We start from the raw sequence: 144,179 nt of genomic DNA on the forward strand, positions 1-144,179 counted from the left end.
TTAATCAATAATATTTATTAAAAAGGAAAAAAAATTAAATACCCAATTCATCCCCTCTTGAGTGGCCATACCTTAAGGAACTAACAAAAGTAAATATATGCATATTGATGTTGCTATAGATCAATTAAAATGTCTTCTTTCTTTTTTTTAAACTTATAGGGAAAGTGGATTTGAATTTGCTATGGTTTCCACCAAAAAACTTACAAATGAAATAGAAATAAAACCCATATTTCGTGAAAAACGTGTGATTTATAGGAAAAATAATTTGATGAAAATGTTAATGATAAAATACAATCTACTGAAGAATTCTTTAGAGTTGATTATTTTAATTACATGATTGATCAAGTCATTTCTTCACATCGAAATAGGTTTGAGCAGTTTGGAATATATGAAAAAAAAAATGGATTTCTATGCAATTTCAAGAAATCAAAATCAATGGATGAAGATATTTTAAAAGAGTATTGTTTGAATCTTGAAAACGTTCTTAAATTTGATGAAATTTCTGATATAGATGGTTTAGATTTATTTTTATAATTAAGAGTGTTAAGAAGAACTTTTTAAGAGGGAAAAAATAGTTCAATAGAAATTCTTTATTACATCAAAAGAGTCGATTCTTTTCCGAATGCATATATTATTTATAGAATATTGTTTACAGTTCTAGTTTCAGTAGCTTCTGCAAAAAGAAGTTTTCCAAAATTGAAGTTGATAAAATCATATTTGAGGTCAACTATGTCGCGGAAAAGATTGAATGGATTAGCTATATTATCTATTGAACGTGATTTATTAGATAAACTTGATTATGGAGATTTAATAGACAATTTTGCATTTCAAAAGACTAGAAAATTAATTTTACATAAAGCTGAACATAGTTCAACACATGTTTGTGGAATGAAAAGTTACTCATTATTGGTGAATTTTATCTTTTTAATGTTGTCAGTTTAATATTTTGTTTTATTTCCTTCTATAAAAGAATTAGAAATGTATAGTTTTTTGCTTGCACTGACTTTTTTAAAGTTTCAAGAAAAATTAGTTTTTTTTTTTTATCTCTGAGACATTTATTTTAATTAAAAATTTATTATCGTTAAGAGATTATTATATTTTGTAGTTAATTGAATTTTAAAAAAAAATTATTTAATAAAATGATGAAATGTTTGTGTAAAAATGGGTATTATTTATTTTTTTTATGAAAAAAATTAATACTCTTGAAAAGGTCTTAACAAATTTTTTCACCTAAGGCCCCCAAATTCGTTGGGTCGGATCTGATTTGATTTATCTTTATATATATTAATAGAGACAAAAATTTTATCATTCATTACTCACCAGTTTGTTGTATGAATGAATCCATAAACTTCTTGTTTTAAATTCTTATTCGTATTAAGAATTTGTGATAAAATTATCTAGTAATAAAATTTCTTAAATATTCCTAATCCTTAGATTATTCAAATGAGCACTCTAATTAATCAATTATGGAATAAAATATAGTTTACAACCTTAATTAGTATGAGATACTAATGGTTAGATGTGGTGAGTCACATACCATATAGCATGAGATGCTTATAGTAAATTTGTGGGTGATTTTTGGAGAATAACACACTGAATGTGACACCAATGATTGATCATATGTCATAGTGGAAAATGATCTTATCATCAAATTGTGATTATGTAATTGATCCTTTGACTTGAAGCGACACAGTTGTCTTTTGTATTAATGTGCGAGATTTACTGATGCACCAAACCATCCAATTGCAAGATGGGGATGTTTAACAGTTTCTTAACGTGTCATCTAGTCACATTGATGCGATCAGACACATAATTACTAAGTTTGTAAGTTTATCATTCTATGACTGTTACTCAGTTGAGATGTTAGGTGATGAAAAGATTGTATTACACGATAATCATCAATTGTAATAGGCTTACTTGAGGTTAGGCTTCATTGCCTCTTATATTGTTTTGGGTCATTACTAGACCCTACCTAGGACCTTTAGAACATCTCAATGAGATGGAGAGATTCTTGAGATAGGTTGAAGTGTTCAACTGTTAGAACAGGAGGTGCTATGGCACACACCAAGAGGGGGGTGAATTGGTAATTTAAAAACTTAATTGATAGAACTTTGAAATCCTTTTGATGAAAAATTCGATGCAAGTGAGGATTATTGAATTGCTTGAAATAATAAATAGAATAAAACCACAAGCACAAGAGAAGAACACAAAGGATTTATAGTGGTTCGACTTAACCCAAGCCTAATCTACTACCTTAGCTCCTCACTAAGGATTTTTCAAACCATCCACTAAAACCCCCTACTTAAACCAAGTAGGTCATCTAGTCCAAGACTAGGAAAATACAAAACCTCCCACTCAAATAAGCCCTCTAGCTACACAAGCTAGAAAAAAATAGAAATATAGAATATGAGAGAATCTAAGAGATGAATCTCTTAGTTACAATGTCCTTATTTTGTTTAATTTATATTTTACCTTCTATTTACTTTAATACATAAATGTAAATAAGAAAGTACCTCCCATTTGGATTCAATAAAAATATCAAAAAAATCAAAATCCATAAGAATAAAAAAGTAGAATTTGGATTTTAGTAGAAACTTAGGATTTTGCAATTTTACCACCTCTAAGATATACACTTTCTATTTCTTGAAAAATTCGTTAAAAATTATTTTATCACTAATGAATGTTAACTATTAAATTACCGGGAGTTAGTTTTCTAAAACTAAAACATTTTCATATATGTCTCCTTATAAGGTACTCTAACCTTCTAGACTTAGAAAAATATAACTTTAAATTCTCGATACTTGAAATTCATTTGGTTTTCATTCTCACAAAATAATACTTGATATTGAAATTAATTTATGTTGAAAACCACAACCTTGATTCATAACTTAGGGATTAAATAAAATATTATTTTTCATCATCAAAACTAAGTATATAAAAGTAAAACAACATCAACAAGTGTCAAAAGGGTTTTGAAGTTATCTAATTGCTATTAGTTAGTGAATCTAGAAAGTTACACACCGTATAATGCATCGTCTGAAAATCAAAATTGTGCACTTATTGTATTCTTGACATCATTAGTGGTTAATGATGGGTCAAAATATGTCAATAAGGGTTGGGTTAATGATGTGGTTCATTAGGTGTTAATGAGCTGGTTGTAGTTAAATGTGGGACCATGCAGTATGCAAATTGAAACTGTCGACTACTTCTGTACACAGTTAACTAGTTTTCCCTATTTCTAGGAGAAACAATCAATAGTTTAAGGAAATGGTTGACCATTTTTTCAAAGAGTTGGAAAAATGTCAATAATTGAAGGGAAACGGTCAACCGCTTTTGCCGCCCTTGCTCGGGTTAGTGGCTGACACATGTCATTCTTTTCAGTTGGTTTGAGGGGACACATGGAGGCTTCTTTTGGACCCCAAAAATGAAGCAGAAACGAGAGAGAATTGAAGTATGACTTTGGCTTATCCCTCTTGACAACTCTATTCTTCTTGTTTGCTTTTGCTCCATGTCTGTTTCCTATTGCAAGTAGCTTAAACATTGAGTTGGAAAATTTTGAATAGGCCAGGAGAATTTGATGAGTGCAAGTGACTCAACGTCCTTCGGGTAGCACAAGACGAGGACTATGAGTTGGTACTAGAAGGCTTGATAGGTGTGGACGGACTAGACCCTTTACAGCTTAAAAATGATACAGTCTTAGTGTAGAAACAATTTTTACACTCACATGACATCAAGCTTTTAGGTATGCATTTATTATATTACATGTGATGTAATATCACGTTACTTAAATATTCAAACTGTATATGATTTGTGTGAAATTATACTTCCATTATGCATCTCTGATACATAATTTTTTTTTTTTAAATTCATACACTCTGCCATATGACTATTCCAACATATTTATCATTCATTTCAATAATAGATAGTTCAATAAATTTGATTTACAAGACATCAAATCAATCACTTTTCAAATTTCAACTAAAAGTGTGAAAGCATAGTCCACATGTGACATGCCCTTAAATAAAAACTTTGATGCACAAAAATGACTCGGAGACACTGTTTCAAAAATGTTAAAGATAACCCAAAACATTTTTCAAGTCGTTTCTATAATTTGTGAAATGTTTTGATGGTGTTTCGCAATTACAAAAAACTTTCGAAGACTCATTTTCAACGACTGAATATGGTTAGACTAACAAATATATATATATATATATAATATTCTTCTTTCTAATCTTCTTTTCATTTTCTTTAGTTTTCAAGCTACCATTAGCCTTAATTTCCAAATCTGAAGATCATTTCGTTGCCTCAAACCTCTCATCATTGTTCTCACTCTCACGCTTATCAGTTGCCATTGTTAGTTTCCAACAATTGCTCCTTGCTCGATGCTTATGTGGTTGTCAATTCAAGTCTCGATAATCAAGGGAATTGAGAGAATATTCGGTGCTCTCACCATCATTCCCTCTCGCCGTCATTGACGATTGTTTCTTGCTAGGTGTTCATGTCGCTATTGATTTCTCCCTATTTATATTTGTTTGTATTATGTTTGAATTATTTTTTTATTTTTTATATTAAAATTTATATTTATAAAATAAATCTTTATATTTTTTTTAATTTACACTTTATCCTACATTTCCGTTTCCTACTTTTTTAGAAAAATGTCATTTTTTTGTTTTCGTTTCCGTACAACTTAGAATAAAAATATATTTTTAAACTCTATATGTCAAGGTATACAAAATTTTAGCATGTTAGTTGTAATTTTTTAATTATATTTTATAAATTACACGTTTCTATGTAATTTATAATTTTTTATTGTTCAAGATTTGGGATAATAAAAGTAATTTGAGTACAAAAAGAGTTTTGCATAGTCTTATGTATGATTTTTTAATAAAATAATCAAAAAATATTAAATATGACATTTTTATTATACTATTAAACTTCAAGTAGGGTGATTTATTCACAAATCCACCTAGGCTTTCTTAATCACTCTCATTGTCCAACGTTGGGCCCAATGGAAGCCTTCATAGTATTTCTATATGGGCCATCTTTAAGCCCATTTAATAATTGTAATTCAGCCCATGCCTAAGCCCACATTTTTAAGCAATTAAGCCCACTCTTTTACACCGAACTGGTACATTAGCTAGCTTTATGGATGTCTCAACCCAAGAAGGTTAATAAAAAAATATATTTTTCTCTTTCACTCAATTACCATAAAAAATATATAAAATTGCTTTTATAAATAAAAAAAAGAGACTCTTTTGGGGGGCATGAGACAACACAACCATATAGAGACTTAGAGTCTGTTTGGTGGTGCAGTCATGAGGGAAAAAAAAATAATGTTATGAAATTTTGTTAATAAATTAAATTATCAAAATATTATTTATTTATTTTATTTAGAAAAAAGTTAAGATTGCCTTTTCAAACCTAGCAACGGTCAAACTCTGTGTACTTGCCAAACTTTTTTTTAATAAAGAATAGAATTGATGACTAGATTGTGGTAGCGTAGTTTCGACAATAATTTTCATAATCGTAATAATGAGTTTTCTTTTTAAGTGTTGATTGATATATATAATTTTCATAACGTAATAATGAATAAAATTTATAATTCATAATATGACTTTTATTCATTTATCTTTCATAACGAAAAATAATAGTGAATTTTTTCACGTTAATTATTGAAACAAGAGAAAGAAAAATATTAATAATAATTGGAGGTGAAAAGAGAAAGAAAAATATTTTTTTTATTTTCTTAATGGTAAGAGAGATTTTTATAATTTTTCAAAAGAAAAGGGGTATCTTTACAATTAGGCCTAAATAAGAGAGGGTATTAATGTAATTTAAACACACAGATAGAGATAGAGATAGAGAGAGAGAGAGAGACTTTGATTCTTATCTACTAGGAAAAGGATCTGTCTCTGGAATATTCAATCTCCTACAATTATTTTATTCATTACTCTCTCTCTCTCTCTAAAGTAGAGACAGACAACTTTCTCTGTTTCTCTTTCTGAAACCCCATCAAAGATTCGTTTTTTGTACGCGACGCCCCGACCTCGACCCCTCTCTTCTTTTCTTCTTCACTTCTTCCCTCCCTCCCTGCGCTCTCTCTCTCTCTCTCAAATTATATGTATTAATACACACCTAAATTATTTAATTTGGATTCCTAGGTTTATTCCCTTTTCTGATTCTACTTGAATCCCTTTATTCTTCTCCCTCGGTGTCTCCGGATCTATCTGTTCTCCAACAGAGCCTCTCCGCTCTCTCTCTCTCTCTCTCTCTCTCGCTTCCTTTCTTCATCGGGAAGAAGAGATAAAATCCGATGATCTGTGAGGGTCAAAATCAGGATCATCAAATGCGGAAAGGTCAAGAATATATCGACGCTCTTGAAGAGGAGCGTCGCAAGATTCAGGTGTTCCAGCGCGAACTTCCTCTTTGTCTCGAGCTCGTTACTCAAGGTACGCCAAATTCACGAAAACCCATTTGAGATTTCTCCCGATTTCCCTCTCTGTAATGTGGTTTTTCCAGTCTGCTTTTCTTTCTAAATTCTTGGTGGAGAGCGAAACCCGTTTGGGCTTCCTTCTGATTCTCGTCTCTGTAATGTGTTTTTCAAGTCTATTTTTTCCGTTTCAATTCTTGGTGGAGAGGAAGACCCATTTGGGCTTTCTTCTGGTTCTCGTCTCTGTTATGTGTTTTCCGAGGCCTTTTCTCTCCAAATTCATGGCGGATTTGTTCTTGGTTTCCTGGGTATTTTGCAGCGTGTTAATATTAGAACCAGATTAAAATTGAACTATTTAAATTAGGTTTCTCTCTGCAACATACTTTTGAGTTCAACTCTTGATTATATTTTAGGTTTAAGGCTTTTGCTATGTAAATAGGTTTGGGATATAACTCTTTCAAAGCAATACAACTTTCATTGTCCTGAGTGTCGTGTCTCTTCTGACACAGCGATTGAGGCCAGCAAGCAGCAGTTGTCCGGGACGACGACAGAGTACTTTCATGGCGACCAATCTGAATCTTCTGAGCAGATATCAAGTGAAGGGCCTGTTTTGGAGGAATTCATGCCTATTAAGAAGGCCGCATCTTCTGATAATGATGATGAGCAGCAGTCTCACGAATCGGAGAACAATAATAACAAAGATTACAAGACCAATGAACAATCCATGAAACCAGATTGGCTTAGATCTGCTCAGCTATGGAATCAAACCCTAGATCCGCCCACTAACCAGGTAATTGACAACATGATCTTTTAATACTAAGAGTAAAATCATTTGGATTTCTATTGAAGTTATGATGCATGAGAAAAAGACTACTGTGAGTGTTGACTCTGTATAGTAGGATAAAGGCTTGGTATGTTGCTGATGTTGTTGTTGTAAAATAGTATGGGTTTCGATAGTTTGGTTTCAAGTTTGGAAATTTGATGTTGCAGAATTCACCAAGAAAGGTTCCAGTCATGGAAGTGAAGAGAAATGGCGGCGGAGCTTTCCACCCTTTTAGGAAAGACAAGCCACCGCCTTGTACTCTGCCCACCACGGTGAGCTCAACCGAAGAATCGGGTGATTGCAGCGGCAGCGCCGGTGGTGGTGGCAAGAAAGAAGAGAAAGGACAGCCGCAGAGGAAGCCCAGAAGGTGCTGGTCACCGGAACTGCACCGACGGTTTTTGAACGCCCTTGGACAGATTGGTGGTTCTCGTGGTCTGTTCTAAAACCAATCTCTGGGCATCAATATAGTAATTTATAGTTGTCTATAGAGTTCATTTTGAATCTGAAATGCTTCAATTTTTCTGATCAAATTTGGGCAGTGGCAACTCCTAAGCAAATCAGGGAGCTGATGAAGGTTGATGGGCTTACCAATGATGAAGTCAAAAGCCATTTACAGGTTGGTTTTGTTCATTGTTCTCATTTGTTTCAATGTGCCATTGCATCTTAGATAGTCCATCTTTGGATTTAGCAAAAAATTCGTGTTTTGAGTAGCTCAATCTCGAGATGAATCTGTGCTTGGTTGTGATTGTTTGCTTAATGGGTATCCGATTTATAAATTTAACTGGAAGCATCAAAACGAACAAAACCAAAGCGAGTGAGAATTCAATCAGAGAAAAGACTTACGAAACCTCATCTACTGTTTACTATGCAGAACTATATAATTGTTCCCAGTAATTTTGCTGTTGAAACAGCCTTTCCCTAAAGTAAAAGGCAAGGCTGCATTGCATATAAAGACGAACCTCAGCCTTTCTTAGTTTGGACATTAACAGAAAATTGAAAAATGTAACAAAATCAAACCGAGCCTAAATCTTGACCTTTATTTGTTGCCAGAAATACCGGCTGCATGCAAGAAGGCCTTCCCTTTCAGTGCCCAACGGCAACCCACAAGCTCCCCAGTTTGTGGTGGTGGGAGGAATCTGGGTTCCACCGCCGGACTACACGGCAATGGCCGCCATTGCCACTGCAGCTGCCGGGGAGCCGTCCCAACTGGCCCCTCCAATCTATGCACCGGTAGCAGCACCGCCACCACCGGCCATCCCACGGACACCGACACTGACGCAAAAGCAAAATCATAAACGGTCCGAGGAACTGAATTCTGACGAAGGGTCGAACCACAGCGACGGCGTAGCTCATTGCCGGTCGCCGGCGACCTCATCGTCCTCTCCGGCATTGTAGGTTTGGTTGTATGAAGAGTGGTGTAGAATTTTTGTAACAAATCCTGGTATGAACATCTTACTGTAATCTTCAGAATTCAGATATATTAAACGTATGAATAGAGGAAGTAAAGTATAGATGCTTCACCCGACTTCTGTTGTTGAATCTCTCTTCAAATTAACACAGGAACAGGATCATATTCCGTGAGTAGAAGATGAAGCCAAGGTGTTTGGTTAAAATGGTAACTTACAAATTGAAATTAAACATCATTATTCTTGAAATTAGAAGGCATCCAAAGAGGGGAACCTGTTCATGTTGATGTTGGGGGGAAGAAGAACTGAAGGAAGAAGACAAAACCTTATATTGTAATCTTTTGTATAATAATATAATCAAACTCAATGGTCCCCATTGGAATATTCCATGCATTTCAAGCACGAGATATCTTATTTATATGATAATTGTATAATTGTAGAGAGAGAGAGAGGAGGTGGAGAGAGAGAAGGTCAAAGTAAATGGAGCATTGGGTGTGATCTTCTTATATTTTGTAGACAGGTAAGAGGAACAAGAAATAGAGATATTCTCTTATCCTTGGAATCTTTCATTTGGAACAACCTCCTACTCCATCCATATGGCTTTATGTATAGCCTTAGACCGGGGGCAGAGAAGGTCAAAGTAAATGGAGCATTGGGTGTGATCTTATATTTTGTATACAGGTAAGAGGAACAAGAAATAGAGATATTCTCTTATCCTTGGAATCTTTCATTTGGACAACCTCCCACTCCATCCATATCGCTTTATGTATAGCCTTAGACCAATGATTAACTATTACATAGCCTTAGACCAATGATTAACTATTAGCGTGTGTTTGATTGGGGGTGGGAAGTGGAATAAAATTTTAATTTTTATTTAATTTTTTGATTTTAAGAAAAAAATTTATTTTTTAAATTAAAATGAAATTCGAATTCTATAAAAAAAAATTATTTGATAGAATTTCTTAAAATTTAGATGATAAATAAATTTCACTTCTATCAAACACATCATATGTTTTATTTGGTAGAGAAATATTTCTTTTTTCCTTGAGACAAGGAAGAAACCTTGAAAAGACAGGTTGATTTGGTAACGTGTTTTAATTAATTAATTATAGAAGTGTTTTAGTATATTCATTTACATATAAATTTAATTTATGTATTTGACAATTCATTGTTTTTGAGTAAAACTTTCGTGGGCTTTCTTAATAATATCGTAAGTCTCTATCGCATTAAATTTATAGGTCATATGGCTAAGTGGGCTTTTTTAATACCGTCATAAGTCTCTATTCTCATTAAATTTATAGATTATATGGCTAAGATATTATCACAGCACAAAAAATATTGAAAGTTAGAGACCTTAAAAATTTTATTGCTATTCTAATTGTGAAAAAGAGATAGTAAGAATTTTATATAGATTAAAATTTAATTTAAACTATTAAGATTGTGTTTTCTTTACTGTTTTCAAGTCATTTTTAGTTTTCAATTTTCTAAAATAATGAAAACACGTTCTCTTTACTATTTTTAAAAATGTATTTTTAAAAATAAAAAAAATTATAAAAAAAACTCAAAACAAAAAAGTTATTTTGAATATTTTCATTCAAAACAAACTCTAAACTCAAAACACATTTATTTATTTATTTATATTTTATTATTATAATAAAAAAAATATTACAAAATTTATTATTTTAAAATATATATTTTTTAATAATATATTAATATTAAATATTTCTAATTTACTGAATAATCAAATTTATTGAATAAAATATCATTAAAAATTATTTATAAAATTTCAAAAAATAGTTTTTCAAAATAACAAAGAGAACGCGTTTTTAATTTTTTTAAAATAGACTATCAAAATAAAAAATTAAAAATAAATTCAAAACTCAAAATTAAAAATTGAAAAGTAAAGAAACCATCCTAAATTTTTGAGACTTCAAAATAACTTATATAATAATACCAATGTTTCATTTTCTTTTTTATTTTATTTTTTGCACTAAGCTCCATAGTTTATTAATATGTTTTTGCACTTTTTATTATGCTTGTGTTTTCTTGTAGAATTAATCTTAAAATAGGTCTAAAAATAATTTAGTTTGGCATAGTTTTTGGTTATGATGTACAAAAATATTTGGAGGGTACCGTTTTGTAGTTTTTGAAATATTTTTATTTCTCAAAAAGTCAAAAAAAGTTAAAAAATATTTCTAAACTATTTACACAATTTCAAAAATGTTTTGACACGATTTTATAATATTAAAAAAATATCAAAACTAATTTTCGTCCATAAAGAATATAAAAAAATAGATAAATAAATTTTTTTCTCACTTGACTTTAAAGTTATTGACTCAAATGGATTTAATAGCAAAAAAATAAAAATAAAAACTTTTTTTTTATTAACGTATTATTACTAGCGTCTGCTATTCGGTCTCACGATTTCAGCAAGAAAAGTAAATTAAGAAATTCAATAAATAAGTTTTGATTTTTAAGATAATCATAAATGTGACAGCGAGAAAAATAAAAATTCTTTAATTGGATAAGGATGGGTGCAAATTAAATTGGATAATATCACTTACGGATTCAGACCCTTGAGTTAATGTAGGGCCATATGTCCCTTCGTCTGTCCCAAAAGCAAACTATTGTTAGACAAGTAATATTTAAAATTAGATCAACTGCGCTAAGCCAACTTGGCCCATTAATTCAAACTTTGACCCTTATGTGGAAGTACAATACCCATTTTTACACTTTACTGTTTTAGAAATAATTTTTTAAATAAATTAATTAAATTAATCACTGAAATTTAAAATAAATCATATGAATCACTAAACTTTATAAATAAGGTCATATTAATCAACCAGCAATTACTGACGACGCTATAGACTTATGTTGTTATGATATAAGCCTATTTATATAAATTCAATAATTTATTTGACTTATTTTAAAATTTATCGACCAATTTAATCTTTAAAATAAATTACTTAACTTCATTCTTAACCATTAAATTAAATAAATTTTTAAGTCTCATTATTTTTATAATGTGCACTACTAATCAATTACCAATAGGATTTATCTTGAACTCAATTTTAATTATTTTTTTGATTTCAAACATTTCACATTTTTGTAAAATTTTATGGTGTTACACTGTCTTTCTTAAAATTTATTTTTTTTAATTGTCGAGATAACCATTTAGTAAGTTTTTTTAAAAATTACCACTCCAAAAACCTTATGAAATTTTGAGTGTTACAAGAATAGAGGATGAGTGCCTAAGTTGCAAGCATAACAAATCAATTTTGTAGATGGCCAACCAATAAAATTAAGGCTTGATATTTTATTATTACTGTGTATAACAATAATTTTTTATATAGTAGAGTTAAAATTTAATATATTATAATATTAATTATTTTTTATAAAAAAATATACAAAAAAGTAGTACATCATCTTTTAGGGTAAATTACATTAATTACTTTTAAAGTTTAGCATAATCACATCGATCACTTATCGATTTTAAAAAATTACAGAGTTGTCGTTAAAAATTAAAATAAAATGATACTTTTATAATTTTATCTTTCTCCTCACTACCTTTTTCTCTTGTTTTCAATTTCTCTCATATTTTTAATCAAGTTGGATAAAATTAAAAAAATAAAACAAAAAATACCACATGTGCCCAACTGCCACCTATGACCATCGGATGTGGGTCAAACCATTGAATCCCAACAATTAGGGTTCCAACAATTAGTAAGAGTGAGGAGACGAGGGAGATCAAATTGAGAGCTTGGATTGCTAGTAAAAAATAGCAAACTTGTTCTCTAAAAGATCTTGGACTAATTTTCTACAAAACTTCGATTATATCATAATCTTCAGGAAATTTATCAACTAAACCATCAATCTCTCAACCTTGAGTCTATGTCTACAACCAACTAAAAAGGGAAAAATCATAAGTAATAAAAAAAATATAGAAGGCTCAAACTCTAGAATGTTTGAGAAATAGAGATGAGTGGAGGAGGGCAATGTTATAGTTGTACTACCACTAAAGAAGAAGGAAAGAAAATGAAAGAGAGAAAAAGAAATGAAAATTTTCAAATTTAAGGTTCATCACCAATTGAACTTTAAATTAATAATACGACATTCATAATTTAAATTGATAATTCAAATTCAAATAAAAGAACAATAAGAGGAAATTTTTTCAACACTATTTTTGTATAGAAAAGTTTGCCGAGATCACAAAATTGATGAAATCAATAATCCAACAAGAAACGTGATGATCTTCACCACACCACATGAATTACACTACACTGTACAGTTATTCTGTGACCAACTCCACTTGAGGGGGATTTAGGGCTAGAGTTGTTGTACAATCAAGTACTAAAAAGAAGTGATCTCTCCCACTTCTGGGGATGATAATCTATGCAACTCACTATTTTCTTAGCTTCTGGCTGTGGTAATTCATCATCGACAGGAATCTTCTCATGCCAGACGAAGTCATTCTCGTGTTCATACTTTCTCAGCAGCTCGGCGAGCTCGTTAATCTCCTGCTTAAAAACCAATCGCCACGACTCCTCCCCTGGCATTTGCTTCTGCCCATTAGTTAATGCACGGCGAACAACTCCAACAGCAAGCCCAACCTGACCAGCAACCTTTAAACTTTCCGCAAGGTATTTATGGCTTCTTAACTGATGAAGGGCTTTGCATGAAGAAATGAAATTCTACAGAGTCAAGTAATATGGAAGCATTTATCAACTCCACTGTGAAATGAAGAAACCCCACACCAAAAACAAAAACAATGATGATGTTGATTATGCTCAATAAATAATAAGGGGAAAGAAACATAAAGAAGGATAGGAGGAGAATCAACATGACCGCGCATTAACCTAAGTGAAAATACCAAAAACATAAAAAGCAAATTCTCATAAGGAAAGCACCAGAAAGATGCAATAAGGCATCAGCCGGAAGGTTTATAGGAGTCTAAAATTACAAGGCAGAGCTTGATTTCATTCTGATCACTTTAGGGACAATATACCCTCTTGTAACAATTGTCAAACATCTCTAATCTGTATGGTATAAGAAGCAAGCCCGTTATTCATCAAAATCCCATAATTTCCTAAGGTCTTAGTATCACCATTAAATGCTGATCAACAAATCTGATATCCTTGCCTGTAGCCCATAAATGCCAGGTTTAAGAGTACCTCCATGAAAATATCTTATTGTAGGTGTAGAATATTGTAAACTGCACCTTGTCTGGATCTTAACTTGGGGGGAAGTCTTCGTCTTGATTGGTTGTGTCTTTCCGTTAGAAGACTCACAAGACCTAAAATAACTGAAAGAATTTCTATGGATGTCGACAAAGATACCTATAGAGAAATTTATACAAGATAAAGATAAGCTAAATCAGCCTAATCAACCTAATCAAGAGTTCAACTAACAAGAATATCTAAGAGAAAAAACCCAATATAAATCCAATTCAATTCTGAGTTGATTGGTCATAGAATTTTATTCTTAACATTGTCAAACTATAGGAGCCCAAAATTTTAGCTCAAATGGCTCGGTCAGGTTCTCATAAGAAGAGTGTTTTTACGGAGATAAAAGAGCAGTACCTCTGGTGCTTGCATAAATTGAGATTATAGTATTCATGATCTTCAAGGCTTAAAAAATAAAAACCACCAGGCTGCTTGAAGATCAGATTGAATGAAGCCAAACAGGCTCTTCGAAGAAGAATATATCACAGTTCAAGGTTCAATCAACACATTATCCTGTTAGATACTTCCATTTCGTCTATTGTATTTACTAGAAATTGATATCAACATTGACATTTAAACTTCAGTACTTAATTGGTACAAATTATGTTACCCGGAAAGGAGATCATTTTAGTAATTGGATAGGTTACAGGAATGCAAATGCAGTATACCATGTTCAGGAACAATGTTTCAAATCATAAATTGGTAATTAGTGTTCCCTTTCTTTCTTTTAGTACATTCAAATGACAAAGCCCTAGATGAGGGAGGAAAAGTGTCCATGGACTAGGCAGTGGCACCACTTATCAATGTACCCCTAGCTGGGAAATTGTGCATCAGTTCAAAAAAATTGAGCAAAACAAATTAAACTGCTCGGTTTCAGAGTATTTAAAGAGATTCAAAGGTTTGCAATCATTGATATTTGTAGCAAGTATTTTTTTTTTCGATCAGATATTTGTAGCAAGTATTTAGTACTAAAAAGTCATAAGAGAAAAAAGAGAATTCAACTTAGCAAAGAAAAGAATGGAGAGAAGTTAGTAAAGGAACCTGGAATTGAACAACCAAAGTGCATTGATGCACTTTGTTCAATTCCAGAAAAAAGGATATTGTTGTTAGAAAATAATAATTTTTTATTGGGAAAAGCCTAGAACCCCCTTCACTACCGGAAAAAAAAAAGGGTGCATCCTTTGAAATTTTCATACTACGTTCAAGGTTGACAGGGACCAACTCTTCACCAGTTCGTAATTCTGAGAAGAAAATATTAATGTTCCTAATTCGAATCTCAAATGTAGTGATTTAGAATGGCTGAAGAATATACTCTACAGTTCAACATAGATGTTTGATGGCACCCACATACCAACATGACTGCATACCTTTTCTAGGTAACGACTTGATGGGAATGGGTTTTGGGTAATTGCTCTAGGCACACCCATAAACTCCACTTATAGTGTTGAACGTGTTCCTCCTATTTACAATTGGCACCAAGCCTAGATAAAGGAAGGTCGCATTAGGTAGCCAACAAGCAACATAAAACTCATCGAATCAAACAATATAAATTCCAGACAAATGAAGAAACTGTTCGAATGTAATACTTTTAGTGGGCCATTGTATTGCTCAAATACAATGAAAGATGAGCTAGGGCCGCTACATTGGCACCCAGAATAGTGTTAAATCTGCACAGACTCACATTTTTATTGATGGATGTGAGCAAAGAACTTAATCCAAGATCAAATATTAAGGATTGGATCATGGAAAGAACTAAAAATAAGAGAGTTGAGCCAAGTAAAATGCATAAAAAGGAAAAAGAAAAGGGATATGAGCCAAGTAAAATGAATAAAAGATGAAAATTGAAGGTACTAGTAAATGAGAGGAAAATCGAAGAGAGATGGAATGAGTCATTCTTAGAGCTCTTCAATGAAGGTGGAGAAATAGGTTTTGTGTTTAAGCATCTTAATAATTCTGAAGAAAATAGAAATTACATATTTTATAGATGTATTTGTCCAAATGAAATAGAACAAGCATTAAAAAGATGAAAACTAGTGCACACCCTATAGAAGGATGGAAATGGATTGGAGAAGAGGGCATTTTTTGGTCCATGAAATTACTTAATGTAATGCTTAAATCAAAATGGATGTTGAATTAGTGGACAGAGCAATTTAGTGCCTATGTATAAGAATAACAAAGATGTTCAAAGTAGTGAAAATTATATTGGGATCAAATCAAGCTAATGAACCACACCATGAAATTTTGGGAGAGAAATATTTTAGTTTCGAAGGTTAAGAAGTGAAACCAAGGTTTTGAGAACCAAATTGGTATTGTGCTAAATAGGTCAACAATGGAAACTATCTACTTAGTGAGACAATTAATGTAAAAGTCCAAAGATAACAAAAAGTTTTGCATAAGATATTTATAACTTGGAACAAGCTTGTGACAGAGTCTGTAGCGAAGTCTTGTTTAAGGTGTTGGAGAAGAAAAGCAGTTCAAATTGTTTATATGAAGGTTATTTAGAACATGTTATATCAAGAAGAAAGGTGTGTTACAACTTGTGGAGAAGATACTGAGGCTTCCTCAATTACAGTTGGATTATATCAAGGATCTACATAGAGCCCTTCCCACTTTGCTCTTCTGAAGTGCCTTAGTGTATTTTATTTGCAGACAATATGGTCTTGATGGATGAGATAAAAGAAGGCATACAAAAATAAAGGTGAATTCTGGATAAACACCTTAAAATCCAAATGTTCCCGAACTAGAAAATATTAGATCAATATTATTTTAGCAACCATCGATGCTATTAGTTAATAATATTTAGACTTCTGACTAATGTTTTCTTTGGAGCAGGATGGGGTAGCGAATAGAAAGGTACACAATGGAGAGAACAGAGGGGCACAGAAACTAAGTCAAGGTCATTACTCTCCTCTTGTTGGAGAAGAATGGAACATAAAGGATAGTAATATAGCTTCACTTTGTTTGGATAGAAAACAGAACGGGATGGAACGATAAAGTAATAAAAACAAAATGACAATTACACCCTTCACTTTAAAAAATAATAAGAAAAAAATAGTAGATCAATAGCAATATCTATTGTTGATTTCCCTTAACCCTCCCTACATCCCAGATTGAGGTGTAGGGAAAAATGGGGTATGGATCCTTCCTTTTGGGTTTCCCTCCCCCACCTTCCCACCCCATCCAAGCAAGGGGAAATTGTTACAACTGAAGCATAGATTGCATGCCAACAGGAATTTTCATCAGATTTCACTTCACAAAGTAGCATTGAACACATAAAAGACCTAAAGTTATTATTGATGTGGATTATGCATAGCAGGCAACAGACATGATGTTGATGTCATAATTATACTAAGATAATAAAGCCTGTAAATTCTACAAGCTGCACCATTATGGAAGATTGAAGAACACAATGGAGAATGAAAAGAAAGGTCACAACAAAATAATATATTAAGTATGATTTATTATGTAATAACCAGCTCCAGTAAAAGCATTAGTATTACCATAAAATGTAAGTGCTCATGAATTGAAAATAATTATGTAAATACAACAAATAATAAAGGAGATAATGGTTGCCAACAACAAATATAGAATATATAAAACATGCATGCTAGACATTTTGATACTTCACATCTAATAGGAAAGAGTAGAACAAATTTAAAAATTTAGGGGAATAAAGAAACCTTATTTCCTTCCCCTTTTTCAAAGAAACCATTTCACAACATAATAGACTTATTTCTTTTTCTTTGTTCCCTGGTTTTCTGTTTTGTTGGACATCCAATGTAACGGTATGGATGTTCAGAAAAACAAGTTAATAGAACTTGATATACAACTGTTTCCAAAAGGAGACACTGATCAAGCCTGTGCATGGTTATTGCAAAAAGAGCATACATACCACAAATTGCACAGAAATGTCTTTGCACTCTTTTGTGGCAGAATACAAAATAACAGCAGCTTCATCAAGTAGTTGCACAACACCATTATGCAGCTTTGCCAGAAGACCTCCAGAGTTTCCTTTTTCTTCTGCCTTCCTTATAGTTACAGCCTACTTTTTTAAAATAGAAAAGATATTGATCCATAAATAAGATAAAAGGAAGCAAAGAACCATATAACATCCAGACAAAAAGAAACAAGCAGACATTGGAAAATCTAATTAGCAGCAAAAAAGTGGAGGCAGATCTCAACCTATAATATTATGCATATCTTACAAGGCCACAACTATAAATAAAAGCAAATTACCTGGGCCTCAGCCAAGCAAATGAGGCTCATAACCAATGAGACACTAGAAGTAGCTTCTGGTGGCCTTTCTGGGGCCAATGCCTGCAAACTTGGAAGGACCTCAAGGGCCAGATAGTGATAAACTCCTGCAGCTTTTCTGAAAAGTGTGGCAGATTGCACAGAATCTGTATAGCGCATTGGAAGTTAGTATAATCATTTTCAGTTAACACAATCAACTGTAAACAAGGAATGAAGACTACAACTTACTTATTGATAAAATTTCTGAAGCCCATTTCCAAAGCATTGCACCATAAAGGAAAAGAGTCATGCTCTGCTCAAATTGTAAATTATCAATTTGAAAGAATTTTGGACCCGCAAGGTTAAATAAAGAAGATGAACCGAGAGCACTGGACCATCTGATCTTAAGGTCTGAAGTCAGCCGCATAATGCAGCTATTGCTATCCAATCCAACATGGTAAACCAAGTTTTCCAATAAAGGCAAATACTGTTCCAGCTTTTGAAGGTCCTGAGGCATTTTAAAGAATATCATATACAATGGGAATAACATCAAGAAAATACCATTGAGGTCCTAATAGCACCAACTTAATTTATGACAATTGAAAACCAAGCATTTTTCAATGCACCAGTTCATCATAAAATGAAGTCATTACCACAACAACCAAACAATGATAAACATATATGGCACAGTTCTCTGGGTTCAAAGGACAATCCCAACAGGAAACTAGGATAATGAGAAGCCACGAGAAAGCTTAATGTTTCTTATTGACTTATTGTACATATACATGCTTTTTATTGATCGAATACCTGTTCAGTCTGAGAAGTCAAACCTCCAGACATTTCCCTTGCAATGGCATCTGTAATGGATTTGCTTCCATTGATGGACTCCTCAATTGCCCTACGTTTGGAGCTTAGCTCTTTCAGTTGTTCAAGCGTGCCTGAATCATGGGCTGGGTATACGTCCTCAAAAACAATCTGCCAAACATCAGAACATATCGCTAGCCATTAGCAATTAAATCATCCATGCAATACAGATAAAACAAAAGAATGTGCATGGTTATTAACATTTGATAAGGAGTCATGCTTAATTTAGCCAAAACAAACAAGTTGCATGCTCACACACAGCATAGCAAATACATTAGCCCGCTAATTTGAGTGCTCAACAGAAGCTACAATATCACATGGAATGAGAATTCAAATTTAGTTGAAATTAGTTATGCTATTAGGGCTGTGTCGTCTGCGCATCTGCGCACTAAGGCTTCTGCAGATATTTAGTCCTTGAGGTTTAGTTTCCACCCGGAAAATCATATAATCCATGAAGTAACCATGCAGTGAAAAGCTATGAGAGAATCAATGAACCCAACAAAATCAAGTGATATATCTTCTACACACGATGTGAAACAAAGTAGCAATGAGGTCTAAGTTTTGACACAGTGACTCCAATTTTCCAATTCATCTCTGAAAGTCGATGGCCTTAAGTCAAGGTCAGTCCACCACGCCATTTAATAGAAAATAACTAACACGGGACGTCCTTCAAACTTAAACGAAACATCTTGTCTCGCCAAATTATACACTAACCTGAAAACTAATAATTAAGGAGGCAAAGAACAAACTCTTCATTCAACCCATTCAGTTTCAGAAGTGAAAAACAAGTCCCGTATAAAAAGGAAACCGATCATAATTTAAACTCGCAATTCAATTCGACAAACCCCAATTATACAAACTTTCACAAGTACTAAGAGGAGAGAGAAAGACACCTTCTTTGTTTTGAGCTTCACAGGATCCGCAAATTGCAGCATCATCATCCGCCGTATTAGCAATGGCTCTTTTGGTTGAATTACTTGAAAGATTCAACCCCAATTTGGACAGACAGAACGAACGAGAAAATAAGAAACCTAAACCTGATCGATCATACAATCCGTAGAAGAAGTATATTGATGATCCAAACAACCAGTTCAAGAGAGGAGAAAGTGGGAATTTAAGAAGGAAGGTAGCATGAAAGGGTTTTGGTTCATAAATAATTTTACAGGGGAGAGTGATGGATGGGTTATCATTTCGTCGCTTTCAACTTCTCTGTCTTTCCGTTTCGCTTCCTTCTCTACCAAGGATTGCCAGAAGGTCGGCCCCGAAAACGAGTGGACCCGGTGACCCGACCCGGGACTCGGGATCGAGATCGTCACCGATAGGAGTGAGTATTTAGTAATCCCGATAGAAATAGTAAAATTAAAAATAATTAAATTTATGTTAAAAATTAAACTGAACCAATCAAACAAATATAAAAATTAAAACTGAAAAAATCAAACAAATACAACAAAAACGGAACTGATAGAAAAAATTGAAAAATAATGTATTTTTTATATTTCAATTAATTTAATTTTTTTAATATAAAAATCAAATTTAACCAGCAGAATCAAAGTAACTATTAGCTTAAATCGAATAAAATCAACAATTTTGATCAATTTGTTTTGATTATTTCAATTAAAACTAAAATTTTGCTTGATTGAGATTAGGATCGAGTGATCCCAAGACTAGCTCCGGACCTAACACTTTATAAAAATACTATAAAATTGTCACATTAATTTTTCTATTAGATATAGAATGTTAGCATGGAGTTTGATAAGCAAAATTAAATTGAGACATCAAGTGCTATATCATGTAACTTGAAGACATTGAAAAATATAAGTGGAAATAGCAAGATTTTTTAAAATTTGTTATTTTAAATAATAAGTTTTGCTCCTTTAACTCGAGTGTGACACTCTCTTTCTCTTTAATTTAGAAAATTGATGTGACAATTTTATAATATTTTATTAAAATATTTAGAGAAAGTACTATTTAATTAAATAATTTTAAAATAATAATATATTTAAAATTTCTCTTGGTTGTTGTCTGTCCGTGCATACACATGCAAGATTAAAGGGAGGTGATATATATGACTATTTTCTTATTATTTAATTTTTTTATTTAAATAATTTAGTTAATGTTATATGATACAAAACAATATCATTTTGGTTCATAACAATTAACGTTAATTCTTAAGATTGAGAGCACAAAAGTTTTGTTAAAAAGATATTTACCAAGTGAAGTTTAGAGCAGGGTGAATTGAAAACGATAAATCAAATATATCAAAGATAACACAAAAATTTATACTGATTCAACAATTTGTTTAGATCTACGACCTCAACTCATTGTCAAAGATTTTATAAATCTACTTTGAATAAGTGAGCACTATTCTCTGTACAATTAATTTCTTCATAATCTTATACTTTTTTATAGTCAAGCACTTAAACCTTATTACAAATATTTTTCTAGGACTAAAGCATTAGCCCTTCACATGTCACTATATCAGAGCTCTTTGCAATGCAAAGAAATTTTGTTGTAAGATATAGTCACAATACAATAAATATAAAAGATAACACTCAAGGTGTATTACAATAGGTACACAAACGAGAACTCTAAGATCTATAGTAGACTATGTTTTGTGTGTAATAGAGGTTATAGAAAATTTGTTAAAGAAAGAATAACGCGAGACTCTTTCTCTTTTAGATAATTGCACTTTCATCTTCTTTCTTTATCACATCATTGTATAGGCAAGATTATCAATAATCAACTGTGCCGGCGGCTACTACAATGGAACAACAATTGACTTGCCTATACTTGCTACCGACAAATTTATCATGATCTTTGTGTTGAGATAAACAAGTTTACTAATTAAAAAAATAAGTTTGCAATAATCAGATAAATGTTAGATAATCATTTTGTATGATATTAGAATGAAATGATTGCATTCCAAGGTCTTTCAATTTTTGATAGTTGAGTATTTCATTTTTTGTTGTTGCTCGTCTCAATATATATATATATATATTAATAAAATTCCTATATACTTGAGTATCATTTTCTTCAATACTCAGTATTTTTGGTCTACAGCTAAAGCCCTGTTTATTTCTCAAGAAAATACTCAACTATTATCTTTTATAGTACTAAGTATTTAAGTTTGCAACTAAAAAACTCAGTATTTCACTAGAAAATAATCGAATGTTTATTTTTAACACATTTCAATACTCGAGTATCTATCTCTAAAAATATTAAATTTGTTTTTTTTTATTTCACACTCAATTATCTTAATTTTAAACTGCAAGTCACTTAGAAAAACTCTTATAAGTTTAATTTTAAGAGGATATGCAAAGATATTATTATTTATATTTTCATGATTATTTTGTTAAGTATCAAAATCATCAAAATTCATGTAAAGGATTGAATAATTTTCCCCATTTCGATGCTAACAAAATAATATCACAATAAACTATAATTATCCCAAATACTCCCCCTAACACTTAAGAGTATTTTCTTCCACAACAATTTTAGCACTTTTCAAACTTCTCCTATTTTGTTAAGAATTCGAGAATTTTAAGCAAATAAATTGGTCTCTCAATTGTTTTAAGAGATACTTAATATTTTATTTCTTCTCCCAATTTTTTATCATAATCAAAAAGGAGTAGTAAATCATGCAAAAGAGGATTCAAGCAATAGAAAATGATACATAAAAGATCACAACTTTATAAAAAGCAATAGGATAAAATACATAAAAAGAGCACAAATAAGTATAAAGGGATAGCAATATAATTCGCTACAAATCCTTTTCACTTGAAGATTTAGAACAACTTGAGGAGTTTGTCATGGTAGAAGAAAGAACACGGGTTCTTTGGGCAGGCATCTTAAACTTAGGAGGAAGCTTATAAGTCCTAATGAGAAGAAGGGTGTGTTGGTATTCTTCACGATGTTAAACTCGATGAAGGTGGTCGCTTTGTTGAGCATAAATGTTATTCAAAGTATGTTGCATGTTTTGAAGTATAGTTAGAATATAGTCCAACAATTGTGCTTCTTTTGAAGATAAGCCAGGTTTATTTAAGGGCTAAGGAGCTTTTGGTGTAGCTTCAGTAGAAACGACTGTGTGGGTAAGAGCACCTTCTATATTTTCATCATAATTGTTGAGAAATTCGTGTTTTGATTTAATAAGAAAATATTTTTTAATAAATTTGAATGAGCAAATATTTTTTAATAATCTTGGTTCACTGAAGATACCCAAAACTTTTTAAGATATTCTTAAGATTGATAATATTTTAATTAAGTATAATATTCAAAATAATCGAGTATTTTATCAAGTATGTAAGAACCAATCAAGTAAACCTTTTGTGAAAATCAATTGAATAAGTTTTGAGAGTAATCGAGTAATACTCAGTTCATTTTCAAAATAATCAATTACATTTATAAGTATAATCGAGTAAGTGTTAAAAGCACTCGACTATCTAATTTCCTATACTCAGTGTATTATAAAACTTTTAGTTACCTTCAAATTAATCGAGTAAGGTAATTCAATAATTGAGTAATCAAAACATAAAAAGACTTAAATAGAGAATAATCTTTGGAATAATCTTAAGCAAAATATTATATTTGGACTACTATAAATAGAGAATGACCTTTTATTCGAGATGAATATTTTAAATCACGATCTTAAGCTTTATTGCTTCCTTGCCTTTGGAGTGGCTTTCTTGACAAATTTTAGGGCAATCTCATTGTCTTCTTTTGTAGCCCATCAAGCTTAGCAATCCAACATCAAAGTTCTTGTCATCTAATACATTTATTTCTTTATAAATATTTTGGCAATCATATTTGGGCATTATTACCTTGCTTTGTATGCCAAATGTTACAATCAAACTTATTTGGCATTGTATTAACAATGGAATAACTAACAGCAAGAGGCTTTAAGCCGGAATACAACTTTTGAGGTAACAACAAAATTTCATTTATATAAACTAAGGTTGATATTGAACTAGAAATTGTTGAAGAAACTAGGGCATAAATTGTAATAGATCTTGAAATTGATGGAAGACTCTTGAAAGGAAAAAGACGGGAGAATGAGGAGGTTGGTGGTAAAGAAAGGTGGCGACAACTATTTAAGTTGTAAAACTTTAGTGGCCTGATATTAAAGATGATAAGTTTTCTTACTCATGCATATATGTTGGAGCACACGTTTACCCAATTGAAAATAAAATTAAAATCAAAGTTAAAATTCAATTACCTAATTAAAGCAAATGTTGAAATTGGATAAGATTATAATATGACTCTATCTTCAGAATAAATTATTCGTTTAGACTTATATTAAATATGCCTATGCTTTATATTCTTAATTAATAAATAATAAATCAGTTTTCAATCAATTATATATATAAATTGTAAAAGAAGTATTCATAAATATAAAAAACATGAGTTCGGCTCATTAATTATTGGGGCCAAAGGCTTTCGTTCACTTAAAGTTTAATAAATAGGGTGCCTCTAAATAATTAAAAATTATAATCTTTGATTTTTAATGTGTAAAAAATTAATATTTAATATTTTGACTATTAAAAATTATTAGTTTAACTTCTTATCAGGATAGAATGTTAGTCCGTATATGAAACGCGCATGTTTCTGTTAGTAACATACCATATAAATGATCAATTTACAGTATTTGAATATATTGACTAGTTTATTGTGCTTATTTAATAATTAAAAAATATGATATTTTATTCATAATATACAAAAATTAAGATTTTATATCTTAATTATTAAAAACTATTATTTGAAGTGCTTACCCTAATTAATAGTAAACAAAATTGTGATTTAGGCCACGTAAAACATATATACGTAAAAAAGAAAAAACATCATGTCATAAAAAAATCATATCAACGAGATACATTAAATTAAAATTGATATTAATAGGAAAAGATTAAATTATTTATTGTTTTAAAAAAAATCTAAATTCTAAACATTTAAATTTATAAATCACTAACCAAAACAACATAGCATTATTCTATTCTCAATCACAAAATATGACTAAACTAATCTTTATTTTTTTTATTTATTGAATTTGGTTCCATCACTCTTTCATTTTCTTATTTATATTTTCTTTTATATGTCATGGGGAGTTAAAATAATAATATTTAATAAATAAAATATAAATTATAAATATTTTATTTATTAAGAATTAAATATTATATTTTTTAATTATTGAAACAGCACAATAAATCAGTTACCCTAATAAAATACTATCAACATCATCCATGCGATACTTGTGCAAACAAACGTATTTATATATACACTAAATTTTGTTACCATAAAATTTTAAAATAATAATTTTAATAATTAAATTATTAAAATTTATATATTAAAATTAAATATTATATTTTTTAATTATTGAATAGAAGTTATACATGTTGAGTACGTTTACCTAATAAATAAATGAGTTGAAATCTTAATCACTCATATATATTCTTGATTTATCTTCCTTTATAATGATTATAGAACGAGTGCGATTTTGTTCACCCTTTCAACGGGTGAACGTAACCCCGTCAGTGGGGGTTAAAAAAATAATCCCTTAATTGAAAAAAAATTACAAAATTGTTTAAAAAAATTAATTATGTTTCAAAAAAAATTTATTTTTAAAATTTAATTAAAAATGTGACAGGATCAAAATTAGATAGATTAGAACTTACAAAAAAAATGACAGATTTACAAAAAATAATTGACAGAGTTAAAATTAGAAAGTGACTGTTTTCAGTAATTAATTTATTTGAGTGGCTAAAAATAATTTTTTTTAAAAATAATTAAAATTAATTTTTTTTAAAAATATTATTATTTTTTTAACCTCACTGACGGGATTACGTTCACCTCGTTAAATGGGTGGACAAAATCGCACACATCATAGAACAGGTTGGATGGGAATACAAGTGATGACGCGTAATCTTAAAAAAAATAAATGAGTCCGTCAGATTCATCTCCCCTTACACTGTACAGCAAATCCCTTTGTTCTATAAAAATTATGTAAGAAACACTGAGACGCAACCCATAAAAGGCGGGGCAGTAGCCTCCGTGTCGATTCATGCCAGTGTCTCGTCAACGAGCACCTCTTTCAGAATTTCAGTTGTTTCGTCCACCGCCTGTTCCCACAGGAGATAGCTAGTTTCAACACTTCGAAATTCGAATGCCTTAGGGCTGCCTTTTTTACAGAAAGGCATCTTGAGTCTCGTTATTGAGGAGTCAATTTCGCTAGCAAATGACGGAGAAGAAGCTGATCTTCGCCATTGAAGGCACGGCCGCCATGGGTCCCTTCTGGCCAACAATTATGTCCGACTACATCGAGAAGATCATCAGGTAGTTTTACAAGTAAAGAGAAACAAAAGTTGCGCGCAAATGTAAATATATGTATATGTTCTGGTACATGCGTGTATACTTGTCTGTTAGAGCACTGACGTCTCGCTGCAAGTCGATTAAATCGCGATGAAGTGTTTTTGGCTAAAACGGCGATTAGGGTTCTGTATCGAACCCTCTTTGGTGGAAATTCACGTACAGGAGTACTTTGGAATAGGGATTTTATGTGCGACTGTTTAACAAATCCACAATGATGTGCCATCATAAGTTTTTTTTTTTTTTTTTTAATCTACTCACACACACACCGCACACATAACAGTTCAACAATTCCGTAAAGTCTGCACATACACGGAAGTATTAACCAATTGCCAAAAAGGTTTTGAGATGGATTATTATTTACTTTATCCACTTTGGAGATGACTCATGCTTAATTTCAGCATTTTAGAATTCAACTCACACTTGGTTATCCAAGCTACTTATATCCATAGACGGTGAAGACGAGGACACATAGAACCTTATTAAAGCTTCTGTACCCCTCCCTTAATTACTATTTACAAATAGAAATACAACATGGCTACAAAAAGCCCGTTGTCACTGAAGAGACTGCAGCCACGGGTCCCTACTGGTACACCATTTTGGCAGATTACTTGGAACATATCATCAGGTCTGCTATTTGCCATTATAGTTTTAGGTTTTATCTGCAAAATTTATTTTTAACTTCTGGTAATATTCTTTTTGGTGTAAGAAACCCCCATTTTCTATGGTGGTCTTTCGCATTTGTTGTTTCCATTTCATTATTTTCCCCTGGTTCCTTTTTTTTTGTTTTTCTATTTTCTTTCTCTATAATCACATGCTTGAAACGAACTGTAGATTTGGTTCAATTGTTATTTGCTTGAATAATGAGAACACTTTTACTGGTGAAGACTTTTTATGAAGTTCTCATTAGCTATCATCATCTGTGTAGCTGTGTACCCATCCTTTAAATTACATATGTTGTGGTTTGATTTTCTTATGTTTTCCTTTTTTTCTTGATTTTTTAAAATTAACATTGATTGTTCTTAGGCGTGGTTGACTATGATGGTGGATATAGGCTTTCTGTGTGGAAAAAAATGTTATGTGTTCATTTTGATAATGTAGTGGTTGAGTTTTTCTTTCTTAAAATTAGGATATGGTCGACTGTATTGCTTTATTTGGGTTAACTTTTGTAACTAGATTAGTAGATTGTGGACTCTAGTGCCGGTGGCTATTTAAAATTGTCTTTGTATTGAAATCAAAGCATTTTTTTGTTTTTTTTTCCTGACCATGAATTGATTGGAGTTTGTTTGCCTCAATGGTTATGAGTTTTGCACCAGAACAAAGAGCTATTGGATTTGAAGGAACTTTATTGCATTTGATAAGGTCTTTGACATTTTTTTTTTTTTTTAATTGTTCATTTGTGCAGGGCTTTTTGTGGTAATGAATTGGCAGGGCAGGTACTTGACATTTTTATCTGACTAAAGTTTTAGAAATTTAATACTTCTCTTGATATAAATATATATGTATATAGTCCAAAATTAGGCATATGCTTATGATTCATGATATTGCCTTCAGATTGCTTCACATACCTAGAAGTGCCAATTTGTTTGCACAATTCATTGGTAGAAAATGATTTCTTTGAGATTCTGGTTTCATTTGTTTTTTGGTTGCTTGACATATATCTTAGCTTCTTATTATTCTAACAATATCGATAGAAAGGAAATGAAAAGTTCTTAGAATTAAACTGACCGGTCATATTGTAAAGTAGGGTTGTATTTAACCTTGCTTTGGATATTAGGAACCCTAAGAGTTGGAGTTACTAACAATAACAACACCACCAACATATTTAGCTTTAACTCCACCAGTGTTATTAATGGCCCAAGGCGCACTAAGGCTCAAAGGGGTGTTGGAGCTCGAGGCGCAAGGTGACGTGCATGCTAACTAAAAAAAGAAGAAAAATATATATCCTAGTCGAAGGATAAGGTATAAAATAGGTACTAACTCCTAATAACATATTCACAAACATGTTATTAAGAAAATTAAAAAATTCAACATATACTAACTAAAAAAAAATGTTAAAATAATTTACTTACCTGTAAAATTCAGCAAAGCACATCTCATCATATTTTTAGCAACCCACATATAAGCATCACAAAAGTTAAAAACGTTGTAAGAAATTTTAAAATTTATTGTTGGCATATATATATAATGAAAAGAACATAAAAAATGCCAAAAGATGCAATTTAAGTCTTTAAGTCAACTTAAATTAAATGTTAAACAATTTATAGGTCTTAGATCTTAATTAAGATTAACTAATTATGAATTGTATATAATTTAAAAATCATCCTCATCATCGAGATCAAACATTTCCATATTTTCATCATTAGAAGCATCATCTTGAATATCCTCTCCTTCCACATCATCTCCCTCTCATCTTCATCAAGTTCAAATTCAGTTGGAACATTTGAAGCAGTAGCCCTTTTACTCATTGTCAAATTTGGAGTTGAAGCAATAAATATAAACCCTAAACAGTAAAAAATTAAATAAAGTAATAAATACAATATAGACTCTAAAAACAGTTAAAAAAAAGCCAGGTGCGCTTAAGCCCAAGGTTGCGCATGAGGGCCTAGCGCGCCTGGCTGGTCTGCGCTCGCCTGTGAGGATTCTAGGCCCCAAAGGCATGCCTTTAATAACACTGAACCTTGCTAGGTTGAGTTGGCTACATGAATTTTAGCTCACAAAAAAATAAAAAAAGAAAATAATTTCGAAATGGCATGGAGAGTTTGATTGTGAATAACATGCAAGTGAAGGACAGAGATATTCAACTTGAAATGGCATAGAGAGTTTGATTGAGGGGACGAACCTTTTCTGATGAATTTGATGACTGATATATGTTAACGAAAGCCATATGTGTTGAAGGAAATACTTTGAGATTCCATTGTTGTTGAAGGTCATGATGTGTTCCCTATGAAGTTGAGCTGCCTATATGGATTGAAATGAGGCTGCAGGCATCAATTCAACAGGAGTCAATTGTCAAAGTTCACTTAGGGGCCATGAAGTCCTATCCTCCTTGAAAAAGGAGGATCATCAATCATATGTGCAATTAATATTTGAGCAAATATAGATTTAGGTTCTTTCAACCACAAATGGCAAGGTAAATGGAAATGGGCCAGGTCCAATATTGAAATGGGGAATAGCTATCTACATTTTAGATGCAGCTGTGCCATGGTGCTTCAGACGTTGTGCTCTAAGAGGTTATACACTTATAAAAGGTGTTGTGTGGTTTCAGGTAACGTTGGGCATTGAGACTTGTGGGCACTCTTGAATATGTGCTAGACACTTGTCTGAATCTGTAGTTCTAGTTTTTTATGACTAGACAATTTTTTGATGCTTGTAGTAATTCTATGTCCATTGTAAGAACATGTCAATTAAACAGATTATGCCCATTTCACAAGTTTAAAAGAATACATTCAAAATAAAAAAAATTATGACATAAAGAAGTAAGGACTTGTATCTATTAGTCTTTCCTCTTGACTTTTTAATTTCAACAATTTTGAATCCTAAATAGATTTTTTTGGTAATAGATATTTGAAATATTTGTTTATACTTCTTTAATAATACATAGCACGATAAGATTAAGTTCTTACCATTATAATATAATAAATTATAAATGTATTTTAGTGTAAAAAAATGAAGAAGTTGTTAATCTCATGTATATAAAAAATATAATTATTAATTCATGTGTCTATGCTATGTAGTGTTTCAATTTTTTGAAAAGTGATGCTTTGGGTACTTTATAGTTGTATTTTGTCCCTATCATGTTAAGCTGTTTGTGCATCTTGGGTCAGCCTGCTTCTAACTCCATGTTTAGACCTTACTTTTAGCTGGTTGATTTGTGTATAAGACCTGTTTTTCTGCCTTTCTAATTGGGCCAAAGGAATAGGTTCAGACATTTTGATAGACTTAGTAACATTCATCAAAGGCTCAGGATACCACCTCAATAGATCTTGTGCTTGGCAAAGAGTTTTTGCAACAGAACTCTTGGCCTCCCACCTGGGACAACCATAAGGGGAACTGCCTCTATCTCTAGAGGCTACTGCATTGAAAATTTGGCTTGGTGAAGGATAGGTTGGAGATGGTTCTGACTCTTCTGACTACTTTAGTGACAAAGACCTACTTGTGATGGAAGTTGAAGGATGCTGGCTTATCAGAGTATGGGGAAGTTGTATTGTGCCCAGGGAGCTCAATTTGTTTGAGAGTTCAATGTTTGTGTCATTTGCTTAAGTCTGTTTTCTCATTGGGTAAGAATGAATCATTTTGGCCTTTTTTTGTTTGAAAAGGAGGGGGGGGGGGGGGGGGGGGGGGGCGCTCATTTTGGATTTGGTGGCAAGGATGCTGGCTTAAGTCTGTTTTCTCATTGGGTAAGGATGCTGGCTTATCTGACTACTTTTTTTGTTTGTTCTCTCTCTCTCTCTCTCTCTCTCACACACACACACACAAATTAAAGGCAATGGAAAATAACAAGACCTTTTTTCTTCTCTTTTCTTGGTAGTACTAGAACAAAATGGAGAAAGAATTCTGTTGGACCAGTTGCAATTGAATCTTCAAAATCAGTCAGATTTTGATAAAGAACTATACCTTTCTCGAGGCAAATTGAACTTTGAGGTGAACTTCAACTGGGTTTTTGCACTTGGCTGGGGGATGAGAATCTTGATTGGGTTAAATCTGATCCAGTCTAAGGGTTAACTGGGTGATAAAAGTTGGGTTAGGTTCTGAAAAATCTGGATCAGTTCAAATATGCCCCTTTGTGTCTAGAATTGCCACCTTCACACAATCAAGAGAAGGAGCCAAGACCCCTGCAGCACTACTTGGTTAATTGTTCCAATGCTGCAACTCTGATGATTGTGAAATTAACATACATATTTGAAATGATGATGAGTTTTGGCAAGAGTTGACAAATAGAATTACCTACTATGGCTTCAATCATGCAGTGGCAACAAAGGTGCTTGTGGTTAATTGTTTGGCAGCTTTGCTGATGTTATTGATGATCCTTGCAATTTCTAACAAGTTCACTGTGACGTACAAACAGAACTGTTAAGAAAAATAGGAAAAATGCTTCTCTTCAATCTTATTCATCTCTTACCCGAGGAACTCAATTTATACAGACTTCCTTACAAGATTAGGAAGTTGCTAAAAACTGGTTAAGGAAAGATTTCTAAACCTAGATTAGGAAACTATACAAATTTAGGATACAACAAATCAATCAAAGATATACTAATCTAGATCTAGAAGATACAGCTCTTATTTTAGAAAATATATACAGCCAATCAATTACCCATCAATTAAATCAATCAATCAATTGATTGAGTCTTGTCTGAAATTGGGAACAGGATCTGAAATTGGGAACAAGATCAGAACCCTTAATTGCTGACAAGAACAGGAGATGAGGGAAGAACAGAAGAGAAGAAAAAGACGAAGGAAAGAGAGAAACATTGAGAATAAGAGCAGAAATAGAGAGAGAAAAATAGAAGAGAAAGAAGAAGAAATCAGGATGAGACAAGGGATAGGGGAGAGTGATTTTAGGGGAGAAGTTCAAAACTCAATATTCATTATGATTTGTTGAACATCTCATTCAATTTTGGGATATATATCCTCATAACAATAGGAAATCAATACCAAAATAAGACGGCAACCAAACAAAATCTCATACTGTTGAAATCCTAGTTGGGGCTTAAATTGTCTTAATCTTATTTTTCAATGGGAAGCATTATTACCTCTTGCAGTAGTCATCTTACTTTTGGCATTCTTTAGTTAGAGGGAGAAAGATTTTTTTGAACTTCTCTAAATTAACAAGTTTCTTGCTCACTCTAATTCATTTCTACTTATTATGTTTCTCTCTATCTTTTTATTTTATTTTTATTTTTTATATTAATGCAGAAGCCATCTACTTCTAATGTGGATCTCGCTCTAGTGGCATTTAAAGCACATGGGTCATATAGTGGTATGTTTTCTTTTAACTTATTTTTAAACCTATTTTTTTTTGGGGAAATTTGGATAATGTCATATTGCTTGCTTGAGATTTTACTTATTTTTTAGGGTGGAACATGATGACTTCGCACATATGGGAACACGCAAGTGACCTATACTGATACTTCTTTTTCATACAACAGGGTTAAAGTTGCCAACCCTGTTAGATTGAATATTATGGATGTGATTAAAACATACTTTTGTTCTACGCATACCCATCTATTTAGTTCTCATTCAGGGAAATTGGACAAGTTGTTAGCAGTTTTGAGGAGAAATGAAATGTGGTCATTTTATTGTAAGAGATTGAGAAGGTTTTGTGATCATATCAGTTGGGGCTTGGACTAGTAGGGTTATGATCAAATAGGTCCTCAAAAAATGTGACTTTGGCTTTTGTGGAAATGGTGGAGATGAACTTAAAAATATTTCTTTCTTACTTTGATATAAGATGTGTCAATTGCTAGTCCCAGGAGATCTGAAAGGGGTCTACTTGGATAAGATTCCCTTGCCCTTTTGGGCCTCCATCTAGGATCCTGCTTTGAAATTACATTAATACTATATTTGTTTTTTCCTTTGCAACTAGAAAGTCATAGGGGAGGGCAGGCATTGGTTGAAGTTGTGAAAAACAACCTCCTTGAAGGGGAGATGCCCTTTTACTAGATTTGGCTGTGGAGAGTTTTAAGGGGAGGTGCCACCAAGGAAAAGAAGCAATATCTTTAGAAAGAGGAAGAGTTATGTATATTACAAGTACTCTATCTTTCTCCCTGATAAATTCTATGTCCATTTTTTATATTCTAGCTTCAATAGCCAAGAAGTGGATGATGCTATGGAGGGAGTTCATATAAGAGGTAGCTAAGAGGGGTTAAGTATGGTACTTAGTGTATGTGTTGGTTGTCTGCTCTTTGATGGAAGTCAAGTGGCTTTGGCATGAGGAAGCTGGTGCCTGGTGGCATGGAGGCAGTAGGTGAGATCTTTTCAGTTGTTTTAATGGAGCATTAGAACTTGGACTATTGGAGGGGAATTTGGTATCAAAGATCAACATGGAGAAAATTTTGACAAAATCCTATTATCAGTTGCTCTTGAAGGGGAAAAATGGAGTGATATTCTGTGGTGGAAGTGTATTTTGAAGACTGCAGCTATGAAGAGGTCTTTCTTCCTTGTTCTCCCCACCCCCGGTCATGACCCAAAGGATAAGACAGTAATTTAATTTTACTTGTATTTTTGCTGGTTGAACTTTGCTGCTGCATTTGATTGTATCTTTCAGTTGTATTGTAACAGAAAGGTTAGGAAGCCTATAAATAAGCTATCAGTTAGAGGATGGGGATTCATTGTGCAATAATACAAGAATCTTTTCCCTCTCAATTCTCTGTTCTCTCTCTCGATCTCCTTTGTTCTCCCTCAATTCTCTTTGTTCTCTCTCTCTCTGTTCTAATTCTCCCGCCAATTCTCTTTGTTCTTGGTTTTTACCTAAAAAACCTAGTGCAGATTTAAGGATCTAACATTTGGTATCAGAGTCGGCAGTCCTCGACTACTGCATTGGACTTAGGCGATTCAGGAAGGTGATTTCAGGAGTTGAATTCAGGCGATTTTGGAAGCAGACTCATAGGCGATTGCTGATCAAAGGTGAATGCTGATCATAGGCAATCCTTGGAAGTTGATCAGAGATGAATTTTTTGAAGCAAGCAAATTGAGGAAATGGCAGAAGGTACAACGATGAAGCAATTGGAAGTTAGACTCAATACAATGGACCTCGGATTGCGCCAGACTCAAGAGGAGGTGAGTCATGTCAGACTTGGAAGTGCTGCTACCAGGGAGGAGGTGCAAGCACTGGATAAAAGAGGAATTTTCCAGAATTAAGGAATTCTCCAGTTTCAGCCAGAGGTTAAACAGTGTTCCAGAAATGTTTTCGAGGATGCCTCAAGCTAGCTTGCCAGTGGATTTTCCTCCAAGATCCACTGCAGCTCCAGTCCTAACAGGAGATGGAATTCTATGTCATGCTTCTGATCTACAGTCAGCTAGGAACGGACTGAGATTGAGCCAGAAATTCAAGTTAGAGGCTCCTATCGAATTCACCACCATACTCCTATGCCGAGGTTAGAGATTCCAGTCCTTGAAGGAGATAAACCTAGGTGGTGGATCAGCCGGTGTGAAGTTTTTCCATTACTATGTGGCTGAAAATCAGAAGGTGAATTTGGCAGCAGCATAACTCAACGATATGGCCGATGCCTGGTTCCAAGGATGGAGCAGGATGAGGACTGAATTTAATTGGCAGGAGTTTGTAGATGACTTTTGTGACCAATTTGGTGAAAGATAAATGGCAGATGTGATTGAAGAGTTCAATAAACTGAAGCAAGAAGGTTTTGTCATGGACTACCAGGTCAGATTTGAAGAATTGAAATCACTGATTCTCAATTCTCATCCAACCTTGAATGAGTCCTACTTTGTATCTAGCTTCATTAGTGGCCTAAATGATGAGCACAACTGTGAAGATGATGCATCCTGCCATGGTAAAACAAGTGGCGGAGAAGGCTAAGCTGCAAGAATTGGCGTTGGAAGCTATTTTTAGAAAGCACAAGTTACATCCTAAAGGCCATCCTATAAGCAGTCAGCTGATTGGAGGTGATTCTAAGGCTGCCAATCAAATAATGCAGAGAGGAAATTCTACTCCTAGGGCTTTACCAAATCCAATTTCAGTTAAGCCTCTTTCCATTGAGCAGAAAAGGCAGCTCAGACTTTGTTTTAGAGGTGAGAAATATAGTCCTGGTCATCAATGCAAAAGGAAGCTATTTCAAATGGAAGGACTGGAAGAAAAGGTAGAAGAAGAAGAAGTAGATGTTGCTGGAGATCTGGAGAATATGAAGGAAGGAACAACAGGAGAGGAAGATGGAGAGATCTCCTTACATGCCTTACAAGGCTGTCCATCTGGTAAGATCATTAAGGTGAAAGGAGCTGTTGGTAAGAGGAGACTGATGATTCTAATAGACAGTGGCAGCACACACAACTTCTTGGTTGAAGCCACAGCCATGGAATTGCAATGTCCTACACTGGCCACTCTTCCTTTATCAGTTACGGGTGGCCAGTGGAAGTAAGATGTTTAGTAGATTTAAATGCCAGTGTTTCAAATGGAAGATGCAGGGACAGGAATTCGTAGCCAATTTAAGAATTTTGAAGTTGGGAGTCTAAACAAAGTTGAGAAAAATATATTTCTCAATTTCTTAAGATTACACTTTAATTCCCCTATTTTTTTTTTATAGAGGAAGAGAATAATACAAAAGGAAAATAACAAAAAAGAAAAGAAAATATACACAGAATATACATAGCTTCTAAGATATACAAAGAATATTCTATATTCAAAATACTTCTATTTCTACACTCCCCCTCAAGCTGGTTTGAAGATATCTTCCATGGCAAGCTTACTCACAAGTTTCTCAAACTGAGTTTTGCGTAATCCTTTTGTAAGAATATTAGTCACTTGGTCAACTGTTGGAATGTAGGGTATACAAATTACTCCATTATCAATTTTTTCCTTAATAAAGTGTTTATCCACCTCTACATGTTTCGTCATGTCATGGAGAACTGGATTATGAGCAATAGAGATTGCAGCTTTATTATTACAATAAACTTTAGTTGGTAGGGAAGTGGATACCCTCAAGTCTGATAGAAGCCTCTTTATCCACATGACCGCACAAATGCCATGGGCAACTGCACGAAATTCGGCTTTAGTACTGCTTCTGGCCACCACATTTTGTTTCTTACTCCTCCAAGTAACAAGATTACCTCTCGCAAATGTGCAGTACTCTGATGTAGATCTTATGTCAGTTATGCTGCCTGCCCAGTTTGCATCTGTATAACCCTCTATATGAAGATGACCACGTTTTCTAAAAATTAGACCTTTCCCAGGGGTTCCCTTTAGGTACCGCATAATTCTATAGGTAGCTTCAAAATGTTGTTAACCAGGTGAGTGTATAAATTGACTTACAACACTTATAGCAAAGGCTATGTCTGGTCGAGTATGGGATAGATAGATAAGTCTACCCACAAGCCTTTGATATTTCTCCCTTTCTACCACGTCTTTGGCCTCGACAAGTTGAAGTTTTAAGTTGGGTTCAATGGGAGTTTCAGCAACCTTACACCCAAGCATTCCTGTTTCATTGAGTAAATCTAGAATATACTTATGTTGGTTGACAAAGATCCGATATTTAGATCTTGCAAATTCCATCCCAAGAAAGTACTTTAGTGGACCCAAGTCCTTGATCTCGAACTCATGAGCACTTCTCTTAAGCTCTTCAATCTCTCCCTTGTCATCACTAGTCATTATTATATCATCAACATAGACAATTAAGATTGCTTTCTTATCGTCACTAGCATGCTTGAAGAACAGTGTGTGATCTGCTTGGCTCTGAATGTAACCATAGCTTTTCATCGCCTTTCCAAATCTTTCAAACCATGCTCTCGGAGACTGTTTTAGACCATACAAGGATTTTTTTAAACGACATACCTTGTTTGTACCGAGGCTCTTCTCAAATCCTGGTGGAAGATCCATAAACACTTGTTTTTCTAAATCACCATTTAGGAAGGCATTCTTTACATCAAATTGGTGGAGTGGCCAATCAAAATTCACTGCAAGGGAGAGAAGAACTCGAATGGAGTTTATTTTAGCTATTGGAGCAAATGTTTCTTGATAGTCGATGTCGTATGTTTGGGTGAATTCCTTATCAACCAGTCTTGCTTTGTATCTTTCTATGCTCCATCTGCCTTACATTTTATAATAAATACCCACTTACAACCTATCGTTGTTTTGTCTTCTGGTCTGTTCATAATCTCCCTAGTTCCATTCTTTCTAAGAGCACTCATTTTCTCCTGGAATGCTAACTTCCAATCTGGGTCACCAAGGGCATCTTGAATTGTTTTTGGGACATGCGGGTTAGAAATATTTGAAAGAAAGGCCTTATGATAATTAGACAATTTTTGGTATGATAGGTACTTAGCAATTGGGTGTTTGGTACAAGATCTCACTCCTTTCCTAGTAGCAATAAGAACATCAAGATTGGACAAGTCAAATGAAGAATAATCTGAAGGAGTGAGTTTAGAATTATCATGAGAAGAAGAAGTACTATCGGAAGGCCCATCATTCAAAGACGTCAATTGTTCAATAGTTAGAGGAATATTCGGATTGATAGTATTCTTCAGGGTTTGCCTTCTCGTATAAAACTGAAGCTCCGATTTTGGAGTATTCTGATCCGTTTGTGGTAATTCTCCCCTAGTTCCAATCCTATCACGCTAGGTATCTGTGAACTAGACACACCCTGTTCCACAATGTTTGGGACATTTATATCCTTGAGTTGTTTATCAGAGTGGAGAGGAGCACCAATCATGGTAGGACGAGGATCATAGAGTTTTAAGGAATTATCCTCCTCAACACTAGAATTCAAAAAATTATCTTCTTTCTTAATATACTCCCCCTAAAGATGATTTTTGGGAAAGTACGGGTTGAGTTTTGAGGAAAAACACATCTATACTAATATAAGTTCTTTTGGTGACAGGATTAAAGCATTTGTACCCTTTTTTATTTGGTGCATAACCCAAAAAGACACATTTTTCAGCTGTGGGATCCAATTTGGAATGAAATATTTGAGGAACATAAACAAAGCAAGTGCACCCAAAAACTTTTAAGGGTAACTCAGAATATATACGGTATAGAGGGAAGAGTTGTTTTAAAGAGTGTAAGTGAGTTTGAAACTGTAGAACACGAGTGGGCATATGATTGATGAGATAGGAAGCGGTTAAAATTGCATCACCCTAGAGGTATTTAGGGACATTCATAGAAAACATGATGGCCCTGGCAACCTCGAGTAGGTGCCGATTTTTCCGTTCAGCAATACCATTTTGTTGGGGAGTTTCATGGCAAGTGGATTGATGTAAAATTCCTTTTTCCTTTAACCCCCCCCCCCCCCCCCCAAAGATTCATTAAAATATTCTGTGCCACTATCAGATTGAAGAATACAGATTTTTGTGTTAAATTGAGCTTCAATTAGATGGAAAAAATCTTTAAAAGTTCTAGGCACATCTGATTTCTTTGCAAGTAAGTAAACCCAACAAACTCAAGTATGATCATCAATAAAAGTAACAAACTACTTTTTGCCAGACAAAGTGGAGACCTTAGAAGGGCCCTAAACATCACTATGTATCAAATAGAATGGTTTTTAAGGACAATAGGGTTTCGAAAGAAATTTAACACGATGATCTTTGGATAAATGACAACTCTCGCATTGAAACATAGAATGATCCACTCTTTTAAACAACGTAGGAAATAAATATTTCAAGTAAGGAAAACTAGGATGGCCTAGTCTAAGATGCCATTGTATTATTTGATTAGAAACAGAAGTAGAACTAATACCACTCTACCCGTGAGGTTTTTTATTATGCAAGACATCCCCATCCAAATAGTAGAGCCCGTTTATTTCTCTAGCACTGCCAATCGTCTTCCCCGAGTTTTGGGTCTGAAAAATGCAATAGGAATAAAAAAAGATAACACAACAGTTAGAGTCTTTGGAGAGTTTACTAACAAATAGAAGATTGTAGGCAAGTTTAGGAACATAGAGTACTGATTGAAGATTAATATTGTTAGAGAGTTTAATGAGACCTTTACTTGCAATAAGTGAAAGACTACCATCGGCTATTCTTATTTTTTCGCTACAAGAACAAGGAATATACGAGTTGAATAGATGCGATGAACCAATCATATGATCAGATGCTCCTGAATCAATGATCCATGGAACAGATTGAAAAAAGCTAGAGAGGGCAAATGAATTTCTACCTGAATAGGCCAATGAACAATTGGGTGTACCGGGGGACAGATTAGGCGTTAGCAGTTGCAGAAGTTGATCAAGTTGCTCTTTGTTGAATGGTCCTGCATCAGTTTCATGGGCATCGGCTTCATCAGCTTCATGGGAGTTGTGGGGAACTCGAAACTGATCTTGAGAAGGCTGGGATTGTTGGGTTGGAGTGACTGAAGATGCAGATTCAGTCATGGTGGTTGAAAAGAAGGATCAGGGTAGTAGAAGCAAGGCAGAGCAATAGCTGGATTTGCACACTAGTGACTGGATCTGGACTCGCTAGCAAGAACCCACGGATCTGGGCGCTTGGATCTGGGTACCCAGGTGCCCAATCTTAGGAATAGAAACCAGATCGTATCTGGGTGACATAAGCAATGAAGAATAGCGACCAAGGGCGGCTTTGACGAGCGAACCGGGGCGGCTCTGACGGGCAGATTTGATGCGCGAACTGCGGTAGCACGAACGCGACCAAGGATGATGGATATGAGCGGCTTTGGTGTGCGATGCAGAGCTTACCTTCGCGATCGCGGATAGGGGCGACCTTCGCGATAGCGGATAAGGGCGACTGATGTAGCGGCACGAACGACAAAGAGGCTAGAAGGCCGACCTTTGTGAGAGGCTAGAAGGTCGCGACCGTTCCAGAGGTGGGAACCCACTGGAGAACGACGACGACTGTAGAGGCAGCAGCAGTCGGGATGGCCGGATCTCAGAGGCGGCGACTGATGTAAGGGCGGCGGCAGCCTGAGAATGCAGCGGTGACAAGCGGCCGGTGAAAGGGCGGTAACAGATCTTGGGTATAGCAGAGGGATAGAAGAAATTAGGGTTTCATAGTGAATGGCTGTGATTTAATCCCTAATTCCTGCTCTGATACCATCTAAACAAAGCTTAGAAAAATATATTTCTCAATTTTTTAAGATTACACGTTAGTTCCCCTTTTCTCTTTATAGAGGAAGAGAATAATACAAAAGGAAAATAACAAAAAACGGAAAGAAGAATATACACTGAATATATATAGTTTCTAAGATATACAAAGAATATTCTATATTCAAAATATTTCTATTTCTACAGGGAGGCTATGACATTGTTCTAGGGGTGGATTTGATGAAAACTGTCAGTCCTCTAGTACTTGACTTTAACAAACTAGAGGTAACATTTGAAATGGAAGGGAAGAAACTGATACTGACAAGAAGTTTGGAATCTGGTGAATGCAAATTGATTACATGCAAGAGGTTGCAGAAGATGTTCCTGCAAAATGGAACTTCATTGGCTCAAATGTACTCCATATATGCTATGGTGTTGACAGCAATGATGCAGAAGAGGCTTACGATCATCATAGGCCTGCAACTAATTCTACTCTAGTCTCTTTCAAAGGTACAATCTCAGGATCCATTACAATTACTTTTGATTGAATTTGAGGATTTATTTGCTGAGCCCTCTCCCTTACCCCAAAACCGATTCTTTGACCATTCTATTCACCTAAAACCTAATTCAAAACCTGTAAACATTCAGTCTTACAGGTATCCTCTTATTCAAAAAGCTGAAATAGAAAAATTAGTCAAATAAATGTTGGCTAAATCTATTATTCAGCCAAGCCAAAGCCCCTTTGTTTCACCTGTCTTACTTGTTAAAAAGAAAGATGGGACTTGGTGATTTTTGTATTAATTATCGCCAATTAAATGCCCTGACCATTAAAAATAAATTTCCTATCCCTACTATTGAAGACCTACTTGATGAATTAACCTCAATCGCTATTTTTTCAAAACTGGACATTAGGGAAAGATATCATCAAATTAGGATGAATCTTGCTGATATACCCAAAATTGCCTTCAAAACTCACCAAGGACTCTATGAATTCACAGTTACGCCATTCGACTTAACCAATGCTCCTGCAACTATTTAGTTCTTAGTGAACCATATATTCAGCTTATATATGAGGAAATTCATCCTTGTTTTCTTTGATGATATCCTCATTTACAACCGTACATTTGATCAACACCTAGCCCATTTGAGGACAACATTTGAAATCCTCAGGCTAAATCAATTGTATGTGAAGTTATCCAAATGTGCTTTTGCTAAGAAGCAGGTAGAGTACTTGGGCCACATAATTTTAGGAGTAGTAGTAAAAACTAATTCCAAGAAGATTGTTGCTATGGTTGAGTGGCCAAGACTAGAGACTGTTAAGGAATTGAGGGGATTTCTAGGCCTGACTAGTTATTATAGGAGATTTATCCAAAGTTATGGGATAATAAGCAAGCCTTTAACAAAGCTGCTTAAGAAGGATAATTTTCACTGGAATTTAAGGCTCCTATATTGGCTCTGCCAGATTTTCTGAAGTCATTTGCCCTTGAGATTGATGCATGTGATACGAGGGTAGGAGCTATATTGATGCAGGATGGAAAATTCTTGGCTTACATTAGTCAAGCCATAGCTCCAAAGCACTTGGGACTAAGTATCTATGATAAAGAATTAATTGCAGTATTGTTTTGCAGTGGAGAAATAGAGGCATTACTTGGAGGAGAATCAGTTTATTATTAGAATTGATTGTAGAAAAGCTATGACATCGTCAAAGGAGGAGAAGATTTGTTTGGGGGAGAATGCAGGTTTGGAAAAAAAAAGATTAATTCCTCTCATTGAAATAGACTGTGCGATAGTCTATTTATATTACAACAACTCACTGATGTGGTTGCAATTAGTTAATGTTACGGACCTAGGGTATAAGGGATAATTGGGTTGTAACTACTGTAACTAACAAGAGGGTGAGTTGTGGTAGGTTGTTAGGGAGTTGCAAGGCAATTAGAAGATCGCCTTTAAGAAGGCGGGTGTAATAGGAGAAGGCAATTTTTGGAATAAGAGGACTCTCAATTTCCCTCTCAAATTCTTTCTCTCTCTCATTGCTATAACTCTCTGTCCTATATTTCTCCCATCTTCTTCTTTCTCAATCTGTCAATTCTCTTCTCAAATTTAGTTCTTTCTCGGTAATTCTCCAAGAATTACCCAATTGACCGACTCTCCATCAAAGGTCGTGTCAACTTGGTATCAGAGCTGGATGAACCATCTGTGGAGTACCCGATGGGAGCCATCACGACGAGGCAGGCATTGAAATTTACTAGTGGGCAAGTCTGGTGCGATTACAAGAGGCAGAACGGACGAATGAAAGCAAACGATCTGGGTTGATGGGTACGAGCAAGGCGTAACACCAGAATTTACTAGCGAGCAAGTCTGATGCGATTACAGGAGGCAAAATGGATGAACGAAAGCAAGCAATCTGGGTTCACGGGTGCGAGCAAGGCAAGGCCCAAGACAAGGCAGTGACGATCGAAAATGGGCTGGCGATCAACGGGGTTCGATTCTAAGGCAGTAGTGGACTGTGACGGATGGCGGAGGAATTTCGCAGGCAATGACGATCGGAAGTGGGTGGCAATCAACCTAACATCATGGCAGAAGGCACCCAATTGAAGTAACTAGAGAATCGAATGGAGGCTTGGGAAGTTGACATGTCGCACATGCAGGAGGACATGAAAGCCATGAATATTTAGACTAGGGAGGATTCATATGGCAGCCATTAAGGAAAGCATACGCGAGTTTGAGAAGGGCCAAGAAAGGGCGGATCACTATTGGCAAAAGATCGACAACATGTTTAACATGTTGTCTGCCCTGTCACGGTTCCGTCTACTAGCGGATTTCCCTCAAAGAAGTCCTGAACTGATCTTGGACCGAGATGGCGTTCTGCCCAGGTCAGATGGAAGGCAGGAAGTTGAAGATAGGTCTACGTGGGAGCGGGAAAACCAGGTGAGGGGTATTGCTTCTTCAGTTCTTAACCATACACCCATGCCTCGATTTGAAATTCCAATATTTGAGGGGGTTAAATCGAGGTGGTGGATTCGCCGTTCTTTGAATTTTATTGGATTGGTGAGGAGCAGAAGGTAGCCTTGGCAGCAGCTTATCTCAATGATACGACTGACGTGTGGTATCAAGTTTGGAGGCAAGCCGAAGGTGGGGCAATGAATTGGTCGGAATTCTCGGAGGAATTGTGTGGCCGATTTGGAGGAAAAAAATATGTTAGATGTGGTTGAATACTTCAATAAATTGAAGCAGGAGGGTTCGGTGATTGATTACTAGGTGAAGTTTGAAGAATTAAGGGTGCTATTGAGGTTGTCCCAACCAAGTTTAACTGAGCTATATTTTGTATCTAGCTTTATTAGTGGGTTAAAGGATGAATTACGATCTATGGTTAAGATGATGATGCCTACAACAGTGAAACAGGCATCCGAGAAGGCATGGCTACAGGAGTTTATATTGGAAGCGATTTGCAATAAGTACACAATGGAAACGGAAACTCAGCCTTTGCTTTTTCAACCATTGGAAGGAAATCAAGTGCATGTGAATTCTAAGGTTAATCCCAACCCGGATGCAGCCAAATCAACTACTATGGAGCAGAGACGGAAGTTGGGATTATGCTATAAGTGTGGTAATAAATTCATCCCTGGCCACTGATGCCACAAGCAGTTGCTTCACATGGAAGGGATAGAGGACGAAAATGAAGAAGAGAAACCAACGGGAATTTGGTGAGGAAGAAGGCATAGCTGTTCTAAATTCTTGGGGACAAGAATTTTCTAAGGGGAGGGGAATTGTTATGAACCTAGGGTATAAGGGATGATTGGGCTGTAACTATTGTAACTAATAGGAGGGTGAGTTGTGGTAGGTTGTTAGGGAGTTGCAAGGCAGTTAGAAGATAGCCTTTAAGAAGGCGGGTGTAATAGGAGACAACAGCTTTTGGAATAAGAGAACACTCAATTTCCCCCTCGAATTCTCTCTCACTCACTACTAGAAGTCTCTGTTCTATATTTCTCCCATCTTCTTCTTTCTCGATCTGTGAATTCTCTTCTCAAATTCAGTTCTTTCTCGGTAATTCTCCAAGAATTACCCAATTGACTGACTCTCATCAGAGGTCATGTCAGTTAAGCTAAACTAATTACTGTTATAACTCTAACTAATAAACAGAAAGAGCAATAGAAAAAATAATAGATTAGCTGTAAGAATCTCAACACTGATCAATGAGTGTCTTAAATTTTTGTTACAGCAGAGATTACACACACAGCTGCAGAAGAAAGGAGTTACTAAATTGCTGGGTTTGGATTATGTAATTCAATATCAGAAGGGCAAGGAGAATGTAGTGGCTGATGCCCTATCTAGAAGGGAAGAGAAAGGAAGCTGTCAAGCTATATCAGCAGTAATTCCATATTGGGTGAAGGAAATCTCTGCAATCTATGAAAATTCTGATTGGGCTAAGGCTATTATATCACAGTTGGCCATTCAATCCACAAGTAAACCGGGATCAGTATTTACAAGATGAAACAGCTAAAGGACCGAAAATCGGATGAAATAATTTGCTGACAGAAGGAGGAGTGAGAGAGCATTTGAGGTAGGAGATTTGGTATATCTACTGGTGAAACAATTCCAGCAGCATGTATTTTCTAATTCCCCTGCATCTAAGTTGAGTCCGCAGTATTATGGGCCCTTTCTTATTGAGGCTAAAGTGGGAAAAGTGGCCTATTGTTTGAAGCTGCTGGATGATGTGCAAATTCATCATGTTTTTCATGTCTCTTTGCTGAAAAGATTGGTTGGGCCTACTGATATCACAAGTACTGATCTTCCTTAACAGCTGACAGTGGACATTGAACCCCTAGCTGTCTTGGAGAAGAGGGTTATCCATCAGGGATTCACTGCCCCTAATTCAAGTTTTGGTGCAGTGGTCCCATTTACACCCAGATCACACTGCTTGGGAATATCTACCTGACTGACTTAAGCAATTCCCTAGGGTGGCTCAGCTGTTGTAATTTCTTGGGGACAATAAATTTTTCAAGAGGGGAGAATTGTCACGACCCAAGGAATAAGACAGTAATTGAATTTTACTTGTATTTTTGCTGGTTGTACTTTGCTGCTGCATTTGATTTTACCTTTCAGTTGTATTGTAGCTGAAAGGTTAGGAAGCCTATAAATAGGCTATCAGTTAGAGGATGGGGATTCATTATGCAATAATACAAGACTGTTTTCCCTCTCAATTCTCTGTTCTCTCTCAATCTCCTCTGTTCTCCCTCAATTCTCTCTATTTTCTCTCTCTGTTCTAATTCTCCCTCCAATTCTCTTTGTTTTCGGTGTTTACCTAAAAAACCCTAGCTTAAGGATCTGACACCCCCCCTTCTCACTCTTGCCCAGGGGCCAAAAAAAAAAAAAAAAAAAAACGTAAGCTTTTGGTACTATTCCCACATCGGGCAATTTGGGAAGAGGGAAAAGTGCTTCTCAAATGGTGTTTACATGCAAGAAAGAAGAGGCTGTATCACCATCATGTCTTTGCTTGTTATGTAGGGAAGTTACAATTATGGAGTTTTTAGCTATTTATGACAGCAGTTGAGATGGTGCTAGTGGGGTCAGTTTTCTAGAGAGAGCAGAGTAGGCTAAAATCCTTATTTCTGCTAGCTGTGGTGGACTCTTGTTATAACTAGTGAATGGTTTTTCAGGATGCTTTTATAAATCTTCCTACAGAGATGATGGAAACCTCTTGTGACACGTTTTTATTGGCAGCTTGTTCTATAAGATGTGCAGATTGAAAACTCCTTGCCATTGATGGCCATTCTACTTGTGTCTTACAATACAAGTGCTTTGGTTTGATAGATATAATGTCTTTTGGTAGGCTCTGTTATGCATTCAAATGTGAAGAATTAGTTATGGGAAATTAACTCTTTCACCCATAGGCTGTTGTCACGGACCATGCCAAGTTTTGCTGCGGATTTATTTTTTTTCCTGCTATGTCTTTAATTGCTTGCTATGTTTCTTTGTTATTCCCTAGGATTCTCTTTTATTCCAGCTGCTAGTTAGTTAGAGAGAATATTCAGCTGTAAAGGTATTTGGGATAGGACAAAATAGTTGGTTATGGGAGCTGCAATCTGCTGTGGCAGCCCCCCTAGGATAGCTATATAATCCCAAACGGCTCCTAAGAATGGGTATCGATAATCAATCAACAAATTCTGGATTTACTCCCTGCATTCTCTCTACCTCCCAAACTATTCTCTCCCTCAATCTTCTTCTTCTTCTCTCTAAACCTTTCTCTTCTACTACCATTCCCTAGCCCATTCCAATACACCTAAGACGAAGTTGATAGCAGTCCCAGCGATCGTGACATTTGGTATCAGAGCAACGACCCCGGTAGCAGAGGACCATGCGAAACAATGGTCGAAGGCACTCGCATGAAGAATATGGAGTCACAACTCCAGCAAGTCACATCAACTGTGGGAGAGTTCCAACATCGCGTGGACCGTTTGGAGTTGGGTTCCGAGAAGAATTACGAGGCTATTGGAGGACTCGAGCGTAGGCTTGAAAACGGTTTGAATCAAATGAGGGAGGATATCAACCAGATGAGAGAGGAGATGGGGAATTAGCTTCAGCGATTCATGCTGATGTTTACCCAGCAAAACCAGGTGAGAATAGCTCCTGATTTCCCCCCTTGAGCTAGAACAGAACCCATCTTGCACAATGATAGGGTGAACAGAGGCAATGGGACCTCAGAGGTTGAGTTTGAGCAAGGCGATGAGATTGAAATTGAAACAAGGAGAGGAAGGGAGGATAGAATTGCTCCGCCCTAACCAGGATTTCCAATGCCGAGAATGGAAATTCTGGTATTTGAAGGAACTAATCCTAGGTGGTGGATCAGGAAGTGTGAACGGATGTTCGAATGGTATAATATACCAGTAGAAAGAAGGGTGGCCCTGGCTGCAGCTTATTTTGACGATGCAGTGGATGCATGGTTCCATGGATGGACCCAAACGAGGGAGATTTACACCTGGCGGGAGTTTTCAGAGAAGCTTTGTGAAAGGTTCGGGGAGAGGACCATGTCGGACACTATAGAGGAATTTAATAAGTTGAGGCAAGCGGGGAATGTGGGGTCTTACTTGAAGCGTTTTGAGGAGCTGAGGTCATTGATGAGTGACAATGATCCACACCTGTCGGAAGCTTATTTTGTTTCTAGCTTCCTTAGCGGCCTCAATGAGGACTTGCGACCGATGGTTAAAATGATAAGGCCTCGGACGGTGGAACAAGCCGCTGAGAGTGCCAAGCTGCAGGAGTTGGTGGTTGAGGCCCTTATGAGAAAGCAGAGGCAGCAACAGAAGATGACCACCGGTGGAAATTGGCAACAAGGGGGGAGCAGTAAAGGAACTTATAGAGATCCAGCTAAAGGAGGAAGAAATGTTGGTGGTCCCTATCAGGGGATGGGTGGAGGAGACTAAGAAGCTTCCTGGCGCATGTTACAGGTGCGGGGATAGGTACTATCCGAGGCACCAATGCAAACGCCAACTATTACTGCTGGAAGGAGACAGGGATGGTGAACTGGATGCGGAAGAAGTATAAGAGATCAGGGAAACTAGAGGGGAGAACGATGGAGAAATATCCCTCCATGCCCTGAAGGGGATTACCAACAACAAGATAATTATGGTGGAAGAGGAGGTGAAGGAAGGCAGCCTGTCAATTCTGATTGACAGTATAGTTTCCTTGACAATAACACCGCTAGAAAGCTTAAGTGCCAACTCACTGGGACACCACCCTTGAGTGTGGTCGTTGCTAATGGAAACCGAGTGTTGAGCAATTCGGCTTGCCTGGGTTTCATATGGGAAATGCAGGAGAGGAGTTTGAGGCAGACCTTAGATTACTGCAATTAGGAGGTTGTGATGTGGTGTTAGGAGTGGATTGGATGAAGGGGGTGAGCCCCATAAGCTTTGATTTCAACCGAATGGAAGTCTCATTTGAAAAAGAAGGGAAGAGGATGACGCTTACCAGCGGGCAAGAGGTTGCGACCTGCAAGATGATCATGGGTAAGAGGCTGCAGAGAGTCCTCAAGAGCAAATGGAATCAGTTCACGCAACTGTTCTCCATTGTGGCAGTGGAAGAGCTTCCTGATGAAGGGGGGCAAGGGGAGCTGCGACTCACTGTTTGCCATCAGCGTAGGAGTGATGACCAGGTATGCTCATTACCCTTTATTGATGAATTGTTGTTGTTGGCAGACTTTAAGGACCTCTTTGTGGAACCTAAGACCCTTCCTCCTAACCGAACTTTGGACCATGCCATTAACCTAAAACCAAATGTAGAGCCCATCAATGTCAGATCCTATCGTTATCCCCCCATCCAAAAAACTGAAATCGAAAGAATGGTAAAAGAGATGTTGAGCCAATCCTTCATTAGACCAAGCCAAAGCCCATTTGCTTCCCCTGTCCTATTAGTAAAGAAAAAAGATGGCACTTGGCGTTTTTGTGTAGATTATCGCCAACTTAACTCCCTAACCATCAAAGACAAGTTCCCCATTCCCCTTGTTGAAGACCTTATGGATGAATTACACTAGGCCAAGTTCTTTTCCAAGTTAGATTTGCACTCGAGCTATCACCAAATAAGGATGAAGCCCGAGGATATCCACAAAACGGCCTTCCGCACACACCATGGTCATTTTGAGTTCTTGGTGATGCCCTTTGGGCTCACCAATGCCCCAGCTACTTTCCAATCTCTAATGAACCAAATATTTGAGCTCTATTTAAGGAAGTTCATCCTTGTATTCTTTGATGACATCCTTGTTTACAGCCCCACCTTGGACCAACACCTAATCCACCTAAGAACCACTCTTGAGGTCCTTAGAAGAAAACAACTATTTATCAAAAAATCTAAATGTGCATTTGGCCAAAACCAAGTGGAATACTTGGGACACTTAATTTCAGAAGAAGGAATCAGCACCGATCCCAGCAAGGTGGAGGCCATGCTCAACTGGCCAAAACCCACTACAATAAGGGCTCTTAGAGGATTTTTGGGGTTGACCGGCTATTACCGCAGATTCGTTAAGGGGTATGGAATCTTGAGCAAACCACTTACTAACCTGTTAAAGAAGGGAAACTTCCAGTGGGGGCCGAAGGTTGACTCTGCCTTCGAAGGGCTGAAGTTGACAGTAAGCAGGGTTCCCACACTCGGGCTGCCGGACTTCAACAAGCCCTTCATGTTAGAGACAGATGCTTGCGGAGTGGGGATAGGCGCGGTATTGATGTAGGATGGAAGACCATTGGCCTTTCTAAGCCAAGCCCTCAGTCCTAGACACTTGGGACTTAGTGTTTATGAGAATGAGTTCTTGGCTGTCTTAATGGCTGTTGAAAAGTGGCGCCATTATCTGGAGGCGGGAAGGTTTATCATCAAGACGGATCACGAGTCCCTGAAGTTCCTGCTCCAACAAAAGCTTCAATCCCAACTCCAAAGGAAAGGGATGACCAAGCTAATGGGTTTGGACTACTCAATTCAATACAAGAAAGGGAAGGAGAATCAAGCAGCGGATGCATTGTCCAGGTGCCAAGAAGAAGCCAGATCGGCTGCCATGACGGTGGTAATTCCTGAATGGTGTAAAGAGGTGGTGGACAGCTACGAAGGAGACGACCGTATTTAGGGCTTACTGGAAAAATTGGCTCTGGGAAGCGGGGAGACAGAAGGCCATACGATGAGAGATGGGCTGCTGAGGTATAAGGGTCGGATAGTAATAGGCCACAAGGAGGAGCTTAAGAGTAAAATTCTGCAGTCACTTCATGAGTCTCCTATAGGGGGACATTCGGGCATCCAAAACACCTACTTAAGGGTGCGGCAACTTTTCTACTGGCCCGGACTAAGGGAAACGGTCAAAAGGTTTGTCTTGGGGTGTGACACATGTAAGAGATGCAAACATGAGAACGTGGCATATCCCAGTCTTCTTCAACCATTGCCCATTCCAGAACAGTCATGGACAAGTGTGTCCATGGATTTCATCGAGGGATTGCCACGTTCGGAGGGCAAGGACTGTATAATGGTGATTGTCGATAGGTTCACTAAGTTTGCGCACTTTGTGGGACTAGCACACCCTTACACGGCTCAGGAGGTGGCTCGGGCGTTCACTGACCGGGTAGTTGCCATGCATGGGGTCCCTAAGACCATCATATCCGACCGGGATAAGATCTTTACCAGCCACTTTTGGAGGGAGTTGATGAAAAATATGGGCACGAAACTCAATCTATCGACTGCATACCACCCTCAGTCGGATGGGCAAACTGAAAGGGTGAACCAAAGTCTCAAAACCTACCTCCGTTGCGTGTGTTTGCTGCAGCCCAAGGACTGGCATAGGTGGCTAGCTCTAGCCTAGTGGTGGTACAATTCCAGCCACCACACATCAATTAAGATGTCACCTTTTGAAGCTGTATTTGGGTTTAAGCCTCAAATTCTACCGGCCATCGAAGATTGTACCTCAGCTGCTGCAGTTGAAGAGTATTTCCAGCAAAGGAGAGGGGTGATACAACAACTCAAACAAGAGTTGGCATCAGCCCAAAACCGGATGAAGCAGCAGGCTGATAGGAGGAGGACTGACAGAGAATTCGGAGTAAGAGATAATGTTTATCTACGGCTGAGGTACCCTCACCTTAAATCCATTTCCCAAGGCCCGGTCTCTAAGCTCAGCCCTAAATACTTTGGGCCTTTTCCCATAACGGCTAGGATTGGCAAGGTGGCTTATCGTTTACTACTTCTCGAAGGATCCCACATTCACCCAGTCTTCCATGTTTCCCTATTAAAGAAGTCAATAGGCAGGAATGAGTGAACCCGAGGTTGCCTGCCTTACCTAAGGAGAAGGAAGTCACAATGGAGCCAGAGGCCATATTGGACAGAAGAGTCATCTACCATCAAGGGGCTCCTCTTATGCAGGTGCTAGTTAGGTGGCAAGGGGAATCAGGAAAGGAAGACACCTGGGAGTACCTTCCCCTGTTACTACAACAATTTCCCCGGACCGCCAGCCTCCTAAATATTTCTTGAGGACAAGAAATCGCTGAAGGGAAGGGCATTGTCACGGACCATGCTAAGTTTTGCTGTGGATTTATTTTTTTTCCTGCTATGTCTTTAATTGCTTGCTATGTTTCTTTGTTATTCCCTAGGATTTTCTTTTATTCCAGCTGCTAGTTAGTTAGAGAGAATATCCAGCTATAAAGGTGTTTGGGATAGGACAAAATAGTTGGTTATGGGAGCTGCAATCTGCTGTGGCAGCCCCCCCTAGGATAGCTATATAAGCCCAAACGGCTCCTAAGAATGGGTATCAATAATCAATCAACAAATTCTGGATTTACTCCCTGCATTCTCTCTACCTCCCAAACTATTCTCTCCCTCAATCTTCTTCTTCTTCTTCTCCCTAAACCTTTCTCTTCTACTACCATTCCCTAGCCCATTCCAATACACCTCGGACGGAAGTTGACAGCAGTCCCAGCGACCGTGACAGCTGTTCCATTAACTTAGGAAAATTTATATACAAAAAACTCCTAAAAAATCTCCTACTTTACAGCTATAGATAGCAATAACTATCAACTTATCTAATTTACAATTCTGGATCGATATGACTTGGATATCCTTAGCTGATTCCAAGATTACTTTCATCCTTTTACCTTCTCCATCTAGAAGTTTAACTCCTCCATCTAGGAGTTTAACTTACTGTTATCCTTTCATACGTATGCATCTTCTTCCTTATCCTTTTTATCTTCCAACAAAATGTAATACCTACCCCTGGGTGCCAGGAATGTGAATTGCCTTGTATTTTATTAGATTTGCTGGCCAGGTTTTTGTAGCTAGTGCTCAAGCTGAAGCAACTCCATCCAACTTCCTTAAACTTTTTGGTTGATTGGGCATTTTTGGTTTGTTTGACTTTGTTTATTTTTAACTTTTGTACTCCAGAGAGTTGGAGTTGGTCTTAACTTTTGGTTGTGATTCAGTTTCCCTTGTTTATTTCATTTGTCTACCAATTGCATCATGCCATGCTGGTCTTCTAGTGACTGCATATCAAATATAAGTAAATTGTTCCCAATTGTTTGTGTCGTGGAAACTTCATGGACCTATTCTGTTCATGATTTAAAGTTTAATGGAGTTCCAGTTTGAATTTCGGGCTTCCTAAAGCTTCAACTAATATGAGCTCGTTAATTTTCCTCATCCAAAGGATTTTTTATTCAATTTTTGGTGATTGACATCAAATTCCTAAACTAGAATTTTTGCAGTTTCTTTGAACATTTACATAACAAATGGAGAAGCCTCTCATTGTCACGAAGCCTGAACCATTCCTGGTTGATATTTGAGGCTTAACTTGTGTGGAGTGCCCATGATCTGCATGAACTTTACCATAATCTTTTATTTTAATAATATACAATCACTGTGAGAAAATTTCAATTTTTTGTTTTTGCCAACACCTCCATTCTGTAATGTCTTATCATTTTCTGCAGCTTGCCTAGTACAGAGGAGTGGCTGGACCAGAGATGTTGATAATTTCTTGCAGTGGTTATCTTCTTTGCCATTTTCTGGTGGAGGTTTCAATGATGCTGCTATTGCAGAAGGACTTGGTGAAGCTTTAATGGTGCGCAATGCTGCTACGTCTTTATGTTTTTTGACATAGTAGTATTCTTGTTTCGCAGGGCTCATTCAATCTCAACAGTCAATTTCAGTTTTACTCCTAATTTTTATCCTCTCTGCAATTTGGGGATTTTCATCCTCCTTAAATAAAGGGAATAAATTTTGTTTGAAGGAAAATTTTCGGTCCATTTATTTTGAATTTAGTGACATGGGTACAAGGACCTTACAGAAGATATAGTCATAGGCAGAGATGGAATGAAAGCTATAATTCATGTAGCCCATGCTACTTGGGGGGTTAAGGTTTGAGTTTATTTTTGTAGTATTTATTCTGAATTTAGGGTTTCTATATGGACTTTCTATACTAAATGTTGCTCAAGGATTATGCATGTTGGAGAGGCTGACATTTATAGTGATTAAGCCATCCTAACATTTGATATTGAGAAAATCTTATCACAGGCATTTATCATTAGGGTACATGAATCCTTTTCTTAATACCTTAGAATTGTCAGATTATGTATCTCTTTATATTCATGTTTTTATTGTCATTGAAGCTTGTGAAAGCATGTTGTATTTGTATCAGCACTTGTTTCTGTTTGGTTTATTTCTCTGTTATTCTGCTGTGTTGTTTGTATTAAGTCATTAATATGTGTGTAAGTGTTATAAGTGTAAGAGGCGCTTGCTGCTATATATATATGCAGCAGTCAACTCACAGTGTATGAATTACAAAGCTAGTTCAATTTCCAGAATTCTCTCTTTGCTTCATTTGTGTTTTGCCCTAGGGTTTTCATTATATCTTACATGATATCAGAGCCGTAGACGAAAGTCATGTAAAGATATAATGAAAACCCTAGGGCAAAACACAAATGAAGCAGAGAGAGAATTCTGGAAATTGAACTAGCTTCGTAATTCATAAACTGAGAATCAACTCAAGAATAGAGTGCACTGCTACATATATATATAGCAGCGAGCACCTCTTACACTATAACACTTACACACATATTATTGACTTAATACAAACAACACAGCAGAATAACAGAGAAATAAACCAAACAGAAATAAGTGCTGATACAAATACAACATGGTTTCACATTCCCCTTCAATTAGAACTCTCTTGCTCTTCTGATTGCTGATCATTTATAGAGGCATAAGAAATCCTGTGAGCTGGAGAAAACCGTAGTCCAAGCTTGGTACACAAAAACTGAAATCGACTTTTTGGTAATCCTTTCGTGAGAATGTCAGCAACCTAATATTCTGTGGGCACATATCTTATTTCAATTTCTCCTTTTTCAACCTTTTCTCGAATGAAATGTACATCAAGCTCAATGTGCTTGGTCCGACCATGAAACACGGGATTTTCAGCCATACTATTAATAGCCAAATTATCACTCCATACAATAGGCTTTGAAGAAATACTACAAGGATACCCCAACTTTGTGAACAGAGATTTCTACCAAAGAAGCTCAATAACACCTTGAGCTATAGCCCTATATTCAGTCTCTCCAATTGATTGTGCTACAACATATTGTTTTCTGGAGCTCCAAACAATCAAATTAGAGCCAAGATAAACACAAAGTCCACTAGTTGATCTTCTTGTGATCTTGCAACTAGCATGATCAGCATCTACATATACTGAAAGTGTCAAATCTCTTGGAGATGGAGAAAAGAAGAGACCATAACCTACTGTTCCTTTCAAGTATCTGAGTAATCTTTTACAAGCAGTCCAATGTTGTAGCTTAGGAGTAGTTAAAAACTGACTTAAACGATTTACCACAAAAGCTATATCCGGACGCATGTAGGTTAGGTATTGTAGAGACCCAATGAGAGTTCGATATAATGAGGGATTAGGAAAAACCTCACCATCATTAGTGAGACAAAAACCAGATGAAGTAGGGGTTGCACAGGGTTTACAATTAGTCAGATCAGCTTTCTTTAGCAAATCAATAGTATATTTAGACTGAGTCAAATAAATCCCACTGGAATCTCTAAAAGCTTCAAACCCTAGGAAATAATTGACTGATCCTAGAGTTTTCAGTGCAAAAGCACTCTCCAAATCTTTAATACACTGTTGTACAACTGAAGAATTAGATCCAATTATGAGAATATCATCAACATAGACTAAAAGAAAGATTACACAATCAATAGTGCGTTTAACAAAAAGAGATGCCTTAGATGTTGCCCTGGCAAAACCCCATTGAAGAAGAGCAGATTTTAACTTCACATACCAAGCACGAGGTGCTTGTTTTAAACCATACAACGATTTGCGCAGTCTACACAAATGAGAAGGATATGTAGAATTCACAAATCCTTCTGGTTGAGTCATGTACATAGCCTCATCTAAGTCACCATTCAGAAATGCGTTATTAACATCCACTTGTTGGATGTCCCAACCAAAAGTAACAACTAGAGAAAATAGGACTCTGATTGTTGGAGCCTTCATCACAGGGCTAAAAGTATCACCATAATCAATTCCGGGTGTTTGTAAAAATCCTTTAGCCACCAAGCGAGCTTTGTATTTAAGAACTGAACCATCTGATTTGTATTTCACCTTAAAAACCCACTTGCTTCCAATAAGATTCATCTCACTAGAGAATGGAACAAGATCCCACGTATTATTATGTTGCAAAGTTGAGAATTCCTCCTGCATAGCTTGCATCCATCGGGAATCTACCAAAGCCTCACGAACTGAACAAGGCTCTAGGCTACTTACTAAGGCATGAGGAGAGGTGGTGACAAGATTTTGAGCTTTAGACCTTGTTATCACGGGATGAACAGAGGGTGCAAAACTAGGTTTAGAGTTAGAAACAGAAGTAGGATTGGGTGAAGGAGAAGAAGAAACAGGCTGAGGTTCCCTTAGAATAGATTCAATATCAGAAGCATGACGAACATTAGAATTTGAAACAACAGGTGATGAGGAAAGATGTAAGGACTGTGCTACTCTCGGAGAAGAAACATGTGAAGGAAATGATTGAAAATAAGAAGTAGAATATATCCAAATCTATTGAGTGAAGAAGAAGAAGAACTAGGGAGATTAAACAAAGATGGAAAAGGAAATTCATTTGGATTAAACTGAACATGCCTTGAAACATAAACTTTCCCATAAGGATGTAGACACTTATACTCGGCTTGAGAATGACTGTACCCAAGAAACACACACTTGGTGGAGTGAAAATCAAATTTATGCTTGTTATATGGTCTTAGGAAAGGAAAACAAGCACAACCAAAAGGTTGCAGCAAAAAATAGTTTGGTGTTTTACCATACAACAGTTTAAATGGAGTACATAACTGAATAGAAGAAGCTGACAGCAAGTTAATGGTATGAACTGTAGTTTGAAAGGCATCTACCCAAAATTTAAGAGGCATTTGAGAGTGTGCTAAAAGAGTTAAGCCCATTTCAACAATATGTCGATGCTTTCTTTTAGCCACTCCATTTTGCTGGTGGGTATATGGACATGAAAACCATGGTCGAATTCCATGGTTTCTAAGATATGGCAAAAAGGCTTTGAACTCCCCCCCATTATCAGTTTGTAAAGCTATGAGTTTTGAATGGTATTGAAGTTCAACAAACTTGTGGAAAGTAATAAAAGTAGATAGAGCATCAGAATTAAGTTTCAAGGGGTAAAGCCAAGTATATCGAGTATAAGCATCAACAAAGATGATATAATATCTATAGCCCTCTATAGACAAAATTGGAGAAGGTCCCCATATGTCTGAGTAAACAAGTTCCAATGGTTTTGTAGCTGTAATAGCACAATCATTAAATGAAAGTTGATGTAACTTTCCAACTTTATGAGTCACAAAACGGAATAGAAGATGAACAAGGAATTTGAAGTTTATTCATAATATGTCTCAATACATGAGAGGATGGATGTCCTAAACGTGCATGCCATCGTTTACAAACTGAAGAATCTGTAAGAACTAAATTGACAGAAGGATTAGACAACTCATGACAAAATGAGTGTCGTTTATTACAAGTATATCTCAACTGTTTATTACAAGCATTCAAAGAAGGAGTAAGCTGAACAGAAGCAATAGACGCAACAGGATGGACAGAATTGCTGGTTGCCACAGGAACAAATGCGGAATCCAGCTGGTATAGTCCATCCTTAAGGTGACTGTGAAGTAGCACCAGTCTGGAGTCCTTGTCCTTAATCCCACAAGAATTTGAGTCAAACTCAGTTATAACATTGTTATCATGAGTTAACTGAGACACACTAATTAAGTTCTTCTTTATTTGAGGAACATGAAGAACATTAGGTAATGAAACATGTGAAGAAAATTGAGTAGTACCAACACTGGTGATAGGTAAAGACTTACCGTTACCAATAGTCACTTTGTCACCACCATAATAAGGAGAATGAAGAGACAAATTGTTTAAATTTGAAGTAATGTGATTAGTGGCACTTGAATCCACAAACCAGGAAGAATCAGAAGAAACAGGTGAATGTAAATGGGAAGACTGATAGGTTCTGGTGGCTGAGAATTAGGTCCATAAGGAAAGCCATTATTAGAGCCTATTTCAGTCATGTAGGCTTCGTTAGAGTCACGATGAGAGGCTAAATAAGCATGAGGACCAGTTGAACCACTATAATCAGAAGACTGACCAGAATTCCTCTGAAAGTTTTTATCAAATCTATGATAACATTTATCAACAAAATGCCCTGGTTTTCCACAAAGTTGACAGTAGATACGTTTTCCACTAGATCTACCTCTACCTCGACCTCCTCTATTACCATGATTTCCTCCTCTAGCATTGTAACCTCCTCTAGAATTGTTGACAGATCTACTCTCGGATTGAGAAGAATATGAAGTCACATTTACAGACATGGAAGACATAGAGGAATCAAAACTAGCAGATGACAATGAGAAATTTTGCGAGGCTAATCTCTGCTCATGCATTAAGAGAAGATATTGAACCATCTCATCAAACAAACAAGTATCATCCATTTTGGCTTTCATGGTCTCTGTTTGTGGGGGCTTGTTTTGACATTAAACAAATGTTTTCATTAGTCAACCAAGTAGTTCATTAGGGTTTTGATTAGTCTCCTCACTTCCCAATAACCTCCTCAAACTAGGATGTTTGAATTAGCATTTTTGATAACATGACCATGTTAGATGCTATAGGTTTCTCTTGGATGTGAATGAAATTATGTGCAAATCGTACCAAGTATTATATTTAAAGGAAAAATTTTCTAGCAAAACAAAACTAAATAAAAGAATGAAGAATTATGAAAAATAGGAAGAAAACAGAGGAGCAATGTAGGTGGCTAATGAGGGTAAGCCTAAGGTATATCCCTTAAACTCATGACTTTACTTTAATGTGTTATGTGAATACCTCACACTAGAACTTTGTTTGACACTAAACACCTTTAGTCTAGTTGGCGTTTATAGACATCTAATGCCCAACTTGTAGATAACGGAAATGGAATGAAGTTTTTTTTCTTGTAAGCCCTTTAGTAAAGACATCAGCAAATAGATGTTTTGATCAAACAAATATTCACTTTTTCTTGTTTGCATGCTGATCAATCTCAACATGTTTAGTTATGTTGTGTTGTCCTAGGTTATGGGCAATATGCAACTTTACAAGAAAAACAATGCAAGCCCTTAATCCCATTAGGTGGGGTTGGCTAAATGAATTATAGACCTCTAGTTGTTGCTATCCATGGCCATATTGTTTGCAAGACCATTATATTTGAGGAATCCCTGCCAAATTTTCTTTGGTCTTTTTGTCCCTTTTTTGTTACAAACTTCCTCCTTTTCATCCACTCAACTCATAGATGTGTCTATCAGTCTTTTTGTCATGTCTAACTAACTTGAGGGGGAGTGTTAGAAATTCAGAAATCTTTCCTATGATTGTTGCTTTCCTATAATTGTTTCTTTCCTAATATCTCTGTTTCCTTACTTCTAAAGTTCCCTTTTTAGGATAAGATTATGTTTTCCTTACTGCCAGCGTGTAGTGTCAAGTGAGCTAGGCCCGCTGTATCAGCGCCCGGATGTAGTGACAAATGAGCAAGGGTCCCCGCATTTGCTTGGACGGATGTGGGTAAAGAAGGTAGTCCAAAATCAAAATCAAAACCAAAATCAAAATCAAAAACAAAAACAAAATCAAATTCAAAGTCAAGGCCAAAAACAAAATCATAGATTAAGGATTGGGTCATGGAATATAGGAACATTAACAGACAAAGCTATGGAAGTGGTAGATGTGATGATTAGGAGAAAGATTAATATTATGCGCCTTCAAGAGACGAGATGGGTAGGAAAAAAAGCAAAAACTTTATTAGAAACTGGATATAAAATATGGTATACAGGAAATGATCGAGCGAAAAATGGAGTGGGGATTATTATGGATAAAAGCTTAGTAGATGAGGTAGTGGATGTAAAGAGAATAGGGGATATGATTATTATGGTGAAGGTTAGTCTAGGAAGAATGACTATGAATATCTTTAGTACATATGCACCACAAGTGGGGTTAGGTGAGGAGATAAAAGCAAAATTCTAGGAGGACCTAGAGGGACTCGTACAAATGATACCAAGAGGAGAGAAAGTGATTATAGGAGGTGACCTAAATGGGCACGTGGGTAGAGACAGAAGTGGCTATAGAGAGGTACATGGAGGGTATGGATTCGGGGAAATTAATGATGAGGGTAAGTCTATTCTAGATTTTACTATGTCATATGGACTCATCATAACCAATACTAGGTTAAAAAAAGGGGACGGACACTTAATCACATATAAATATGTCACATCAAGCACCCAAATAGATTATTTCCTCATGAGACAAGAGGATCGGTTATGTTTTAGGGATTGTAAGGTGATACCGGGAGAGTGTTTGACTACTCAACATAGACTTCTAGTACTTGACGTCTAAGTAAGAAATTGGAAGAGAAAAAATCATATAAAACAAAATCCAAAGAACTAATCTTCAAACAAAATCAGGTGGTGGGATTTAAAAGGGGAGAAACAACTAATCTTCAAAGAAAAATTAAGGGGTAGAAGGGAATGGAATGGAGAAGGACAGACAAACCAAATGTGGAGAGAAATGGCTAATGTCCTGAGAAGCACGACAAAGGTAGTCCTTGGAGAGAGACATGGTAGAGCCGTTAACCTTAAGGAGTCTTGGTGGTGGAATGAAGTGGTACAATTGAAAATTAAAAATAAGAAAACTTGCTATAAGGCTATATATCAGTGCAATAATGAAGAAAATAAAAAAAATTATAAAAAAGCAAAAAAGCAGCAAAAAGAGCTATTAGTGAAGTAAGGTCAAAAGCATATGAGAATCTATATAAATGACTTGATACAATAGATGGAGAAAGGATATATATAAATTAGCTAAAGCAAGAGAAAGAAAAACAAGGGATTTAAATGAAGTGAAATGCATAAAAGATGAAAATCAAAATTTATTAGTGAATGAGGAAGCGATTAAGGAGAGATGGAAGGAGTATTTCACAAAATTATTCAATGATGGTGGCGACACAAGAGTTAGGTTGGGACATCTTAGTAACTCCGAAGGGAATGTGAGCTATACATTTTATCGACGCATAAGTTCAAATGAAATAAGACAAGCATTAAAAAAGATGAAAAATCATAAGGCGGTTGGACCGGATAATATACTAATAGAAGCATGGAAATGCATGGGAGAAGAGGGTATCTCCTGGCTAACGAAATTATTTAATGTGATCCTTAAATAAAAAAAGATGCCAGATGAGTGGAGGAAGAGTACTTTGGTTCCTATATACAAGAACAAAGGAGATGTTCAAAACTGTGAAAATTACAGAGGAATTAAGTTAATGAGCCATACTCTGATAGAGAGTAATAGAGCAGAGGTTCAGAAAAGAAACAGAGGTCTCGAAAAATCAGTTTGGTTTCATGCCTGGTAGGTCAACAATAGAAGCTATATACCTACTGAGGCGCCTAATGGAAAGGTATCGGGATCATCAGAAGGACCTACATATGGTGTTTATAGACCTAGAAAAGGCTTATGATAGGGTCCCTAGAGAAGTATTATGGAGGGTTTTAGAGAAGAAATGAGTCTGAATAGCCTATATACAAGCCCTTAAGGACATGTATCACGGTGTAGAGACAAGGGTCAGAACATGCGGAGGGGATACTGAACCGTTTAAAATTACAATAGGACTGCATCAAGGTTCTACACTAAGTCCATACTTATTTGCTCTAGTAATAGATGAACTCACTAAAGATATTCAGACAGAGGTGCCATGGTTTATGCTATTTGCAGACGACATAGTGTTAGTGGATGAAACAAAAGAAGGAGTGAATACTAAGCTTGAGTTGTGGAGAAACAATTTAGAATCTAAGAGATTTAAATTAAGGAGAAAGAAAACAGAATATATGGAATGTAAATTTAGTAAGAATGCAAAAGTGGAGGATGTTATAATAAAATTGGAAGACCAAATCTTACAAAGAAAAAATCATTTTCGATATTTGGGATTAGTGATTCAAAAAGATGGAGAAATTCACGAGAATGTCACACATAGAATTAAGGCAGGTTGGCTAAAATGAAGAAATGCATCGGGGGTGTTATGTGATGGTAAAATCCCATTAAAATTGAATGGAAAATTCTATAGGACAGCTATAAGACCAGTCTTGTTATATGGCTCAGAATGTTGGGCAGTCAAATACCAGCATGAGCAAAAGACCAGCGTGACGGAGATGAGGATGTTAAGATGGATGTGTGGCCATACAAGAAAAGATAAAATTAGAAATGAAGTTATTCGTAATAAGGTAAGAGTAGTGCCAATCGAGGAGAAAATGAGAGAGACTGACTAAGATGGTTTGGTTATGTGAGAAGGAGACCAAGAGACGCTCTTGTGAGGAGAGTTGATGAAATTGAACAATTAGTCAAAAAAAGAGGTAGAGACAGACCCAAGAAGACTTTGGGAGAGACATTAAAGTTTGATATGAAGTGTATAGAGCTAAATGAAAATATGACAAAAGATAGAAATATATGGAAGTCTAGAATTCATGTAGCCGACCCCACATAGTGGGATAAAGGCTAGATATGTAGTTGTATTTGTTCATCCTTGATTGAGTTGACTAATCCCTAATATTTTGGATTGCTTGCCTAAATCGGGATCCACTCTTGTAATAAATACCTAAGTGTACAGTGTGCAGTGTATATAATACAGAAAAGTATTATTTTCCACACTTATTCAAGTTTTTTTGTTATGATATATATATATATGTGTGTGTGTGTGTGTCTTGTAGCAAGCTTTCTTGGTTTTGATTTTTTCTTGTATTTCTTTATTCCACCACCAAGACCTTTTTGGTTTGAAGCTTTTCCTTTTGACCCTCTTAGAACCGTTTTTGCCATGGTTCAAATGGTAGTAGTCATCTCAATCCTCATTTGGTTAGTCTCTCCTTCTGTAGTCCAATCTCTTGTTCCATACACTGGTTCCTTGAAGATAACTGCTTGTTCACCTCTTAAATACCACGATTTGATTCTTGGGCATTGCTTGGTATCATTATTCCTCCTCCATTTTTGATATGGACATACAAGACCATAAAAGCCTATGCTAAGTGGTTAGGCATTCTTCCAATATAACTTTACAGTCCTTGCGACATGAGCATTCCTTTGTCTCATAAGAAAATAGTCTATTTGGATAATTGATATGCCGTTTTTACATGTGACCATGTGTTCATCACTCTTTTTGGGCATTGTATTAGCTATGATAAGCTCATCTATCGTGGCAAAATATAGAATAGCTTTACATGCATCATTTCTTTTACCAAATCTATGATCTCTACCAGTGTTCTAAAAAGCGCTAGGCACTAGTTGGGTGCCAGGTTGGGGCCTAGCGCCTAGGCGGGGCCTAGGCGAAGCCTAGAAAACTGCTATTTTTTTTATTTTTTAAATTTTGTAATGTAATTTGATGTTATTTTCAATTAAATCAAAGTTGAAAAGCATTAATAATGCAACATAAATCAATAATAAAAACATCAATATACTATAAGCAAGCAGCAGATTTTTTGCAAATATTATAGAATATATATAATTAATAATAAAACTTGAATATAAATCTAATAATTATATATAAATAGAAAAGAAAATGAAATAAAATAAAAAATAAAAAACATAAAAAAGTAACCAGAAATGCAGCAAACGCACAACCCAGAGAGAGAGAGAGAGGTTACAAGTTGACGGAGATGGAGCTTGCCGCGGCGGAGATGGAGCTCGACGGCTAGGACGGGGGCGACGACGCTGAGGCAACGAGGACGAGGAGGACGCGACAGATAAGAGGCGGTGACGATGAAGCTTGGCGGCGAGGATGGAGCTGGACGCAACAACGGCGGTGAGTTACTGGCGGGTCGATGAAGCTTGGTGGCGTTGAGGCAGCAGCGTTGAGGTGAGAAGAGAGTGAAGAGGGGGAGACGCTAACAGGTTCGATTTATGATTTAGCAAAAAAAGCCCTAAAAAGCCCTAGGTGCGTTGGCCGACTAGGCCCCGCCTGGGCCCCCAAGCTGGCCGTTTACTCGGGTCGGCGCCTAGGAGGCCTGACTAGGGCAATTTCAGGGGCGGCCAGTGGGCGCCTAGCACCTAGGCAGTGCCTAGGCGGGCGCCTAGCCCGATTTTTAGAACACTGATCTCTACTTACATCTCTATAACCATTCACTACCCTGCTCACATGCCTGTTTTAGTCATTTCATATAATGATCTCTCTCTAGGCATTCTTTGTGCCAACCCTTCTTAAGTGCCCTTAAAATTCTCTCGACTATTCTCTGACCGGTTGTACTTGTGGTGCATATGTACTAACAATGTTTATGGTCTTTTTTCTTAGAATAATTTTAACTGGAATAATTGTGTGTCCTACTCTCTTCACATTGACTGCCCCATCTTTCAAAATTTTATCCATAATAATTCTGACTCCATTCTTTGTATGATCATTCTATGAAGGAAAATGCTATTGGTACCCCTTGTGCTACTCCTTGGGTTACACAATGCATGCAAAATGACAAAAATACCTCTGATCTAAAGTGGTGAGGCGGCGTGAGGTGGTGAGGCGCATGACTAAAATACTCCTCATCCAAAGCGGCGAGGCTTGAAGGGTATTTTTGTCATTTTACATGCATTGTGTAGCCCAAGGAGTACCAATAGCATGATCCTTCTATGAATACTTGTGGTGCTTATGTACTAGGATTGAGTCATGTTATCTTTTGTCAAGATAGGGTTTTTGAGAAAATATGATTTACCAAGTTTTTATATTTGGAAAACAAAGAAAATTCCTGCTGCTTCTTTGCAGATATAGTTCCTGTGCACAAATGTTAAATTCTATTCATAATTTCCATGACACATTATTCAGATGTTTTCTCCTTTAAGTGGAAGTCAAACACAACAAACTGTGGATGTTCAAAGGCACTGCGTTCTGGTTGCTGCCAGTAATCCTTATCCCTTGCCCACACCCGTTTATCGACCCCCACTGCAGAAATTGGAACAGGGTGAAAACATTGAGGCTCAAACAGAAACTCGTTTATCAGATGCTGAGACAGTTGCAAAATCATTTAGTCAGGTACCTAGAGTTATTCTTCATTCGTTTATCAGGCTATGATTTTATTTTGTTGCAGATCATCAATCCGCTGACTAATGTTTTCCCCATTACCTTTCTATGCAGTGTTCTGTTTCTCTTTCAGTCATTTGTCCCAAGCAACTTCCAAAACTCAAAGCAGTCTATAATGCGGTAAACACGACTATTTCAATTGATCTCTATAGTCTTTTTGTATTATGTTTGTTGATAGTAAAAATGATAATATAAAAGATTTTGTTAGCCCTTTATCTAATAGTTTAAGCTTTTAGATCAGATGGTCGTTACCAATTTAATATGGTATCAAAGCAAAGAAGGGCCCTGAGGTCAAACCTCATCATTAACCCAATATTTAATTATTGCTCATGCTTGGACCAGTTATGCAGTGAAGCTTGACCCCACATGAGGGGGAGTGTTGAGAGTAAAAATAATAATATATATAATAAAGTTAACTCTCTATCTATTATCTTAAACTTTCAGATCAGATGATGGTTAACAATTTAATAATCTTGTTATTGGTTTGTAGACATTGTCAAGCATAATTTTCATGCTTTCGTCAATTGTCAACTGCATTCTCCTTGGTTAGTTGAAATGATCCTTTTATAATTATTCTTGATCTTCATGCTACACTTTTGGTGGTTGCAAACTCCATAATTAAGAACCATGCCTTAAGATGCTTTTATTTCTGTTAATATGGGATAGGAGATTTAAAAGATGATCTATAGTCTTTATATGGCATTTCTTTCAGTTTTAAGCATATACAATAGTTTCTCTTCACCCATTGTGGTGTTATGGTGGGAAGAGCTTCTTCACTTGCCATGGGGATAAGATTCCCCCTTTCATCATCTGACTAGGGATGGGCGCAATTTGTTCCAAACCAATAAACCAAACTGAACTGGTTAATTTGTTTTGGTTTGGTTTAGAAATTTTGAGAAAAAAACAATTTATGGTTTGGTTTCATTTTGTGTCCCGTAAAACTTGAAACCAAACCACAAGCCTTTTTATATATTGATAATATTTATTATAATTCTATATTATATATTAATATTTACCTAGAAAAATATATTTTTTATGAAAAAACTATTTTAATGGTAACACTTTTAGCTAATTTTTTAAAAATTTGTATAAAAAGTTTATACAAATAAATTATTCAAATAATTTTTAATTGGAACTTCTCTGAAAAAATTGAATTGTTGTTTAATTTTTTCACTGATTAATATAAATTCTAAGAATGAAAGATTTGCTTAAAATGTTGGATCATGTTCTGATTTGTGAGTAGATAGTCTCATGGGTGATCATCCATCCGTACCTTGTCAGAAGGGATATGCATAGGTTTGATCGCCTGAGGTGTGTAGTATTAACCATCCTCTCTTAACTTCCTGGTTTTTGTCTTCTTTTTTAACGACGTCATAGGGCAGAACATAACTTGATTGTAGTAATCATGTTAGTTATTGATAATTATGTTCCCCCTAGGGCACATCTTTTGGTTTAGTATGGTGCCTTTAACAACATGCATGTGGAAATTTCGAGCAATATCCAACTAATTATTCTGTTTCCTAGTTTATGAGTTCCTTTTTTTTTTTTTGTAAAGTCAACTTATTTCCTAGTTTGAGTAGAGAGAATAAATCACTCTCTCACAGCTAGCTGTAGGTTTCCTAAGTAGTGTAGATATAACCTCCTATTTAGTGTACATAATAGGAAACCAACAAGGTTGTATTCTGTATATATATCGTTCACTGTGATGAATAAAAGATAAGTTCTTCTTCCTAAAATCTTTGCATGGTATCAGAGCTACCCTAACCAAAAACCCTACACCCATAAGTCATGCCAGAAAAAGCAATCTGTCTTCGAAGATCATCCCTTGTTTGACCAACAACATGGGAGCTACAGACAACAATATGTTTACCATCACTGACCACAAGTTGAACGAGCAAAACTTCCTACAGTGGTCCCAATCCGTCATGATGTTCATATGTAAAAAGGGGAAGGATGACTACTTAACATGAGTTACAAGCAAACCGAAGGAGGAAGACCCAAAGTTCTGGATGTGGAAATCCAAGAACAACATGGTAATGTCTTGGCTTATTAACTCCATAACTAATGAGATTGGTGAGAATTTTTGTTGTATGACACTGCACATGATATCTGGGAAGTTGCTAAGGAAGGTTATTCACATGTTGAAAATGCATTGGAGTTGTTTTAAATTGAAAGCATATTTGATGATCTACGACAAGGAGAGTCCAGTGTTATCCAATACTTTAATTCACTAAATAAGTATTGGCTTCAGCTGGATAAGTATGGTCAATCTGATGGAATTGTCCATAAGATGCAAGCCATATACAAGCAGGTTATCGAAAAGGAGAGATTATACAAGTTCCTTATAGGTTTAAACAAAATCCTAGATGGAATGAGGAGGAGAATTCTAGGTACAAAACCTCTACCAAGTATTCGAAATGGCCTTTTCAGAAGTCCGTTGAGAGGAAAGTAGGATGAAAATAATGCTAAGGATTGCCTCTCCAAATTTGGAAACTTTTGCCCTAACCACTCGGGGGAATCAACAACCAACTAAAGAGAAAAATGGGCGTCCTTGGTGTGACCATTGTCATAAAACAGGTCACACAAGACACTTGTTGGGAGATACACGATAAACTAACAAATTGGAAACTTGCTCATGAGAGGAAGAGTTGGGGCAATATAGTTTCTATGGAGGAGACCACTACAGCTTTAGAACCAAACCCTTTCAGCAAGGAACAAATGGAATTGTTGAAAAAGATGTTTAGCTTCTTCTAAATTTTGCACAGTTTCTCCGTTGCTACATTCTCCTCTCTACGAAGACTCATCTCCTCCAAAGTCTGCTTAAAAATTTGCTCCAAAACATCCATCCTTGCCTCGAACTGCTTCATCCTTGTTCCTTCTGCCATTGCTAATTCAAAGAATTCATTTATGATCTACTTCCAAGCATCGACTATGAGCAGCAATCACCTGTGATCGCCTAGATCTTGTTCTGCTTTGACTCAAAATCGAAATTCAATAACCATAATCTGCCTCAATCACTGTTTCTATGAGTCACTTGTCACTTGTCACCAGTCAGCAACCTGCCTACAATATCTAATCGAAACGAATTGTCAGGCAATAGATATGCTTCGCCTTCAATTCGGGACCTCGAACAACTAGAGCAGGAGAAGTCGAAGGCCACATAACTACTCTGTTGTAGTCCCTTGAGGAATCGACTCGGATAACACCTCTTGAATCGCTTGTTGCAACCGCTTCCTGTACTTTGCTTCAAATTTCGAGCTTCAATTATCAGCCGAGAATCAACTGGACATTGCCTTTGTCACAGTCGGATTTGAGAAATTGGTAGCCTAAGAGTTGCCTTTAGCTCAACTCCTTGAATTGCCTCCTGTGACTCGATCAATTCCGAGAATTGCTTGCTCGGTTACGGATCTGTCTCTACTACCTTCAAGTCAAGTTGGAATTCACTATGTCAAAAGTTAACAACCAAAGAACGATTGGCTTTGATACAAAATGCCACGTACCTAGGGTTTGGACGGGAAATTGGAAGAATCCAAGGGAGAATTTGACAAAAATGGAGGGAGAAAACATAACAGTACGAGAGAGAGAATTCTAGAGAGAAATGACTAAATTTAATTATCAATTCCAACATGACAATTCTCTAACTACTATAGCCTATTTATAGGCTATCTAACTGAACAATTGAAAGGTACCATAGGTAAAGCAACAAGTATAATCATGACTAATACAACATGTGGCATACTATGACTAATCTACCCTTGGGGTCATGATAGAACTCTGGGAGGTCTCCTATGTGTTATGATCCTAACATGAATTCTCTTATTGATGATTAGGTTCAAAGTTTTAAGGAAACTTGGAGACATCACGTAACTAGAGGAGAGTTAAGGGAAATAACTGAAGAAGTTAAAAGTTTTACTATCGCAAACAAGGCTCTTGTTGCTTTGTTTGTTCATACTCTAATTGGTGAGCTGTAGCGCCAAATCAAGTCTTCGCTTGCAGAGAACTTTGAATTCCTTTCTATCATTGGAGATGATATTGTTAGAGATATCTTGGCAGCTGGCGATGTAGAGGATTTGTGTCAAGCCTCAGATTGTGAGCTGGACAATTAAAGGAATTCGACGGAATTCTAGAAAGAAGGATTGACTTTTAGGAAGAAAATAGATAGAATGAGGAAGGAAGAAGGAAGAACGAGAGAGAGAAAGGAAGTTAGAAAGAGAGAGAGAAAGGAGACATGTCGTATATTCATTTGATAATTTCTCCAATCTACAGTAGGTCTCTTTTAAAGAGCCTCTAGCCACAACACAACTAACTAACTACTCTAACAATTTTCCTAATTGTTTATACAAGATTTAGTTATTCTTGCCTAACCTCTAACCTTTTGCAGTTAGCCTTAATTGCTTATACACCGTGGTCCTTGATGGACAGGTGGATCATCTTAAGGCACACTTGGTTGCCAAAGGCATTACACATATCTATGGGTTGGATTACAGTGATACCTTCTCACTTGTTGCTAAAATGGCCTCTATTCGCCTATTTCTCTTTGTGACTGCTATGTGTTATTGGCCGCTCTATCAACTAGATATTAAAAATGCATTTCTCCATGGTGATTTATAGGAGGAGGTTTATACGAAGCAATCTCCACGAGCGTAGTTTGGCAGGTTCAGTACTGTGATTCAAGCCTTTGGTCTCACCCGGAGTGAGGCCAATCATTTGGTTTTCTATCGACATGCCTCTTCTTTATGCATCTACCTTGTTGTTTATGAGGATGATCTTGTTATCGCAAGGAGTGATCAAGTTGGCATATAGAAACTAAAAGAACATCTATATCAGCACTTTCAGACCAAAGACCTAGGCAGACTCCAATATTTCTTGGGTATTGAGGTTGCACAATCAAGAGATGGTATCTCAATTTCTCAGAGGAAGTATGCCCTTAACATCTTAGAAGAAACTGGTATGGTGAACTGCAAATCGGTAGACACTCCAATGGACTCGAATATCAAATTCTTGTCAGGACAAGGGGAGCCCTTTTCGATTCCTAGAAGGTATCAAAGACTAGTAGGCAAGTTGAACTATTTCACCGTCACTCGTCCTGACACTGCTTTTGTTGTGAGTGTAGTTAGTCAATTTCTCAGTTCTCCATGTGATTCTCACTGGGATGCTGCTATCCAGATTTTGAGTTACATCAAAAGAGCATCAAGTAAATGACTACTCTATGAGAATAAGGAATACACAGATATTTGTTGTTATGTAGATGTGGATTAGGCAGAATCTCCTTCTGATCGTAGGTTAATCTCTGGGTATTGTGTTCTTGTGGGAGGAAATCTAGTTTCTTGAAAAAATAATAAACAAAATATAGTAGTTAGATCTAGTGCAGATAGTGTTCTAAAATGTGCTAGGCGCTAGTCGGGGGCCTAGGCGGACTGCTGTTTTTTTTTTTTTTTTTTATTTTTTCAGGGAATTTCATGTCATTTTTGGATAAATCAAAGTAAAAAAGACATATAAAACTTATATATATAAATCAGAAACTTATATATATATATATATAAACTGGGTGATTGCTAGGGCGGAGGAAGAACAGCGAGAGAGATGGTTGGCAGCAGCAGCGACAGCGACGACCAAGGGGCCAAGGGAAATCGAGGCCAAGAGAGACGACTGGCGGCGTCGATGGCGACAAGAGAGAGCTTTCAAAGAGGCGATTGGCCGCGGTGACGAGAGAGAGAAATCGGCCTAGGCACCACTTAGGCCGCCTAGGCATCGCCGACGACCAGTTAGTTGGATCTGTGCCTAGGGAGGTTGATTAGCCTATATTCATGGCGGCCAGGGGCCCCTTAGGTTGATTTTTAGAACATTGAGTGTAGAGGCAAAGTATCAGGCTATGGCTAATGCAACTTGTGAGCTCGTTTGTCTTAAGCAACTCCTGCAGAAACTTAAGTTTTGTGAAGTGTCCCCTATGATGCTTGTTTGTGATGATTAAGCTGTCTTGAACATTGCTTCTAATCTAGTGTCTCATGAACGAACCAAACATATTGAAATTAACTGTCACTTTATTAAAGAAAAGTTAGTTGAAGGAGTTATTATTACAGAATTTATTAACTTCAATTATCAACTTGCAGATGTCTTCACCAAGTCTCTAAAGGGTCATCAGGTAGAATATATTTGTAACAAGCTTGGTGCGTATGATATCTATGCTCCATCTTAAGGAGAGTGTTGAGTTGTATATAGAGATAATTAGCATTATGTCATGATTATGTCACGATATTTGTATATATATGTGTTCCATCTCTTAGTTTGATAATAAGAGAAATTCTTCAAACTCTCTCTCTTTCTCTCTCTCTCTAAATTCTCACAATGTGCGCTATGCAGTTGGTACTCACTGAACAATATTTGGTGTCCAACTTCATTAGTGGATTGAGGGAAGAAGCACGACCCATAGTAAAGATGATGATGCCTACATCAGTGAGGCAAGTGGCAGAAAAAGCTAGACTACAAGAGCTGACATTAGAAGCCATTTTTAAGAAGCATAATGTTCCCTACAAGCCGAGTGTATTAGTCAGGCAGTACAGGGAGTGCTAACTCTAGACTTTTACTTACAGGGCATACTCAAGAGGCAGCCAAAGCACCTTCCTATAATAATGGTACTAAGGAGAATTTGATAGAGCAGAGGAGACCATTAGGTGTGGAAACAAATATAACCCTGACCATTAAGGTGAGGGCAAGGTGAAGAAGAAGAAGAAGAAGAAGAAGAAGAAGAAGAAGAAGAAGAGGATGTTTCCCATGAGGAAACAGGTGAGGGCAAGGTGATCATCGGGGAAGAATCATAGCTGCAGTCTATACAGACTAAAGTGTTTGAAGGAAAATGATGAGGCAGCGGTGGAACAACCAGAAGTTGTGAACATTGCTACACTTCTACTACTCAAAGGGGAAAAGCAAAACAATAAGAAGGAGAGGAGGCAACAAGTATTGAAGGTAGGGATTGGCTTAACCATAGCCTTCGCTGTCAATTCTTCAGGACAAGAATTGTTTGAAGAGGTGGGGATATGATTGTAATTGGGGGAAAATGACTACTTTTGGGGTGAACACCCACTGGCAGCCAACGGGAGCCTTGCCAGGTGGTAAAGGCACCAAATCCCAAGTACCATTTGAATGTAAGGCTTCAATCTTATCGAACATAGCCCGACGCCAACCAGATGTGACGGGGCTTCACCTGTGGTTTTAGGAATAGAGACAGAGGAAAAACTTGAAACAAAGGCATTATAAGTAGGTGACAAATGGTAAAGGCACAACAAATTATAAAAATGGTGTGGATTACGAGTAGACCCTGTACTTTTACGGAGAGCAACAAGGAGGCTATCTGGCTCAGGATCCGTGGTAGGAGGAGCCATTAACGGAGAGAGTGAGTCAGGAGAATCCTGTTCTGGAGGAATGATGGCACCGACAACGAGCTAAGGATGAGGTGATATGTAAGGAGTGGAGGATTCATGAAATGTGGACTTGAAGATAGTAAGGAGGGGGGGGGGGTCCACAGAGGAGGAGACAAGCGGAGCCGAAGAGGGTAGTGGAAGAGAAGAAAAAGGAATAGGTAATACTTGGTCAAGACTTGTGAATCGGGCTGAGCAACTGAGAAGAAAGATTTTCGTTCAAAGAAAGTGACATCAACAGACATAAGATAGCGATTCAACTCAGTAGAGTAATACTTATAGTCTTTCTACAACTGGGAGTAGTCGAGAAAGATACACTTGAGGGATTTGGCAGCAAGTTTATCTGTACAGGTGAAAAAGAATGCACAAAATAGATACATCCAAATACACGAACGGGGCCAAAATAAAGTGGTTGTGTGGGGAACAAAAGAGAATGAGAAATTTTGTCCTGTAACATTGAAGATGGCATGCAATTTAGCAGATAACATGTAGTAAGAACAGCATCTCTCTAAAATTTAGTGGGAAGATTGGCATGTAAAAGTAGTGTCCGTGCAATTTCAATGAGATGCTGATTTTTTCGCTTAGCGACACCATTTTGTTGGGTGTGTAAGGACAAAAAGATTGATGTAAGATGCCATTGGCAGTCATGAAAATAGTAAATTGAGAGGAAGAGTACCCAGGGGTATTATCACTATAAGAAAGCATGTATAGAAACTCTAAATTGTGTTTTTATTTCAGCAGTAAATGTTTGAAATATAGAAAACAATTTAGACCAACTCTTCATGAGAAACAACCAAGTGTAACGAGAAAAGTCATCAATAAAAGTAACGAAATATGAAAAACAAAGAGTAGAAATTATTCGACTAGGGCCCCCAAACATTAGAGTGCACAAGGGAAAATGGAGCCTTAGCCCTAGTATGGGCATGGCTAGAAAAATAGCTATGAGCGTGTTTACCACACTAACATGACTCACAATTAAAAGTGGATAATGACAACAAACTAGGAACTAATTGCTTTAGTTTGGAAAGGCTAGGATGATCGAGATGAGAGTGGAAGAGGTCTAGGGAAGCCACGTTTGTGCAAGTGATTGACGAACTAGGCACAACTAGATAATAGTGGCTCCATGAGTCACGTCCGATGCCAATCGTTCGCCCTGTACCCCAGTCCTTCACACAAATAGAAGTGGAAGTAAAGGTTATTGAACAGTCTAGCTCTCTAGTAAGCTGACTAACATAAAACAAATTAAAAGGGCTACGTGCGACATAAAGGACAAAATTTAAAGAGAAATAGGAGGTAGGAGAGGTTTTCCCTATCCCTTTAACTGGCGTTTTTGTGCCATCTGCAAGGGTGATTGTTGGTAAATGTTCAGAAAAGGTAAGGGTAGAGAAAATATCCTTATTACCACACATGTGATCGGTGACGCCAAAGTCCAAAATCCAAGGCCTAATAGAAGGGCTTTGAGTAACACAAGCCATGGGATTATTAGTAGACTACCGAGACACCTGGAATTTCAAGAAAGCCTCATAGTTAGTAGCAGGTAGGGTTACCGGTGGAGGGCTAAATGCTGGACTAGGGGCACTTTGTGCAATGTGAGCCGCCTGGGATGTCTGAGATACAGGAGAGGCAGTTGGTTGACCATGCTTCTTGCAACACTTGTCTTCCTCATGCCTCTTCTTTTTGCAAAAGTTGCACTGAGGATAAGAGGGGCTACCGGGCTAGCCTTGATTACCGCCTGAAGTATGAGACACAAGAGTAGAGGCTGCGAGACGGGGTACCTGTAAAAGCACCAGTAGAGGAAGAATTGCCATGGCATATTAAGTAATCTTTTGTATGTATCTTTCATAGTAAGGTTAGTGAACCCAGTCAAGATCTAATGGCGGACAGGCTTAAACTTAGGCTTGAGACTGGATAAAGTAAGGACCATGAACAGTTTTTCCCGTTGAGAATCATGAGTGGCTTTGGAATCAAAATATGGAAGAAGAGCTTCAAATTCCTACAGTAGATGTTGAAACGGACTCACCATAGGTAGGGGTGGTGTTATTGAGGTCAGACATGGCGAGGGCTGCAAATTAGATCTGAAGCGGGATGGAAGGAGTAGCGAGTAGCGATAGAGGCTTGCTGGAGCACTGAGGAAGATGGACGGTGACGAGCGACAACCGATGATCGGTGACTGGCGGATGGAATTAGGGAGTTAAGTCCAATGGTGGTGATGGCATTGCGATCGGAGCACTAGAGAGAGAGATTCGGGCAAAAACGTCTCGACGCACAAATTTGATAGGCCGAGTGGTAGCGTGGTAGCGGCGACGGAGGTGGGGCTCCGAGGTTAGGTCGATCTGAGGCTGGCAGCGCAACGATGGTGGTGGCGCGAGCGTGAGACGAGCAATGGTTTAGATTTGGCAGATTTGATAGGCGGTGTGTGGTAGAGCGTGGCGGCGGTGACGGTGGTGGGGCTTTGGGGTTGGGTCAATCTGAAGCCGGCGATGCAACGACGGCAGTGGCACGAGTAGTCGGTGTTTGGAAAGTGGGTTGATGGATGGTGTGTGGCAACTAGGTAGAAAACGTCGATCGACACATGACGGCGCGTGAAGGCTCCAGCGACGATGAGTCTCTGGCTAGCCAATTTGATGACGGTGAACACTATGGTGGCAGTGGTGCTGACAAATGGTGGCCGGATAGTGGAGGTTCGACCTAGATAGGGGCGGCGAGATTTGGAGACCACTGGAGAAGATACACAGTGACGACTTAGGGTTTTCTTACCGATGGCTTTGATACAATGTGAGAATTTAGAGAGAGAGAGAGTTTGAAGAATTTCTCTTATTATCAAACTAAGAGATGGAACACATATATATACAAATACCATGACATAATGCTAACTATCTCTATATACAACTCAACGCACACCATTGACCTCAATTCCTCAAGCCAGCCTTAGTACTCCACTACGGTCCCTTCTTGCTACAATTTGTTGAATTCCTCTACTACATCCGCCATACTTTTCTCCCCAAAACGCTCACATAACCCTTTAGCAAATTCTGTCCAATTTCCTTACATTCCCTCATCTTGAACCCACCCTTGATACCAAGAGTCTGCTATATCATTCAAGTAGGTCGCAACCAAATTGATCTTTTGTTCTTTTGAAATTCGATAAAACTGAAAGAATCTCTCACATCTTCTTACCCACCACCTTGGCTTCTTCCCCTCAAACATAGGAATCTCTAATCTTGGTGTAGGGGTATGGGTGTGATTAAAAGGTTGTGGATTCCTCACCTGGTTTTCTTGAATTGCAACCTGATCCACTTCTTCAAGAACCCCTTGCGTCCTTGAATGATTGCCTTGATGCAGCAAAATTGGATGATCGGCCTACCTTGGCGGGAATTCTGGTGACAATCAGAATTGGGGTAGGGAGGATAACATGTTTAGCATACTATTGATCCTTTACCCTTGGCCATAACGCCTTGCTCCTCAATTGCGCTAGGCCTCGCAATTGCTTGTTCTTCCTTTTTTGCACCAGAGTAGTCGTTACCAGCTTCCTCCGACGCCTTCCTTGTTGCTTCCAACTCCTTTCTCGCTGCGGTGGTTCCATCGAGAATTCCCACTGCCGGATTAACTGGCTTTGCTTTCTCTTCGCCTTCAACTTCCGACCCCAAGAATCTTTGTAGTCACAGCCTCCCGTTCTGCTTTGCAGATTCAAGATCGCCTAAGCCTACGTCCACTTCTTACCCAATCACCGACCACCGGTCAAAATTCACCTGAATTCTTGAATTTCACCATGCAATAACCCAAGAACATGGGTCCAGTAACCACCCAGCTTCAACTGAGATCGCTTCTTGAACCTGCACCTACTTCGCATCTGTCTTCTGAAACTTGCTCCTTTGATCGCTTGCGACTACCACTTCCAAATTGGATCGAGAGCCATTGCCCGTGCTTGCCTACCCAAGCCCAAGCTCCTTGCTTTCGAATTTCAATCAAGACTACTTTCGACGATTACCCCACATCTGGTTTTTCTAGCTCTAATACCAGTTTGTCAAGCCTCAGATTGTGGGCTGGACAATTGAAGGAATTTGATTGAATTCTAGAAAGAAGGATTGAATTTTAGGAAGAAAACAGATAGAATGAGGTAGGAAGATGGAAGAACAAGAGAGAGAGAGAGAGAGATCGCATATGCATTCGATAATTTCTCCAATCTATCGTAAGTCTCTTTTAAAGAGCCTCTAGGCACATCACAACCAACTAACTACTTTAACAATCCTGCTAGTTATTTATACAAGATCTAGTTATTCCCGCCTAACCACTAAACTTCTTTAGTTAGCCCTAACAGCTTATACACCGTGGATTTCCCCCCCAATTACAATCATATCCCCAAGGTTGTGACAATTTGGTGCAAGTGGCTAAACTATGTTCGGCCCTTGAGTCTGTTGACTACAAGAGAAGGATGAATTAGATAGTGAAAGCAGGGATTGGTGAAGAAATAGTGGCCAGTTGTGATTTCTTGGGGACAATAAATCTTTTAAGGGGGAGGGAGTGAAAGCAGGGATTGGTGAAGAAACAGTGGCCAGTTGCTGTGATTTTTTGGGGACAAGAAATCTTTTAAGGGGGAGGGAATGTCACAGCCTAGATACATTAAGAAGTTATTTTTATTCAGTTGTTATTTAGAGTTATGCATTAGGAGTAGTTAGGTGTAGTGAAGTAGTGGAAGTAGCAATGACAACTTTTGTAACCACTATAAATAACTGTTGGATAGCTTTATATATAAAGTTACAACCCACAGTGCTGAGACATTAGAGTTTGAGGAATATCAGAATTCTAGTTTCTCCCTCATTTCTCCCTCATTTCTGTCAGTTTCTCCCACATTTCTTTCTATTTCTCCCTCTCTTTCCATTCTACCTTCAAAGAAATCTGTATTTAGGACTAGGGTCCTGACACATGCCAATTGTTTCATGTCAGTTTATTGGTATTCCTATTTGAGACAATTACTGTTGTATCAGCGAGTACCGAAAAATTACTGATTATGAGGGTGAATGTCCCAGAACCCTAGGTGGGATCCTCCTTTGCCTGTAAAGAAATCTTACAGCTGCTTATTCTGCTCCCAGAATATTTTATTAACTTGATCATATTTGTTATTTTAGGCAAAACAGAATCCTCGGGCAGCAGATCCACCTGTTGATAATGTTAAAAATCCTCTCGTTCTAATCTCAGAGAATTTCATGGAGGCTCGTGCTGCTCTGAGTCGCCTGGGAATGACCAATTTATCATCCAGTCAGAGTCCAGTTAAGATGGATATAACTTCAGCTCCTCAAGTTTCGGGGCCTCCAACTTCTGTTCCACCAGGTTGTCTTCCTACCTTTTAACTTTTATACATTTATTTTCTTCTATTTGTCTATGCAATATTTACCAGCTCTTGATAATTCATTTTTCTACATGATCTTTTAAGTTCCTAGATTTCTGTTTTTTTTTTTTTTTTTTGGGCATAAAAAATAGTTGGCAGAAAATGCAGCAGTCAAATTCATGTGGCAGATAATTTCTTCACCTCTCAACTTGCATCCTTTAAGTGTTTTTCCATTTAATATAGCCTTATTCTGTTAACTGATTGGTTCATCCAATTGCAAGCGTGTTGTTGAGTTTGTATGTGTCATGTACTTTAGGAGACTGGATTTGATATCCACAGAACTGATTTTCTAATAGACCTGCTCAAAGTGGAAGAAAAAAAAAAAAGTGTTCAGTGAGGGGCATTGACAAATGGGAGGAAAGCACATTTTAAAATTTTTAGGGAGTGTTGATTTTTCTTGGGGCACAAGTTACTGAACTCCATTGTTCTTCTCTTGGAAGTTGTTTTTGGAATTTCTTGTGTCTTAAACCATTCAGGTTGGCTACAGAAATTCTGTGTGCATTTGTGTGTGTGCGCGTGACTGTGAACAGAGATATATTATCTATTATCAATGACCACATGTGATATCCTTCTGAGGAATTCTTTTTTGTGATTGATGGTATGATTTCTCGAAAGAAAGTGCTATTTTACACAATTTCAAGGGTGGCAGGAGAAAAATGACATTTGAACCATGGAAAAGTATATCCTGGAGAAAATTCTTTCACTTGTGATGTACATATTACACATGAACTATAACCATGGACACTTCCTAGGAGTTGCTTTGCCGGTGTCGCCAGTGTGTGAGACACACACCCATGTAGTGTGCCTGACACTTTCTTAAAATTTGTTAAAAGAATATGGGAGGGGACACGCAGGACACTCTAGGACATGTGTGCCCTATGTGGATAATGTAATTGCATTTCTTTTTGGTTTTTTTCATGTTTTGATTGCACAACTGTTCAGTGTTTATATCCTTCACGCTTCTATTATCTAGGTCTTTAAACGTTAAATAGATTGTAAGGGTTGAAGACAATTGGACTGTGAGTTGATTGCTATTAGATTTAGATTCATCGGGAATTTTGATTTATGAATTTTAAATGCATATTTGTGAGTTGTAATATAGTTTTGGTACTTTATTATGCTTTTAAAGTATACAAATTATTTTATTAGTTAACGCATCTCAACCGCGTTGTCCTACTTTTTTGAAAAATATCATGTCGCCGTGTCCGCATTCAAGCTTCATGGCACATGAATTATCTACAGGGAGGACGTAGAATAAGTGGCTTTGGTTATGTTATGTAAATAGTTTCAAAATTTTTGCTAAGCACCAATATTGGCACTTATGCTTATCAGTCAATGAGTTGTTACATTGTCCTTTCTTTTTTCAGTGAATGTTTCTATTATGAACCGGCAACCAATATCGTCTGCAAACATTCCCCCTGCCACTGTGAAAGTTGTAAGATTCATAATCTTCTATATATATATATATTTTTACTTTTTGCCTGCTGCTGAAAGATAAAGGTTGCTCCATCATGGGTTTCATAAGTTATATTGTCTTAGAGCTCATTCGTGTAATCTCTGTTCAGGAGCCAACCACTGTCAGTTCCATAGTATCTGCTCCTTTTCCTCACATTCCATCTGCTCCACGGGCTGCTTCTCAAGGAGTTCCAACCTTGCAAACATCTTCACCCATATCTGCTTCTCAGGATATGATCTCTAGTAATGACAACATGCAAGATTTAAAGCCTACAGTCAGTAGTATAGCCCAGTCCTTACGTACTGTGGGCCCTGCAGCTGCAAATGTGAGTATTCTGAATAATCTCTCTCAGGCACGAGTGATGAACAATGCAGCCTTAACAGGGGGAACTTCTATTGGACTTCAATCAATGGGAGGAAACCCCACTGCCATGCATATGTCAAACATGATATCAAGTGGAATGGCGTCTTCTATTCCTGCTGCACAAACTGTATTATCATCTGGGCAATCAGCTATCACATCAGTTCCTGGGTCTGGGACACTCACAGGAACTGCACAGGTTGCACAAAACTCAGCTCCCGGTTCATTCGCTTCTGCTACTTCTAATCTATCTGGAACTTCAAACCTTGGCATGTCACCGCCATTGGGTAATCTTCAAGGAGGTGTTAGTATGGGTCAATCAGTACCAGGCATGAGCCAAGGAAATCTTCAAGGAGCTCCATTGGTACAGAATGGAATTAGCATGAATCAGAACATGATGAATGGTCTTGGTCCATCTGGCATGTCAACTGGAACTGGCACAATGATTCCTACTCCAGGAATGACTCAACAAGTACAACCAGGAATGCAGTCTCTTGCTGTGAATAACAATTCAGCTGATAATATGCCAATGTCCCAACAGACATCGAGTGGGTTGCAATCAGCACGGCCGAGTTATGTAAAAGTTTGGGAGGTAAGACTACCACTTTCTGCAAATAATTAAAGTTTGTTTTTCTCTCTGCTGGTCACAATGCTTAAACAAATTACATATATCAAGCACTCAGTGCCCGACTGTATTTATTTGTTGAATTTTTGGACTGACTTCTTCTAATCGTGCTCCTGATTGGTAGTTCTTAGATGAAATACACTAACTCAGTCAGTTTAAAATTTTAATCTTTTGCAGTGCTGCATTGGCAAAATTGGTCTGAATCATTTCTCTAATTTTTTGCTATATAAACTATTTTGGGGATAGTTATACAGTGAAAATATTGTGTTGAGAGTAAAAATAATAATATAAACGATAAGTAAACTCATTTTCTACTAGCTTAAGCTTTTAGATGAGACGGTAGTTAATAATTTAACATGGTATCAAAGTAGGTAAAAGATCATGAGTTCAAACTTAATTGCTAGCCCAATATTTTAATTAGTTACACGTGTTTGGACTAGTTATGCAGGGGATGTGTCAAGAGTAAAAATAGTAATATAAAAGATAAGTTAACTCTCTATCTACTAGTTTAAGTTGTTAGATGTGATGGTGGTTAACAATTTAACCAATTGGATATGTTTTTAGTATATGTACTTTACCATGCTTGGCAAGGAATTGCCAATTGTTTACATGGATAATTTTTTCCCAGATACTTTACATTTTGAATATTTGCTGAACTGGTATGGTCACTGTGAAGATTTCCTTTCTGTGAAGTGCAATTCTCTAATTGTAGTAGTTTTATTTCTGATAAATTGTTCCTGAAAAAGTTGATGGTATTAAAATATCAGCCGATAATTGATTTTGACCAGCGGACACCTATATAAATAACTAAGATGATCTCTTCATTTAGTGCTCCACGTTCTTGTCTATCTTTTATCTGAATATCATGCACCACTTCTAAATGACCAAGCTCTCTTATCATTTATAACCTTTCATTTACTCGAGAGTAACTGATTTTTCCTCTTTGGTAAGCATTAGCTACTTGTTTCCCTTCAGTTTTGATATGCTATGCCTCTACAAGTGTCCCCCAAAAGCTCACACTCTATGGGTTATAAAAGGCCACAGACTTATTTCTTATTTCTCTATGACACTTTTAGCCATTCAAGGTCTTAGATTGGTACTGGTGTAAGTTACAGTGTCTTCATCATCAAAGTTCTCTGTTACTTGTTTTGCTGAAAAAACTGATGCAGGTATTGATTAAAATAATCCCTTGCATTATCAATATAAAATCTTCTAATTTGGGACCCAAATTGGCTAGAAATCATCTTATGAAATATTGGCAAAATGGTGCCAATAGCAGCCTTATCTTTTAAGAGATATACCCAAATTATCCTTGTACAATCATCAATGAAAGATATGAACCATCTAGCCCCAAAACAATTAGAAATCCTAGATGGTCCCCAAATATCAAAGTGTATCAAAGAAAATGGAATAGAGGACAATTTATTACTAATTGGATAAGGCATCCGATGATGCTTAGAGAATTCACACACATCACAATGAAGATTAGTAACACTTTAAACCCTTGAATAAATAAAGAAACATGGTTTGTAACAAACTAAAAGGAGGATGGCCTAGACGATAATAGTGTTGGAGCCATATTTCAGTCATGGTAGAAGTAGGCTATGATGAACAGGCAAGGATAGGCTAGTCCCCTTTAGTGAATGTACCATTCCTCTTCAAGTAGTACAACCCATTCCGTTCCTCAATAACACCTATCATCTTCCCTAAGTCCAGTGCCTGAAACTCACATGCATGAGGAGAGAAAATAACATAACAATTAAAATATTTGGTGAGCTGATTAACAGAGATTAAATTAGTAGAGAGATTAGGAACAGTAAGAACTTGCTGAATAGTAAGGGACTAAGGGTAACACTTCCCTGACCTGCTATAGGAATTGTATTACCATTGGCTACGGTTAGTCTCTTGGAATTACTCGTTGGTTTATAGGTTTCAAACACATTTGAGTCATAGGACATATATGGTTAGTAGCCCCTAAGTCTAGTATCCACAAGGCATTCCTATTAGTTTGTGAGGCAGTAAAGGATTCAGAGTGAAAACAAGTACTTGTTTGTGCGAGAGAGCAAGTCCCATCCTGAATAGTTTTCAAGAAGGTTTTTAGCTTATTGATTTCATCAGCATTCAATTAACTTAGGTTAGAAGCTGCAGCTAGATCTGCCTTCTCTATGGTGGTTTCCTCTTGCACCTTGTTTGTGAGATAGGCTTATGCTTGGTTTCTGGATTGCAAACTTCGTAAGCCTCGCATCTTACTCAGAACTGTCTCCTTTCCATTTAGTGAATGTGGGATCCAAGGTCTTGGGGCCTAGTTCAGTCAGATGGACTATCTTCCCTCAACCTTCTAAGAAAGTCCTTCAAAGTTGGGACCACTGGAGATAGTTTCTGCCATCTAGACGATAGAAACGATGCATTCTTGGTAGCTCACTAATAGGAGTATTCCCAGTTGATTGGTCAAACGGGACAGCATCTCCCGTTGCCATAGGAGGGGTGGTTTCTATTGGAAAAACTGAAGATTTGACAGTAAAGGACATCCCACTCGAATATTCGTCTAGCTCATTCCAATAGTTGGCAGATTTATTTGATTAGGTTGATTGGATATAGGAAATTCTGCAGCAGCTTATTGATTTCAATTTCCTACTATTGTAGACATATTCATTTTACAAATATTGTTTCTTTTTCTGTCAGTTTCCTTTTTTGTATAGTTTCCTTAGAAGCTTATTGACTCTGTAGTTAATTTCCTTATAGAGGTTCTGGGATCAACCTTAAAATCCCCTTGAAAAGTTATTCTGAAAGTGAGAAAAGGGAGAATCTAAAATTTCCTACATGGTATCAAAGCTAGGTTCCGTTCAACCTCTATAGAACCCTAGCTGATATCTTTCTCCTTCTCTTCTTCATTTTTCTGTCCTATTCTCTGGTTTCTATTCTCTATAACCATGTCAAAAATATGCTCCGATTCTACTACCCATCCCAACCAGATCATTGAAACTCCACCTGCACCAATTGGGTGAATCCACTCTGTGCATATCACAACCATTAAGCTCAATGGAGATAACTTCTTACGTTGGTCCCAGTCCGTTAGGATGTATATTAGCAGGGGAGGCAAAATCGGTTACCTGACAGGAGACATTAAGGATCTGGACCCAAAGGACAACACATGCAGCTTGGGATGCTGAAAATTTCATGATCATGACTTGGTTGGTCAACTCCATGGAAGAAGAAATTCAAGCCAATTATCTGTGCTACTCAACAGCAAAAGAACTCTGGGATAATGTAACCTAGATGTACTCCGATATAGGCAATCAATCCCAGGTATATGAACTCTCTTTAAAACTTGGTGAGATTACTCAAGGTGAGGATAGTGTCACTAAGTACTTTAATTCTTTGAAGAGATTGTGGCAAGATCTTGATCTTTTTAGTGATTATGAATGGAAGTCGGATGAGGACGACAAATATTCTAAGAAGATGGTTGATGCTAATCATATTTTCAAATTCCTTGCTGGATTAAATGCTGAGTTTGATAAAGTTAGGGGGAGGATTATTGGGAGAATACCTCTTCCTACTATCAATGAGATGTTTGCAGGGAAGAAAGTCGTTGACATGTTATGTTGGGTAAGAAAATAGGTGTAGGTGATACTGGGGATTATTCAGCCCTTATTGGATCAGGGGCGAATGCTAGTCAGAATTACATCCCAAATCAACATTGGGGTGATAGGCCTCGAGTATGGTGTGATTTTTGTAACAAACCACGCCATACCCGTGAAATTTGCTAGAAACTGCATAGAAAATCGGAGACTGGGAAGAACAAGCAGCCACGTGATAGGGCCTATAGTGAAACCGCTTTGGAAAATGAAGCCACAACAAGCTGTTTCAGTAAAGAGCAGGTGGATCAGCTTCTATAATAGCTAAAGAACAGTTTGGTGTCGGGTATTCCTAGTGGATCTTTGGCACATAGAGGCAGTAATCCCATTGCTCTACTCCTTAGATCATTGATTCAAGAGCATCTGATCACATAACAAGTATTTACCATTTGTTTAGTACCTTCTCTCCTTGTTCAGGTCATGAAAAGATTCGAATAGCAGATGATAGTTTATCTTCTATTGTTGGCAAAGGCCTAATCAAAATCTCCAAAAACATTGAACTCAAAGTTGTCTTTCATGTTCCTTAACTTACCTACAATCTCCTCTCTATTAGCAAACTATCACAAGATTCAAATTGTTGTGTCATCTTTTATGATTCTCATTGTATTTTTCATAACCGAAAATCAGGGAGGATGATTGGCAGTGCTAGGATGATGGACGGACTGTATTACTTTGATGAGTTTTTCCCTAACAGTAAAAAAGTTCAAGGCCTTAGTAGTGTTTGTTCAAATCCTATTTTTGATGAAATTATGCTATGGCATCTTAGACTTGGACATCCTAATTTTTCCTATCTTAAGCATGTGTTTCCTAATTTGTCTCAAGGAGTGAACCACTCAAAGTTTGAATGTGAAAGTTGTCATTTTTCTAAAGATCATCGTGCAAGTTTTCTGTCAGAACCTTACCGTGCATCAAAACCATTTTATTTAATACATGGTGATGTTTGGGGTCCTTCAAGAGTGAATGCTGAACAATTGTGAGAAAACTTGGTATATATTTGTCTAATCATCACTAGGAGTGGTTACAATATATATAGGAGAAAGAAATCAATCAAATCTCTGTGACTAAGGAAAAAAGAAGGATTCCTAATTACATCAATTATTAATTTATATCAATCAATCAATCTCAACAATTAATCTTGATTATAATCAATCTCATAGATTGTGGGATCTAATTTTCCAACACTTTCCCTCAAGTTGGTGAACAGATATCAATCATTCCCAGCTTGCCCACACAAGACTCAAAGTTTGGTTTGGATAGAGCTTTGGTAAGAACATCGGCTTCCTGAGAAGTTGTGGGCACATAGGACAAGAATATAGTTTTATTATCTATTTCAGACTTGATGAAATGTTTGTCGATTCTAACGTGCTTCATCCTGTCACGCTGAACTGGGTTGTGTACTACACTTATAGCTGATTTACTGTCGTCGTAAAGTTTCATGGGACTGGTGCTAGGCATGTTTAAATCTGCCATAAGTCTTTGGATCCAAATGAGCTCACAAGTTCCTTGAGCCAATGCACGAAACTCAGCTTCTGCACTACTTCTTGCAACAACGATTTGTTTTTTACTTCTCCAAGTGATTAGATTTTCCCAAACTTTAGTGCAATACCCACTTGTAGATTTACTGTCATCTATTGCTCTTGCCCAATCTGCATTTGAGTATCCCACTACATCCCTATTACTTGTCTTTCTGAACAATAATTGTAGATTAGAAGCTGTTCGGCCGAGCTGCCAAGCTCGTTATCTGCTGATTTATCCTCTGTGATTTATCTTGATTCATATTGCTATTACATCTTATTTTTCTTAGTTATTTTTGATTAGATTTGTTTGTTTTTAAGGTTGTTGTAATCTAGTCCTACAAAGTAGGAATCTAATATCTAAAATCTAGGAGAATTCTTAGAATCAATTGTATATATATTTGTGGCATTCCCAAGGGAACAAACACAACGTATTATTCTCCCAAAAAGAGGATTTCTGCATGGTATCGGAGCAGAATTCTTTTCTTCCTTCTCTTTGTTAACCCTAACCCTTATCCGCCACCTCACTAATCCATCCCTTCTATTGCCGCCGGACCTGATCGACTTACATCATGGCTGGAAAAAGCAACCAATTATTCGGGATTATTCTTTTCCAAACCACCAATTCTGTAAACACGAATAACAACAATCCGCTTACTATCACCGGTCACAAACTAAATGGCTAAAATTACATTCAATGGTCACAATCGGTGATGATGTTTATATGTGGAAAAAGAAAATATGATTATCTAATCGGAGCTGCTAGCAAACCAAAGGAGGAATCACAGCATTGGATCTGGAAGGCCGAGAACAACATGGTGATGTCTTGGCTGATTAATTCAATAAACAATGAGATAGGTGATAATTTCTTGTTATACGACACAACACAAGAAATTTAGGAGGCTACTAGGGAAGTCTACTCCCATATTGGGAATACCTCCAAGTTGTTTGAGATAGAGAGTATTGTCGATGATCTAAGGCAAGGTGAGTCTCAAGTCACTCAATACTTCAATTTCTTGAATAAGTTTTAGCTTCAATTGGATAAGTGACACTATTCAATGGAAGTGTACTGAAGATTCAGCACAATACAAGAAAATAGTGGAGAAGAAGTAGTTGTATAAGTTCCTGGTTGGTTTAAATAAAAATCTAGATGGCGTAAGAGGTAGGATTCTTGGCACAAAACCTCTACCAAGTATCAAGGAGGCGTTTGTTAAGGTTCATAGAGAAGAAAGTAGGTTGAAATTGATGTTAAAGCTTTCAAATCCAAGCTTGGAACACTCTGCCCTATTTACCTGAGGAGGCAACCCAACAAATATCAAGCAAAAGAAGGGTCGTCCTTTGTGTGACCATTGTCACAAGACCAGTCACACAAAAGATACATGCTGGGATATCCATGGAAAGCCTTTAGATTGGAAACCAGCACGTGAAAGGCGAAGTAGGGGTAACCTAACGACCATCGAAGACACTGCTATTGCCTTAAATCCGAGCTTATTTAGCAAATAATAGATGGAGTGTGTAATACCCCATGTGTAGATAAGGTTGACACGTAATTTCGATGAGTTTAGAATATCAAAAAATTGGTTTGATAGCAGTTATTAGTATTGAATCGACTGTAGGGAATGCCTCGGAGTGAAATTATCTAAGAAAAATTATATGGTCTCGACGAGCGTATCAAGATAGGATTTATGGTATTGAAAGAAATCGGATCGGGAACAGTTTTTAGTACAGCTAAAATACAGCTGCCATTTAAGCTGTAAAACCGAATCATTGTAGGAGACTCCCGAAAAATCAATAGAATCCTAGGGGGGCTCTGATTTTGCGTAAAGAGCAACCCTTCAGTGGTTTCGAGATGAAACGATAGCCCGATGAGGATGCTGGGGCAGAATCGTCTTTATCGAGTAAATCTTAAATTATTAATTTTACGTTTTTTGTATCGAAATGCAAATTAATTCAGTGTTTAAGGGTATGATTGAAATTAAGGAATTGCCCAAGTGATATTAAGATGAAAATTGGTATTTAATGATATAATTTCTTATAAATATTAGTGTAATATATATAATTATATATATATATATATAGAATGCGTGTGCATTCGCTAGCTGTGTGTGCGTGAGTGATGGCTGCTGCTCTGCAAATTGATTATGCACGCAAACTCCATGCCCGCCGAGATTTATGGGAGATTTTACACGCCAAGAGGGTTTGCACGCAATGGGGTATGGCCAGTGAGGTGAGGGAGCAGCCGATTGCCTATAAATAGAGAGAATTGAAAGCAAGAAAATGGCAAGGGAGAAGCTGGCCAAGAGATCCGAGAGAGAGGAGGAGAATGAGAGAGATCGAGAAGGAGCTTGGAGCTCACATCGACAGCCGGAGGTAGCCGCGGGGGCAGCCGGAAGCAGCTGCAACGAGCAGGCAGCCACCATGGCCGCAAGCCGCCGCCATGGCAACGCATGTGGAGGTTGGCCAGCAGCTGGGGCGAGGTCCAGCAAGCTTGGGCGGTGTTCAGCGAGGTTGGAAGAGTTCGTTGGAGGCTGGAGCATCGGCCGGAGTGGCCAAAGGCGGTCAAGCCAGCCGCACAGCAGTGGCGGCCATGGCAGCCCGCTACAAGTAGCAGCGACAGGGGTGGCGCGTGGGCGCTGCAGCGCGCGTGGCTGCGGCGGCGGTGGCTCGTGGTGGAGGGCGGGTGGGCGGCGACGGCGCCGCTGGCAGCGGCTCACGGTGGCAGCGAGCTGAAGTTGGTGCGTTGCAGGTGTTCGCGCGAGAAGCAGGGGAGAGAAGAAGAAGAAGAGAAGAAAAAAAAGAAAAAGAAAAGAAAAGAAAAGAAAAATAGAAAAAAAATTCTGAAAAATCTTAGAAAATTGGAAATTATATTTCGGTAATATCTCGGAGATTTTTTGAAAGAAAAACGGTCCGAGCACGCGTTTCGAGGATATGACACACATACCGAGAAAGCCAGAGATGCTAAGTTAAGGTAAGTAAAATTTCATAGAAAATTTCAGAAATTCAAGAATATTATTTTATGAATTGTCGTAGTGAAATATTTGAGAAAATATTTTAGAAATATTTAATCTGGATTTATTGAGGAAAAATAGGAAGAAATAGAGAGAAAATTATAGAAAATGTCAGAAATTATGAAAAAATAGGTTTTCATGCTTATTTAAATAATTATGGTGAATAGGATGCTTTGAGGAATAAGTTGAAGTGACCTGTCAAATTTTGAGGTTGGCATGCAAATCAAGGCGATGCACGAGGCAAGGCACGAATATCGAGAAAAAGCTGGGAAAATCAAGAGCAAGTAAGGTTACAGGATGAAAGGGAAAAGCTTGTTGCTCTAGGTTTGGTCTAACAAGTTCTCCTACGACTATTGGATCCCAACGATGATCTCCTGATGAAGTCTCCCCCTACAGAGTACCTTGGGGATAGAAGAATTGGTGTTCCACAAAGGAAATATCACAGGAAATCAAAAATCTTTTGGAGGGAGGATGATAACACTTGTACCCTTTCTGAGAAGTAGAGTAGCCTAGGAAAATACACTTGTAGGCTTTGGTGTCAAGCTTATTGGATTGGGTTGATTATTGTGAACAAAGGCAAGACACACAAAAACTTGAAGTGGAAGAGAGTTATGAATGTGAGAGGAAGGAAAGACAAAGAGTAAAGCACTAAGTGGAGTGCTAAACTTGAGAACTTTGGATGGCAACTAGTTGATAAGGTAGGCTGAAGTCAAAGGAGCCTCTCCCTAAAGAAAATGAGGGACATGACTAGTGATCATGAGGGATCGGACAACTTCCAGCAAGTGACGATTTTTGTGCCTGGCTACCCCATTTTGTTGAGCATAAGAGCAAGAACTTTAGTGGAAGATGCCTTGGTCTGAAGGTAGTGATTAAAGGCATGAGAAAAGTATTCTTTACCATTGTCAGCACGGAGGATCTATATAGAAGACGACTTATCTTTCATCAAGTAGACCCAACAAACCTGGGTGTGATCATCAATAAATGTGACAAACCATCATTTGCCAGTGATGGTGGAAACTCGAGATGGACCCTAAACATCACTTTGCCCAAGGTGGAATGGGCATGATGGTGTATAAGGACGAGAGGGATGGAGAGAACGCAAATGTGTTGCTAGTACACAATGATCACAATGAAAGGAACTAGGGTCTTTATTAAGGAATAACTAGGGGTACAAAAACTTTAAATATGAAAAACTAGGATGCGCTAATCGTTGGTGCCAGAGAAGGACATCGGATTTAGAGATAGGATGAAGACCCACAAGAATAGAAGGATTGAATAGACCACCATTGGACAGATAGTACAGGCTATTGTGCTCTCTTGCATGGCAAATTGTCCTCGCCAATGGTAAATCTTGAAATTGACAATGGGAAGGGAAAAAGTTATAGAGCAATGTATATTAGTTGCCAATTTATGAACAAAGATTAAATTGCACTGTAATTTGGGCACATAAAGAACAAACTTAAATGACAACCCAAACACCATGAGATCACCTTTGCCCACGGCCTTACATAAGGACCCATTTGCCATGGGAATACCAATGTCTTCTATACAAGGGAAAAAATTAAGGAGTCCAGTCGAAGAGCCACACATATATGGTCATTCGTTTTGAAATCCACATATGGTCTTGGGGACCATTATAGGATAAAAGGGAAGCATCAAAGCTGATTTTACCTTTGTGAGCCATAAGTACAGTGGAACTAAAATCAGGTTCCTTAGTAGGATGGAGGAATTTTTTCAGCATCGCCATTTGTTCGGCTGTGAACGGGAAGACGCCAGAGGAGGGAGAGGTAGGTGGGGCATCAGCAACATAAGTTGTTTTTGTGCGTCTTTGATTTTTGGGTTTCTAGTCAGTAGGCTTCCCATGAAGGTCCCAGCAAGTCTCCTTGGTGTGATATGGTTTGTTATAATGCTCACACCATAAACGATCTTTCTAAGGCCCGAGAGACTATAGCCCGGAAGGTCCTTTGGATTTTTCAAGACGATAAGTTGGTAATGCGGAGCCTTGGGTAGTAGAATCTATGCCGGGATCTTTGGAATAAGGCATCATCCCATGTGAGAATAGAATGTTTTTCTCATATATTTACACAAACAATACAGCCCTATTTATAGGGTTGAAGAATTACAACATAGGAAAGATTGACTATACAAGAATAGGAAAGTATCCTAAAACTGATTTAGCAATTTCTAAAAAATTGAAGGTGAGATTAGCTTCTAAACTAAGGATGGTTTGACTAACAAATCTCTTTGAGATTCTAGCCAAACTTCCTTATCTTTTCCTTAAGGAATCAACAGTTCTTCAACTAAATTTTTTTAGCAAAAGAACAATAATAAACTTGAGTATAATTCAACAAATTGAGAAATGGCAAATAACATTTGCTGCCTGCACTAACTGTTTTTAGTAATTGGGGCTCTAAGTTCTTTTTTCATGGTAGAAGCTTATTGGAAGACTAAACATTTATTAACACTATTATGTCTTGCTTATGATGGAGGAAGATCTGAACTTAATTCATGTTAGATCACCATCTACAAAATCTTAATTAGTATTCACAGTGTAATTTTAATTTTTTCCCTTATCATTGAGTACGTCTTGTAACTATCATGCAAAATAATACTTGGTAATTTTCCTTTCTATGTATGTCATCTAATCATCTCATTACTCATTATTATATGTTGACTAATCTGCAGGGTAACTTATCTGGGCAGAGACAAGGCCAGCCTGTGTTTATCACAAGATTGGAAGTATGTTTTCACTTGCCTTGAAAATGATTTGGTTCAAATTACCATTGAGCTGTTAATTTATCATTTATGAATTTGTTGGATTGATAGTGTGATTATTTCACCTGATGCTTCATTCTCATATTAATTTTCAGAATCTAAATTTTCCTTCACTTGTTTAAAAGCTCACAAGTTAGTTCAAAGATTCTATTATCTTATGTTTTATTTACACGTGGCAGGGTTACAGGAGTGCGAAAGCTTCTGAAACGTAAGTCTATGGTTATTATTACATTTGAGAAGCTGGTTCAACTTACCTTTTTGTCAATATAAAATTCAAAGTTGTGATTTATTTTTATCGTAAAATCTTGAGAAACTTGGCCACCCTAAGAAGGTGTTGGATCCGTGCCTATTTGTTGTACACTTTTGGCACTTGTTGAACATGCCCAGGCATGTTCTGTTATTGTTATTTTTAACCTTTTATGAAATTAGTTGCCTTCCAAGACTATAAAGAGACATGGCCATCATTTCAGCATACATGAAATACATTTTATGTTAGGTGGAAGTAACTTGGGATTCGATGATTAATTAAACAATGCAGATTTACATCTACTCATTTCTCATTCGTTGACTTTTTAACATCAGGAGTTCCAGAACAACAATTTCATTTCCTTTTCAAATAGGGATCTCTAATATAAATTATTGGGCCTTTAGCTCACGATTACTTTGCAGTATTTAGTGTTAAAAATAATTTCTTAATAATTTGTGTAACAGAATATTAATATCTATGAAAAAGAGACAGAGAACGATACATGAAGTAAAAAAGAAGATCTAAATTCTCTATTCACAGCTAGGTATATATATAGCTCTACAAACAAAATCACTCACTTAAGGTACAACTAAGAGAAACACAACACTATGTACAACAATACAAAGTTGCATCCTTCTAACACTCTCCTTCAAACAGGTGCATATTGTTAGGTTTGAAATGCTATGGCTCACACCCAAGAGGGGAGGGGGGGGGGGGGGGGGGGGGGGGGGGGGGGGAATTGGTATATAAATTTTTTTTGATAAAATGGAGATGTCGTCTATGAAAATCACGGCTACCTCAAGACCTTGAAATGGCACAATGAGGTATCAACTGTATAAAGACAATCTCGTCTTGACAATGGAGAACTCAAGATTGAAAAATATGAAATCTTTTTCAATGAAAGGTTAAATATATGAATCAAGTGAGGAATATAGAGATGCTTGAAAAGATAAATAAACAAAGAACACAAGCACAAGAGAACACAAAGATTTATAGTGGTTTGGCTTAAGCCAAGCCTAATCCACTACCTTTGCTCCTAACTAAGGATTTTGTAAACAATCCACTAAAATCTCCTATCACTTCGGATAGGCCCTCTAGCACCAAGCTAGGAAATACAACCTCTTGCTTGAAAAGCAAGCTCTCTAGCAATACAAGATAGGAAAAATAAGAAAGATACAAAAGAAAGTCTCCGAGAGTATACACTCTTAGTTACAATGTCTTTCAATAAAGATACAAGGCTTGAATCAAATGAAACAAATTTAGTACAAAGCCTTTGGAGAGAAAAGTTAAAGCACAAATGCAAATCGAGAAGTATGAAATAATTCTTAAGCCCACTTCACTTCATTTCCATCCATTAGCCTCTTCTTGATCATCCTTGAGTTGTATTTATAGGCGTCCCAAAAGATCTAAGAGAAAACTAGCCATTTGTGACCGTTGGGATTTGAAAAACTAGTCGTTATGATTTATGTGAAAGAGACTTAGTCGACAAATAAAAATGGTTAATCAATAGAATCAGGCAAAATAACAAGTTTGGTCGACAAACAAAATAGGTTGGTCGACCAAGTCATAAAAATAACAGAACACTTAGTCGACCAAGACATAAATAACCATGACACTTAGTTGACCAAGACTATCCTTCTGTTGACAGACTTAAGGAGTTAGTCTACCAAGTCAGCACATAAACACTGTTAGTCGACAAAACCTATAACTTAGTCGACCAAGACAGAATCATGCATACTATTGGTCGACGGAGCCTATAGCTTAGTCGACGGAATGAATGCATTTATTAGATAGATGCTACCAAAATGCTTTTAACTTCATTTTCTAATATTTTAAGATTTAATGCATTATTTTTCCAATCTCCTAAATCATAAACAATGCATATATATTGGAAAATACTTTGACCACATACATTTGAGATTGCTTAAAGCATCATTTAAATTGGAGCATTAAGATAATAAACATCATCAAAATACAATGTTTTTTCATCATCAAAACTATATCAAAGGCAAAACATCACATATATATCATTTGTGCTTAGCTTGGTACAAATAAGTTAAGCCATGGACCCTATAATGCCTTTGTAAGAAGATCAACCAACTCGTCATTAGGGCTAAATGAGTTACTAATCTCTCTAGAAACAAACTTCTCACAAGATGGTAATCTATCTCTATGTGTGTAGTCTGCTTATGAAAAACAGGATTAGAGGCAATATGCAAGCTACCTAATTATCACAAAGAAGCTACATAGGTGTTGAATCTCCAAATCCCAACTCCTTAAGGAGTTGCTTAAGCCAAATCAACTCACACGTGGCTAAAGCCATGGCCCAACACATCACTTATGCAATGAATCTAGCCACGACATTTTGCTTCTTACTCTTTCAAAACGCCAATTTACCTCCAACCAATATGCAATAGCCCAAGGTCGAGTGTCTATCTGCAGGACAACCAACCCAATCAACCAATGTGTGCCAGTGTCCCTTGTTCTCAAACAAGCCTTTATTAGGAGCACTTATCTCAAGATATGCACTAAAGTGTGCCAGTGGTTGTCACAAGGAATGTCCAAGAACTTACTCACCACACTAACAGCAAAGGAGATGTCTAGTCATGTAATGATGAGGTAATTAAGCTTCCAACCAGTCTTCTATATTGTTAAGGATCCTCTAATGGCTCCCCCCTGTCCCAGTACAAGCTTAACATTAGGATCCATAGGAGTATCTATACAATAGAAATCAAGCATACTAGTCTCCTCCAAAACATCCAACGCATACTTCTACTGAGAGATGCATACACCATATACAACTTAAGCTACCTCAATGCCAAGGAAATTCTTCAAATTACCCAAATCCTTGGTCTAAAAATGAGAGTGCAAATGATCCTTCAACTACCCAATACCAACCTCCTCATCGCTTGTAATAACAATATCATCGACATACACCACCAAGTATATAACTCCACCAATATAATGGCAATAGAAAATAGAATGATTAATTTCACTTCTAGTCACACCAAAAGATTGTATGACAGAATTGAAGTGACCAAACCAAAATCTAGGAGATTGATTCAAGCCATACAAGGACTTCTTCAAGCAACACACTAGTCTAAACTCACCCTAGAGGTTGCTTCATGTACACCTCCTCCTAAAGGTCGTCATTCAAAAAAGCATTCTTAATATTTAGCTGATAAAGAGGCCTCCGTTGAATAGAATCCATAGTAAGAAAGACATGGAGATAAGCAATCTTAGCCACTAGAGAGATGTTTCACCATAATCCAACCCAAAAATTTGAGTATAACCCTTAGCAACCAGCCGAGTCTTTAGATGACCAATGGTGCCATCTAAGCCAACCTTAACAATAAACACCCGCCCATCTCATTAGCCAGCAAGGCAAACATCTCCTCATCCATAGCATGCTGCCACCTAGGGTGAGGATAAGCTTTTGCATCTATCTTAGGAATAGAAATAGAAATAGAAGAAAGCTCAAATGCAAAAGCAAAAGAAAAATGGACAAGTGAGAAACAATGATAGCTCATAAAAGTATAAATGGGATGAGGGCTCCAAGTGGAATGTCTACCTTAGCGAACTGGAGGATGGGCAAAACTAAAGAGAGATGAAACAATGGCACCATCTAGAGGAAGACATGGATTTAAAGGAACCTGTGATAGGAGGCACTGGAGCTACAACATGAGGCTCTAGAGAAAATGGGGGTCTATAATTGTGATGATAAGTCTGAAGGGGAGTAGGAACAGAGACTGGGATTGGAGAAAGAGTGTGGAATGGATCCATTCGAGATCGAGGACGACATATGGTTGATCAAAAACAATAAGCTAGAATAATTACATCCTACAAAGAAACAAGAGCATGGATGTGAAGTAGAAGAGTTCAAATATTCTCAATGAGATGACAATTTTTACATTTTGCCACCATATTTTGCTACAAAGTATTAAGGATAAAAGGATTGATGAGCAATACCCCAAGATGAAAGAAAGGCTTGAAAAGTTGCAAAACAATACTCCTTAGCATTATCACTCATGAAGAATACGAATAGAACAACCAATCTATATAATAATCTCATTACAAAAAGTAATGAACAAAGACAACTCCTTAGTAAAGTCTTTCATTAAGTAGGGCCAAGTACAATGAGAATGGTCTTAAATAAATGTAAAAAAGTAAGAGAAATCCTATTTAGACTTGACTCTACTATGATCCCAAATGTCAGAGTGTACAAAATCAAAAGGATCATCAACTCGTTTATTAAGATAATTAGAATAGGAAGATCATGCTTGTTTGCCTAATTGACAAGACTCACATGCTCAAATATCTAATGAGGACAAAAAGGGACCATCTGTGAAAGAGTGGACAAGTGAGGTCTTAGGTAATTCCTGATCCATTGAAGTTAATTCATCAACTTCTTACAGATCGGAGGTCTTAGGTAGGATTCCAGCTCCTGCTGTAATCAATTTTGCAGTGGATCTTGAATAAAGATCCTCTAGTATACTAACCTAAAACTTATTTGAAATCAAAATTAGAATTTCATCCAGCTTTTGGTTGAGGTTAGCCAATGTTTCCTAGATTCCTGTATCCATAAACACGGTTCAACTTCTCGCCTTTAATAAGAATCATAAGACAACAACCTAAGATCGGCTGCTCTGGATTAATTGTTATTGGCTCTATTGTAGCCTCCTAAAAGTCGCCTATGGATCTAGCTCTGAAACTACTTCCAGAAATCACCTATTATCAACTTCCAAAGATCGCCTACGATTAGCAGTCGCTCAGGAAACTGCTTCAAGCACTCGCCTTCCCGACTCGCCTCAATAGCAATTCAGCAGCCAAGGACCACCGACTCTAATACCAAATGTCAAATCCTTAGATCTGAGCTAGGGTTTTTTTTAGGTAAAAACCGAGAATAGAGATTATTGGAGGGAGAATTAAAACAAAAGGAGAGAACAGAGAAAATTGAGAGAGAAAAGAGAGAGATTAGGGAGAATCGAGAGAAAGAAAGAGAATTTGAGAGAGAATCTGAGAGAGAATTGTTGGAGAGTCCTAAGTGAAATAGGAGTGTTACAAAGAGATAAAGAAGACTGCAAAAGTGCTGGAAAGATAAGCAGAAAGTTTGAAGATTGAAACTCCTAGAAATCAGGAGAAATAATAGGATTAGATTTGATTGTTATCTTTTATTGTTTATTGCTTAAAGTTCTATTATAGTTTATCTTATTGCTGTATATTATCTCCTAAATATTAGGATTAGATAGCTTAGAACTTGTATAAATAGATGTCTATTCATTGAATCAATTAACAAGTTTGAGTTCTACAAACTTAGTTGAAGTTCTCGGGTGTGTTATACCCTTAGAACAAAATCTGTTCATGGTATCAGTGCTCGGCTCTATCTAGCCTCACGATCCAAGACAGATGGATCCGCAAGGCCATGGGAATACAGCTCCAATTGCAGCGGAATCATCTGATAGTTCGGCTCTTTAGCAATCCTCAATTCCAGTGACTGTGGCGTCTCACAACACCCTGTCATTGGACAGCAACACCTTGCAAATCACCCAACATAGGTTAAACGGGAGAAACTTTAGAGAATGGTTTCAATTCGTAACCTTGGTGATAAAAGGCAAGGGAAAATATGGCTACCTAACTGGGGCAATTCCAGCACCACCAGAAGATTCAGGAGATTATCAAAGATGGGAGGTAGAAAATTTGATCTTGATGGCTTGGATCATCAACTCTATGGAGCCAAAGATAGGTCGACCCTACCTTTTCTATAAAACTGCGAAGGAAATTTGGGAGGCTGTTCAAGAAATCTATTCCGATCTTGAAAATACAGCCCAATGTCTCGAGGTTAGAGCTGCAATTCGGACTACCAAGCAAGGCAGCCTCGGCGTGACAGAATACTATAACAACCTAATGGAGTTATGGCAAGAGATGGATTTGTTTTATGATCCTGACTGGAAGTGTGCAGAAGACAGCCAAAAGCATAGCAAGATGCTGGAAAAGGAGAGAATTTTTGATTTCCTCCAAGGGCTCAATCCAAATTTGGATGAGGTAAGAGGCAGACTTCTAGGCACTAAACCATTACCATCCCTTCGAGAAGTATTTGCAGAGGTAAGACGGGAGGAGAGCAGAAAAAGAGTAATGCTGCCATCTACAACGGAACATAACTCAGGATCAGCCCTTACTACTACAAAGAGGGAAGATAATTCTAAGGAGAAGCAATGGTGTGAGCACTGCAACCGACCCTATCACACCAAAAGTACCTGCTGGAAGTTGCATGGAAAACCCCCAAACTGGAAACCTAGGTCTAAGAAGGAGAAAGAGAGATCAGCCTATGCAACAACAAGTGCTCCTACTAGTGAAAACAAAATAGGTATGAGTCTAACTCATGATCAGCTTGAGTTTCTACGGAAGCTGTTACAAAACTCTCATATTACAAGCGAATTGGAGGATGTTGCACCAGGTCACTCAGCATCTATGGCACAAAAAGGTAATCAGCCTTTGTCTTTGACCACTAGAAAAATAAATAAGGATTGTTGGGTGGTAGATACCGGAGCATCCGATCATATGACCGGATCTGCTGCCACACTTGATATCTTTCAGATTGAAGAAAAGGGGCTAAATATTTTGATGGCTGATGGAACACAATCATTGGTAAAAGGAAAGGGAAGTGTTTATGTGGCTGATTTATTGCTCAAATCAGTGTTATATGTGCCAAACTTAGAATATAGTCTGTTATCAGTGAGCAAATTAACAAAAGACTTGGATTGCATTGTGACATTTTTTCCTTCATATTGTGTTTTTTAGGACCGACTCTCGGGGAAGACGATTGGCAGTGCTGAGGAGAGGGATGAACTTTATTGGCTTTCCAATAACAAGAATTCTCCTAGTCAAGCTCCACATAGGTTTTCTCTTACAGCTAGCTTAGATTCTGAAATTTTATTATGGCATAGACGTCTTGGTCATCCTAGTTTTCCATATTTGAAACGTTTGTACCCCAATTTATTTATCAATAAAGAAAAGTTGGTACTCAAGTGTGATCATTGCACTCTTGCCAAACAAACTCATAGCACTTATCAACCAAACCCATATACTCCATCAAAACCATTCCATTTGATTCATAGTGATATATGGGGCCCAGCTAGAATTCCAAACTTAAATGGTGCAAGATGGTTCATAACATTCATTGATGACCATACAAGGTTATGCTGGGTATAGCTAATGAAAGAAAAATCCGAGGCATGTGCTATTTTTCAGATTTTCCATAAACTTATTTTGAATGTTTTTCAGTCCTCTATTTACATTCTTAGGACTGACAATGGCCGAGAATTCTTTTCTTATCCATTCACCCAATATCTAACTACTAATGGGATCTTTCACCAAAGTACTTGTCCTTACACCCCTCAACAAAATGGAATAGCTGAAAGAAAAAATCGACACCTACTTGAAGTGGCTAGATCCCTTATGTTCACAAGTTCCATTCCAAATAGATATTGGGGGGAGGCAGTCTTAACAGCCGCTTATCTCATCAATAGGCTGCCTTCCAAAGTCCTAAAATACCAAACCCCCTTGCACAACCTTACATCTATTTTTCCTCACGTTCGGATTCTAAACAATCTTTTTCCCAAAGTATTCGGATGTGTAGTATATGTCTACCAAACCAGTCCAAATCGTCATAAACTTGAACCAAGAGCCTTAAAGTGTATATTCATTGGATATCCTCCTACTCAAAAGAGGTATAAATGCTTTTGTCCAACATCACAAAAAGTTATTATCTCATGTGATGTAACCTTTGTGGAGAATGAGTTATACTACTCAAATACCACATCTCAAATGAAGGACAACCATTGGGATCCTACTATTCCTATGCCCATTCTATTTCTAGTCCTTCAGCCCATTCCTAATCATGATTCAAATCCAACAACTGTTGCTGATTGTCCTCAGCCAGCCTTGTTTGAGCCTCACTGTCCGAGCCTTCCTCCCTCTCAAGAATCTCTAAACCCAGTTGGACCTATGGAAACTGATATAGCAGAAGACTTGAACATGGAAAAACCAATAAAAGTCTATTCAAGGCGAGGTAAAAGTTCAGCTCCTCAATTCAGCCAATTGTTAGAACCGAGGGAAGGTCCAGCAACTGAGGGAGAAAATAATGCCGCTAACAGTGAGTTAGATCTTCCTATTGCAATAAGAAAGGGCATCAAATCATGTGTGAAACATCCAATCTCCAATTACTTGACATATTCTAGGTTATCTCCTAAATTCAAGACCTTTATTACTACTTTGGATGGAGTGAGTATACCTCGAAACATCCAAGAAGCCCTAGTTGATTCTAAATGGAAGGAGGTAGTGATGGAAGAAATAAGGGCACTCAAAGGCAATCACACATGGGAAGTGGTTGATAGTCCGAAAAATAAGAAGATCATTGGTTGCAAATGGGTGTTTACAGTTAAATACAACTCAGATGGGAGTGTGGACAGATATAAGGTTAGGCTTGTTGCCCAAGGTTACTCTCAAACCTATGGAATAGATTATGAAGAAACCTTTGCTCCAGTTGCTAAATTAAACTCCATTAGAGTATTATTGTCTATTGTGGTGAATTTAGATTGGGAGCTATTTCAATTTGATATCAAGAATGCATTTCTAAATGGAGAATTAGAAGAAGAAGTGTATATGAAAATTCCACCCGGGTTTGAGAAAGAAGAGAGGATTGGCAAGGTATGTAAGCTTCATAAATCTCTTTATGGTTTAAAGTAATCTCCTAGAGCATGGTTTAAGAAATTCAGCTCTACTTTGACTCAATTCGGGTACACACAAGGGAAGGCTGACCACACTTTATTTATTAAACATACCAATGGAAAAAGATGCATTTTGATTGTGTATGTAGATGATATAATTGTTACAGGGGATGATGTTCAAGAAATTGAAGCCCTAAAACAGAAGCTAAAGGCAGAATTTGTGCTAAAAGACTTGGGAACAATGAAGTATTTTTTGGGGATGGAAATTGCAAGGAGTAAATAAGGTATGATAATATCTCAAAGGAAATATACTCTTGATCTTCTAAGAGATACAGGAATGATCGGATGCAAACCAAGATACACTCCTCTAGAAAGAAATTGGAAATATGTGAAAAGAGATAATGATCCTCAGGTGGATAAGGAAAGGTATCAAAGACTAGTTGGAAGACTAATCTATTTGTCTTTAACTGGTCCAGACATAGCTTATTCTGTGAGCATCATAAGTCAATTTATGCATGCTCCAACACAATAACATATGGCAGCTGTATACCACATTTTGAGATACTTGAAAGGAACACCAGGTAAGGGATTATTGTTTCAAAAGAGTAATGAAATGGGGGCTGAAGGATATTCTGATGCAGATTGGGCAGGATCAGTGATGGACGGCCGGTCTACATCAGGTTTTTGCACAAAATTGTGGGGCAACCTAGTCACATGGAGAAGCAAAAAACAATCTGTAGTGGCAAGAAGCAGTGCTGAGACAGAATTCAGGGCCATTGCCCAAGGGATTTGTGAGCTAATTTGGTTAGTAAGATTAATGGAGGATCTACAACTACCTCTAACAAAGCCAACAAAGCTTTACAGTGATAGTAAATCAGCTATATGTATTGTTAACAATCTAGTACAACATAATAGAATGAAGCATGTCAGGATTGACCGAAGTTTCATTCAATGGGAAATTGAAGAAGGAGACATCAAATTGACATATATTCCTACAGCAGAATAGGAAGCGGATGTGCTCACCAAATCCATGACAAGATCAAGCTTTGAGACTCTCATTAACAAGCTAGGAATGAGAGATATCTATTCCTTAGCTTGAGAGGGGGGGGGGGGGTGTTGGAGAGTCCTAAGTGAAATAGGAGTGTTACAAAGAGATAAAGAAGACTGCAAAAGTGCTGGAAAGATAAGCAGAAAGTTTGAAGATTGAAACTCCTAGAAATCAGGAGAAATAATAGGATTAGATTTGATTGTTATCTTTTATTGTTTATTGCTTAAAGTTCTGTTATAGTTTATCTTATTGCTGTATATTATCTCCTAAATATTAGGATTAGATAGCTTAGAACTTGTATAAATAGATGTCTATTCATTGAATCAATTAACAAGTTTGAGTTCTACAAACTTAGTTGAAGTTCTCGGGTGTGTTATACCCTTAGAACAAAATCTGTTCAAGAACAATCTGTTATCATTCAACAACTATCCAATCCTCTAGGTTTTAGCCTATTTATAGGTTTGCTAGGCTTTCAGTTGTTAGAACAATTGAAAGGTACAAACAGGGAAAACAACAAAGTATAGCCAGAAAGAAATACATATAATGCAAAATTACTATTATATCCTTGGGGCGTGACAGGTACTACTAAGAGAAACACAGCACTATGTACAACACTATAATGTTGCATCCTTCTAACAATATCTTTGTAATGTTAAAATTGAGGAAATATTTATTATTTTCATTCATACATGCATATCTCTGCTGTGTTATATCACCATATTTTTCAAAATTTTCTCCTTCTTGGATGCATGTTGTCTCATTTTTATCACTTGTTAATTTATTTGTGCCTTTTAGCTCAATTATGAATAATTTGTAGAGGGAATGAAATTCATGCTAAAGTTTACTTGCTTCCATGAGACAAAAGCCTGTTTATCAGAGATCTAGGACACACGGACACTTCTACAAGCGGTCTTGTGTTGGATTGGACACCCACATTCAAAGGAGCCTTCCAAATTTCTACCGGCCACTCATTCCATCATATCCTATTATTTTTACTGAACATTTGTGTGGACACTTGGGATTTCCCTTGAGATCTCCCATGTCCATCAGTTAACTGGAGCCCCAATAAAGTTTAAAAATAAAAAATTTGAACAATTATGAAATAAAAAAAATGTTGACTTACATTTGCCAATATTTATCCCTTAACCTTCTTAATTTTAAGAATATTAAAATTTCCTAATTTGATGAGGTTTCTTAGATTTGTATTATAACTTTTAAGTCAATACTTTTTTTTTTATCATATAGAATGTGAGTTACTTTATATATACATATAAAATATACAAATTATTAGACATATCCTCTCTGTATCTTGTCATAATTCTCTTGAAAATAGTTATGTTTTTTGGTGTCATTTTGTATGTCTCTACGTCTGAGCTAGTAATTGATCAGTAAAATTCAATAATTAGTTGAAGTATGATGTTAATTGCAGAAAGATGGTTTAGTGATTGGGCAGTAATGCTATTTGTACGTGGAGATGTGATGATTAGGAGAAAGATTAATATTATGTGCCTTCAAGAGACGAGATGGGTAGGGAAAAAAGCAAAAATTTTGTCAGAAAATGGATATAAAATATGGTACACAGGAAATGATCGAGCAAAAAATAGAGTAGGGATCATTATGGATAAAAGCTTAGTAGATGAGGTAGTGGATGTAAAGAGAATAGGGGATAGGATTATTATGATGAAGATTATTCTAGGAAGAATGACTATGAATATCTTTAGTACATATGCACCACAAGCGGGGTTAGGTGAGGAGATAAAAGCAAAATTCTGGGAGGACCTAGAGGGACTCATACAAATGATACCAAGAGAAGAGAAAGTGATTATAGGAGGTGACTTAAATGGTCACGTGGGTAGAGACGGAAACGGCTATAGAGAGGTACATGGAGGGTATGGATTCGGGGAAATTAATAATGAGGGTAAGTCTATTTTAGATTTTGCAATGACATATGAGCTCATCATAACCAATACTAGGTTCAAAAAATGTGACGAACACTTAATCACATATAAAAATGTCACATCAAGCACCCAAATAGATTACTTTCTCATGAGACAAAGAGTACCGGGTATGTTGTAGGGATTGTAAGGTGATACCGGGAGAGTGTTTGACTACTCAACATAGACTTCTAGTACTTGACGTCCAAGTAAGAAATTGGAAGAGAAAAAATCACATAAAACAAAATCCAAGAATCAGGTGGTGGGATTTAAAAGGGGAGAAACAACTAATCTTCAAAGAAAAATTAAGGGGTAGAAGAGAATGGAATGGAGAAGGACAGACAAACCAAATGTGGAGAGAAATGGCTAATGCCCTGAGAAACACAGCAAAGGTAGTGCTTGGAGAGAGAAATGGTAGAGCCCTTAACCTTAAGGAGTCTTGGTGGTGGAATGAAGAAGTGCAATTGAAAATTAAAAATAAGAAAAATTGCTATAAGGCTGTATATCAATGCAACAATGAAGAAAATCAAAAAAATTATAAAGAATCAAAAAAGGCAGCAAAAAAAGCTGTTAGTGAAGCAAGGTCAAAAGCATACGATAATCTATATAAACAACTTGATACAAAAGATGGAGAAAGAGATATATATAAATTAGCTAAAGCAAGAGAAAGAAAAACAAGGGATTTAAATCAAATGAAATGCATAAAAGATGAAAATCAAAATGTATTAGTGAATGAGGGAGGGATTAAGGAGAGATGGAAGGAGTATTTCACAAAATTATTCAATGATGATGGCGACACAAGAGTTAGGTTGGGACATCTTAGTAACTCCGAAGGGAACGTGAGCTATACATTTTATCGACGCATAAGTCCAAATGAAATAAGACAAGCATTAAAAAAGATGAAAAATCATAAGGCGATGGGACTGGATAATATACCAATAGAAGCATGGAAATACATGGGAGAAGAGGGTATCTCTTGGCTAACGAAATTATTTAACGCGATTCTTAAATCAAAAAAGATGCCAGATGAGTGGAGGAAGAATACTTTGGTCCCTATATATAAGAACAAAGGAGATGTTCAAAACTGTGAAAATTACAGAGGAATTAAGTTAATGAGCCATATCATAAAACTCTGGGAGAGAGTAATAGAGCAGAGGCTCAGAAAAGAAACAGAGGTCTCAGAAAATCAGTTTGGTTTCATGCCTGGTAGGTCAACAATAGAAGCTATATATCTACTGAGGCGCCTAATGGAAAGGTATCAAAATCATTAGAAGGACCTACATATGGTGTTTATAGATCTAGAAAAGGCCTATGATAGGGTCCTTAGAGAAGTATTATGGAGGGTTTTAGAGAAGAAAGGAGTCCGAATAGCCTATATACAAGCCCTTAAGGACATGTATCATGGTGCAGAGACAAGGGTCAGAACATGCGGAGGGGATACTGAACCGTTTAAAATTACAATAGGAGTGCATCAAGGTTCTGCACTAAGTCCATACTTATTTGCTTTAGTAATGGATGAACTCACTAAAGATATTCAGACAGAGGTGCCATGGTGTATGCTATTTGCAGATGACATAGTGTTGGTGGATGAAACAAAAGGAGTGAACACTAAGCTTGAGTTATGGAGAAACAATTTAGAATCTAAGGGATTTAAATTAAGCAGAAAGAAAGCAGATTATATGGAATGTAAATTTAGTAAGAATGCAAGAGTGGAGGATGTTATAATAAAATTGGAAGACCAAATATTACAAAGAAAAGACCATTTTCGATATTTGGGATCAGTGATTCAAAAAGATGGAGAAATTCACGAGAATGTCACACATAGAATTAAGGCAGGTTAGCTAAAATGGAGAAATGCATCGGGGGTGTTATGTGATGGTAAAATCCCATTAAAATTGAATGGAAAATTCTATAGGACAGTTATAAGACCAGTTTTATTGTACGGCTCAGAATGTTGGGCAGTCAAATACTAACATGAGTAAAAGACGAGTGTAGCGGAGATGAGGATGTTAAGATGGATGTGCGGCCATACAAGAAAAGATAAAATTAGAAATGAAGTTATTTGTAATAAGATAGAAGTAGTGCCAATAGAGGAGAAGATGAGAGAGACTAGACTAAGATGGTTTTGTCATGTGAGAAGGAGACCAAGAGACGCTCCTGTGAGGAGAGTTGATGAAATGAAACAATTAATCAAAAAAAGAGGTAGAGGCAGACCTAATAAGACTTTGAGGGAGACATTAAAGTTTGATATGAAGTGTATGGATCTCAATGAATTCATGTAGCCGACCCCACATAGTGGGATAAAGGTTGGATATGTTGTTGTTGTTGTTTATTTACAATGAATCAGTGACAATTCTTCCTACAATTATCAACTAATTTTTAAAACTACACTCTCTTAAAATTACTATAAACACTTCTAAAACTAATTTATAGTTTCAAAAATCAGTTGATAATGTTGGGAAGAAGTGTTTATAATTTATTGAGTATACAAAGGAGTGTAGAACTCTGCACAAATAGCATTACTGAGTGGTTGGGTGGTGTGGTTTAATTTTCAAACTCCTAAATGGTCATGTTGGCTTAATTAGGATAGCATTCTGTATCAGGATAAATGTTAGTTCATTCTCAATTTTGGCATTGAAGATGTACAAGGAAATTCCATTTTGTTTTTCATTTGCACATATGGATATATATTGAAGCTTTTACTCATGATTTCAATACTAGTCATGCCTTTATTTCATGGAACAATTTTTATTTTGTTTTTAGATTTGGACTTGTGCAGCGTTTAACCAAACTATCTTATTTTTCTAAGTTCCCAGCAAGAAATAATGAAATTTACATCATGCTGCCAAATAGCTGTCTGCTTATGTTATGTCTTAATCTCTTATGGCTTTATATATTTTATTTTTTTTATGTTATATGGCATCTTTATTTCCTTCCAAACTCCCTCCTTACCTATCTTGAACGGGGAAAAAATCTTAGTATACTCAAACATGCTAAATGCAGTTTTAGAACTGGAATTTTGGAAGTTGTAGAATGATTCATCCTGTCAAAGCTTCTATACCACTTTCTCCTGATACTTCTGATACCTGTTCGAAATGTTCTGAGTATTTGTTGTGTACAAGCTCATTTGAGAGCCAAACTGTTTCTGTATTATTTCATTGATTGACTTCTATTGAGTAGTGACCAGAGTTCGTATCTTTTTTATGTTTATCTGGCTTCTTCTGTTGTTAACATATGCCAAAATGCCTTACTAAGATGATTGTTTTTTATTTTTAAGTTTCTTTCTGCTGCTCCTCTTTTTATTTTTACCTAATTTTTCCTTATATTTTCTTGTTATTTACTCTTCTTAATTTTTCTATTTTGGTCTCAGGCTTGCAGCAAATTGGCCACCAACAATGCAAATAGTTAGACTCATATCTCAGGACCACATGAACAACAAGTACTGTCTACTAAGTGAAAAATTTATTTGTGGGTATCTTGTTCATCTATGATCATATACTTGCTCTGACCTTATTTGCCATTCCTTTTCTTTTCATTTGCCTTTGGATGTTAGGCAATATGTTGGGAAGGCAGATTTTCTAGTTTTCCGTGCACTGAACTCGCATGGATTTCTTGGACAGCTACAAGAAAAAAAGCTTGTAAGTAATCTTAAGGCTAAGCTTATCGTTAATTAAATTTACTCAAGGACCTCTACAAGATGTGAAAAGGAAAGAGAGAAAATAATACTTAATTCCTCAAAGCCCATTTTTCAAACCACCCAGAGAAATTGCAAGGCACCCTAAAGATGGTTGACATCCAAAGATTCTTAACTATGGCCCTTTGAAGAAGAATTTGATACATGCTCTCCTTGATGTTTATATACAAGCAAGATCAGTTAATAACACTGGATTTTTTTAGTATACTCTTACTAGTAATGTTGACCTCCTTTTTTTTTGGGGGGGGGGAGGTGGTCTTCCCATAACGGATACATAGAAATGGGTACAGGAAACCTTAAAAAGTGAAGACCTAGCTCACAAACTGCTCCATGTCATCCCCTTCTCTATTTCAATCAGTCCCACTCCTGTGGTGAACATTCCTTGTCATCTTATGTTTAGTCTGGATCTTATCTGTGGTTAAAAAGAGGGAAAGAATAGAATCCTTTGCAACTGTGTGCATCTTAGCAAGGACTTCCAAGTGACCATATTCCAGAAAGAATAGGATGACTTCACTCTTGACTTCCCAGTTCCCATCATAGAAAGCTACATATTGAATTATACTCTCTTTTCCCATTCCATTTCAATAAGTAAACAATTAGGAGCTGCAAAAGTCCCACCAATCTTAGAATTTTGTAAATTTTTCTTAAGCCAAAATATGCCCCAAAAAATGACTATTCATTCTTGTGGCTAGCCTCCTGATCCATAACTGAAGTAAAATAGAGGAAAACCTTCTTTGAGCTTAAACTTTCCACATCAACAACAATGAAAGAATTTCACTATTCTCCATAAGTCTCTCAAGTGTTATGTGGTATAGACTGTTTGACAATAAAAGACCAAGACATGCAAAATGAGTATAATGAAGATTAGGATGCTACAGTGGATGTGTGGCCATACAAGGAAATAAAAAAAATAAAAAATGAGGCTATACATCATAAGGTCAAAGTAACTTCTATTGAAGATAAAATGCCTGAAACATAATTAAGATGGTTTGGTTGTATGAGAAGACCAATAGATGTTCCTATAAGAAGAGTGGTAGAATGGAAAAAGCTTTTGGCAAAAGATCTAAAATAGGACCAGGATAAAGTTGGTGGGAAACTTTTAGGCATGATATGTGTTATGATGGCCTTACAAAAGATATGACCATGGATAGAGTTGATTGTTGAGCTAAATCCATATAGCCAACCCCACAAGTGGGGTGAAGGCTTGTTATGTTGTTGTATAACGTGGGGATGATTGGAGAATGCTATCACGGCTATGGCTATTTTTTGCATTTAATTTCAGTCTTATTCTTGTTTACTAAATATGCAGTGTTGTATTTCTTTTGTTTGATTGTTGCATTTATATTCTAGCTATCAGATTCTGTTAGGGGTAGAAGGCCACGTGCAAGGCCTTAGGAAAAGAACAAAATAGTTTGTTGTAACCGCTGGAGGGGGGAAGGTCTGTTGCATCCACTCCCACACCAAGCGCTTATATGTATTCCTCCCATTCCACGAGAGAAGCTTTGAAAAGATTGAATACACAAATTATTCTATTCCTCTCTATCTCTCTCTCTCGTCTCACTCAATTCTCTCTACTTCCTTTGTTCTTTCTATCCTTCCTACCCAAATTCTTCCTGTTAGTTCCCCTTGAATTTCATCGAGTCAAGGGAAGCCCATTATCTTTGTCTAGGATAGTAACAATTTAGTATTAGAGCTTGATCCGACCAAGAATTGTAGAAAGTTATGGCGGAAGAAACCCGCATGAAGAACATGGAATCTCAATTGCAACAAGTTAGCTCGTCCATGTCTGAAGTCCAAAGGCGAGTCGACCAGTTGGAACTGAGGAATGGTCGCAACCATGAGGCGATCATGGCGATTGACCATAAGCTGGAAGGTTTGATAGAAGGATTGGAGAGGAGACTGGATGGAATGCCAGTCCAGATGCTAGAAGAGATGGCACAAATGAGAGAGGGGCTTGGGGCGCAACTTCAACAATTCATGTTGATGTTCACTCGCCAAAATTCGGTGAGTATAGCCCCTGAATTCCCTCCTAGAGATAGAATCGAGCCTCTCTTAAGAAACAATAGAACAGTACGTCGGCCAGAGACCCTCGATATAGGAGGAGAACAGGATGAGGAAGGGGAAATGATGCTACACAAGGGTCGTGTGGAGCAGACTCCACGACAACAGCCAGGGTTTCCCATGTCCTGAATGGAGATACCCATCTTTGAAGGGGGGATAATCCGCGCTGGTGGGTGAGGAAGTGTGAAAGAATGTTCGAATGGTATGACATCCCAGAGGGTAGAAGGGTGTCCTTAGCTGCCGCTTACTTTGACGATGTAGTAGATGCGTCGTATCAGGGGCGGACTAGTGTAAGGGACCATCCTACATGGGGAGAGTTTGCTGAGAAATTATGTGAGAGGTTCGGGGAAAGAAGTATGTCCAATATTGTCGAAGAATTCAACAAGCTCAGACAGGTGGGGGAGTTGAAAGCTTACCTAAAAAGATTTGAGGAGCTTAGATCTCTTATGAGCAGTCACGATCATCATCTCTCAGAGGCCTATTTCGTGTCCAGCTTTTTGAGTGGCCTAAGCAAGGATCTAAGGCCTATGGTCAAAATGATTAGACCCCGACCAGTGGAACAAGCAGTAGAGAGTGTTAGACTGCAGGAGATGGTGGTGGAGGCCTTGATGAAGAAACAGAGGCAGCAAAGTAAGGCTATGGTGACAGGGACCTCTCATGAAGGAGGCAAAGGATTTAACCGGGAATGGGCAATTAATAATCCAGGAGCTAAATAGTCGGGAGTACCCCACACAATGGGGAGGTTTAACGAATAGAGAAGATAGCCAGGTATGTGCTTCAGGTGCGCGGGGATAAGTACTTTCCGGGGCACCAATGTAGGAGACAAATTCCAATTTTCCTATTCGAAGGAGATCCGGGAGAAGCAATGGAAGGAGGAGAAGAAACTGAGGATTGTGAAGAGTTGGGGGAGGAAGACAATGGGGAAATATCACTCCACGCATTAAAAGGGGTGACTAACAACAAGATAATCAAAGTTGAAGGGAAGGTGAAGGAAAAGAGTAATAATCTTAATAGATAGTGGAAGCACCCACAACTTCCTTGATGAAAGCACTGCGAGGAGACTGAAAAGCCCCCTCTCGGACACTCTACCCCTTAGTGTGACAGTGGCTAATGGGGGTAGAGTGATTAGCAACTCAACCTGCCCAAGGTTCAATTGGGAGATGCAAGGACACTGAAAAGCCCCCCGCTCGGACACTCCACCCCTTAGTGTGACAGTGGCTAATGGGGGTAGAGTGATTAGCAACTCGGCTTGCCCAAGGTTCAATTGGGAGATGCAAGGAGAAGAGTTTGAAGCTAATCTCAGGTTTCTGCAACTGGGAGGATGTGATGTGGTTCTAGGGGTTGACTAGATGAAGGAAGTTAGCCCCATCAATTTCGACTTGAATGGAGGTATCCTTTGAAAAATGATGACACTCAAAGGAGGAAGAGAAACCGGGGCTTGCAAGATGATGATAGGGAGGAGCCTACAACAAGTCATTCAGAACAAATAGAGTAAGCTGGCTCAATTGTTTTCGATTGTGGCAGTGGAGGAAGGGCAGGAGAAACTGAGGTATGGGGAGCTCACCTTGTCCATCAGCAACAATCAGAGGAAAGTTGGCCAGGTACACTCTAGCCACCTTATTGATGAATTGTTGGTAGAATTTGGGGATTTATTTGCTAAACTAAATACCCTACCTCCCACTCGAAACCTAAACCATTCTATCAACCTCAAACCAGACTCCGAGCCAGTAAACATCAGGGCCTACTAGTATTCGCCTACACAGAAAACAGAGATCGAAAAGATGGTAAAAGAGATGTTAAACCAATCCTTTGTAAGACCTAGCCATAGCCCCTTTGCCTCAACGGTTTTTCTAGTTAAGAAGAATGACAAATCTTGGCATTTTTGTGTAAACTACCGACAATTGAATGCCCTTACTATAAAAGACAAATTTCTCATGCCTTTGATAGAGGATCTAATGGATGAGTTGCATAATGCCACTATTTTTTCCAAGCTAGACCTTAGATCAAGCTATCACCAAATCAAAATGAAAGCTGAAGATGTCCACAAAACTGCCTTAAGAACCCATCATGGGCATTTTGAATTCTTGGTGATGCCCTTTAGACTCACCAATGCACCAGCTACCTTCCAATCTCTCATGAACCAAATATTTGAACCTTATTTGAGAAAATTTGTATTAGTCTTCTTTGATGACATTCTTGTTCTAAGCCTGACCCTTAAGCAACACCTATCCCACCTGAAAACCACCCTAGAAGTCCTCAAATCCAACCGGCTTTTCATCAAAAGGTCTAAGTGTTGCTTTGGCCAAGATCAGATGGAATATTTGGGCCACATAAGATTAGGGGAGGGGGTTAGGATAGACCCAAAGAAGGTAGAAGCCATGGTCAACTGGCCCAAACTCACTAATTTGAATGCTTTAAGGGGATTCCTTGGCCTTACCAGATATTATAGACGGTTTGTTAAGGGTTATGGCATCATCAGCCGCCCCCTGACTTGACCTGTTGAAGAAGGGGAATTTTAAGTGGGGTGAGCAAGGCGAAGCAGCCTTTGAGAAGCTTAAGGAAGCGGTGAGCACAATGCTGGTCTTAGGGTTACCAGACTTCAGTGAACCCTTTATACTAGAGACGGATGCTTGTGGAGTTGGTGTCGGGGCAATTTTAATGCAGAAGGGGAGGCCTCTGGCATTCTTGAGCCAAGCCTTGATTACTAGGCACTTGGGGTTGAGCATCTATGAGAAGGAATTCCTAGCAGTATTAATGGTAGTGGCGAGGTGGCGACATTACTTAGAAGGAGGTAGATTTATCATCAAAACAGATCATGAAAGTCTAAAATTTTTATTACAATAGAAGTTACAAACTCAACTACAAAAGAGGGGTATGGCCAAGCTAATGGGACTCGATTATTCCATACAATACAAGCGAGGCAAGGAAAATATAGCTACTGATGCACTATCAAGGTGTCAAGAGGAAGGCAGTGTAGCAACCATTACTAAAGTAGTCCCTGAATGGTGTTAAGAAGTTGTTGACAGCTATGCCGATGATGCGTAGATTAAGGAGCTACTGGAGAGGCTGGTGATTGAACCTAATGGGGCTGGAAACTACGCTCTAACAAAGGGGATGCTGAGGTTCAAAGGCAGGCTTGTCATAGGGAGCAAGGGAGACCTCAAGCGAAGAATTTTACAGTCATTGCATGACTCACCCGTGGGGGGACACTCTGGTATCCAAAATACCTACCTTAGAGTTAAACAGTTGTTCTATTGGCCCAAGATGAAAGTGGAAGTAAAGAACTTTGTGTTAGCCTGTGATATATGTAAGAGATGTAAACTGGAGAATGTGGCTTACCCTAGTCTCTTGCAACCTCTACTAGTGCCGGACCGAGCTTGGGTTAGTGTAACTATGGATTTTATCGAGGGACTACCTAAATCAGAAGGGAAGGATAGTATTATGATTGTAGTGGATTGGTTCACGAAGTTTACACAATTTATAGGGCTGGCTCACCTTTACATAGCCAAAGAAGTGGCTATGATGTTTATGGACAGTAGTTGTAATACCCGGTATTACATGGTATTGAAAATAAATAATTTTGATTATTTTTTAAAGGATTTCGGGTGGCCCGGGAAGCCCAAGAGTAAATTTCAAGTAATTAATTAATAAAATTACCGAATTGGCGGCTGGGAGTGCCTCGGGACTTGGATGTCCAGGGAAGAAGGCAAGGGATTGGTGAGCGTCTCGAGATGAGGATAATGACGCTGGAAGCGGTCCGATCGGGAATAAATTTCGGAATAAATTCTGTATAAGCCCGAATGGGTGCCAATATCGAATAGTCGGAGGGGACCTCTTGGAAGCTAAGGGGACCCTAGGGGTGGTTCGATTTTCTGAGTAAGCCAACCCTTAAGTGCTTTCGGGTCGAATAAGGGTCCCGTGCAGGTGCAGGGTCAAGATCGGTATTCCCGAGTAGCGGTCGGTTATTAATTTCATATAAATCGAGATTTTGGGTGGCTTAATTATAATTAATTTAAACATTGGAAGGGCCCAAGTGTAATTATAAGAATCTTCAAGAGCAATTATTAATTGTTGAAGTGAAATAATGAGAATTAAGGGGTTAATATGTAAATATATATATATAAGTATTTGTGTGTAATCGCCTGCGTGAGAGAAGCTTCAAGGAAGCTTCCTATGTCTTATCTCTGCCATTTGAAATGGCCGAATAGAGCAGAGTCGAGGGAGAGATTGAGACGCGGAGGAGTTGCGGGAGAGAGAGATCGCGAGAGTGAGCCGCGAGAAAGAGAGAGAGAGAGAGAGAGGCTTCGGCAGCCATGGCCGATGCAGCTGAAGCAGCCGCGGCTTGAAACGAGCAGAGAGCAGAGAGCAGAGAGCAGAGAGTGGGAGATGGAGAAGTCGAGGCAGAGCAATGGGAGAGAGAGGAAGTCGGGCCGAGAGATCGAGAGAGTGAGAGAGATCGAAAGATGGAGAAATGGTCGACCAGAGGCTGCGTGATGCAGCGGCAGCCATGCGAGATCGGCCATGGCAGCTAGCTGCCATGGCCGACAATGAAGCACACCCCCCCCCCCCCCCACAGCGAGGCAGCCGAAGGCGTCGGCCGACGATGAAGCACACCCCCCCCCCCCCCCCCCACAGCGAGGCGGCCGAAGGCGTCGGAGCTGCAGCGGCGGCTTAGTGGTGGCGCGCTCGGAGTTGCAGCGAGCTAAGACGGCCGGCGGGGTCGCGTGAGCAGCGGCGGAGGCATCGATCGGCCATGGCAGCGCAGGGGTGCTCGTGCTGCTTCTTGCCACGGTGGCGGTCGGTTAGTGTAGCACAGCTGGCGATGGCAGCGAGGGATGTAGAGGCGGCCGGTGGTCCAAGCATCGGCGGTGGCGTGAAGCAGCCGCACGAGGAAGAAGGAGTAGCCACGCGCGCCAGAGAAGAAGAAGGCGATGAACAGTGCGCGTGTAGTGGCCGCGCGGGAGAAAAAAAATGAAGAAGAAAGAAAAAAAAAGAAAAAAAAAGAAAATAAAAAAAAGAGATGTGGAAAATCTGGAAAAATAGGAAAAATTCCAGAAAATTTGGGAAAAGTCCTGAAAATTAAATCGAGGCTTGAGGAGCGTGTCGGAAGCTCAAAAATCGAGATTTCAGGTGCAAGCGGCAGCTCAAGAGCCAACACCAGTGTGGGCGTCTGATTGGTTTTCTTCTCCAAATTAATCGAGGTAATTAATTTATTTCTTTCCAAAATAATTTCATTATGTGAGATAATGAATCGTGTCGAATTGGTTGGATTGAACCCTCGGTGGGGTTGATTGGAAATTGTTGATGGATGGTTTTGATGGTGTGTGGGGCGAAGTTGAGGGCATTGGTTTAATGCCGGATGTTGATAGAGTTGGGTTTGTGTGCATTTGTATCTAGGTTCGACCAGGGAGGCGGTGATCCTAGAAGAGCTCGGGGTTCAGGTTGGAGTTCGTGCCGAGGCAGAGAAGAGGCTTCGAGCCAGGTAAGGGATGGCCCCATGTGGAGGTGGCTTTGCAAGTCGGTAAATACGTTTGATAATGTTTTTATGTTGCATTGGCATGTAGTGGTTATATCTTGTGTGATGCAAGCTCTAGTGGACCTGTGGCCATAAGGAGGACTAGTGGTGGGGGCTGATAGGTTGATGCCTCAAACCTTAGTGGGTTGTGAGGATGTGTGAGCCTAGCCTCATTTGCATGCATTGGCATACATAAATATCGTTATATTCATATTTACATGCATTGCACCCTTACTGAGTCTTTATGACTCATGAGGTTTTACCTCATGTGTAGATGATGCAAGTCCGGATACAAGCAGGGATGGCGCCGGGAGGCCGTTGTGGCAACTAGCTGAGTTGCCCAAGTTATGTATTTTTAATATTGCTTGTATGTAGCCAGGGGGCGTGGTGTATGTATACCCTTGTGAGTAAATGTCTGTGTTATTGAGCTTAAATGTATTTAATTGTTGTAATCATCATAGTGTGATAGATGATTGTGAGATTGCTTATTGAATGTGGCATAGTCGGTAAAGCCAAGTATCGGACCGAGTCAGAATTAGCAAGGTATGTTCTCATAAATCCCCAATACTCAGCGAAGTGTCTGTATGCTAGCTTTGTGCCTGGGTCAGCTCTGGCTTGCTATGGGGTGAGCTGAAGAGAGGTGAAGCTCACTTGGGTTTCGGGTCTTGGTCCGCTGGATTTTTCTCATTTGAGTTGGGACCGATTCCTGAGTGGAGCGAAGGGAAGGACGAAGCCTAGTTCCCACCTAGGGCGTTTCTTGTTGAAACATAGTCCAACCCTTCAGTTGTGGTTTGTTGGGTGAGTAATCCGGTCGATTATTTACCGGTGGCGCCCGTAAGTGGGAGCGGGTCGTTACAGTAGTATCGTAGCATGAGGTGTCGAGTACCATCGTATCAGACCAAGATAAGGGGTTCACATGCCATTTTTGGTAGGAATTGATGGGATCTATAGGGATTAAGCTAAACATGTTAACGGCATATCATCCCCAAACAGATGGGCAGACTGAGAGAGTTAACCAAGTGCTGGAAACCTACCTAAGATGCATGTGTATACAGCAGCCCAAATACTGGCATAGGTGGCACGCCTTGGCACAGTGGTGGTACAATACCACCCACCACACATCCCTAAAAATGTTCCCATTTGAGGCGTTGTATGGATGCCTGCCATCGAATGGCATGCAACGGAGATATCAGTGGAATAATACTTACAGCAAAGGAAGGTGGTCTTACAGCAATTGAAGCAAGAGTTGGCATCGGCCCGGAATAGAATGAAACAATATGCTAACAAGAAAAGAAGTGACCGAGAATTAGAAGTGGGGGAAAAGGTGTATCTAAAGCTAAGGTACCCTCACTTGAAGGCCTTCAGTCAAGGGCCAGTAACCAAGTTAAGTCCCCAGTACTTTGGCCCATTCAACATAACAAAAAAAAAAAAAAGGTAAGGTGGCTTATAGGCTCCAACTACTCGAAGGCACTCACATATACCCTGTTTTCCATGTATCCTTGCTAAAGCAATCAACTGGAGTGGAGCCAATTGATACAGTCTTATCGGTGCTGTGTAAGGGGAAGGAAGGTCCTATGGAACCAGAAGCTATTATAGATAGAAGGGTGGTATACAACCAAAGGGTCCCCCTAATCCAAGTGTTGGTGAAATGGGAACATGGGAGTAACAAGGACAACACATGGGAGTATTTACCAGGTCTACTTCAGCATTTTCCAAGAGCTGTGAGCCTTTTTAGCATTTCTACAAGAAATGTTGGGGGAGGGGAGGAATTGTCACAGTTATGGCTATTTTTTGCATTTAATTTCAGTCTTATTCTTGTTTACTTAATATACAGTGCTGTATTTCTTTTATTTGATTGTTGCATTTATATTCTAGCTATCAGATTTTGTTAGGGGTAGAAGGCCACGTGTAAGGCCTTAGGAAAAGGGAAAAATAGTTTGTTGTAACTGCTGGAGGGGGGAAGATCTGTTGCATCCACCCCCACACCAAGCGCCTATATGTATTCATCCCATTCCATAGGAGAAGCTATGAAAAGATTGAATACAAAAATTATTCTATTCCTCTCTCTCTCTCTCTCTCTCATCTCACTCAATTCTCTCTACTTCCTCTGTTCTTTCTATCCTTCCTACCCAAATTCTTCCTGTTAGTTCCCCTCGAATTTCATCGAGTCAAGGGAAGCCCATTGTCTCTGTCTAGGACAGTGACAAATGCTTTTAGCAAAATGCTTGATATAGTCAATGTCATCTAAAAGAGGAGCATTTTTCTTCCACTAGTTACTTGACAATGTGGTCTACAAAGAAACCACAATAGGAGATTGTTGGTTCTCACATTAGGCAGGTGGGACATCTTGCCCTTTCAGAATTTGGAGATAGAGTTGGCTGGTTTCTCTTGAGAGGCTTCAGGACGCAGCAATCTATTTGTTATTGGTGGTTCTCCTGAGTTGAAAGGTTTCTCAAAAAGAGCATTCTCAGCTTTTCCTTATTCACAAAGGTGATACTGCCTTTCCATGGAAGTTGTTTTGATGCTATTCCTATCAGCCTTCCTGAAGTGGTTTTTTCTGCATGGACACCTACTCGTTAATTTGACAGATGACTGATAAAATCAGGACCATGTGCTTAAGCTGTTTTGAGTTGGTGTTTTATGGGCAGGATGACAAAAGTGCACGTCACCTGTTACTTCATTGTCGTTGGCTCATGAGCTTTGAAGTTTGCTTTCTCTGTTTTTGGAATTTGCTTGGCTAGTGTTGTGTTTTTTTTGGGGGTAAGAGCTATTTTCCTCACCCTAAAGGTCCAGTTATGGAAGAGGTGCCACCTGACCCATGTAGGGAGGGGAAATGGCTCCGTAGGTAATTGACCTGCAAAGGTTGCGCCATCCAGAGCAAGTACTGCAGCACATATCCTTTGCATATAGCCTGTCAGCCAAAGAGATGGCACCAGCAGTGTCTGTTAAGGCTTGGGATTGTCGTCGTATCAAGTTTGCAGTGATTTGTGAATATTCTTCCTTTCCTCCCCTGTAGTCAGCTGAGCTTATTACCTGTAAAAGAAAAGAATTCTCACTATATTTTCATTTTTCAATTGATTTGCACTTTTCGGCCATGTTTACTTGGTTGATTTGATTGAGGGATACTCAAAACCTTGATAGTGGTACCTGAAATTCAAAAGATTTTAATTAACAAACCTTGATAGTCATGGTTAATTAGATTTTGAACACCGTTACATTTTAATGCAACCTCAGTAAATTGACACTAATTTGTTTTGGAAATTAAATTGAAGTTGTACTGGGAGAGGAAAGCAGTGTGTTTCAGAAACTCGGTTGAAATGTCCAAAACTGATTACTTAATTTTCACCACAAATAGCAGTTCATATCTGTGAAACTTTTTTTGTGGAACAAAGTTTCACTTTTTATTGTTCTACCATAAAAGATTAGATTCAATAGGACTCTTATAATATTGATTGTTATGGATGTGCAGTGTGCAGTAATCCAATTACCATCACAGACATTGCTGTTATCCGTCTCTGACAAAGCCTGCCGCTTGATTGGAATGCTTTTCCCGGGGGTAAGATGTTATTTCCCGCATCCATTGTCTTCTACGCTGAAATTAACTTCAACCTGGATTACTTAGGAACTCTACATTGGAATTGACTCTTTACTCCCTTCAAATTCAATTCTTCTGTGGGATGATTAGGATATGGTTGTGTTCAAGCCACAGATACCCAGCCAGCAGCAACAGCAGCAGCAGCATCAGCAACTGCAAGCCCAGCAGCAACAGCAGCAGCAGCAGCATCAGCAACTGCAAGCCCAGCAGCATCAGCAGCTACAACAGCAAGCACTTCCCCAGATGCAGCAACAGCAAGGGATCCCGCAAATGCAGCAGCAGCAACAGATTCCGCAGCAGCAGCAACAGCTGCCACAAATGCAGCAGCAGCAGCAAATGGTGGGGGCTGGAATGGGGCAAGCTTATGTTCAGGCTCCGAATCGCTCACAGTTGGTAGGTCAGGGGCAAGTGTCTTCACAAGGCCCCCCCAACATCCCTGGAGGAGGATTTCTGTCTTAACAGCTTTCTGTAGAAAAACTCCATCCGTGTGTAGGATTTTTTTTTCTTTTTCGTTTTGCTGGATAAAAAAGAAAGCCTGAGTGACTAGGGACACTTGGTACTGGCTTTTGAGTTAACCTGTCACTTTAGTTCAATATTGACAACTGTTGTTTAACTCATATTCTTGAGAATGCTGAAAAATTTGCAAAGTTCTTGATTTCGAGATTTTGAAAGTGGGTTTACTTATTTATAGAAGAGTTTGGAGGTTTGTGATAAACATCTCCAGTATTTCAAGATCGACTAAAATTTGGATTAATATAGATAAGCCTTATCATTTACGAGATTTGTGGAGGGATTTTTAAAGTTGTCTTGTGCACATTTTTTATTTTGGGAATATCTGGATTTCTTTGGTTGTCTTTGGAGATCTTTTTCATGGGAGTTTGTCAATACTTTCTTGGGGACCCTTCTTCCGTTGGGAGTCTAATGGATGGGTTTTCAGGAGACTCTTCTCCTAAAAGGGTCTCGTAGGCCTGTGGCTCTTTCTTTTGTTTTGACCTTTATGTTTATCCTTTGTTTCGTGATTGGGTTAATGTATATCTATTGTGTGGATTTTGTTACCCCAAGTTTTTTTTCCTTTAGGTCTCTCTTGGGCTTTTCTCAAGATTTCCCTCTAGGTCTCCCATTGGATCTATTTTAATAGGCTTTGCTTCACATACATATCAATTGCTTTCCATCCTTTTGTTTGGATTTTCAAGAGAGAATAGTAGCTTTTGTTGTTGGCTTTTTGCTGGACGACGAGTTCTTGGTCCTTTAACCCATTGGATTGATATACACACAAGTGACCCTTACATGTCTTTAATGAATCTTTTTGCTCATTTGCGTGCATCCAAGACGAGTCCTCGGCTTTTCAATGCAAAAGTCCCTTAGGCATCTTAACAAATTTTCATCATCCTAGCTTGTTCCAACTCTTTTGTATTTTGGTTTTCGGATTATTTTCACATTTTTTTGCTTTAGTTTTTAGACCATTCTCATGCCTTTGCGTTTTGACTTTTTGGATGACGTTTCTTAGATCATTCTCGTTCATTTATCACTCTAGATTGTGGGTTATCCCAAATCGTTCTCGTGTTTTTGTTTTTTTGGCTTTTAATTTGATTTCACACATTTTACACTTTTGATTCTAAGTTTATCCATCCATATTTTTATTCTTCTTGACAAACCTTAGGTCATTCTTGCATATTTTTTGCTTTTAATGTGAAGTTTACTTGTTTACTAAGATTTTGGTCTTTTTCATACATTGATTGCCCTAAAAAACAAAATGCACAACAAAAAAAATTTCTTTGTTATAAGGTACAAGTTATTTTATTCAAGCATCATATATTAAAAGATGAACATAACTTGTTAGTATTTTAATTTTTTGCCTTCAAATGCTTTCTTGTAGCATTTGTAAAATACAAGTGTTGTCACGATTTTTTCCTATTGGGGTATTCTTTCTACGTAAAATCATACCTTCTATTCTCGAAGTAATTTGTTTAGGCTTTGGTGTCCACAAATCTCTTCAATTTCCCTTCTCTAATCAAAACCTTTATTTGATTATCAATTTGGGACATTTATCAATGGAATGGTCATGAGTACCATGGAATTTGTAGAAAACATTATTTTTCTCTCCGTAGGCTTATTAGTCTTCTTGATGAATTTAAAAAGGCTCAATCCTTCAATAGTTGCCAAAATAGCAAAGTGTGACTTTGTGAGCGAGATATAGTTCTTGTATTGGAGCCGAGTGAGGGTTGTCAAACTTTTTGGCTTTCTCTTTCCTTTGGCTTGTCCTTTCATCAAAATCTTTTTTATTTATCTTATCTCTTTATTGGTTTTCTTTGACTATTTATTTTGGGGAACTCATATGGATGTCCGTGTGTTTTAAATTTTTTTATCTTATGTAAACACATCATAATTCAACACAAATCATATGATACTTAGATGTTTAAGAAATGCATTGTTACATTGAATGTTTTAAACTAAACAATTCAATACATACCTTTTAAGAAAATGCAAAGAATGAAGTATAAACACTTTCTACGAAAAGATCTTATCCTCAAGTTGTGGAGGGCTTAGTTGGTCCACACTACGTAATCCTTCCAAACTCTCTTGAAACCGTCTTTGTGCTAGTTTGAAGGCTACAAGCTATCAACACTTGTTTTGTTCTCCTTTTAGTCTTTAAAGTATGCTCAACATTTGAGCAAAATTTGCAACTAGAAGAAGAAGAAAAGAAACAACAAAAAGAAGCAAACAACAAGTTGGCTGAGAGTTTCATGCAAAAGCCAGCTTAATCTTCTTATTCTTCCTTCTAATCTCTTCTCATCAGTATAATAGGAGAGCAAATAAGTAGCGAACAACTTCCACAACATGTTTATTCAGATGGTGACAAGTGGTAAGAGTTTTAGTGGACCATCCACTGATTCTCGAAGCTTATGCACCTAATCTTGTTAAACTAAAACTATTGACAATATTCATCGAGCAATCAACAATTTTCAAACTTTTTGGAAAATGATCGACCAGTCACGAAAAGAGTTAACAATTGGTCTTACATGTTGCATAATCCTTCCTTTATTGCATGTGATTCATTAACACTTAATGACTTTATAAGACGCACCGCTAACTATTAATGGCATCAAGAATATTACAAGTGACATAGATCTAATTTCGAACATTTTGCTTTTTGATGTGTCACTTTTTAGGTTCACTCTCAAGTAACGGTCAGACAACATCAAACACTTTTGATGTCGATCAAACACTTTGACTTATCTTGAGAATCTCTCCATCTTCTTAAGACATTCTGACGATCCTAAATAATATTTAGCAACATATCAAGATAATCTAAGTGGCAATGAAATCTATTCATTGTGAACCTATTATAATTGACGATTATCGTATAATACAATCATTCTATCACATAATGTCCCGACTAAGTGGAAGTCATGGACTGATAAACTCACAAACTCAATAACTATGCGATTGACCTTAATCAGTGATTAGATGACACATTAGAAAACTCTTTTCCGATCATTCATACCTTGGTCAAGAACTTCTCTTATCACACTAACAAAAGACCGACAAAAGATTGCATATGACGTCCATTTCATCATAATGAAGGTAATGGATCCTATCAACAAGCACTTGCCTCCATGTACTAACAATACAAGACCACACAATAAACATTCACACCTCATAGTTGAATGAGTCTATTCATCAGCAAATCTCATACGCTAGTACATAAGACAAATGTGTTGCTTCAAGTCAAAAGATCAGTTATATAATCACAACTTGAAAACAAAATTATTGTTCACTTTGCCATGTGATTTTGGCATCACGTTCAATGTGTTGTTCAACTAACAACTACTTATGTGTTTACTATAAACATCACATGCTTTGTGGTATATGACTCACCATCCATTATCATTAATATCATATGCTAATCAAAGTAGTAAATTTTCATGCTAATACATAATTGATTAATCAAAGTCCCTATTTGAAAAATCTAAGGATTATGAATATTTAAAAAATCTTGTTACCAAAGAACTTTGTCAACATATTTTTAACAACTTAAAAATGAGATTTTTAACAGGAAATCTAAGGATTCATTTATACAAGAGTTGGAGAGTAATAAATAAAGATAAACTTATCATTAATTATACACAAAGATATATTAAATGTTTTATGCCCAATAGATGTTACCTAAATCTAGTATTACGATACATCACTAACAATTTCCATTACTTTAGCATGCAGAATGTACTTGTTGACTCAAGCAAACATGTCTGACAAAGATGCAAGTTGATCTAGAGCTAGAAATTCTTGTAGTGGTATCGATCTAGTCCTTTAAAGCATCACAACTAATACCATACTAGTTTGCAAGTCCTATATTTCCAATGTTGCGTTTCTAAAACGATTTAACATATTGTTTAAGGGTTCTTTGCCTCTTTGTTGGGTGCTATGCTATCTTTCTTTCTATGGCTATTGATAATGAAGGCATTAATGAACTAGTTGAAATGTGAGAGATACACTTTTCAATCAAACTATTAATAAACCATGTGCGTGCATAGCCAGTCAAAGACAAAGCTCGACACGTGATAGCATCCTCCCAACCATGTAGTAACATCACATACTCATGGTTTTGAATATGATCGAGGGGATCACTTTTTTTCAAGTAAGTAGTAGGTTGAGGTATCTTAAATTTAGGAATAATGGTTTTATCCATGACTTCAAGAGTAAAATTAATCTTTCTCTTATGCTGGTCCTCTTCTATGGGTACTAGCTTTTTTGTTCTAGCACATGTTCAATCATTTTCTTCCAATGTCGGCGGCTTAGCACCTATTGAAAATATATTGATTGTTAATTTCAGATGGATGCCTTGGTAGGACTATAGCCATGCTTTCTATGATCTCTTAGGGTTTTCTATAGGGCTAGATTATCCCATCTTTATTTCAAACTAAGACTTTATCCGATCTGTTCTTGTTGCTTTATGAGATTCTCACACCTCTCTCCCAATCAGCCTTTAGGGAGGGCCATGTAGGAGACTCTCGCATGCCTCTTTCTCGGGTAAGCCCCCAAGAAAGGGCTCTACAAGAGACTCACGTGCCTCTCTCTCATAATGGGCATCCAGGGGAAGGCCCTGCGAAAGACTCTCCCATAGGGTTTCTAGTAGTGGCCCACCTTTTGCATAATTCTGGTGAGGGGGCGGAAGTGGAGTCCGTGGGAGATCATTTTGGAGGAAGGTTGTTATCTCTCGAAAAACCATGGTGCTCTTTTTGTACTGTCCTTTCAATGCTTCATGCTAATTGAGAAGACCATTTTGAGGAACTATCCTGGAGTCTTTAAAAACCTTTGCTAGAAAGGTCTCCTAAAGTCTTTCATTAGTGTTGTGCCAAGAAAAAATATGGAAAAAATGTCAGAAATTAATGAAAAATGGAAGGAAAAACAAAGAGGTTGTAATACTCGGTATTACATGGTATTGAAAATAAATAATTTTTGATTATTTTGAAAGGATCTCGGGTGGTCCAGGAAGCCCGAAAGTCGATTTCAAGAAATTAATTAATGAAATTTGCCGAACTGACGGCAGGGAGTGCTTCAGGACTTGGATGTCCAGGGAAGCGGGCATGAGATTGGTGAGCGCCTTGAGATGAGGCTAATGGCGCTGGCGGCGGTCCGACCGAAAATAATTTTTGGAATAAATTCTGTATAAACCCGAAAGAATGCTAGTACCAAAGGGTCGTAGGGGACCTCCGGGAAGCTAAGGGGACCCTAGGGGTGGTCCGGTTTTGCGAATAAGGCAACCCTTAGGTATTTTCGGGTGGAATAAAGGTCCCGTGTAGGCGCAATGACGAAATCAATATTCCCGAGTAAGTGTCAATTATTAATTTTGGGGAAAATCAATAATCTAAGTGGTGTGATGATATTATTTAAAACCATGGAGGGCCCAAGTGCAATATATAAAAATTCTCAAGTGAATTTATGAGTACATTAGAGGGGCAATGTGTAAATATATGTAAGTGTAGGTATATATATATATATATATAAAGTTGTGGGTGAGGGAAACTTCCAGGAAGCTTCGTGTGTCTCACAAATTGAAATAGCTGAGAGCTTTCACAAGGGAGAGATTGTGAGAGAGAGAGAGAGAGTTGGGTCAAGGGAGCTATGGCTGAGAGAGAGAGAGAGAGAGAGAGCAATGCGTGAGAGTGATGAGGGATCGAGAGAGAGGAGCCGATCGGCCATGACTGCAGCTGCCATGGCCGATGATGGAAGAAGAAGGCAACAGCAGGCAGAGCAGCGAGGTGCGCGCGGTGGAGCTCGTGGAGGCCGGAGGCGGAGCTGGCTCGTGGTGGCTGCCTAGGTGCTTCGATGGCCGGCTGAGCGACCAGCGATGATGGCAACGACGATGCGTGCAGGCTGCGCGAGGGAGGCCACCATGGCTGCTCGCGATGGCAGCAGCCAAAGCGGGGGAGGCCGGTTTTGGTGGCGGCTGTGTGGCAGTTGGAGGTGGCCGGCCAATGGCTGGAGGCGATGGCAGCGCGAGCAACGGCGGTGGCCTGTTGCGTGGTCGCGCGTTGGAGGTTGAAGACAATGAACAGGAGCCGCGCGCGAGAGAAGAAAGAAAGGAAGAGAAAGAAAAGAAAAAAAAAAGGAAAATATGGAAAATCTGGAAATAGGAAAAAGTTCTGAAAAATTCTAGAAAAATTAGGGAAAGTTCTGGAAATTAATTTGGGGCCCTAGGAGCATGTCGAAAGCTCAAAAATGGGAATTTGGACTTGAAATGGCAGCCAAAGAGGTGACGCCGGAGTAGGCAATTGGCCGAACTTCTTCTCCAGATTAATCGAGGTAATTAATTTAATTATTTTCTAGATATTTTCATTATGTGAGATAATGAATTGTGTAGCATTGGTTGGATTTAACCCTAGGTTGGGGTTATTTTTGTTGAGTTGTTGTCGGGTGGATTTGCGGTATTCGGCGTAATTGAGGGCATTGGTTGAATGTCGGATGTTAATGGAGTTGAGTTTGTATGTATTTGCATCTAGGTTTGACCGGGGAGGCGGTGATCCTAGAAGAGCTTGAGGTTCAGGTTGAAGTACGTGCCGAGGCAGAGATGAGGTTTCGAGCCAGGTAAGGGATGACCCCATGTGGAGGTGGCCTTGCAAGTTGGTAAATATGTTTGATAATATTTTTATGTTGCATTTGCATGTAGTGGTTATCACTTGCGTGATGTGAGATCTAGTAGACCTATGGCCATATGGAGGACTAGTGTTGTGGGGGCTGATAGGTTGATGCCTCAAACCTTGGTGGGTTGTGAGGATGAATGGGCCTAGCCTTATTTGCATGCATTTGGCATACATAAACATGGTTATATTCATATTTATATGCATTGCACCCTTACTGAGTCTTTATGACTCATGAGGTTTCACCTCATGTGTAGATGTTGCAAGTCCAGATGCAAGCAGGGATGGTGCCGGGAGGCTGTTGTGGCAACTAGCATCATTGCCCGAGATGTGTGGATGTGTATTCTCTTGTATTTTCTTATATGTATTCATGTGTTTGAATGTAAGCGTTATTAAGCGCTAGAGGTATCTAGTTGTTGTAATCATAATGATGTGATAGATAATTGTGAGATCGCTTGGTGCATATGTGGCTTTGGTTGTTGAAGCCAAGTTCGGATCGAGTAAAGATCAGCGAGATATGTTCTCATAAATCCTCAATACTCAACGAAGTGTTTGTTATGCTAGCTTTGTGCCTGGGTCACCTTTGGCTTCCTATGAGGCGAGCTGAAGAGAGGTGAAGCTCACTTGGGTTTCGGGTCTCGGTCCGCTATGTTTTCTTGTTTGAGTTGGGATCGATTCCTGAGTGGAGCAAAGGGAAGGACGAAGCCTAATTCCCACCTAGGGCGTTTCTTATTGAAACATAGTCCAACCCTTCAGTTGTGGTTCATCGGGTGAGTAATCCGGTCGATTATTTATCGGTGGCGCCCGTAAATGGGAGCGGGTCATTATAGTTGGTATCAGAGCATGGCTAGTTATATGAGTGGGGAAGGCTAGCGTGTTGGAATGTTATGTATTGTCGATTAAGTGATTGATATGAACGATTGCCAGAGTTTTGAGTCGGGGATTGTCTGGCATAATTTGGATGTAAGTCGGAATGTCCTAACTGCTAAGTTGGGGTCGAGAACAGTTGGTTTGTGGTCTTGAGATTTTGATGTGAAATTGATTCGATAACCTTGAAAGCTGGACATGTGGTCTGAGGACCCTAAGGGATGGGGTCAAGGCATTGAGGCCTGTGATGGTTTTGCGAGTATGCTCGGATGTTCCTGCTCTAGCAATGAGAAAATACCTTGGGTTGAGATGATATGCCCATAAGGGGTATACAAGTCGAGTAAGAGGAACCAGAAACCCAAGTATGGGCATTGGTGTCAAGAAAACCCGAATGTGGCATTTCGGGGATATGAAGTGTTTTAAGGATGGAACTCCTTGAGATTGAAGTGTTGAGGCTCATGTGGGGACAGGAAGCCGAAGTATGACTAGTTCGGGAGGGCATTAGTGGAGCGTCCCTATGTCAAGGAGTTGCCAAGCATGTTCGAGGGAATAGAGTTGCCCTTTGGAAGTAGTGTAGTAAGGCTTGTGCACTTGGGATAAAGTGAGCTAAAGTGGAAGTTAGCTCGGAGCTCAAGGAAAGAAGTCGTCAATGGGTTGTGTGACGAGCTTCAGCAAGGGAGTAAGATAATGTTGCTCCCAATGAGGCTCTATGGGGAGTGTGCATGTAATGCATCTATATGTCATGGCTAGTGAAGGCATGACGTAAGTAGAATCCGGAAGGACTCTAAGGGGAGTCAGGATGCTAGATATATGTGATGTGATGTGATCGTATTGTTATGATGATCCTAGAGGGGATGTGCCTAGGGTACGAGTGGACCCTAGTTGGTTTCAGATGAGACGAGGTCTATCCTTGGGAATGATAGGTGTGTGGCAAGTGGACCCTAGAGGGTGTTTGTATGAGATGGAAATCCCAAGTAGGTCGAGCTGGAATCCAAGGGAATCCAGATTTGGGATTAAGGAGTTGGGAATGCATTGATATGCATGTGGGAGCTATTGGATTAGAAGTCCTGGTTGTGAAAGGCCAAGTGACCGTTCATGTGAGTGATGGATGAAGAGCCAATTAAACTCTCATGGTGACGCTAGGGGTCTGGTGGGACGCCTAAGGTCGAGAGATAAGAGGTGAATAGACCCTCATTGTGATACTTGAGGTCAGGATGATGCATAAGGTTATGAGACCCTTGATGGGAGACGCAGAGGTCACCCAATGAAGGGTATGAGCGGTGCGTGGGCCTCGGTAGTGAACTATGGCAACAGAACATCCGTGGGCTATGTGCGTGCAAGAAATGCCAACTTTGGATGCCAAGTGGACAGGGGCATGGTGAGCAATGTGAGACCCCGAAATTTTAGTTCCAAGTCATGGAACTCCGAGCAAGGCGTGCGGGAAGGCCAGGCCGGGCGTAGTGACTGAATGCTTTCATGAGTGTGCAAGGAGAGACGAGAGGTCTCAATTTACCTGGAGGGTAATGGTAGGTGCTCTATGGTTATGGGTGCCGGAGCTTGAGGTAGGCTCAGCTTGTCGGCTTTGGTTTGAGAGATCATTGATAGTCAAGCTCTGGGATGAGCGGAGTGGTGAAGTGAATCCGATGGACTTGGATCCATTGTCATGGGAAGTTGGAGCTTTCAAATGTTGAGTGAGAGCCGTGAGGTATGATCTTGTGGGGTAAGATCATGAGGTCTCAAGATGTGAAATGGTTTGAGAGTCTCTTAAGCGGTAAGAGATGTAGAGTCCTGAGGAGCGGGGCTCATGGTATGAGCTTGAGGTTATTAAGGCAAGGATAACCAAGTAAGATGGCTTTGGTAAGATGGTGGCGGAACCATCGTAGCTCGGGGAGGCTTTAAGTAGCTTTGATGCTATGGGTGCAAGGCTCGATGTGACGAATCTGATGTTATGGACCGTGTGGCAGAGGACTAATGTGTTGGCTCGCGTTGAGGGCAAGTGGCCCATGGGCCTGAGCAATTTAGTGAACTGCAGGTGACGGTCAAATGCCGAAGATCTGGAGCAACACCTTAGGAAATTTGGTTAAGTGAGACCGAGAATCTCCTATAAGGGATAGGACATTTAGAGTAGTCCTAAGGAGGAATCGCGGAACGCGGTAATGGTCCGATAGATTTGTTGCTGAGTAGGACACCTGGTAAGGATAATGGCTGCGAGCGTGGTGGGGTAGTCATGCTGGGTTCGATATCGGAGGTTGGACTGGAAGGCTGAAAGTCACACTACGAGGTGCGAAACAGATCAGAGTGGGACCTGAGCCATGCTGTTGGAAACTGTTGTTGGGCCAGTGTAAGGGAGCAACACGATAATAATGATTGGGTGTTGACTCTCTGAAGCACAGGGCAACACGATGGAGAACCAATGTTAGGCCAGTGTATGGGAGTGACACATGATTGGGTGTTGACTCTCCGAAGCACAGGGAAACACGATGGGGAACCAGTGTTGGGCCAGTGTATGAGAGTGACACATGATTGGGTGTTGACTCTCCGAAGCACAGGGAAACACGATGGGGAACCAGTTTTGGGCTAATGTATGGGAGTGACACAATGATGATGACCAGGTGTTGGCTTGCCTAAAGCACAGGGCAACACAGTGACTATGCAGATGGTCAGGGGATGAGATCTGTGAGATGCACGATAGAGGTGGCGAAAGCTGTGGTCAGTTCCGTAACTCAGCTGCGAGTAATAAGCGGTGTTGAGGCGGTTTAGCGAATGTTGAGGCGTTATAGCGTCTCGAGATGTTTGAGAAAGAAACCCGGGGAAAAGAAACGGGTCTAGCGTGGGAATAACGCTACGGTTGACGTCTATTAGTGACGGGTCTAATGCTAGCGACCACTGGATACAGACAGTTAGTCCACAGGAGGGACTGCAGCCCTCTACATATAGTAACCCGTCTGTAGTGGAGACGATTAGACACCGAAGAGCTGGGGTATGCTGTAGGTTATGTCTGGGCCAGACCTAAATTTCCGTAAGGGTTGAAGTATCATGGTAGTGCCTTTAGTTGTCATGGCAGTTAGAAGGTTTGTGAATCAATTGGAGGATATCTTGTGGTGTGATAATAAGATGTGTGGTGATGCTCCTTACTAAAGAATGCTAACACAGTTGTAGTTAATTTGATCGAAATTGATCGGGTAAACTGGGATGATGGACCCAGTCTGATCTTGTAGTAATGCATGAAGATGGGTTGAGGGGTGGAGTCAGTAAATGGCTCCAGAATGATAAGTAAGTGCCGTGAAGGGCGAGACTTACGAATTGGAAGCCAACCATGAAATATGAATGTTTAAGCGTGAAGGTTTCAAGTAAGGAGATCTCTAATCCTGTGATGTGAGTTGTGGTAGGCTGAACGCGTGGCTAAGGCATGGTTCGAAATTCGTGAAGGCTCACAATTGTGCAGTCTAATGTTAGTCCTAATTGTCTCGATGTGAAAAATGAGGAAGTATCCTCATGTAGCACTGGATGGGTTTCCAATTGACGACACAAGAGCAATTGCCAGGTGGTAGCACTTGATAGCAATGATAGCAGCGTGAGGCTTGAGGACTGTGATGTAAAGCCTTGTTGAGTTCCATGTATGCCTTTAATATAAAGGTTCAGTGGGTCTTGGTGGTTAGACCAGGCAGATTTTGAGAAAGAGATCCAAGTGTTATAGAAGATGGTTGGTCAGGGCAGAATTGTGCTGCTTGAAGGAGTGTTACTCCGTAACGAAGGTTATAGATAGTAGTGTTGAAATGTGGTATGGGTGGAACTTATGATGTTCTTCCAAGAAAGGTTGAACAGGGGGGCAACAACGCTAGATGGACCTCCTAAGGCACTACAACTCTAACAGGATGGATCACCCGGAGAAAGCTAGCGTAATGGCGAGTGCCTGAGTAGGAAGGTGAGTCCTGCGGCATCGAGTGGAAGTGTGAGTTCCACATGAGTGGCAGTGGGTGATTTCCAATGAGTGGAGTTTAAATCGAAGTCATAGTCGATGATTGCAAGAGTAGTGCCTGGAGAAAGGTTGTGTTGGTTGTGAGCCAGGCGATCTGGTTAGAGCTAATCGAGTTGGTTAGATGGAAGATGAGGACAAATTTAAGATGTCACCAATGGGTAAAGAGAGCTCGAAGGAAGAGCTTAAGGGACGAGATTGGTTTCCAGGAATGGTGTTAAGGTGATGAAATCACCTAATGGCTGTAAGTGATACAGCTAGAAGGATGCCCTAGTGTGTGGGCAATTGATGAGAATTAACCTCGTGTCTAAGGTTAATGGTTGTGAAAGGAAATTGGCTAATAAAGCTGTTGTGGCGTTAGAGCCCATGTGGTCGCTCACCGAGTGGTGTGAGCTAATTTAAGCAAAAGTTATAAGAAGTTCGGGAGAAGCCAGAGTCTCTCAGGGAATTAACTAGCTCCTATAAGCATAGTAAAGTGATATGAGGAAGACAGCCTAAGAGTGGGGTCGTGCTGGTTGCGATGACCAGTGAGATTCAAGGAGTAGCGAGTCTTTTGAGATGATATGGTGGTGTCATCATTGCTGTCAGGGAAAAGATGTTGTCAGGAAGGTCAAGGGTAACCATTGTACATGGTAGGACCTCGAAGCCGGGTATGAATGGCCATAAAGGCTGGTGCCTATGAAATTTGAGATGCAACGACTGTGGAGGGAAATTCGTTACTGTCATGATGTTGTCCTTACTGAGAAGGACAAGGGGATTGAGAATGAATCTGATTTAAGTTGGCTGAAAAGTTTTGTGCCTCTATAATATAAGGCTCTGTCGATAAATGGCAGAATTTGAAAGGTACCAATGAAGTTGAAGCTGGGCGAGTGAATTTGGCTAGAAGACCGCTACAAGAGTGGGGGTGTAACCATGTTAGCTTGTTATGGTGTGGACCAAAGGCACGAGTCATCCTACAGGTGCGGTGCAATAAGTGATTGTGCAGATGGTAATAAGCCGATCACTTATGCCATGCACCGTGGGTGATAATAAGAGTTGATGAATGGTTTCACGCCTTTAAGCGCAATGGTAGGATCCATGACTCGTGGTAGGGTTAAACAACCAAGGTAAGGCCTAGCATGGGACCTGATTGTAAAAGATGAAATGGGGTAGAGAATTGAAGAGGGGTTGCTCAGTGAAGAGTTATCTAGTATGGGTATGAGACCCCTACTAGCGTGTAATATCGGCCAGTAAGGAAGGCCTAAGTATCTTTGTGTGCTTATGCGAAGAACTCCTAGGTGGGAGAAGGTTGTGGCCCGAGCATGGTTAAGCTCGAGGTGAAAATATAATTAATGGTGTGTACATCGCCAAGCTCAAGGTGGTCTCGGGTAAACCACATATGGTGAAATGAGAAATAACTTGGCATGGTGTTAGGTATGTCGACTATGCATAATCATATCGATAAATGAGGGTCAGCTGGTTAGGGTAGTAGACCATGTATGAAATGGTTGAAGTTGGCTGGGTGGCCCAAATGGTTACTTCCCATGTAGTGCTAGCATGGTAAGTTGATCGGTAACGAGAAGTTGCCATGAGGATCGACTCAAGCTAAGCATGCGTGTGATTAATGGCGGTGTGCCATGGTGGAATGGGTGTCAGAGTGTCTCGTGGGCACTAGAAGAGACATTGCGGCTGATGATCAATACTAAGACGTTGCTGATTGGGCTAGCGTAAAATCGTGGCCATGTGTGATTGGCAATGGGAAACGTTGTCGTGTATGATCGGCGTAAAATCGTAGTAGACTGATCGGTGATGCAATGTTAACGCGTGTTGGATTCAATTGAGGGGAAATGGGAAATAAACTACAAAGTAATGCTTCGAGGCAAAGGAAATCCATCAAGAGATGGACATCGTTGCAGTAGGCATGACTAGCGACCAGTAGGGCGATTTGGCAGGAGGCCAAAGTAGATATTCGGTTGATGAATGCCCTCGAGAGGCAGAGGACTAAAAGCCTAAGCAAAGCCTTGAGGTGGGTACAACCTGAGGTAAATGTGAGAAATGGATAGGCTATGAGATTCTCGAGCATGGGCATTTGCCATGTAGCCCGAGAATGTGATTATCTTGGGCAAGAGATTAAGGCAAAGTAAATTTCGAGGACGAAATTCTTTAAGGGGGTGGAATGTAATACCCGGTATTACATGGTATTGAAAATAAATAATTTTCGATTATTTTGAAAGGATCTCGGGTGATCCAGGAAGCCCAAAAATCGATTTCAAGAAATTAATTAATGAAATTTGTCGAATTGACGACAAGGAATGCCTCGGGACTTGGATGTCCAGGGAAGGGGGCATGAGATTGGTGAGCGCCTTAAGATGAGGCTAATGGCGCTGGCGGCGGTCCGACCGAAAATAATTTTTGGAATAAATTCTGTATAAACCCGAAAGGGTGCTAGTACCAAAGGGTCGTACGGGACCTCCAGAAAGCTGAGAGGACCCTAGGGGTGATCCGATTTTGCGAATAAGGCAACTCTTAGATATTTTCGGGTGGAATAAAGGTCCCATGGAGGCGCAAGGACGAAATCGATATTCCCGAGTAAGTGTCAACTATTAATTTTGGGAATAATCAATAATCTAAGTGGTGTGATGATATTATTTATAACCATGGAGGGCCCAAGTGCAATATATAAAAATTCTCAAGTGAATTTATGAGTACATTAGAGGGGCAATGTGTAAATATATGTAAGTGTAGGTATATATATATATATATAAATAAAGTTATGGGCGAGGGAAGCTTCCAGGAAGCTTTGTGTGTCTCACAAATTGAAATGGCCGAGAGCTTTCGCGAGGGAGAGATCGTGAGAGAGAGAGAGAGAGTTGGGCCGAGAGAGCTATAGCCGAGAGAGAGAGCAATGCACGAGAGAGAGTGAGAGTGATGAGGGATCGAGAGAGAGGGGCCGATCGGCCATGGCTACAATTGCCATGGCCGATGATGGAAGAAGACGGCAGCAGCAGGCGGAGCAGTGAGGCGCGCGCGGTGGAGCTCGTGGAGGCCGGAGGCGGAGCTGACTCGCGGTGGCTGCCTAGGTGCTTTGATGGCCGGCTGAGCGACCAACGATCATGGCAGCGGCAGTGCGTGCAGGCTGTGCGAGGGAGGCTACCATGGCTGCTCGTGATGGCAGCGGCCAAGACGGGGGAGGCCGGTTCCGGTGGTGGTTGTGCGACAGCTGGAGGTGGCCGGCCAATGGCCGAAGGCGATGGCAGCGCAAACAGCGGCGGTGGCCGGCTGTGTGGGTGTGCGCTGGAGGTTGAAGACAATGAACAGGAGCCGCACGTGGGAGAAGAAAGAAAAGAAAAAAAAAGGAAAATCTGGAAATAGGAAAAAGTTTCAAAAAATTCCAGAAAAATTAGAAAAAGTTCTAGAAATTAATTTGGGGCCCGATGAGCATGCCGGAAGCTCAAAAATGGGATTTTGAACTTGAAATGGCAACAAAAGAGGTAACGCCGGAGTAGGCAATTGGCCGAACTTCTTCTCTAGATTAATCGAGGTAATTAATTTAATTATTTTTTAGATATTTTCATTATGTGAGATAATGAATTGTGTAGTATTGGTTGGATTTAACCCTAGGTTAGGGTTGTTTTTGTTGAGTTGTTGTCGAGTGAATTTGCGGTATTCGGCGTAGTTAACAGCATTGGTTGAATGCCGGATGTTAATGGAGTTGGGTTTGTGTGTGTTTGCATCTAGGTTCAACCGGGGAGGCGATGATCCTAGAAGAGCTTGAGGTTCAGGCTGGAGTACGTGCCGAGGCAGAGATGAGGTTTCGAGCCAGGTAAGGGATGGTTCCATGTGGAGGTGGCCTTGCAAGTTGGTAAATATGTTTGATAATATTTTTATGTTACATTTGCATGTAGTGGTTATCACTTGCGTGATATGAGATCTAGTGGACCTATGGCCATATGGAGGATTAGTGTTGTGGGGGCTGATAGGTTGATGCCTCAAACCTTGGTGGGTTGTGAGGATGAATGGGCCTAGCCTCATTTGCATGCATTTGACATACATAAACATGGTTATATTCATATTTACATACATTGCACCCTTACTGAGTCTTTATGACTCATGAGGTTTCACCTCATGTGTAGATGTTGCAAGTCTAGATGCAAGCAGGGATGGTGCCGGGAGACTATTGTGGTAGCTAACATCGTTGCCCGAGATGTGTGGATGTGTATTCTCCTATATTTTCTTATATGTATTCATGTGTTTGAATGTAAGCGTTATTAAGCACTAGAGGTATCTAGTTGTTGTAATCATAATGATGTGATAGATAATGGTGAGATTGCTTGGTGCATATATGGCTTTAGTTGTTGAAGCCAAGTTCAGACCGAGTAAAAATCAGCGATGTATGTTCTCATAAATCCCCAATACTCAACGAAGTGTTTGTTATGCCTAGCTTTGTGCTTGGATCACCTTTGGCTTGCTATGAGGCAAGCTGAAGAGAGGTGAAACTCACTTGGGTTTCAGGTCTCGGTCCGCTGTGTTTTCTTGTTTGAGTTGGGATCGATTCCTGAGTGGAGCGAAAGGAATGACGAAGCCTAGTTCCCACCTAGGGCGTTTCCTGTTGAAACATAGTATAACCCTTCAGTTGTGGTTCGTCGGGTGAGTAAATAAATTTTATTTACCAGTGGTGCTGATTGCACTCTCACCCTGCAATTAAAACACAAAACAAAACACAATAAAAATTATATATATATTTTTCCTTTATTTTGGTGAGAGGTTTATACTCATCAGTGTACGACTGCAGTTGTAATCCAAATTTAAATTTATATTTTCTGGATGAGTCCAGGTTGTCCACTGAGAGATTTATTTATGGCAAAATAAAAAGAATGTCACACACACGCACACGCATTTGGACAAATTGGCAACAAGGTTTTTTATGTTTTTTTTTTTTGACAACATATACTAGGAAATAAAACAAGGTAGAAATTGAAATAAATACTGAACGTGAAAATATGAAATTGGGTAGTACTTGAGTTAAGACAATTTCAGCGCCAACCCGTTGATTCCCAAATTTTAACAGACAAGGTTAGTAACATTAATTTAATTTCAGATATAAGGGTTTGTTATTAATTGCAATTAGAGATGATGATAGTTCTAGTTTAAGCAATCCCCATACATGATATGCGGGATTCTAATTTAAGCAACTACCATAAATTCAATTGTAATTAATACACAAAACAACTAAATTAATCATCCGGGTTTGGGTATGGTAGCGTTTCCAATTCTAGTAACTCTCATACATGGCATGGAAGCTCTAAGTTAGGCTTACGCTCCAATCCAAATCTAGTGATTTCTCAATAATTAAGACACTCATTCTGAAATTTAAATTAATGTTACTCATTTAAAGCGCAACTTTCTTTGGGAATCATTGGCATTGGACACTGTCCTTACCTTAACCCAAGATTAGATTTAGCTACTCATTTCCATTTAAAAGTTAATTGACAGGAATTTAAATAACGTAATTTAAATAACATAATTTAAATGACAGGAATTAAAAGAGCAGAAACTAACCGGCCATTTAGACGGTGGATAATTAAAAGACAAGAATTAAAATTACAGAAATTTAAAGACATAAATTAACCGGTCATTTAGGCGGTGAACAATAAAGTAACAATAAATGACATAAAAATTTAAAAGAAGAAAGAAAGGAAATAAGATCATAAGAGAAAACAATAAAGAAAATAAGAGCGAACAAAAACAATTCTCAAAGAGAGAATTCTAAAGAAACAACTAAACTTTGATTCAAGAATAATAATTCCCCTTACAAATGCAACCAAGTGAGCTATTTATAGCCCACAAGATACAATACAAACCACACAATTTCAATTATGCAACTAGACATAATTATATCTAATGGGCACTCACACACTTAAAGTTAAATGGATTTTAGCTATAATACACACATAATATTAAATGAATTTTAGTTAAAATACACACCTAATAAAGTACTCATAAAGTTAAATGGATTTTAGCTATAATACACACCTAATAGTTAAATGGATTTTAGCTAAAAAACACACCTAATAAAGCACTCACAAAACAAATATTTAAAAAATAAAAAAAAATAAATTTCTACAATTGAGTTTTTGATCTTCATTAGAATTAAAAATAATGTGTGGGCCTTCTCCAAATGATATCTTCCATGGGTTGCTCAAGTTAAACCTTAATTCTTCATGGGATTTAATTCTTCATGGACTTTAATTCTTCATGAGCTTTAATTCTTCATTTTTCAATCCAATTTGAATCTTCAAGCCCACATTCTTCATGCCTACAAACAAACAATTGAGTGTTATTAAATTATATATTATATATATATTTATATGATATATTATATAGTATATTATATACTTATACATTATATAGATGCTCCATGCATGCACTCCATTGAGTATATGTATTATGTTATAATATATATTATATTTACATGTTTATTATAATATATTATATTATATATATATATATTACACATAACTATTCAATTAAACCAATTTAAAATCAAAATGGGGGTTATAATTATAACAAAATTTTACAAAATTAACCACTAATTAAACGCCTGTAAATGGGAGCGGGTCGTTACAGAAGCTGGCGACAAAAGAATTGTCACTAGCTGCTGCCAACCTTGCGGTAGCTTGCCGCGAGGGATAACCTTGCGGCATGGGTTAGCCGCAAGGCCAGCCTCACTGCCGCGAGAGGCAGCCTCGTGGCCGCATAACCGCGAGAAGCCTCGTGGATGCTTGCCACGAGAGGCAGCCTCGCGACTGTTAGCCGCGAGCTGCCTCGCGGTCGCATGCTGAGCCTCGCGGCTACTTGTAGGCTGGCCACGAGGGCCAACCCCGCGGCTGCTCGCTGGCTCGCGGTCGCATGTTGTGAGCAATCTCACAACTAGGCATCAAAAAGCCTATTTCTGATTAACCCTAAGCTCCATTCATCAATCGCCACGTGTCAGCACTAGCAATCTTTAAGACTCGTGCCATATAAATACCCAGCTACAGAACATTGATGGGGACTTCCAACTTCGGTAAAATTTAGACATTTTGAATGCATCTTTATTGTATTGGTGAATAGACATTGGGATTCGAGACTCTGGCATCGGAGGGTCTTCGTGGGGGAAGATTCTCGCAAGCCTTCTAACCCATTTGCAGCGAGACCTAGCGGCGAAGGCAAAACCTTGTGGCAAGAGCTAGTGGCAAAGCCTTGTGGCGAGAGCTAGTGGAAGAACCTTGTGGAAAGAGATAGTGGCGAAGCTTTGTGGCCAAAGCTAGTGGCGAAACCTTGTGGTAAAAGCCTAGTAGCGAGAGTTAGTGGCGAAGCCTTATGACAGAACCCTGTGATGAAAGAGCTAGTGGCAAAATCCTTGCGGGTGAGCATCCTAGCAACAAACTTCCTTGAGGCGACCTCTCTTACGGCAACCTAACTTCACCCGACACCGAGCTCGAGTGGACCCCACATCACAAATTTTAATTGTTATATTTTGGTAACAACAATTTGGCACCATCTGTGAGAAACACAACAAAAATTCAATATTAACACAAGATGCCGAGAGGAACAAGATCAGTCGGTTGGGCAAACCCGCCTGACCCCGCCCGACAGAGCGCTCGTACCAGGACAGGAGCCACAAAAGGCCCCCATCAAGTGCACTCTATAATACCATAATTTTTAGTAGATCACCCTAACAACGATGTGCGTTTTGGGAACTTTCTTGTGCTCGAATGCAACCATACCACCAGACTGAGGGGCATGGAGCGTTTAGAACAAGGAGAAGCACACATAGTTGGATTGAGGAGATATGCGACAGGGCGAGAAAAGCAAACCCCACATGCAGCGCCCGCTAGTCAGGAACAACACTCATTTGGGCAGTCTTCAATTCCAAATGGAAACCTTATGTGGACTTCATGAATAGCTCCACCCACAGTCTTACTCTCAGATTATGAACTATTGCGGAAGAATTTTGAGGAACTGAAACAACAGAATGATGAACTCGGGATGAACAATGAGGAGAATATGAAGAGACTACTGGGAGTCATTGCTTTGTTACATGAACTAATGTTGGACATTCACATTCCCCATATGGGACAAATCGATACGAGGGGAGAACATCGGAGATCCGAAAACAACCCTCTAAGGGCCCCTCAGTAGGGGATAAGAATCAAAATTCCAGGGTTGAATAGCCAAGTCCCGGAAGTAACAGACTCGAGAAGGAAATATGGTAGGAGGGCGAGAAAAGTTCTCATTTATAAAGAGATAGCAGAAAGCACCGACTCAAGAATCCCTTATGACCCATCTCTTTGCCAAAATGAAGTGGAACAGGAAACACTCAGCGTGTCTAACATCAAACGCCTCATAAAAGAGGTGCTAGAGCAGAAGCAGGTAATAATGGTGCCAAAGGTAACTCCCCCAAAGGGGTTTCCTTTATCTGAGGAACTCTAAAGGCAACCAGTGTAACCAGGGTTCGAACTACCGCAGCTTCGGGTATATTTCGGAAAGGAAGACCCCGAGAAGCACTTACAACGTTTTGTTGCAGTGGTTGTGTTACATGGATGGAATGAGGTCACTAGGTGCAAGGCTTTCCCACTCTTCCTGGCAGGATAAGCTCAACAATGGTTCACTAAATTACCAGCAGGACATATCTAATGAGCTTACAACAGAAGCCGAATGAATCCCTAAAGCAATACATCGAGCGATTCAAAGCCGCGACGCAGGAAGTAAGGGATCTCTCAATCGAATTGGCGGCGTCAACCCTGCTAAACGGAACTACATACGCCCCGCTTAGAAGATCCTTAGCCTTCTCTGAGCCAAATTCTGTGACTGAGTTGTTCAACCGAGCAGAACAATTTATCATCCAAATGAAAATTTTGGACGCAGGGGAAGGTAATAGAAGAGGACGGGAAACCTAGCCCGAAGTGCGAAGGACCTTACAAAATTCAGAAAATGTTAAGCCCCAACATGTGCACATTACCGACGTTACAAGGCGAGGCGATAGGAAAATACGGGAACACTGTGCACCTCGAGAGACATTTCCTAAGTTTAACCCCAGGGAAAGGGACGAAGCGCAAGACGTAGAGTCGAGCCTATCACCAGAAATGTTACTCAACCCGGCTGGGGGCCAAACTCAGATTCCCTGAGGAAGACTGGCCCTAGGAAGGTGGAAAATAAGTGAAGACTGGCTCTAACATAAGCCCGCTCCTGAAGGTCAAGTCACCTAGTGGCAATGTGGTGTCGATGACCACAAGCTTACCCGGGATCACCAGAGGATCCGATGCCTATGCCCACAGATTCACCCGGATCCCTCGTTTGAGTTCAGTCCTATGCCCTTTTGGCTAGACCCAACTCCTTGGTTGATCTGGCATCTAGGTCTCCTAGTAAACTTAGATATCTGGTAGGAATCCCACGCCAGACCACTGGTCAAACCCAAATCCCCTAAGGTAGGCTGGCCCAAGGAAAGCATGAAGAAATATCCCCTGAGGTAGGATCACCAGAACATCCGATGCCTATACCTGCAGACTCACCCAGATCCCTCGCTTGAGTTAGGTGTTATGCCTTTTTGACTAGATCCAACTCCTTGGTTGATCTGGTGCCTAAGTCTCCCAACAAACTTGGATGCCTAGTAGAAATCCCGCGCCGGACCACTTGCCAAACTCAAAGGTAAACTAACCCCGAAAGACAGACATGGAGAACACAATAGCCAGTACGCTATGATCCATCCTAGGATCACCAGACACTCCAAAGCCTGTGCCCGCGGGCTCGTTGGGATCCCTTGACTGAGCTCAATGCTATGCTCCCAAGCTAAACCCGACTCCTTGGTTGATCTGGCGCCTAGGCCTCTCGGAAAGCTCGAACACCCTGCAAGAATCCTACAGCAGAACCTATCCTCGAAGGCCTGGTTACCTGGAGATAGTCTGGTACCTAAGCCACCGGCTGGCGTAAGATCTTCGGGTATGCTAGAGTCCTTGATTGAGTCTAAGTGCTAGACCCGACTCCCCGGCCAATATTCTACTCTTCAATTTTGTCTAAAGAAAAAATAAAAGAGTGGGGGAAAATTGTTGTGCCATGAAAAAATAAGGGAAAAATGTTAGAAATTAATGAAAAATGGAAGGAAAAACAAAGAGGCTGGCGGTAAAAGAATTGTCGCCAGCTGCTGCAAACCTCGCGGCATGGGCTAGCCGTGAGGCCAACCTCACTGCCGTGAGAGGCAGCCTCACGGCTGCTAGCCGCAAGCTGCCTCGCGGCCGCATGACCGCGAGAAGCCTCGCAGCTGTTTGCCACAAGCCATCTCGCGGCTACTTGCAAGCTGGCCACGAGGGACATCCCAGCAACCGCTATCTGCTCATTGGCTCGCGGCCACATGTTGTTAGCAATAGGGGTGTGTATTATTTTGGTTTAACCGAACCCACCGACCAAATCGACCAGTTCGGTTCAATTATTTAGGTTGACAGTAATCGGTTCGGTTAAAAGGATAGGGGTTAGCGGTTCAGTTATCTCAGTCGTTTACCTGAAGAAACCGAACCGATTGATATATGAAACGACGTCGTTTTGTATATCTTAAAACGACATCATTTTACATTAAGGCCCCACCCAACCTTAGACCCTTAGTCGATTCGTCCACGCGCCATTCATTGATTTCCTTTGGCCTTCCCAAGTTCAGAGAGAGAGAGCAAAACCCTGACCCTAACCCAGAAACCCCATTTCGAACCCTGGTCGTCGTCACTATTGCCGTCGTCTATCGCACTCGATAGTCGATTCCTTCATCGCCTCCGTTGTCCCGGCCCATCCGTCACCTTTGTGTTAGACATCGACATACTCACATAGCCACAAGTGAGTCTCTGTCTCTACTCGGCCATCGCGTCTTGCTCTCTCTCTCTCTCTCTCTCTCTCTCTCCTTCCAGTATTTAACTTTGTTTTTGGTTTTGCTCAAAGCCAACGCTGAGTCACCGACCGCTTATTGTCCATCCATTATCTCGTCCGTTGGTGTCTACCACGCCTAGCTATTTTTTCATTTATTTTGATTTTTTCGTTTGTTTTGAATCTTTTGATATGCTACTCAACTTTGTCTTTGTGTACACTGTTTGTCCCAATCCATTTTTGGTTTTTTCTTTTTCTTTTTGGTTTTATTTTGGTTTTAATTAAATGATTTCTTCTTTGTTTTATTTTGGTTTTTTCATTTGTGTTTGAATCTTTTGATATGCTACTCAATTTTGTCTTTGTGTACACTGTCCCAATCTATTTTTGGTTTTTTCATTTTGGTTTTAATTAAATGATTTCTTCTTGGCATGATGGCATCAATCCATTTTTTTTCTATTGCCAACTACTTATGGTCTGTTTCAAGACCCCAAAATAGAGGATTTGGACATGGGGATTTTTTTTTTTTAATTTTGTATTTTACAGTAATTGTTTTATACTTTTTTATTCAGTTGGGGTCATAATCCTATTTGGTTAAAATGAAAGATATAATTATGCAATATTTTGTGCCATGTGACCTCTCTAACCAATGGTAGAAAAACCTATAAATTAATTAATTAATAGCTATATCACCCCGCTTGTGGACGAAAAATAAAATTAGTTAATAGAAAAATTTTAAATCTTTATTGTCATGATTCATAATACATGGCATGTCTATTCTATTTCTCATTTTAATAGTTTTCTTTTGAACATAGTCAAATAGATCTTTAAGACTTGAGTTGTTCAAAGTCATACTTAAAAAAATGCATGACAACTCATAAAATAAAAACATCACTTGGGAAAAATCATGTGCAAAACCAAAATATATCTTCTCATAGGTTTCTATGGATACCAGTGGTGGTATTATTTAAACCCCACTAAGGTTATCCTTCCAAGGCCATTCAAATAATAGTAATGATAACATTACTATTATTTGAAAGAGACTAATTTTGATAATATTATTTATTGTAATGTAATAGGGAGTATAAGTGTTATTACACTGGTACTTCATTCGAAATGGCAGCCTCAACATTCTCCTCTTACAATATACATAAAGTCATACTAATATTGCTATATGATTTTTTTGTAATTGATCCTTGTTTTCATGTGTTGGGTTTCCTAATTTATATACATAGATGCCATTTCCAACTATAGTCTTTAGTATTTAAAAATATTTAAAATAAATTAAAATTATTCTTTAGTCTTTAAATACATTTAAATTAAATTTACAATTGTCAATTGTATTAATAATCTAATTTTAGATGGCAAGAGAAAAAGACATGACTCACACCACAAATATCCCTTGTGTGGATGATAGTTCAAGACCTACACCAATAGCACTAACCCAAGATAGCCAACTAGAAAATGATAGAGGTGCAACATCATTTGGGAAAGCAAAGAGAACCAATAAGAGCTAGGTCAGAGGTTTGGGATCATTTTACCAAGTTTACAAATTCAGAGGGTGAGATTAAAGGGAGATGCAACTATTATTCTAAGGAGTTCCACTGTGATCCCAAAAAAAATGGGACTACAGCTTTAAGGAATCATATGGGAAATTATAAGAAACACCCTCATGTTGTATCTCGTCAAATAGAATTACATTTTCAATCAACTACAACAGGGGGTGAGAGAGAGGGTGGTGATAATGTTGCTAAAATGGTTAATTGGAAATTTGATCAAGTGCTCGTAAGAAAGGCTTTAGGTCGTATGCTGATGGTAGATGAGCTACCTTTCAAGTTTGTTGAGCATGAGGGGTTTAGACACTTTGTGAATGTTATTCGATTTCCTTCACGTTGGACTATGGCGTGTGATTGTTTTTAGTTATTCAATGAAGAGAGGTTGAACATGATGAATGAGTTAAAAAATTCTTGTCAAAGAGTTTGCTTAACCACTAACACTTGGATTTCAATTCAAAGGATGAATTATATGTGCTTGACAACACACTATATTAACAATACTTGGATTCTGAAGAAAAAAATCTTAAACTTATGTCTAATTTCTAGTGATGGCAACTGTTATGTTGCCCACCGTCTGGCAACATAACAGTTGCCGGACAGAGAGAGAGGGGGTGGGCCCCACGCCACATGCATGGGGCCCACCCCCCTCTCTCTAGTCAAAAAGGTGATGTCATTTCTATGGCAATTGAGAAATGTCTCATGGGATGGGAACTTGATAGAGTTTTTACTTTGACCATGGATAATGCTAGTTCAAATGATGTTGTTGTGGCTAATTTCAAGAAAAAAAATGGCAAAATGGGATACTAGCATTATGAATGGGCAATATTTGCATATGAGGTGTGTGGCTCACATTATAAATTTGGTTGTACAAAATGGGTTGAAAGACCTAAATGAATCGGTAACAAGAGTTAGGGATGCAGTTAGATATGTTAGACAATCCCCTGCAAGATTGAGAAAATTCAACCAATGTGCCGAAATGGAAAAAATTAAATGTAAGGGCTTATTATCGTTGGATGTTGCAACTAGATGGAACTCTACCTACTTGATGTTAGAGACCGCTCAAAAGTTTGAGAGGGCTTTTGAGAGATTTGATGAAGAAGATCCTTATTTTAAACTTGATCTTAGTACAAGTAATTAGAATACTGATTTGAAACAAGTTATTACTATAGATGGGAGACCGAAGGCAGAGGATTGGAATAAGGTCAGACTTTTTATCAAAGTGTTGAAACATTTTTATGAGTTAACTTTGCGAGTTCGGGTTCATCATATGTCACCTCCAACACATTTTTTCATGAGCTTGGTAAGATGCATTGTCTCTTATAGGGGTGGTTGGAGAATGACGATTTTGAAATGGTGGAAATGGCGATAAAAATGAAAGAAAAATGTTTGATAAATATTAGGGGGATCCGCATAAAACAAATCACTTAATTTATATTACTTTGGTGCTTGATCCGAGATACAAGTTAAAATATATGGAATATGTACTGAAAGAGATGTATCAGGGTGAGAGAGGAGTTGGTGTAGTTTTATTATTAAAAAATTTCCTACATGCTTTATATGATGAATATAAGAAAAAGTTGGGACCTTGAGATGATGCTAGAGAGCCATCTGAAGTGTCTACTCCAACTGTTGTGGCGGATGATGAGGACGACTTTGAAAACCCATTTTTTTCTTACTTCAAAAAACATAAGTGTGGCGGTGGTAGTGGACCTACAGTTGTGCCTTCGGAATTGGATAAGTATTTTAGTGAAGTATGTGAGCCTCCAACTAAAGAATTTGACATTTTGAAATGGTGGAAAGCAAATTGTTATAGGTTTCTTATTCTGTCTTCAATGGCTTGAGATGTATTGGTAATTCCAGTTTCTATTGTTGCGTCTGAGTCTGCATTCAGCACTGGGGGTCGAGTACTTGATCCATTTAGGAGCTCCCTATCTCCTAAAGTGGTTGAAAGCTTGATTTGTTTTCAAGATTGGCTTCGGTCATCTACCACCCCAATAAGTGTTGAAAAAGATTTGGAGCATGTTGAACAACTTGAAGAAGGTAAAACTTGTTAAATTTACTCAGTTTTACTCTCTTTTAAATTTACTCGAGAGTTAGTTCAATAAGTGTTACTTTGATATTAACTAATTCATTTTACATATTGCTTTTAGAATTGTCAAATGTTATCATAAGCAACAACTCAATGTCAAATATGGAAATTTAGATTTCTGATTTTGAATATCTCATGCATTTGTAAGTATATATGTTTTATACTTTCTAATTGTATATATTTTATATTTGCTTTGAAGAAATTTCTTCATGGACTAACAACATATATTGGCTCCATTTTTTTTGTAAGTTAGATGCAGGGAGAGGGAGGTAAGTATTACACCCATGGATGAGGTCAAAATCTGTACTCAAAGGTGATAATTTTAGGAAATGATAGAAGGATATATGTAAGTCTTCTTTTTCAGCTTAATTTGTTTTTTCGTACTCTTTTTCCTTTTTCCCTTTGGCAGTCATCATTTTTATGCCATAGGACATAGGCCCTGGGATCTGTCCTCTTTTATTTCTTGTTGGGGTTGGTTGTTGATCTTTGAAGTTTTTATTAGGCTTGAAGATCATATGAGAGTTTGT

At 38.3% G+C, this 144,179-nt stretch overlaps 3 protein-coding genes across 9 annotated transcripts; 2 read left to right on the plus strand and 1 right to left on the minus strand.

Moving 5' to 3' along the window:
* Positions 1 to 5,991: 5,991 nt before the first annotated feature.
* Positions 5,992 to 9,113, plus strand: LOC127805788 (transcription factor HHO3-like). 3 transcript variants are annotated; one of them, XM_052342566.1, is made up of 6 exons: positions 5,994 to 6,449; positions 6,940 to 7,220; positions 7,421 to 7,685; positions 7,793 to 7,869; positions 8,304 to 8,694; positions 8,814 to 9,113. In XM_052342566.1, exons 1-5 carry the CDS (start codon positions 6,314 to 6,316, stop codon positions 8,646 to 8,648), a joined length of 1,104 nt encoding a protein of 367 aa, XP_052198526.1. In that variant the 5' UTR covers positions 5,994 to 6,313; the 3' UTR covers positions 8,649 to 8,694; positions 8,814 to 9,113. The 3 variants fall into 3 exon arrangements, with proteins under 3 accessions (XP_052198527.1, XP_052198526.1, XP_052198525.1); XM_052342567.1 differs by lacking the exon at positions 8,814 to 9,113 and having other exon boundaries at positions 5,992 to 6,449; positions 7,421 to 7,682; positions 8,304 to 8,778; XM_052342565.1 differs by lacking the exon at positions 8,814 to 9,113 and having other exon boundaries at positions 8,304 to 8,778.
* A 3,702-nt stretch (positions 9,114 to 12,815) lies between these two features.
* On the minus strand, positions 12,816 to 20,244 carry LOC127806794 (uncharacterized). The gene is made up of 6 exons (XM_052344309.1): positions 19,872 to 20,244; positions 18,922 to 19,089; positions 18,364 to 18,622; positions 18,118 to 18,281; positions 17,774 to 17,923; positions 12,816 to 13,350 (listed from the first exon to the last, which is right to left on the minus strand). Exons 1-6 carry the CDS (start codon positions 19,917 to 19,919, stop codon positions 13,003 to 13,005), a joined length of 1,137 nt encoding a protein of 378 aa, XP_052200269.1. The 5' UTR covers positions 19,920 to 20,244; the 3' UTR covers positions 12,816 to 13,002.
* A 5,669-nt stretch (positions 20,245 to 25,913) lies between these two features.
* Positions 25,914 to 117,843, plus strand: LOC127806138 (mediator of RNA polymerase II transcription subunit 25). 5 transcript variants are annotated; one of them, XM_052343209.1, is made up of 15 exons: positions 25,915 to 26,301; positions 27,740 to 27,770; positions 32,251 to 32,314; positions 52,469 to 52,599; positions 63,911 to 64,117; positions 64,220 to 64,285; positions 76,707 to 76,908; positions 78,334 to 78,401; positions 78,532 to 79,374; positions 90,250 to 90,303; positions 90,519 to 90,547; positions 105,665 to 105,733; positions 105,848 to 105,932; positions 117,034 to 117,120; positions 117,250 to 117,843. In XM_052343209.1, the coding sequence occupies exons 1-15, from the start codon at positions 26,204 to 26,206 to the stop codon at positions 117,616 to 117,618; spliced, it is 2,403 nt and encodes an 800-aa protein (XP_052199169.1). In that variant the 5' UTR covers positions 25,915 to 26,203; the 3' UTR covers positions 117,619 to 117,843. The 5 variants fall into 5 exon arrangements, with proteins under 5 accessions (XP_052199172.1, XP_052199171.1, XP_052199169.1 ...); XM_052343210.1 differs by having other exon boundaries at positions 117,274 to 117,843; XM_052343212.1 differs by lacking the exon at positions 105,848 to 105,932 and having other exon boundaries at positions 25,914 to 26,301; positions 105,665 to 105,762; positions 117,274 to 117,425.
* The last annotated feature ends 26,336 nt before the right edge of the window (positions 117,844 to 144,179 follow it).

The sequence above is a fragment of the Diospyros lotus genome, chromosome 7, assembly GCF_014633365.1.
Source record: "Diospyros lotus cultivar Yz01 chromosome 7, ASM1463336v1, whole genome shotgun sequence".
Taxonomy (NCBI): domain Eukaryota; kingdom Viridiplantae; phylum Streptophyta; class Magnoliopsida; order Ericales; family Ebenaceae; genus Diospyros; species Diospyros lotus.

Excerpts from the sequence above, each read along its gene's own strand:
- LOC127805788 (XM_052342566.1), top strand. The coding sequence starts at position 6,314 with ATGATCTGTGAGGGTCAAAATCAGGATCATCAAATGCGGAAAGGTCAA. Across the intron at positions 6,450-6,939 it reads TCTCGAGCTCGTTACTCAAG|CGATTGAGGCCAGCAAGCAG; the intron begins GTACGCCAAATT and ends CTTCTGACACAG. Across the intron at positions 7,686-7,792 it reads ACAGATTGGTGGTTCTCGTG|TGGCAACTCCTAAGCAAATC; the intron begins GTCTGTTCTAAA and ends AAATTTGGGCAG.
- LOC127806794 (XM_052344309.1), bottom strand. The coding sequence starts at position 19,919 with ATGATGATGCTGCAATTTGCGGATCCTGTGAAGCTCAAAACAAAGAAG. Across the intron at positions 18,623-18,921 it reads TGACTTCTCAGACTGAACAG|GACCTTCAAAAGCTGGAACA; the intron begins GTATTCGATCAA and ends AAAATGCCTCAG. Across the intron at positions 13,351-17,773 it reads ACATTTCTGTGCAATTTGTG|AATTTCATTTCTTCATGCAA; the intron begins GTATGTATGCTC and ends TTGACTCTGTAG.
- LOC127806138 (XM_052343209.1), top strand. The coding sequence starts at position 26,204 with ATGACGGAGAAGAAGCTGATCTTCGCCATTGAAGGCACGGCCGCCATG. Across the intron at positions 26,302-27,739 it reads TACATCGAGAAGATCATCAG|GGCTTTTTGTGGTAATGAAT; the intron begins GTAGTTTTACAA and ends TCATTTGTGCAG. Across the intron at positions 117,121-117,249 it reads TTGGAATGCTTTTCCCGGGG|GATATGGTTGTGTTCAAGCC; the intron begins GTAAGATGTTAT and ends TGGGATGATTAG.